This window comes from Camellia sinensis, chromosome 8, assembly GCF_055761805.1.
Source record: "Camellia sinensis isolate YWXY chromosome 8, ASM5576180v1, whole genome shotgun sequence".
In the NCBI taxonomy this organism is placed as follows: domain Eukaryota; kingdom Viridiplantae; phylum Streptophyta; class Magnoliopsida; order Ericales; family Theaceae; genus Camellia; species Camellia sinensis.
In genome coordinates this window covers 123,523,377-123,667,555 of record NC_138968.1, presented here as the reverse complement: position 1 = coordinate 123,667,555, position 144,179 = coordinate 123,523,377, and the positions used below count along the sequence as shown (strand labels likewise).

At 39.6% G+C, this 144,179-nt stretch overlaps 1 protein-coding gene and 1 pseudogene across 4 annotated transcripts; one reads left to right on the top strand and one right to left on the bottom strand.

The window, feature by feature from the left end:
- Window positions 1-45,652: 45,652 nt before the first annotated feature.
- Window positions 45,653-106,816, top strand: LOC114286419 (uncharacterized). 4 transcript variants are annotated; one of them, XM_082883347.1, is made up of 5 exons: window positions 45,653-45,869; window positions 47,087-47,334; window positions 47,411-47,448; window positions 62,815-62,884; window positions 106,428-106,816. In XM_082883347.1, the coding sequence occupies exons 1-5, from the start codon at window positions 45,683-45,685 to the stop codon at window positions 106,518-106,520; spliced, it is 636 nt and encodes a 211-aa protein (XP_082739473.1). In that variant the 5' UTR covers window positions 45,653-45,682; the 3' UTR covers window positions 106,521-106,816. The 4 variants fall into 4 exon arrangements, 3 of the variants coding, with proteins under 3 accessions (XP_082739473.1, XP_082739476.1, XP_082739475.1); XM_082883350.1 differs by lacking the exon at window positions 106,428-106,816 and adding an exon at window positions 104,020-104,162; XM_082883349.1 differs by lacking the exon at window positions 106,428-106,816 and adding an exon at window positions 63,556-63,765.
- A 3,166-nt stretch (window positions 106,817-109,982) lies between these two features.
- On the bottom strand, window positions 109,983-110,703 carry LOC145798028 (ethylene-response factor C3 pseudogene; annotated as a pseudogene).
- Between the last annotated feature and the right edge of the window lie 33,476 nt (window positions 110,704-144,179).

The window sequence follows — 144,179 nt, the reverse complement described above, 5'->3', positions numbered from 1 at the left end:
GGAGGATTATACTACACCTACCAAAACCAAGCATGAGATGACTTCACCAACAAAAATCAAAGTTGTAACATGGCAAAATAAGACCAAATACACACTGAAATGGTAGCCCAAAAGCTTAGGCAAGATGGCATACATATTGGCTCATGTTTAAGGCATAAAGCACAAACCCTCCAAAGTATTGAAAGAGTGAAAGATGTGAGGGTGTAACCACACTACACACACTGAAATCACATATCAAATAATGCTAAATCATGTAAATAGCCCAAGCAATGCATGCTAGTGACTTGGAAACTCAAAGCTAGTGAGCAAGATTGCACTATGGCTATACAAAGCAAGGCATGCATGGCCAAAACAACTTAAAACTGAGCTTAAGCATGGAAAAACATGAGTAAAAGCTTGCTGGAGTTTAGCCAAAATCATACTAGAAGGATGGTCCAAAACATGAGGCATGTTAAGGCTATAAAGAAGATTGCACTACAAGGGTATAAAGCATGCAAGAGGCAATCAAACCAAGCCAAAATAGAGTTAAGACATGCTAAAATAACACCAAAAACATGCTGAGATAGGACCAAAACATGCTAGAAAGACATGCTACTTTGATGAGCCATCAACACAAGCAAACAAAGGAAGAGGAGGGGGGACAACCCCCACCCATTTGGGGCCTCAAAACACACTTTCTACCACTGAAAATCCACTGGATTTCAGTGGATAAACGGCCAAGAGAAGGTGATCTCGAAGGCCTAAAAAGATGGCACAAAACAAGGCTAAACAAGGCACAAAAGGGGGGGTAGACCACCCCCAACACTAAAAGTGCCTAAACAAACACTTTAAGCACTTGAAAAGAGAACTTTTTACAATTGAAAGCTTAGCCAAAAGAAGCATGCAAATATGGCTAAGTAGGCAACTACAACAAAACTTTAAAGAGGCTAGAAACTCACCTTTGAAGAACAACTTTAGAACAGCAACTTCAGAGGCAAAAACCAAGCTTAAACCACTCAAATGCAACCTCCAAGAACCTCGGCTCAGTAGTGAAGGTGTTTCACTAGGTGCTTTAGTGCAAAAGTGTGAAGAAAAATCACTTTAAGGCACAAACAAGTGCAAATATAGTAAGAGATGAAGAAATATAGAGAGAGAGAGAGATATATCTTGTCTCTAATGCAAATTTTAGAACCTCTGGAAAGGGAGAGGGACCTCCCTTCTTATAGAAAACCAAGTCTCAAGCTTGTTGAACAAGCTTGAGGCTTGTTACAATCCCTCCATACATGTGTATGGAGGATGAGTTTTGTGCTTACCAGCTGGCACAGCTGGCAACAAAATATCTGTAAAAGAAAATAAAAAGGCCTCGGTCAACAAACATGGTCGACCGGCCAATAAAGGTGCCGACCGGCTATCAAATGTGTCTACCGGCCACCACTGATGGCCGATGGAAAGAAGGAATGGGCGATGGGCAGGGGGCCTGGCTGATGGGTTGGAGGGCTGGCCAAAAGGCCACCCCCTTCCCTCAGAAACAAAACCACAAGCTCTTAATCTACAACCAAGCACAAAACAGACAAGTTGAGAGGCTCCATGGTAAGGCGCACAGCTGAGACCTTCAGAAACTCAAAAAGAACACGAGCATAGATGATCATCGAGTGTTCAAACGATGACGTCCAAGTCTTGAGGACGGTCAAAAATGGGGTGTCTGTAGTCCCCAACCCTGTACCGCATCTATCTTCAAGGAATCTACAGTTACCCCCTCTCTCAACACTACATCACCTAAAAAATTCACTTCGGTTAACCAAAACGCACATTTCTCAAATTTGGCATACAACTGGTGCTCTCTAAGCCAATCAAGCACTATACTCAAGTGAGTCTTGTGTTCCTCCTCGGAGGTTGAATAAATTAAGATGTCATTCACAAAGACAACCACAGAACGATCCAAGTACTCTCAAAAAATTCGGTTCATCAAATCCATAAAGGAAGCAGACGCATTGGTCAACCCAAAAGGCATCACAAGGAATTTGTAATGGCCATAACGCGTGCGAAAGGCCATTTTCTGGATGCCCTCCTCCCGAACTCTCAACTGGTGGTACCCCGACCTCAAATCTATCTTCGAGAAGTAACGAGGCCCTTTAAGTTGGTCAAACAAATCATCTATTCTAGGTACGGGATATTTGTTCTTAAGAGTAACCCGGTTCAACTTGCGATAATCTATACACAACCGCAATGATCCACCATTCTTCTTCGCAAAGAGAGACGACGCTCCCCAAGGCGATGTACTAGGGCGAATGGAGCCCTTGTCTACAAGCTCTTGAAGTTAAATCTTCAACTCATGCAATTCAGTGGGTGCAAATCTATACGGCACCATTGAAATCAGTGTCGTGCCAAGCACTAAGTCAATGGTGTACTCGATCTCCCGGTGGGGTGGCAAACTAGTAAGATCCTCGGGAAAGGCATCCAGGTATTCACAAACTACCCTTGGCAATTCAACACAGGCTCCATCAATCTCACTATCCAAGAGAATTGGAAGCAGGCCACTAAGTTTGCTCCTACTACGGAGGTCAAAAATTGGTGACAAGACCCTATCAACCCGGCCCCCCAGAAAATAAAAACAGTCACCACTCGAGGTGCACACCATAACTCTCTAACGATAATAATCAATCACAACTCGATACGAGGATAACCAATCCATGCCTAAGATGACATCAAAACTCGACATGTCTAGCAACACAAAAGAAAATGAGAGTCAACGCCCGACAATCTTTATCCCACAACCACGACACCACCGGTCTAAATCAACAGTACCCCCAATTGGCGACTTTACTCTAAGCGGGGACGCTAACCATGCCACCTCCAACCCCAATGCAGACACAACTGCAGTAGATATGAATGAATGAGACACACTCACATCTATCAACACATTAGCCAAAGAATTACACACAACAAAAATACCCCTCACAACTGAGGATCCCGGTAACTGCTCTGGCGCGGTAACAGCAAACACGCGCCCTGTGGCCTCTGATCAACCTGCTCGTCTCTCGGAGCATAGGCCTACTGCACTGGCTGAGCTGAAGCGGCTCTCTAATTAGCTCACGAAGTCTGAACTGAGTGAGCCTGCTAATGGCTCTGAGTTTGTCTCGACCTTGATGCACCAGATGCGCTTCCCAACTGTAGGCAAACTCTCTTCATGTGCCCCGGCTGACCGCACTGATAACAGTAGGTCCTTACCCTCTACTTTGAGACTAACTCTGGGATCGGTTCGGTGGTGGTGGTGGCAACATCTGTTGTCTTCCTCCCTTTTGAGGACATGCAAAGGCCTTGTGACCCGGTTGGCCACACTTAAAACATTAAAAACCACCCAGTGCACTCTTCCCTGAGCCCGCACTAGGCAAGGGAAAGATGGATCTAGACTACTGTGGTTGGGACTGGGATGAAAAGGTGTTTATGCTTTTCTTGTTGGGTCTATAGTCCCCCTATGACCCTTGACCCCTTGTAGCGATCCTGATTTTGACCCGGTCAAGTTCGGGGGTCGAGCTGCCTGGTAAGCTTGCCGAAAGCAAAAATGCAAAATGCATTCGAAATTGCTTACGGGAAAGTGTATTTCATGCTCGAGCGACCTTATTATATCAGTCTGTAAATTAGAGTTTCAAATCACTTTTTACAGCTCCCTCTCTCTCTAAAACTCTCCAAATTTCTAGATCTAAAGCCTCTCTCTCTAAAAGTCATCTTCTCTCTTTGATTTCTCCAAATCCATTGGGATTTAGGCCTAGGTTCTTCACCAAAGTTGGTTATCACCTCGCGCACTTCATTATGTGCGGTGGAGATCAAGTTTCGACATCGTAGATTTTGGGGTTTCATCTCAGATTCTCTTCAAAACTCGAGGTAGGGATTTTCTTTAAGTTATATATATATTTTTGCAAGATCTAGATGATTTTCGAAATCATCCTTTGATAGCTTCTGAAAATTGATTGTTGATTCAAGAAGTTGAGCGATTTTAAAAGTGGGTTTGTCTCTTGTTCTTTTAAAATGATCTTATGGGTTTTCATCTTCGTTGAATGAAGAAAAGATGATTTTGGAAAGTTTTCTTTCAAAAGATTTGAGTTGTATAGTTTTGGCGAGAAAACCTAGAATTTGGAGATTTTTTTTAAGAGACTAAAAATCCATGAATGATATTGTTATATTTATTTTGTGTGTCAAAATAAATGGATGTTTGGAAAATTTTTTATTTATATTTATATAAATGATGAATTTCAGGGAATTTGAGAATTGTTGTTCATTTTGGAAATTGTTGTCCAGAATATTACTATAGTCTAGAAATGACTAATTGTTGAGAATACTTGAGAAGAGGGAATCGTACTATTCCTTGGATGATGAATTGGGATAAAAGTATTTATATTTATCTTGTGTAATTACATTGAAATGAGAAACGGGAATTTTGATCACAATGGTAGTATTATGTGGAAGAATTGTTACATTGTATTGATTGTTGTTGCATTGACATATCAATTCATTTGATTGCATCAAACTTTGAAAGTCGATTTGAAAACTTGTATTGAGAAAGGAATGTTGAGAAAACAAGTTTTCATAGAATTGTTTTGGGGTAAAGATGTTGGTAAGTCTTGATAGGTGGTGTTGATGAAAGTGAATAAGTTGGCGTGAGGGTCCGGGGTGAAAGACCAAAAACCCACGCGGATAGGTGTCGAGTAAAAATGACAATTTGGTAATACCAGTATAGTCTACTTGTAGACACCGACCTAGGGATTACCAGAGTCGTATTTACCGCCCTTGAAATAAATTGTCAAGTTTTGAACAATTGAAATTGCATGACATCATTGAGCACGATGGTTTTCAAAAGATGAAAAGGTGATTTATCTTCAAAAAGGGCATAGCATGGCATGTGCATTTCATCTCTTGAGACTTGTATAAAATGTATATACTTTGTTAAGAATTTCCTACTAGGCTTTATGCTCACCCTACGGGATTTTTGTGAAGGAAAAGATGTGGTGATTCCACCCAACTAGGGGCGTGGAAGTGTGTATGTTGGAAGTACAATGCTTTCATTTTACGTGACTCTATTTTGTAAGCCAATGGTTGTATTTGTGTGGGTTTGAATAACCATTTTCTGTAACCAGGCTTAAGCCTTGAAAACTTATAAACCCTTGAGGGTATCTATTTGTTTGTTTTATTTTGTTTTGAATTGAATGTATTATCGCATGAGAACTATTTGTGTCATGTAATGCAAGTATGGGAATTTATTTCGGTTTTCCTTTAAGGAACCATGATTGTTGTATCAACATTTGGGCTTAGAAATTGGGGCGTTACACCCCTCGACCTCGAACTCCGAAGTCTCTTCTCATCGGCCTCCACGGTAATCTCTACATATGCCACCGCCTCCACAAGACGGTCATAGTTTTGAATCATATTCCCAGCAACCTTGAACAAAATCTTGGTTCTCAACTTCTTCTCTTCCATTGCCACCAATTCCGGTGCGAACCGGGACAAACTAGAGAAGGCTGCTTCAAACTCAGCCACAGACATATTGAGTTACTTGAGGTCTTGAAATTCTTGTCTCAACCTTTCCCTAGCACAGGGAGGTAGATACTTATCTTGGAAAGCCACCACAAATGCTTCCCACATTGGCTTTACCCGACCTTTGGTGTATTTCCACCATTGACCCGCATCTCATTTGAGGTAGTAACTCGCAAGAGTCACTCTTAGCTCACTGTCTTCAATGTGAAGCATCTCAAATGTCTTCATCGTTTGCTCGAGCCCCTCATCCGCTTTCTTGGGCTCAGGACCACCGTGGAACTCATTCGGTTTGGCCTGCAAAAACTCCCTAGTGAGAAAACTCGCCCTTGTCTCGACGACATTCTCTCTAGCTTTGTTCTCCACCCGCAATATATTCATTGACTCTCTCAAGCCCCCGCTATTTCTTGGGCTAGGGCCCCCATTGTGGCTTGACCCACTTGCCCCGGAATTTTCGCTTGTCCCACTTGCTCGACCACATTAGCTTGGCCCGCTTGCCCGACTACATTAGCTTGGCTGAACCCTTTCTCTTACACCGGGACCTCATGGACCGATACTTCATGCACACCCTGGCGAGCCCTACCATGCCTCTCGCCTCTACCGCCATGACCTTGACCTCTTCCTGACATCCTAATTAAGGAACAAGACAAACAGTTTAGCACATAATTCCAAATGTGCTCGCGATTTGCCCCACACATTTGACCCCAAAAATTCTATACATTTCTCTACCATCAGAACAACCCAATTTCACTCCACATAAGGACTTAGTCACATAAGCACATATGGAATATTCTTTTGTGACGAAATTTGTCCCATAAAAAATCAAGAATTCTTAGTAGAATGAGTATTGATCAAGTACCCTTCTAATAAGACCTCAAGGAATTTAATAGCCGCAAACAACATCCCAAAAGTCCAATCCCATACCCACCTAGTCATATAAGCATGTTATCACGTAGTCACATAATACAAAATATCTTCTAATCATGCGAAATGAACCCATTATGGTATAACAACCACTTCCCACGAGCTCCAAGTTTTCAAACCCGGTAGCTCTGATACCAAGTTGTAACGCCCCAAATTTTCCAACAAAAATTTAGGTACATCAACCAATATTCATTAAAGGAATAATAACAATTCTCCAACCTTCATATCATTGATCATTAAGGTTTATACAAAATAGTCCCACATGCGAAATATACATTCAGTAATACCAAATACATGAATCTATAGCATGTAGAACGTCAAATTCGAAAAAAAAAATGAATAAAGTGCCCTCTAGGGGCTTACATATTCCAAGGCTTAAGCCCGGTTACAAAAAATTTGTCTCTCGGACCCAAACAGTTATAGCCCTAGGCTTGCAAAAATTATAATCACAACAAAATAGAGTCTTGTGCTCTCTCTACATACACCCACGCCTTAGTTTGGCGGGTTCACCACATCTTTTCCTACACCAAAGTCCCATAGGGTGAGCGTAAAGCCCAGTAGAGAATTCATAAAAAAGTATATACATTTTATACAAGCTTCCCAAAAATGAAATGCACATGCCATGCTATGCCTTTTTTAAAAGAAAATCACATCTACCTCTTTTAAAAATAAAAAAAAAACAACGTGCTCATTGATAGCTTGAAATCCCAATAATTCATAAATTTACAATTTAATTCAAGGGGCGCTAAATACGACTCAGGTAATCCCTAGGTTGGTGTCTGCAAGTAGGCATAACTAGCACTACCAAAAACCCCACTTTACACCATTGCTAACTGGAAGGGAAGTGGTACCTCCTCCTCGCATGTTTTCGGTCTTTCATCCCAGACACTCAAGCCAACTTAATGAATTCCATCTACACCTCCTATCCGGACTTACCAACGTATTTACCCCAAAACATTTCAATAGTTCTCATTTCTCATTAATTCTTTCTTAATGCAAGTTTCAAATTCCAATTCAATATTTATAACAAGCAATATATTGAAGTGTCAATGCCACAATTATCCATGCAATGTAATGATTACCCACGCGATGTATCATCCTACCATTTACAAAACTTCCCCACAAATGTTCCATTTGCAATCACAATTTTCACTTCCTTTTTCCAATACATTTAACATATATAACCCATGAACTTTTGCATCTATCCAAGTGTTGCAACATTTCCACATCACTTGTCGTCTCAACATTTTGTCATTTCATGACTATATTCATGACTATATGCATGTTCACTTAAACAATAAATTCCACAAAATTCTACCAATTCTCATGCACCAAGAAAATTGTCATATTCGTATACAATAATAAGAAATTACCACTTATTCATTTATTTAGCACAGGATATCCCATAAATTCTCAACATTTTCCAAAACCCCCAAATTTCTAGGTTTTTCCCCAAAACTAGACATTTATTTATCTCTTGGTTAAAACTCACCAAAAACATCATTCTTAAATCAATGTGATTCAACTCCTCAAGAAAATCTTTTAAAGAAAACAAGAAATGAACCCCTCTCTACAAAACCACCAATTTCATGAGCCAAAAACCAATTTTCAAAACAACAAAGAGGAAATCTTGAATTCAACCAAAACTTGCAAAAATATATATAACTCTAAGACAATCCCTCCCTCAAGTTTGGATAAGGAAATGAGATGAAACCCTTAGAATCAACGGTGTTGAAACACGATCTTCACCACACACAACGAAGCCCTCGAGAAGTTATCCAACTTTGATGAAGAAACTATGGGCAAATTTCTAATGGATTTAAAGAGATCAAGGATTTGATCCTGTTTGGTGTAGGAAATGTAGAGAGAAGGGAGAGGAATGAGTTTCTAGAGAGAGAGAGAGAGATACAACAAAAGTGAGATACAATCAACCAAAAGAGAAGAAAAAGCAAAAATTTCAGACTCACCTACCACCGCACGTGCGGCACCCATGCCGCACATATGGAGAGTGCCTCTCGCAAGTGTGGCCTTCATCCCCGCACGTGCGGCCCTCCCTCTCCCGCACCTACTGTTTCTCGTGCATTTATTTCAGTATGCACCCAGGTCAATCCCCTACTTTCCGCGCGTGCGGCTCTTGTCCTCCAGCCCAGAAAATTTCCAGCCCCACTCCCGACACTCTGAATCCAACCTCGCACCCTCCAGAATAAGTGAAGTACTCAAGATCGAACTAAATACAATACGGAAATTTTAAGAAGGAGTTTTCTATAACAACGCACCCGGCATAACTTAAAGAGGAACAAGGCGAATTACGTACCGGTTATCTCACAATGATATATGGGGACTCATTAAATTTGTAGATGTCACTCCCTATGAAAGTGTAGTGTGCTATTCAGATTATATCCTGTTTTGTGATATAATTTTATGTACTTTTAAAATTTTTCTATCTGTATTCAAGCGTTAACATAGTTTGGTATTTGTTTGTTCTAGTATTATTAATTCTTTCATTCTTGGCCCGATTCTTGTAGAAGAAGAAGTTTAGCCATTTTTATGGGTGTTGTTGATTTCGGCTTCTGATCACTTAGAAACAAAGTAAACACAACATAATTGCTTCCCTTGCAACATGAAAAAAAGAGCTATTATTTTTTTCATGTTTAAAAATGTGCATATCTTATGTATTTTATCACAATATATGTAATATTATAACATTTCATAACAAAATGTAGTTTTCTTTTCCCAAAAGAATTTATAACATTTACTATCATAAATAACTCTTGATGCTATATTCATAACATAAACACAATGATTAGTAACTTTCAATTTAAGATTGCGCAACATAGATATGTCATTCGTAACTTTAACAACAAAATAACATAATACATCCCAAAGTAACTTCCATTATAAATAAATAAATAAAAAAAAACTGTAATATTCTTACTATGTGCACACTTTAAGAAGCGTACAACAAAGATTTATTCTATAAAAATGTATGTATAAGAGAAAAATAAGATATAAACTAAAACAAAAATATTTTGGAGCTCTAAAGGAGCTCTAGGGGTGGACCCCACTCCATATCACTAGAGTTCTCTTTAAAGCTCAAAACTTAGATCTCTCTATCATTGTTGAAACTAAAAAATCTTATAAATTTTTCTTACTTACTGATGTAACATTTGTCATATCATTGTGTAGGATATATTTTATTTTTTAAAGTTTTGTTATTATATGAAAAATCAATTAGTAAGAAAATTTTATATACTTGCTCCCACTCTAATACAGCCTAGGCACAAGATATTTGAAACCCATCAAAGAGAGAGGAAGAAAAGGAAAAAAAAAGGGGGGGGTAAATGATAGTCAAAATTGTAATATCAAATTTCACCCCTTGAATTTTTCCCTCTTGATATATGTTAAAATTTCTAAAATATTTGCTTATATTTCCAATATCAGTTAAATTAACCGTCCACATAACTTGAGCTTTTCTTTCTAATGAAATTTATGGTACAACAACCATTTTAAGGACTCACTCCAAGAATTTTCACTTTTGGTGACTAAATTTTTAGTCACCGAAGGCTTTTAGCGACTAAATTATTTGGTCACAGCAGTAGTCGCGGAAGAATTGTCTGGAAAGGTAATTGGCTATTAAAATTATTTCAGTTGCCAAATGTATTAAATTGCAGACTAAATTTTTAATCACTAAAAAGTTTGAAATAAAATTAAATAGCACATTTTCGGCGACCAATTTTTTTTGTCACCAAAAGCTTCACTTATTGTTAACGACTAATCATTTAGTCACGAAAAAAAAAATTAGCTACTAAATATATTAGTCACCTAAAGTAAATACTTGTGTTTTGGCTACCAACATTTTAGTCACCTAAAGTCAAATTTTTTTAGCTACTAAAAGGTTAGTCACCTAAAGTGTTATGTTTTTGGCTACTAAAATTTTAGTCGGCAAATAGTTTATGTTTTGACTACTAAACATTTGGTCGCTAAAAGTCCCACATTTTTCGCTACTAAACTTTTAGTCGCCAAATGTTTGACTTTTTTTTTTCTACAAAACTTTTAGTCGCAAAATATTTGATTTTTTTTGGGCTACAAAACTTTTAGTCGCCAAATGTTTGATTTTTTTTTTTTTGCTACAAAACTTTTAGTTACCAAATGTCTTCTTTTTTTGTGGCTACAATACTTTTAGTCGCCCAAACTATTTTCCCATTTTTTTTTAGCTACTAATTGTTTAGTTGCCAAAAACACGATCTTATGTTTTATCACAAAATTATAATTTTTCCACAACCTATCTATATTCCATGCAACCTGTAATACGCATATAAACAAAATGATACCTGTACTATATATCAATCATTCCACAATCTGCATACGTATACAAAAAATGAATAACTTTAAATGTCAAAATCCATACAAACCAACGATTGTCCAAACTAAAATAATAACTCCATACAAAATATAAAATCATACAAAAATCAAAGCCCTTTTTATACAAAAAATACATTTACTACCATGCGAAATGACCATTTGGCATGGTACAAATTGTTGGAAATGGTTATAAAATTCTGGGTAAAACCAGAATTTTTTCCTAAGTTCGGTCTATTTTTTAGGTGGGCCCCGAGTGTCGATTTACTCGGGTCAAAGTGGTAACGCGTTCTATGCCGCGTTGTGATTCACGTGGTATATTTGGTTGCTCAAAACCATTACCGAGTGAATGGGAAATTGAAGCCAAAGTGTGCTCCATGGAAATGGAGTTTTGGTGGAAATTCCTTAAGGTTGTAAATTGGCTTGTCCCACATTTATTTGGTGGGAAGTTTTGAAAGGGTTTATAAGGCTTAGGGTGAGATACTTGGGGTGTGCCCCAAGGGGTACCCAAGTGTTTTAGAGGGAGAGGTTATGGGCAAAATGGGCTAGACCTATTGGACCCAAAAATCACCACACACGCGCGTCCGGGTGTGTGGTTGGGCTTCTAATCTTTTTGGGCCGAAGACATTTGAATTTAATTTTATTTTTTATTAAAATAAAATCCAGAATTCAAATTAAATTGGTTTGGATTTTTTGTTCATCCAAACAGGGCCCTTCCCGTTTTCAAAAAGAAATAAACTGTTTTTGAATTAGTGCACACCCAAACAGGGCCCTTCCCGTAATTGCTATCTGTTTGAATTGTTGAATCTGTTTGAAATTCAAAACCCAACAGGTATCATACCTGTTCAATTCAAAACCAAGAGCCACATACCTGTTCAATTCAAATCCAAGAGCCACCTTCACATCTATAAATAGGACCACCCTCATTTGATGTTTTCCATTCAGAAATTTCGTATTTCACTTCTGCTATTTATATTCTTCATCTTGCTGCATTTTATTTCCGAAAGAAAGAGTGTAAACACTTAGTGTGTTCGTAAGGCAAACAATTAGTAGTGCTGCTATTGTTTGTGGTAGATCATTTCATCCTGGGAGATAGACGTCCGAATTCTGAAAGCACCGTGGAGAGGACGAATCTGTCTTAAGGACACAGTGTTAAACACTGGACTTGATCAGAAAATAATTTGAAGAAATTAAATCAAGTAAGTTATTTAATTTATTTTTAGTGTTGTTTTATTTATTTTAATCAGATTTTATTTTTGTTTTTGTAACAAAATAAAATCTGTGGTTTTATTTATTTATTTTTATTTCGAGTTTGATTTTTGTAATCAAACAAATTCTCTCCTATTCTCTATTTCTTTTATTCTTGTTGTTGTTTTGTACACAACAGAATTTAATCTTTTTAAATACAGTGAAGATTGTCCAACACAAATTACCATCGTAATTTGTACCATGACAAAAGGTGATCTATATGTAACACAACAAAAGTTTTTCTATATACCATAACAAAAGGTCGTATATATATACAACGACAAATGGTCATATATGTACACCATGACAAAAGGTGATCTATGTACCATGCCAGTAATTAACAATTGGTTGCCATAAGTTTTCTGTTTCGGTAATAGGGAATTACACAAAAGTATTAGTTGTATACAAAAGTGAAATTTCTTCTCCAAAATGAATTATCCACAAGTCCATGCAACAAAGCCATCTAAAAAAAAAAAAAAAGTAATTGGTTACAAAATATCAATTCAGTCAGCCAAAGGGAAAAGGTTCTAACATGCATTTGAGGTAGAACAATCTACAAATGTCTTCTTGAACATAAAAGCATATATATATATATATATATATGTATCATGCAATATTTATTCCAACCAACAGCACAAACAATCTATTATGTTATTTCTTCATCCTATTTTATACAAAGGCAATTATTAGAATATGTGGATGTTATTTTCATAAAGTTGGCGCTCTTTAAACTAAGTGTTAGGCATTTTTCGAATAAGTGTAAGGTATTTTCGGCTCTAACTCCCAGCCTACGAGTCCGAATTAAATTCCCTCTGTTGTCATAGGTTCTATTTGTCATGAGAAAGCTCTCTGTGACAGCCATACTAAGGTTCGGGGGTTGTTTTGAATTTTTGCCCCCGAAACGCCATTTTTCGACTAAGTTTAAGGCGTTTTCGGCTCTAACTCCCAACCTACAGGTCCGAATTACATTACGTCTATTGTCACAAGTCCTATTTGTCACGAGGAAGCTATCCGTAAGAGCCACATGGTGGTTCAAGGGCTATTTTGAATTTTCTTCCCTGGAACGCCCTTTTTCAACTAAGTTTAAGACATTTTCATCTCTAACTCCCAACCTACGGTCCGAATTACATTCTGTATGTTGTCACAGGTCCTAATTGTCATAGGGAAGCTGTCCGTGACTGCCATACGGTGCTATGGGGGCTGTATTGAATTTTCACCCCCAGAACGTCCTTTTTCATCTAAGTTTAAGGCATTTTCTGCTCTAACTCCTAACCTACAGGTCCGAAACACATTCTGTCTATTGTCACAGGTCCTAATTGTGATAGGGAAGCTGTCTGTTACAACCATACAGTGGTGAGGGGGCTGTTTTGAATTTTGCCTCCAGAACGCCCTTTTTCGACTAAGTTTAAGGCACATTCGGCTCTAACTCCTAACCTACAAGTCTAAATTACATTACATCTGTTGTCACAAGTCCTATTTCTAAAGATGTGATAATTAAAGTGTTTTGCCAAGGTCCTATGTGTTTTTTTTTTTTTTTTTTAAGTTTATCATTTAATGAAATTCCATTGTTGCAATAACATAGGAAATTTGCATCATTAAATATGCTAGACGCTCCTCTTGGAACTGTTTTTACATAATTAATTAATTAGTTAACGAATTAATGTGTTACTTCTTTTCTCCTCTTATTTGTATAATGTCAAAACAATTCCAAGTTGTCCAAAACAATAATGTTAATATGTGAAGTTTTTTTTGTAGAACTTTTAGTATCATATAAATAAAATTCTTCTTACCAAATACGACAATGACTGTCTGAACCCTGCAACAGAGTTGTGAGTCGTAAAACCATGTCATTCAGATGATTAAGTTGCTCTTGTTGCGCCTCCCTTGCTTTTTTTTCCTTCTTCTACTTGTTTCATCATCTCCTCCCTTGCTTTTTTCCTTCTACTTCTTTCAAATGTTTTTTCTAACACGGTGGGACAGTGATGACAAAACTTTTTCTAACACGCATTTTTTTCTATACAGATGCATACACTAAGGAGATAAAATTAAAAATATTGGTCAAGGCATTCTTTCAACTTTTGAAAAGTAACAGGTTTTGAAACAAATGAGTCCATACCATTTGCGAAACACTCGTCTACACTCTCTACCAATGCGTTTTCTGTCATCTGCAATTACACCACCATTATTCATCAATGGATATACATACTAATTGTGGGGATATATTTTCTGAGTACCAACACATGGCAAGGTGACGCCGACGTGTCAGCCGAGGTGCCACGTGTCTTGGTCGTTATGCCGAGGTCATCTCAGTTAGGCCGAGGTTATCTCCGAAGATATCGGAATCCGAGATAAGCGGATAAGGGATAAGGGACAAGAGTCCTAGAATAAAGAGGAGACTTAGCCAAGATAAGGATAAAGCTCTTAGGGAGTTTATCTTTATCTCTTGAGGAGTCCAAAGTAAGTACTGAACATGAATCCATAGAAGTCAGGCTTCTATTAGGATTAGGATTGAGGTAACTATAAAAGAGAGGCACCCCCATGGGCCTAAGGTATGTTTTTTATGCTCAAGCTAGAAAGTTTAGCACTATTGATTATCTTTGAGAGATATTGAGTACTGACTTGATCGTCGGAGTACCCCCGGGTGGCGAACCACCATCGAAGTCTTCTGTTTCTGTTGCAGGTCGATTGGGCTTAATCTATTCTGCCGGTGCTCTCCAGCTGGGTACCTGTTTGGCAGTGTGGTCAGAAAATCACCCACACAATTTGGCACCGTCTGTGGGAAAGATAGTAGAATAGATGGCCAGTAACGGACAGAAAGAAAAGATTAGGGACGACACTCCTGCTGGGAGTGGGAGACCTACTGACCTTGATATCACAAGAGACGAATGCAATATAGAAACTCGTGACCAGAATCACGGAGTGAAAGACGTCGGCCAGACTGGCGACGCACCAAAGAAACCAGATCGAAGTGGATACTATAACGAGGATGACCTCCAGGTTTGGAAGGATAGGTGCCTAAGAGGTAAAAGAGATGGCAAACAAATTGGCAGACCTGCAGTCGGTCGTCAATTTCATGATGCAAAATAACGTCATGAAGCCACCGTTCCCGCTGCAGGACACACTGATTCCAGCGGCCAATGCCCAGAAGGGATGGCAGAAAACGATCCCCATAGCCCCTCAGCACAACGGGAGTAAAAGATACTCTCACGGACCTTCTAGAGAAGTCGGACGAAGAGAGTCAAGAAGAAAAGAATCACAGAGGACGCACCGTACAAAGGAGGTAGACCCCAAAGGACATCGGCATGTTCAGGGGTAGGCACTGTGCTTCGACACAACTCATGGAGAAGGGTCGAAAAGGACTCACCACGAGGCTAAAAGTAGCGCACCAAAAAGATTGAAAGCAGGAGATAGTCGAGCTCTTAGACGAACGAGGGAGGACTTAAGAGATTACCTCAAGAGGAAGCAACAGAATGCCGACGCTGAGGTAACCTCCCCAGATAAGCCAAGAACACCATTCTCGGTGGAATTAGACAGGTTTAAGGCACTGAAGAGATTTAGTATGCCAAGGTTTCAAATATACGATGGTAAGTTAGACCCTAACTTCCACGTTGGACTATATTTGAACTCAATGGCATTGTATAGTGGGAACGAGCCGTTGCTCTGCAAAGTGTTCCCTTCATCCTTCGGGGAGATTGCATCAGATTGGTTCCACAAACTATCAAAGGGAAGCGTGAAGACTTTGGAAGGCCTGGCCGAGATGTTTGTGGCCAGGTTCGTGACAAACAAGCTACAACCATTAAGGGTGGACGCATTGATGGCCCTGAAGATCAGCAAGGATGAAGGCCTTAGGGCCTATGCAAAAAGATACTACGAGGTGTTCAATCGAATACCTGAATGTAATCAAGAGGTGGCGGTCGTATCTTTCAAGAATGGCCTAAAAGACAACTATCCACTACGAAAGTCTTTGGCAAAGACATTGCCAAAAAAGTATGGAAGAGCGCATGGCGAGAATAGAGAAGTACGCCAGAACCGAAGAAGACACGTCGGGAACTAGGGAGGTAAAACAAGAGAAAGGAAACGGCTCACCGAAGTGAGGCCGAGGTAACAATGGATCGAGCAAACAAGAAATAGAGCTGAGGGCCACACAGGCAGTAACAACTGTGTTCCGAATCCCGATTCCCAAAGTCCTGGACCGGATTCGGAACCAACCCTATTTCAGAACACCAGCGAAGACACCAGGAGAGTTTATAAGAAGGAACGTTGGCAGACATTGTGCTTACCACAATGAAGATAGGCACACGACTCAGGGTTGCAGAGCCCTGAAAACACACCTGGAAGAATTGGTGAGGCAAGGCCACCTGAGAGACCTCATCGATGAGGCCAGGACAAGGGAAGAACAGGCAAGATTGCCTCAGGCGCCAGCAGCTTCGCCTCCCCCAGCACCACAACCTCAGGAAGGAGGACCTCGGGTAGTCAATGTGATTCACTCGAAGGTCAACGAGAACGAAATTAGGGGGGAGACCCAGAAAGTGAAGCACCTGCAACATGTCTACCAAGTCGGGGAGAAGAGATATCAGGCAGAGGAATGCCAAGAACCAGTAGTGTCCTTTTCAGAAGCCGACCTTGAGATGGTACAACATCCGCATAATGATGCCTTGGTAGTATCCCTCCAGGTTGGAGAGTGCCATCTTGATTGACCAAGGTAGCTCTTGCGACATCATGTATGTTCGATGTTACAAGGAGCTCGGCCTTCACCCAGACGATATGGAGCAATCCAATAGCCCAATGGTCGGGTTCAATGGAACGCCGACATGGCCACTGGGAACAACCAACTTGGAGGTGCAGGCAGGCACCAGGAAGGTAACAACAGAGTTCACCGTAATCGACACACCCTCCCCTTACAACATCATCTTGGGAAGGCCATGGTTGCATGCAATGGGGGCAGTTCCCTCAACATTTCATCAACTATTGCGATTCCTAACAGAGCATGGGATAGAGGAAGTCAGAGGCGATAAGCTGCAGGCGAAGAATTGCTCCATGACAGCAATGAAATCTACCTGCAATATACGAGAGCCAGAAAAGGCAGAAATTGAAGATGAGGACGTGGAAGTCCTAGAAGACGTCGGCAAGGAGCCAGCCGAGAAGAGCAAAGAGGCACTAAAGAAAATCCTCGTCCAGGATGGGGATGAAGAACGCTTCTTTCTTCTCGGCTCGGGCTTAGCCGAAGAAGAGAAAAAAGAGTTGGAAACTTTTTTGAGAGCAAATATTGAGGTGTTTGCTTGGACACCTTACGAAATGCCTGGCATTGACCCCGAGGTCACTTGCCACAAACTGAATGTTGACAGGTCGGCCAAACCTATAATTCAACGAGCCAGAAGACCGACGTTGATGCACGTCGAAGCAGTAGAGGAAGAAGTAGACAGACTTCTGAAGGCCAAGGCCATTAGAGAAGTTCACTACCCAACATGGCTATCCAATACAGTGGTGGTAAAGAAGAAGAACGGTAAATTGAGGGTTTGCGTAGACTTTACCAGCCTCAACAAAGCTTGTCCCAAAGACAGCTTTCCTCTACCCAAGATTGACCAACTAGTAGATACCACTTCAGGGCATGGAAGAATGAGCTTCTTAGATGCCTACAGAGGGTGCCACCAGATAGCCATATAACCCCCAGACGAAGAGAAGACCGCGTTCATCACCCCAAAAGGCCTGTACTGTTACAGAGCAATGCCTTTCGGGTTAAAAAATGCAGGAGCAACTTACCAAAGGCTATTAACCAAAATGTTCAAACACCTGATTGGCCGAGCAGTAGAAGTCTACATCGACGACATGGTCGTCAAGACCAAGGAGCCTGAGGGTCATCTCGCCAATCTAAAAGCAGTCTTTGAAATCCTTAAAACATATCGGCTCTGACTCAATGCATCGAAGTGTGCATTTTGAGTCGAATCTGGTAAGTTTCTAGGATACTTGGTGACCAGAAGGGGCATCGAGGCTAGCCCAGATCAGATCAAGGCCATCCTAGAGTTGAAAAGCCCGACATCGGCAAAACAGGTGCAGATGCTAACTAGAAGGGCCGCAACCCTGAATAGATTCATCAGCAGAAGCTCAGATAAGTGCAGGCCTTTCTTCAACTTGGTGAAGAAAGCCACAGACTTCCTGTGGACCGAAGAATGCGAAACCGTTTTGGCCAACCTGAAGAAGTACTTGACCACAGCTCTAGTTCTTTCAAATCCAGAACCTGGGGAGGAGCTGTTCCTGTACTTAGCCGTTTCAGAATATGCGATAAGTGTAGTACTAATCCGAGAAGAAAAAGGGGAGCAAAGGGCTGTTTACTATGTAAACAAAACCCTAGCTGACGTAGAAACGAGGTATCTACCCTTAAAAAAATTGGCACTAGCTTTAGTAATGGCTTCAAAGAAGTTGAACCATTACTTCCAGGCCCATAAAATTGCGGTGCTAACAGAGCACCCCTTGAAGTCCTTACTGCAACAAGGAGACCTAACAGGAAGAATAGCCAGATGGGCAGTCACCCTAGGCCAGTATGACCTGGAGTACAGGCCAAGGACAACAATCAAAGGCCAGGTTCTGACCGAGTTCATGCTAGAATCCATCGAACATCAGGCTCCGTTGAGCCAGGATGAACGATGTCCAACCAAGCAAGGAGAAGCTCAGTCAAAGGCGAAAGAACAAAGAAAAGAGGAAAAACTTAGACCGTGTAGCATTTACATCGGTGACTCCTTTCGACTCTTCGTTGATGGTAGTTCAAACCGACAGGGAGCGGGGGCAGGAGTAGTATTGATATCTCCAGATGGGCGGGTACTAGAACAATCAATTCGTTTGAGGTTCAAGGCCTCAAACAATGAAGCAGAGTATGAAGCACTCATTGCAGGACTGAAGCTGGCAGCAGCAGTGCAAGCAGATGAGGTAATAGTTTTTTGTGATTCACAACTAATAGTTAACCAGACAATAGGCGAGTTTGCAGCCCGAGATGAACGCATGTCGGCATACGCAAAGGAGGTCATCAGGTTGTCAGCCTTGTTTCAGAACTGCCGACTACTTCAGGTAAGCTGACATGATAACAGCCACGCCGATGCATTGGCTAACCTAGCTAGTGCAGTACAACCTGGAAAAGCAAGGACAATAATGATTGACTACCTATCGGGCGCGAGCATTGAACCAGTAACCACAGAGCGTGAAGCAATGTGCGTAGACATGGGACCAAGTTAGATGGACACAATTGTTGTGTTCCTAAAAGAAGGAAAGCTGCCAGATGACCGCAAGGAGGTACCCAAGATCAGATTGAAGTCAGCAAGATTCAGTTTGACAGCAGAAGGACATCTCTACAGAAGGTCCTTCACTGGACCCCTTTTAAGATGCGTACATCCTTTACAAATCGAAGATTTTTTATATGAAATACATGAAGGAATCTGTGGAAGCCACGCTGGAGGCAGATCACTCGCTCATCGGGCCATCACCCAGGGATATTGGTAGCCTTACATGTAGAAAGATACAGAAGCCTATGTAAAGAAGTGTGAACAATGCCAAAGGTTTGCACCTCTAATACACCAGGCAGCAGCAGACCTGAACTCTGTATCTAGTCCTTGGCCATTTGCCCAATGGGGCATGGATCTCATCGGGCAACTGCCCCAAGCAACTGGACAAAGGAAGTACTTGCTGGTAGCAACAGATTACTTCACTAAATAGATAGAAGCTGAACCTTTTGCCAAGATCCGAGATGTGGACGTGAAGAATTTTATTTGGAAAAACATTATCACCAGGTTTGGGATTCCAAGACCAACTGTTGCGGAGAATGGAACTCAATTTGACAGTAAGCTAATTAAGAACTTTTGTGCAAAGTACAAAATCAAGAACTACTTTTCGACCCCAAGCTTTCCACAAAGCAATGGACAAGCAGAAGTATCCAACAAAGTAATTCTGGATGGGATAAAGAAGAGGCTGCAGGCAGCAAAAGGAAAGTGAGTAGACGAATTGCCCAATGTACTCTGGGCATATCGGACTACGCCGAGAAGATCAATAGGGGAATCCCTCTTTGCCATGGCTTATGGCACAGAAGCAGTCATTCCACTGGAGGTCGACATCCCTGGGATCAGAACCCAGGGGTAGAGAACGAGACTAATGATGTAATCCTAGCCCGAGATCTAGATCTTCTAGAAGAACGAAGGGAGAAAGCTGCAATTCAGCTGGCAGCATAGGAGCAACAGCTTGCCGGAGCTTATAACAAGAAGGTTAACCCAAGGGAATTTCAAATTGGTGACCTCGTCTTAAGAAATGTCGTCGGTAACAAGAAGGATCCCAGAGAGGGCAAGCTTGGCCCAAATTGGGAAGGACCCTACAGAATCATCTCGGTGCTAGGCAATGGGGCATATCGGCTTGAAAATAATGAGGGCAAAGAATAGACAAGGCCTTGGAACACTTGCAATTTGAAATTTTTCTATCATTAAAATTTCTTTGTTCCTTTGTCATTTGTCGAAGTAAATAAATAAAGATTCAGCTAGTTCTCTTTTCGAGATACTTGACATTGTCTCTAGAATACATGCATAATGAGAACCCAAGTGGAACTCAGGTGCACATTAGGGGGCAGAGAGAAGAAGAATATGTTTAACACTTGTTGAAATTTGTGGACAATTTACAAGTTGAAGTTAAACCGAAATCATTGTTTAACACTTGTTGAAATTTGTGGACAATTTACAAGTTGAAGTTAAACCGAAATCATTGTCTAAACTTGTTGAAATTTGTGGACAATTTACAAGTTGAAGTTAAACCGAAATCATTGTTTAACACTTGTTGAAATTTATGAACAATTTACAAGTTGAAGTTAAGCCGAGATCATTGTTTAACACTTGTTGAAATTTGTGAACAATTTGCAAGTCGAAGTTAAACCGAAAACATTGCTTAACACTTGTTGAAATTTGTGGACAATTTACAAGTTGAAGTTAAACCGAGATCTTTCTTTAAACACTTGTTGAAAATTTTATATTTACAAGGTGAAACCAAGATTACGCCGAGAAAGGTAGTTAGATACTTGCCGAGATAAATCATCAGTTTGTACAACCGAGGTGTATCACCCCGAGAAGGTTACACAAGGATTGAAATGTATATTGAAGACATGCAAAAATTTCTAAGTATAGAATCATACAAGAGCAGTAAAGAGAAGACAAAGATACAAACACTCAAAGAAGGAAAGTTGTATTAATATTCAGAAAAGGCACGTCGGCCAAAAGCTTGCAATTGTTCCCAAAAGAAGAAAAGCAAAAGTACAAAAGACAGAAGAAAAAGACATCAAAATTAAGATTCCTCAGCATCGGCAGTAAGCTGGGTTGGGACCTCGGAAGACTTTTGAGAAGCCACCTTGGCCGCCTTCTCCGCCACAAGCTCAGCATCAATCTCTTGTAAGGTTTCATCAATGCTCTTGTCGGCGAGAGGGACGTCGGCTGAAACCCTCTCAGGAGCAGCATCTTTGAGAACCTCCTCATCCTCCTCATCTTGAGTCACGTCCAGGACTTGCTCATTTTGAGGAGAAGACTTGGCCCCAGCAGCATCTTTGGACTTCCTCACTAAAATTTCCTCCTCGGCCTCATTCTTAGAACCAGATTCATCATCAGATTGAGCAAGAGTTGGAATTGGAGGGAATGGAAGAGGAATGGCGTCGGTTTTCCGAAGAGGCGAGTCCTCGGGGACCTCAAGCTTTTTCAAAAGAGATATCCAACCAAGGGAGAAACCCCTGTTGCATGCCTGTTTCACCTGCCTTTTGTAGGCCTCCGTGACATCAGCCATGCCTTGAGCATATGCCTTCTCATCGGCATCCTTGATTTTGGCTTCTTTCGTGGCCAAGGCCTCTTGAAGCTCTTTTTGGGCCTGATCCATCTTTTCCTCGGTCTCTCTTTTTTGGGCCTCAGAAACCTTCCTGATGGCCTCGGCAGATTCAGCCTTTTCTTCGGCATCGGTTTGGGCTTTGATTGTAGCTTCGGCCTGGTCCTCCAACTTCTTCATTTTCGATTGAAGGCTTTTGTTGGCTTTTTGAAGAGTAGAGAACTCCCTCTTCATCTCGGCCAACTTCTCCCGATTTTCAAAAGATTGAATAGAGAAAGAATGGGCATGCTGGATAGCCTGAAAAAATACAAGACAAAAGTTATTACAAAATCTTCTAAAGTACAGGAGAGGAAAAATTACCAAGTAAAGACACTTACCTGAACAGATCGCTGGAGCATCAAAGCATAATTTTCGTACTCACTCAACTCGGCATTCTGGTCGAGATCACCGAGAAGAAGTAGAGCAGTACTGAGGGCTACGCCGACGTTTATGTCCTCGGTGCTATCATTGGCCATGACTGGCTTATCTTCCAAGGTAATTTCAGGGGCCCAGGGGGCAGCAGGCTTTTTAGACCCCGAGGTCATTGCAGAAGATGACCTCGGCCTTTTGGATTTGGTAGATTCGGATGGAAGCGTTTTGGCGGCCCTCTTCGCAGGGACAGAGACAGTTTTCTCACTCGGAGTCGGTTTTGAAATAGGCAAGGTATCCTTAGAATCGATTTGAGGCACCTTTGCCTTTGGCTGAGCCTTTTTTATTCGTTTTGGTTTTGGAGGAGGCAGGGTTTGTGCTAGCTAAGCGTCAACAGCAGTTGGAATGTTGGCCAGGAGATCTTTTGCAACTGATTTTGGGCGACCCATCTCGGCAGAAGAAACTGTTCGGCATCAACTACGGCGTTGGGATATTGGAATCAAGTATGGAGCCGAGGTTGACGGTTGCTCAGCTAGATCAGAGGTTGACCCTTGGTCTGTCCGAGATGTGGACGCGGTTTGTGGAGTTGTGGCAGAGGGTGGAAAAAGGCTTTTCTTCTTCCTCCTAGGGACGTCGGGCAAAGCTGACTTGTATGTTGGAATAAACTTGAGAAGGAGAGGCGTCGTTCATTTATGGACTGGCAGGTCCAAGAATTTCTTCAAATCCTTGCTGGGAATGAAGGATTGGTGAGAGTTTTTTTGTGGCTTAGGAATAGCTGCAAGAAAAACAGACATTAAGAAATATATAAAGTATGAAAGACTTTAAAAAAACAAAGTAGGTATGAATGCAGGGCTCTTACCATTGCCCTCTACAAAGACTGATCGAATGAGAGGGAAGAGATGGAGGTCTTCATCTGGGGCGAACTCCCAGTTCCCCAAAGTAATGAAATAATCATCCCCAGCTCCCTTGTTGGAGTCAGGGAGGTCGGCAACGATTTTGTATTCAGTGGACCTCGGCATGAGGTAGTAAATGTAGCCAGTGTCTTTTTTGAGGCCACACATAGTGTAGCAATACTGGATATCGGCTAATGTGATCCTAGTGTTTTCTTGTTTGGCTAAGGCTATAATACCATTGATGGTTCGATAGGAATTGATGGAAAGTTGCATTGGGTTCAACTTGTAATAATGAAGTATTTCACGAAAAAGGATGTTGAGTGGAAGCCGAAGTCCACACTCAATGAAGGCTACCACAGGGAAAGGCATGGAGTCGTTAGTAGGCATGATGGAGTCATCATCCCCAGCCAACCTCAGATGGACGTCGGTTGGGATTTCAAACTCTTGTCTAAAGAATTCTAGTTTGGATGGGGTGTTTACCCTATGTTTCCACATACCCATGATGTCAGCTTAAATGGAGATATCGGATTTCAGGAAGAAGTATTTTTGGAAAGTTTAAAGGACCTCGGCCAAAAACCTAAAAGTACACTTTGGTAAGGGTTTGTATGGATCTAGAAGGAATTTCGTTTCAGTTTTTCCTAAATTGTGGGTTCTGCAGACAAATCCTAAACCTACGTCTATGGAAACAAAGTTGAAGGCACGAATATGGAAAAGACACGAAAAACAGAAACAAGAATGAGTTTCAGAATCAAGAACAGAGATGGTCTATCAAGAGCATAAAGAATACAAGAAGTATAGGGCCAAGAACAGTGGCAAAAGTACAAGGAAGTGGTGAAACAGTGTGTGTGTTCAAGATATGGGCAAGGACAAAATCGTGAAAAAAACACATTCAGATGTATGATTCACAAATTAAAAGTTTGAACAAATGCAGTAATGGCAGCAAGTAATAGAAAGCATCAAAGAATTGAAAACAAAAGGAACAGTAAACTCGCCGAAGAAAAGAAGCCAGTGTAAGGATCGCCGAAGTCAGACAATGGTTGCAGAAGTAACAGAACGGCGGAAGCTTCACTAGAAAGAGGAATGAAGGCAGTTGCAGAGCTTGAGGTCTGGAACAATGGCGTATTCAAGTGCTAGAGAGAGAAAAAGCAAAGGAATCGAATCAAAAGTGAAGGAATGAGAGAAGAAGGAAAAGTTTTTTGTTAAAACTTGAAAAGGAGGCGAAATCAAATTAATGCACCTAGAGCAGCAAATGCGTCAGACTGCGCACGCAGACAAGACGGTTTACTGGCGCGTCACAAGCACGATCCAATAAGGATAAAACGCGTGAATGAAACGGTTGAAAAGTGATGTTTGACAGCTCATGCGCATAAAAGAGTTCATTGGGATTCTTGATCTTTAAGAAGACATGTCGGCCTATGATGATGATCTCGGATTAAACTAATGAATTAGCATGGGGTACTAATATAGGTTCCATCACCTCAGAATGTCGAGGTAATAGAACCTAGGGGGCAGTTGTGGGGATATATTTTCTGAGTACCAACACGTGGCAAGGTGACGCCGACGTGTCAGCCGAGGTGCCACGTGTCCTGGTCGTTATGCTGAGGTCATCTCGGTTAGGCCGAAGTTATCTTCGAAGATATCGGAATCCGAGATAAGCGGATAAGGGATAAGGGACAAGAGTCCTAGAATAAAGAGGAGACTTAGCCAAAATAAGGATAAAGCTCTTAGGGAGTTTATCTTTATCTCTTGAGGTGTCCAAAGTAAGTACTGAACAGGAATCCATAGAAGTCAGGCTTCTATTGGGATTAGGATTGAGGTAACTATAAAAGAGAGGCACCCCCATGGGTTTAAGGTATGCTTTTTATGCTCAAGCTAGAGAGTTTAGCACTATTGATTATCTTTGAGAGATATTGAGTACTGACTTGATCGTCGGAGTACCCCCGGGTGGCGAACCACTACCGGAGTCTTCTCTTTCTGTTGCAGGTCGTTCAGGCTTAATCTATTCTGCCGGTGCTCTCCAGCTGGGTACCTGTTTGGCAGTGTGGTCAGAAAATCACCCACACACTAATACAAGCATATTTGTTATGAAGAAAAGTTACAAATTTTTGAACTATTATTATTACTTGCAAATGTCAAATGTGCATATATCTTGTCTTCCAAAATAACATTCATTGGGCTTGTCTCAAATTTAATCATCCTTTTCTTTTCTTTTCTTTTCTTTTCTTTTCTTTGTAATGACTTCCCGACATTTACTCTAAGTCAATGTAAAGACATTAAATGTTGTATTAAGCAAGATTCTCATAAAGAATACTGGCTACACATGGAAAATAAGGATTCAAGTGCTTCTAGCAATGATGGGCATCCTCTTTTTAGATGAGTTAAATTTTTTATCATTTGCAGGCACAAATTGCCCAATTCCTACTTTCACTGCAGCATCCCAATTACCAGTTTCCTCAAAAGAACGAATTAGTCTTGTGTCTTGAAGGTCATCCATCACTAGCATGCATACATCCTGCACATGGTTACAGCTTCAATGTATTAGGATAAGACTACAAATCTATGTGGCAATGTTCAAAAACATTTAAATGAGTTGCAAGGTTTGTTTATACAATTAATCTAATTTCCAAGACAAACTCCTCCGAAAATTTTTGTGAACATGTAAGTATATTAAGGAAGTTGTGAGATGGACATCTACATTGAACTATTGGCTTTGATGGATAAAAAACTACTAAAATTTTGGAGATGTAAAAAGGGATAAAAAAAGTAAAGGAGAAAGCAACTATAGGCTTTGATAATGAAGAAGATGAGAAATAAGGCAATCAAAATGTCAGCACAACCAGTGGCAAACTATTTCACCTAGCAATTTAACAACCATTGGGATAAGCTCAAACACTATCTTGATCTTAAATTGAAGTCTGAAAAGAAAAGGATATGCATAACAAGTGATTAAAATGGTAACTAAAATAATAACCATAATAGAAAACATTTTTTAATTCTAGGAAAATTACCATCAGAACAAGATCATAAGTACAGGACTAAACTGCACGTACAGCTTCAACTCCATCATTCACAACATCTATGGTATGGCCCAACTGCTTCATCATTGACCATGTCACCACCATATTAATCTTGTTATCTTCCACAAGAAGGATCTTAGGTTTCAACATCGATTTGGGAATTTATGTATTGTTGCTAGAACTGCACTGGGTGCTTCTATTAGTTGTCTCCCACATCTCCCTTCCCTTGCTTCTTGGGAATCTATTGGCTTTATCGTTTCCCCAATGTTGTTTTCCCTTGAATGGTGAGTGGAATTCATATCAGGATACTGGAATTTACCATTTTCTTTATTGTGACACTGTATCTCACTATCAGTACCAACTGCAATTTTCTTAGTAGAGTCTGGGTTATCCCTCATTAAAGATTCATGTTCCAATGATGTATTACCACCATCAACCGAACAGGCATCCTCTAATGAAGTTACCTCTTTTGTTGCAACCTTGTATGGTAGTATAAATGTAAATGTAGATCCATGGGGCTCTCGTCTGGAAACACTGAGATGACCTCCCGTGAGCTCAACCTATTTCTTACGCATATGAATGTGAAGAGCAGTACATCAGCTAAGATAGTTTATATCAAAGCGACAAAATGAAAATTCATGTCTCCATATGAAATGAAAAATGATTTCAACTTCAAGCTGCAGATAGACTGGAAATTCACATAGAAAATTCATATCAAATGAAGTGGTATGGATGGGCGATAGACTTGGAACAAGTCCGAGGGGAGAAGAATAATTTAGAACGAGTTGCTCAATTTTAGTAATTTTAAATTTCTACTGGATTTTTTGCAGGTAAATTACCTACTCTCGTATAAAAAGTGATTTAAATTGTGGTTTCTCACCACAGGGGTAGATATTTCAAGAAGAAAATTAATGTGATTTAGTGGAAATGTTTAGCTATGAATATAATGCTTGTGGTTAATATAATTGAAACAGATATGCCTTCTAATGCCCATTTCACAGTACAACATGAACCCTAGTCTAGAAACGTAAATAAAAATGAAAAAAAAATTGTTTAAAATGATCACTAGTTGTTTGCATATTGCTAGGCCTAGCCCAGTCCCACCATTCTTTTGTGCTATGTCTGCACCTATTTGCTTGTATTTTTTAAATAGAGTAGGCAAAGCATTCTCTGTTCCATTGAAATGAAAAGTGAGATTCTAAGAAATAGTAGAAAAATAATTAATAATAGTCCGTACTCAATGTTTCAAAGCATATTTCAAGATGTGAAATTACCCAGTATTTTAATTCCCTGTATCATAAACATCGCAGCTTATCCATACTATTGTTTTATCTAGTTGAAAGTGATTCTCTTCACCTCCATCTATCAAGGCCCCATTTCTAACTAGGGTTTAGGGTTCATCATGAAGTTTGCGGTTTTTGTAAGGACCTTCCCCGTGTTTCTCTTCATCAAAACCTTTTTGATCACAGCAACTTTGATACAATGATACGCATTTATCTAGTTCGTGCACATTTACTAAAACTGTTGACCTGTCTGCAGTGATATTCTAATTGGATCCCTCTTCTATAGCTGAAGATAGGGCTAGTACCACATAAAGCTTTATTCTAACCTTCCTTTCTTGGGTAAACTTGATTGCATTGCTAGAAAAATAAAAACTTATAAATTTGAAGTAGAACTAAATAATGCACGAAAGGTGCAACAAAACCAGAAAGCATGTTGCATATTCATTTTAGTTGTTACAAATGCTCATATTCACAGTGTTGTAAAGAGACACACTACTCATTGTTGATCATCCTAATCTAAAGTACTAGGAGAATTAGATTGGTGTTTCATTGTAATTGCATTTAAGAAAGCTACTTTTGTTAAATATCATGGATAAAGCAAAACATTCTCACCTCAAGAAAGGAATTATAATTTTCTTTTTAACTAAGGAAAAAATAATATACACCTTAATTTTACAAATCTTTCTATAACATCTATCGCATAATTGTTCAAAGGAACAATTCCTTGGGCCTCTTGACAAATATTTCACAAGTTCGAGGAAAACAAACATCATGACCTCTGTTGTCTTTTATTGTGATACAATCACTTTCTAATCATATCAAATAGGAATTTCTAGAGGAAAAACTATGGCAGTAGAATGTTACATATGGAGTATAATGTTAGACAAGCAAGTAGCAGAAAGTGCACAAGGATCTAAACATAGCTAAAATCATCCATATAATCTACAAAGGAGAATTTGAAACAAGACATTGGACATCACTTCTCTCTCCTTCCATGACTTGCTTCAAACAAGACATGAGCTCTTCTCTAATCACAACCCCTTTCCCATCCTCCTTAGCTCTCACACCAACCTCCCATATCTCGTCTATAAACTTAGCATTGGTCAACAACCGGTCCAACCATTTGGGTACCCCAACCATTAGACATCAAATTTTATTTGTCCGTCAAACCCATAAAACTAAAATCAAACCAATTTTGGACATGAAGAACAACATAATTTCATAGAAATCAAACAATTCAATCAAGCTCATTTATGAAATCAACACAAAATTAAACTAAAAAAATCATATAAACCCTAGATAAAGTGTGAGAGATGGGGAAATAGGGGAAGGGAGAGAGAGAGAGAGAGAGAGAGAGAGAGAGAGATGGCTCGAGAGAGAGAGAGAGTCATAGAGTTTCTTTGTCCATCAAACCCATAAAACTAAAATCAAACCAATTTTGGACATGAAGAATAACATAATTTCATAGACATCAAACAATTCAACCAAATCCATTTACAAAATTATAGCCCGACTTTCCGCTCTCCTTTCGGAAGATGACTAGCCTCTATAGTTTGGACTCCACTTGTGGTTATAAATCTGATTTCACAAAGTGCAATGTGAAACAGTGAAAACATAAAAGAGTCCAAATCTGGCAATTCTTTTAGAAAATGATGTTTGAATCAAATGCCAAAAATGAACTGCTTTGCCAGATTTCAGAGTTGCCACCTAAATATTTTTGGGAAATTTAGGAAACCCAAGACTCGTGCCAAAGGCTATTAGTCCATCATCACCAAAGTGTCTCGACTCGACAACTTAGGTACAAGAGGGGAAGGTCATGAATTCAGCACCCCACTCTCCTAATCAAAGATCGACATTTACTAATTATGATCTGTTTCTTATTTACATTATATGCTCTTGTTCCGATTTATTAGTTACATTACTATGTGATGCGCACACAAGGTACAGACTAGTTTGCGAGAATTGGAACACTTAATCTCATGTTTTGTTTTGAAATTGTTTTGTGAATTTGCCACTTAAAAAAAGTGGGCTAAAATGGACATTAATCAAGCCATCCCAGTTCAAGCAACTAGCCTTCATCCACAAGCATTCAAACAGTTATATCACTTAAGCACTTAGCCTCATGGTATTCATACTTTGATATGGCAACACAAACATTCGATGTAAGATGCTAAAACATAAAATTTCTTACCTAGCACTCCGAGCCAAAACAAAGCAAAATAATTAGAAAAATATGCATGTTCCTAATTAATGCAATATGACTAATGCAACTCGCACATTATGTGTTTTTATAGACTCGGTTGTGAGCATGGCATATGATTCCATTCAAGACATGCGAGAGAGCACAAATTCAAGTAATGAATTTTAAACATTTGATATCGGGTTCGCATGATGAGCCGAACCTTGGATGCATGTAAGACAATGGATGCAAAGCATAAGAATGCTAATGAAACGTGATGTCCTCTACTAACCATCATAAGCAAGTAAGCAAAAGGGAGAAAGACATGGGGTTGGAAGACATACAACTCATTACAACATTGCTCCCGTGCAAGAGGGTGCGAATCAAAGTCTGAATGTCTGAATTAAACTACTTATTACAAAACTAAATGAATAAATAAGCGAGGCTAATTAACTAGCTAACTATGCTATTACAACAAGGATAACCACAATAAACGAACTCGTTGTTTAAACTAATTAACTACAATAATTACAAAGGGACAATAATAATAATTACAACATTTAATAATTTGTGAGACTAATTATAATAAATAATATTCAATTAATTACAACAACGATCATAATGTAAGCGAGGATGCACAAGGATTGCATGCATTCACATGCACAATGTTCAAGAACAGCTCTGTTTACCCTAGGCTTGCTCTGTTTCACCTCAGCCACTACCTTCTGTTTTCTGCAAAAATGCACTATCAACCAAACATTCAAGACTAGCCAGCCCTCAATGAAGCCCGGCCGAGCGTAAAGAAGATCGGTCGTGCCTCAATGTCATGAAAAATTCTGTTTTGTGCTCTGAAGTGAAAATAGTGCAGACAGAGTGTTCTAAACTCTGTTTGTCCCTTCTACTCTTCTCTCTCATGGTAAGCCTCAAGAGAAGAATGAAGTCATTTCCAAAACCATCAATGAGCAAATTGATTGCTTGATGAGTTAGGGCATGATTTTGGACAAAAATTAATGAATGTAATAAACAACAACCACCCCTCCCTCTTATCATAAAGTAAACTCAAAGAAAAAGGTAGAGATGCTTCAAGGTTCATCAAAACATCATGAGTTGACGTATGATGACCCTTGACACGATGGACTCGGCATAACATCCGGCCGAACCCAAGCAATATGACTCATTTTCTTTATGTGGGTTGGTTCATTTTAAATCAATTTTCTTAGATCTTTCCATTCTTTAGTCTATTAAGTCCAAGGTAATGATTGCATCCACTAAATGAGAAGCGTGTCAAACGAGAAGTGATTCTCAACATGAAAGAGAGACTATGCCGTTCGCAATGAACCTCCATAGAGATTAAGCCATTAAGCATAGATCTCTAGCTCATGTTTTGAACAACCATCAACTAGTTGAAACAACTCTCAAATGAAAGAAATGGATGGTAAGTTGATTATTAAAATGAGGCTCTTAAAACATGGAAATTAAACAAAGAAAGGCCAAGAACAACATGCAACAAGCTATCTATGCGAACTTATGAGACAACAAGCAAACTAATCAAAGCATGAACTAATTAAATAAATTAAATAGCCCCTAATCTACACACACACACACACACACACACACACAAAAACAGTGACTAAAAGCAAGAGAAAGTAAGTAAAAAAAAGTATAGAAAAAGCTATGGCACAAAGCCTAAGGAGGGATGGCTAACCCCTCCACTTTGTACAATTTCAAATCACATATTTCAGCCCCAAAATAGTCCAAGAACAGTCCCAAAATAGCTAAAAAACAATGGCTAAAAGTGTATTTAAAGAACACAAAAAAGATAGACAAAAGCAAGAGATATAAAGCTAGTAAGCAAAATCAAGAATAGATGGCTAACCTGTCACGACCCAAACCCGCCCCTATGGGTTTAGCACCGTAACCGGCCAGTAATCCAAGATTACCGAAGGCCTGCTTAACAGTAATATAGTAAAACAGAGTACAGGGGAATGGCGGAAGCCAAAACAGTAAATAAACAATGTCCAATGAGCTGTGACAGTCTGTATGCCAAAAAGACTTTTCATACACATATATATGAACAGTACAGAACAGTATGTACATATATACAATCATTCAGTTCAAGGACCTAATCCCTATTAAACAGTCCAGTAACAGTCTATACAGTTATACAAAATAGATACAGAGACAAACAGCGAAATTAAAACACCCCTAAGCCATAACTTGACAGGCTCGGAACCTCGCAGTGAGGCACAGTGGTTGGCTTGACAAAACTGGAGCTTACCCCGACGCTTCTAACCACGGTCTGGTGCCTGTATACCTACATATATATATGAGCAGTGAGCTAAAGCCCAGTGAATAACGTAATGCGTAAAGAGGTTAAGAATGAATGTCCTCACAGTAATGAAAATAGTTCGTTAATTCAGTATATCAGTCATTCAGTCATATGTGGTACATCCATTAGCATAACAATACAGTAAACAGTAGGTCTTAAAAGACCGAACAGTAAATGATGGCCATCAATTAGTAAATAGTAGTGGTTCCAACAAGGGAACCGTCAGAGATCTCTGTAACAGTAACAGTAAATAGTAGTTGCTAAGGATGCCACAATACAGTTCAGAATATAGGACATACATTCATTCAATTAACAGTAACAGTTCGGAAACAGTTCAATTGTTCAGAAGATAATCATATTTGAACATATCTTTACACAGTTGTTACTCACAGAGTTCTGGGCTACAGTAACGCTAGAGCGCGTCCCCAGTCGCCAACCCTACACAGTTACAGATTGAACACACACTAAGATACACAGTTGGGAAAGATAGTAACTTAATCCCTAATTTTCCTCGGTGTGTTCTACATCTATATCCTCATTAAGATGTCTTAAACTAGGCCTAAGAATGCCTAGGATGGGATGAGGATGCAAAGACGTATTCAGAAAACATTTTCAGAATTTTCAGAAAACATTTTCAGAATTTTCAGAAAACAGAGGTCCCGCTCGAGCGTAGGTTTACCCGCTCGAGCGAAAATCCAGACAGAGATATACGCTCGAGCGTAGACTTTCACGCTCGAGCGTTCTGAAAAACAGGCCCAAAGTACTGGGTGTGTGAAAATCACGCTCGATGGGCGCTCGATATCCGCTCGAGCGTGAGACACAAGGTCCCGCTCGAGCGTCAATTATTCCGCTCAAGCGGACATCAAAACAGTGCAAGGTACTGGGAGCACGAATTTCCCGCTCGAGTGGGAGTTCAAAATCTGGAATTTCCAGATTTGAACTTCCAAGCACAAACCAAGTTCAAATGCATTCAAACCAATTCCTTTGGGCCCTTTTTCCTGGAAAACATTTGTAAATACTTAGAATAACATGATTCAAAGCTCAATTTGTAAAATCAAGGCCCAAAATGAAGATCAATTCAACTCAATTTGAAACCAATTTGCATGAACATAAATCAAACATAACATGCATGAATTTAAACCATTTCAAAGCTTCAATTTCATGCTCTAATGAGCCAATTCTTCCAAGGACAAGATGAAATCATGGACTTAAACACAATATGAACATGCATGTACCATTTTACCATGAAATCAACTCACAACTCAACAATTCAAACATGCATGCATGAATTAAGCTATAATTCAACATTTTAGAACTAAATTTTGACTTAGCTCCTCAATTAGACATGAACCATGCAAGGACTAGCTCGAATTCAACAATGAGAAGGTGAAATCCTTACCTAAGTCTTGAATTAGAGGTATGGAGGCTCAATGTTGCAAGTTTTCTACAATATCCTCAAGATTCCAAGCAAATCCCTCAAGAACACATCAGTTCTCTCACTCCCTCTCTCTCTCTAGATCGATTTTGTGCTCAAATGAGGCTGAGGAAAAGTTTGTCTAATTGTGTACAAGGCTCAATATGTTGAGGTAGTGGGCCACTAAGGATGACAATGTTGCAATTAAGTCTAAGTTGTGCAATTTATCAATAATTAACCCAATTTAATCGTACCAAATCACATTTTAACTGATTATGCCATAAAATCACATTAATTCCAATGAACACAAATCATCAATCAATTTCAGATTCGGCCGCCGTTAAGGCCTTCAATTCACAATTTAAACACAAAGGCATGAATAGATAATCAAACAGTCAACAGATAGACAATGCATTTTAAACAGATATACTCAATCAATCAGTTTCAGATTTCAGTCAGTCAGTTCAGTACTTCAATCAATTCAGTTACCAATCATAATCAGTCTCAGTTTAGCAGTAATCAGTGGTTAATCGGTAAACAGTGACGAGGGTTGCTACAGTCTCCCCTCCTTAAAAAGAGTTTAGTCCTCTAAACTCGAGTTACCTTCGTTTTGGAAGAAAACATGATTCAGTGGAAACAGTTCAGGATATCTTTTAGCCATGTCATCTTCTCTCTCCCAAGTGGCATACACGCCACTATGGTTTTGCCAGTCAACTTTCACTAGTGGGATCTCTTTGTTTCTCAACTTCTTGATCCGTCTGTTTACAATCTGAATAGGCCGTTCCTCGTAAGTGTAGTTATCACTCAGCACTACACGAGTAGGTTCTATCACGTGGAAAGGATCCCGGAGGTAGTCCCTCAACATAGAAATGTGGAAGACGTTGTGCATATGCTCCATTTCAGGAGGAAGCGCAACTTGATATGCCACCAGATTGATTTTCTCAATAATCTCATATGGTCTAACGTATCTCGGCGCTAACTTGCCTTTGACTCCAAAACGAGTCTGGCCTTTCATCGGTGTCACTTTCACAAACACGTGATCACCCACTTCATATTCTCTATCCCGTCTTTTGACATCAGCATAACTTTTCTGTCTGCTCTGTGCGGTTTTCAGTCTCTGTTGCATCAGTTTCACTTTCTCAATCGTTTCGTATACAATCTCGAGCCCAAACAAAGGCCCATCTCCAACTTCTGCCCAGCAAATCGGAGATCTACATTTTCTGCCATACAATGCCTCGAAAGGCGCCATACCAATACTTGAATGATAACTATTGTTGTAGGCGAATTCAGCCAATGGCAAATGGCTTTCCCAGTTTCCCTGAAAATCAAGGACACACATTCTCAGTAAATCCTCCAGAGTCTGGATGGTCCTTTCTGACTGGCCATCGGTCTGAGGATGATAAGCACTACTCAGTCTCAATTCAATACCCAATGCAGTCTGTAAGCTTTGCTAAAATCTCGATGTAAACTTCGAATCCCTGTCAGAAACAATGGACACAGGCACTCCATGCAGTCTAACAATTTCATCAATATAGAGTATAGCCAATTTGTCCGCATTATAAATTGTCTTAACAGGTAAGAAGTGAGCAGATTTAGTCGGTCTATCAACAATAACCCAAATTGAGTCCATACCTTTACTGGAGCGAGGCAATCCCACAATAAAATCCATGGTGATATGTTCCCATTTCCACTCCGGTATGGGTAAGGGCTGCAATAAGCCTGCGAGTCGTTGATGTTCGGCTTTAACTTGTTGGCAATGAAGACATTTCGATACAAAATCAGCAATTTCTTTCTTCATTCCCAGCCACCAGAAATTCAGTTTCAGGTCTTGGTACATTTTCGTATTCCCCGGATGGATGGAAAATTTTGAATTGTGGACTTCTTGCAGAACTCTTTTTTTCAGTTCAGTATCATTTGGTACACACAGTCTTTCTTAAAATTTCAGTACATTACTTTCAAATTTGAAACCCGATCTTGGTTTAGTTTCCCTTTCTTCGATGATCTTCTTCAAGAAGTCATCCAGTTGTTGTTTCTCTTTAACCTCTTCAATCAGTGCTGGTTGAGCAGAAATAGCAGCTAAGGTTCCACCTTGTTCTCGCAAAACGATTTCAATTTCAGATTTTTCAAGGTCACAAAGCAATTCCTTTTGCCCGGTAAGCAAACAGGCTAAATTTCCAATCGATTTCCGACCCAGTGCATCGGCAACGGTGTTGGCTTTTTCCAGATGGTACAAAATCTATAGGTCATAGTCTTTAATCAGCTCTAGCCATCTCCGCTGTCTCATGTTCAGTTCTTTCTGTGTGAAGAAATATTTCAAACTCTTGTAGTCGGTATATACTTCACATGTTGCCCCATACAGATAGTGACGCCAGATTTTCAGTGCAAATACTACTGCAGCAAGTTCCAGATCATGGGTCGGGTAGTTCTTTTCGTGCGGTCTCAGTTGTCGGGAAGCATAAGCAATAACTCTCCCATTCTGCATTAAAACACATCCCAAACCCTTATGAGAAGCATCACTAAATATAGTAAAACCATCCGTACCTGAAGGTAGGGTAAGAATCGGTGCAGTTACAAGTCGAGTTTTCAACTCCTGGAATGCTGATTCCCTTTGGTCAGTCCAGTCAAAAGATATCCCCTTCTGAGTTAACTGAGTCAACGGTAAGGCAATTTTGGAGAAATCTTTGACAAATCTTCTGTAATACCCGGCTAGTCCCAAAAAGTTTCGGACTTCTGTCACATTTGTTGGTCTAGGCCAATTTACTACAGCTTCAATTTTTTGCGGATCAACAGAAATTCCATCTTTGCTAACAACATGCCCCAAAAACATAACATGATCAAGCCAAAATTCATATTTAGACAGTTTAGCATAAAGTTTCTGTTCTCTTAGGGTCTGTAGGGCAAGTCTCAGATGATGTTCATGTTCTTCTATACCTTTGGAGTAAATCAGTGTATCACCAATGAATACTACAATAAAGTCACCAAGGTATAGTTTAAAGATTCTGTTCATGAGGTCCATAAATGCAACAGGTGCATTGGTAACTCCGAAAGGCATAACTAAAAATTCGTAATGTCCATACCTCATTCGAAAAGCAGTTTTATCAATGTCCTCTGGTTTAACTTTCAACTGATGGTATCCTGATCTGAGGTCGATCTTAGAGAACACTTGAGCACCCTGTAACTGATCAAATAAGTCATCAATACGTGGGAATAGGTATTTATTTTTCACAGTTACCTTGTTCAGTTCACGGTAGTCAATACACAGTCTCAGTGAGCCGTCTTTTTTCTTCACAAATAAAACAGGAGCGCCCCATGGCGAAGTGCTAGACCTGATGAACTTCTTATCTAGCAGTTCTTGCAGTTGCACTTTCAATTCTTTCAGTTCAGTTGGAGCCATTCGGTAAGGAGCTTTAGATACTGGTCATGTTCCCGGAATCACATCAACGGTAAATTCAATCTCCCTGTCAATCAAATCCCTTGGCAGATTATCTGGAAAAACATCTGGGAATTCTTTGACTATAGGAATACTGTTCACATTGCATTATCATCAGTAGATACAGTCAATACAGAACACAGATATCCCTTACACCCCTTTCTAATCAATTTAACAGCTTTCACAGATGAAATCAAATACGGAGAAGGTACTACACCAACCCCATTAAACACAAATTCGGGTAAACCTGGTGGGCGGAAAACTACTTGTTTCGTTACACAGTCTATGGTAGCATGGTATTTCGTTAACCAGTCCATTCCCAATATTACATCAAAATGATCAATGTTCAGGGGCAGTAAGTCAATAAACAAATGTGCATCTCTAACAATAATTTCACAAGTAGGGTACATATATGCACAGGTCATAGATCCCCCAATGGGTGATGATACAGCTAACAGATAATTCATGGGTTCTAATGGTCTATTCAGTTTTCGCGAAAAAGCATGCGACACATATGAATGCATAGACCCCGAATCAATCAGTACATAAGCATTTTGAGTACAAATAGAGAGAACACCTGACACAACGGTCTCGGTATTCTACACGTCTCCCGGTACTAGGGCGAACACTCGGCCCTGCCTCATGGGCTCTTTCCCGGTAGCTTTGGGGTTCGATTTTGGTGCAACAGTTGATGCTGCCACGCTTGGTGCAGCTTTACTATTGGCTTGTGAAGCAGAGGGGCAGTCTTTAACCATGTGGCCCACCTTGCCACACCTGTAACAGGCTCTAGATATTTTGTAACAGACCCCTTTGTGCTTCTTGCCACACTCAGAACAGGGTGGTATGAAACCACTCCCTTGGCTGGGGCTAGTTGTTGACCCCGTATTCTATTTCTTGTTCAATGGGTTATGCTTGCCTTTCTTGAATTTAAAACCGTGCCTTTTACCACGCCATTCAGACGCTGGTGTTTCAGTTTTCAGTGCCTCGATGTTCGATTCAGCCATCAAGGCTCGGTCAAGAACATTTACATAATTCGGTAATTTCAGAACATTTATTCTGTCTAGTATTGCAACATTAAGGCCGCCTTCAAACTTTCTGGCCTTCTTGTAGTCAGTGTCAACCATATGTGGTGCATATCCAGCAAGCTCGGTGAACTTTGTTTCATATTCAGCAACGGACATTGTGTCCTGTCTCAGCTGTTCAAATTCAGTTACTTTTCTGTCCCTAACACACTGAGGGAAGTACTTTTCAAAGAAGGCTCCTTTGAATTGAGCCCAAGTCATAACAGTATTGTCATCACGAATAAGCATCCACCACCTTCTAGCTTCTTCTTGCAAAGTAAAGGTGGCCAATAGCACTTTCTGTGCTTCGGAGCACGAAAAAACCTCAAACAATTTTTCTGTCTCGAGAACCCATGCTTCAGCTTTTAACGGTTCAAGGCCTCCCTGAAAGGATGGCGGTTTCATTTTGCTGAACTTATGGGTGAGAGCAATTATGTCCCCATCATTAACATTCACATTCTGCTCCGGCTGTACCGGAGGAGGAGGTGGGGGCTGTTGATTCTGTTGTTGATCTAGTCTCTCAGTTATTACTTCCATCATTCTTTCCAGCCTTGCCATTCTTGCCTCAGAGGATGAGGATTCAGATTCATTTGCAGTTCTCGCATTATCCATTTCACTATAGGCAGTTATAATACTTATCAACATAGGCTGCCATTTGTTTAAACAGATTATCACATTAGCATATATTCAGTCATGTCATAGCCACACACTTATCATGCTCATGTAATGCCCTAATCGCTTTTCTAGGGCATCCTATAGCTCATTGGGACACGTGTGTGCGGTATAACTCGTGGTAAGTATCACTCTGATACCACTCTGTCATGACCCAAACCCGCCCCTATGGGTTTAGCACCGTAACCAGCCAGTAATCCAAGATTACAGAAGGCCTGCTTAACAGTAATACACTAAAACAGAGTACAGGGGCATGGCGGAAGCCAAAACAGTAAATAAACAATGTCCAATGAACTGTGACAGTCTGTATGCCAAAAAGACTTTTCATACACATATACATGAACAGTACAGAACAGTATGTACATATATACAATCATTCAGTTCAGGGACCTAATCCCTATTAAACAGTCCAGTAACAGTCTATACAGTTATACAAAATAGATACAGAGACAGACGGGGAAATTAAAACACCCCTAAGCCATAACTTGACAGGCTCAGAACCTCGCAGTGAGGCACAGTGGTTGGCTTGACAAAACTGGAGCTTACCCCGATGCTTCTAACCACGGTCTAGTGCCTGTACACCTACATATATATATATATATATGAGCAGTGAGCTAAAGCCCAGTGAATAACGTAATGCGTAAAGAGGTTAAGAATGAATGTCCTCACAGTAATGAAAATAGTTCGTTAATTCAGTATATCAGTCATTCAGTCATATGTGGTACATCCATTAGCATAACAGTACAGTAGGTCTTAAAAGACCGAACCGTAAATGATAGCCATCAATCAGTAAACAGTAGTAGTTCCAACAAGGGAACCGACAGAGATCTCTGTAACAGTAACAGTAAACAGTAGTTGCTAAGGATGCCACAATACAGTTCAGAATATAGGACATACATTCATTCAATTAACAGTTACAGTTCAGAAACAGTTCAATTGTTCAGAAGATAATCATATTTGAACATATCTTTACACAGTTGTTACTCACAGAGTTCTGGGCTACAGTAACGCTAGAGCGCGTCCCCAGTCGCCAACCCTACACAGTTACAGATTGAACACACACTAAGCTACACAGTTGGGAAAGATAGTAACTTAATCCCTAATTTGCCTCGGTGTGTTCTACATCTATATCCTCATTAAGATGTCTTAAACTAGGCCTAAGCATGCCTAGGATGGGATGAGGATGCAAAGACGTATTCAGAAAACATTTTCAGAATTTTCAGAAAACATTTTCAGAATTTTCAGAAAACATTTTCAGAATTTTCAGAAAACAAAGGCCCCGCTCGAGCGTAGGTTTACCCGCTCGAGCGAACATGCAGACAGAGATATACGCTCGAGCGTAGACTTTCACGCTCGAGCGTTCTGAAAAACAGGCCCAAAGTACTGGGTGTGTGAAAATCACGCTCGATGGGCGCTCGATATCCGCTCGAGCGTGAGACACAAGGTCCCGCTCGAGCGTCAATTATTCCGCTCAAGCGGACATCAAAACAGTGCAAGGTACTGGGAGCACGAATTTCCCGCTCGAGCGGGAGTTCAAAATCTGGAATTTCCAGATTTGAACTTCCAAGCTCAAACCAAGTTCAAATGCATTCAAACCAATTCCTTTGGGCCCTTTTTCCTGGAAAACATTTGTAAATACTTAGAATAACATGATTCAAAGCTCAATTTGTAAAATCAAGGCCCAAAATGAAGATCAATTCAACTCAATTTGAAACCAATTTGCATGAACATAAATCAAACATAACATGCATGAATTTAAACCATTTCAAAGCTTCAATTTCATGCTCTAATGAGCCAATTCTTCCAAGGACAAGATGAAATCATGGACTTAAACACAATATGAACATGCATGTAACATTTTACCATGAAATCAACTCACAACTCAACAATTCAAACATGCATGCATGAATTAAGCTATAATTCAACATGTTAGAACTAAATTATGACTTAGCTCCTCAATTAGACATGAACCATGCAAGGACTAGCTCGAATTCAACAATGAGAAGGTGAAATCCTTACCTAAGTCTTGAATTAGAGGTATGGAGGCTCAATGTTGCAAGTTTTCTACAATATCCTCAAGATTCCAAGCAAATCCCTCAAGAACACATCAGTTCTCTCACTCCCTCTCTCTCTCTAGATCGATTTTGTGCTCAAATGAGGCTGAGGAAAAGTTTGTCTAATTGTGTACAAGGCTCAATATGTTGAGGTAGTGGGCCACTAAGGATGACAATGTTGCAATTAAGTCTAAGTTGTGCAATTTATCAATAATTAACCTAATTTAATCGTACTAAATCACATTTTAACTGATTATGCCATAAAATCACATTAATTCCAATGAACACAAATCATCAATCAATTTCAGATTCGGCCGCCGATAAGGCCTTCAATTCGCAATTTAAACACAAAGGCATGAACAGATAATCAAACAGTCAACAGATAGACAATGCATTTTAAACAGATATACTCAATCATTCAGTTTCAGATTTCAGTCAGTCAGTTCAGTACTTCAATTAATTCAGTTACCAATCATAATCAGTCTCAGTTTAGCAGTAATCAGTGGTTAACCGGTAAACAATGACGAGGGTTGTTACATAACCCCTCCACTTTTGAGACTTTTAAACCATGTTTTCCAGCCTTTTTAAGCTCTGAAAATTAACATGAAAACCAAAGAAAATAGTGCAAAACAAAGGGTATGAGCTATGGGATAAGGTGCAAGAAAGGGTTTTAAGCCTCTCTACCTTTGGTAGCTCTTCAACCCCAAGTTCCAACACTTGAAATGGATCCAAAATAGTCTAAAAATAGTGTATAAATCAAGGAAAATAGAGGAAAAGAGTGAGAGAGAAGTAAGGAAGAAGATGCAAAGTTATACCTCTTGCAAAGAGAGATAACTTCTTAGTTAACAAACTTGATTCAAAACACCCTAAAGTTTGTGAAACTTAGGTTGAAATCTTAACAAAAAGCTCCAAAATAAGCTCTAATGGTGTATGTATTGTGTATATATAGTTAAAAGGTGATATGAGGTCAAGAAAGCCTTTGGAAGGAAGATGGTTGTTCTATCAATGCCTAAGCCTCTTGGAAGGTTTTTCTATCCTTAAATCTGAAGTGCAAGGTTCTATTTATAGAGTTTGAGCCAAAAAAATCATAAATATCTTCAAACAAAGATATTTGTTCAATTCCCGCCAACTGTCTGTCTGGCGCCATTGAGACCCGACCAGGCCTCAAAACCCATGGCCAAGCCTAAAATCACATGAATGGGCCTAAAAAGCAACCCAAGAAAAGTTTTCATTGAGGCTCGGCCGGTTCTAAATAGACCCAGTCGGGTCTAAAAGACTACACTTCAGGTCCGACTTCAATCGGGCATATCTCCCTCATCCAGACTTGGTTTTAGGTGATTCGTAAGTCTAAATTGAAGCCCCGGAAGTCTAATTTCCAATGGTGGTAGATTCACATCTAAATTCTAAGTGTGCAAAGACATATGCCTATTTTAGTAAATGTTGCTCATTTCGATCTTTATCGGATTGATGCCTAACTTCTCCGAACTAGTTTTCTTCCCTTCCCTTCTATTTTATTCAACTCAAAACCTATAAATTAGATGTTTTAAAGATTTTTCAAAGCGTTCACCTCCCTTTCATGTATCTCCACTTTGTCCTTACTCGGTTTACCAAAAAGTGCAATGTTTTAAACGAAATGCGAGCCTCAAAACATCGTAGAAGCATTTGGAAAAATATTTTGAAAGGAGAGTTTTAAGGTCTAAAATAGTTTGGCCAAACTGGGGTGCAAGGTTTGGGATTAGAGCTTGAATCCAAATTTCTTCACTGAGAATTCAAAAGATTGCACAGCGTAACTTTCATCATCGGGTGTTTGGAATAAAGCGCCCAAGTCTTAAGGGTGGTCAAAAATGGGGTGTCTACAGAAATCAACACAAAATTAAAATAAAAAAATCATATAAACCCTAGATGAAGTGTGAGAGATGGGGAAATAGGGGAAGGGGTGGAGAGAGAGAGAGAGAGAGAGAGAGAGAGAGACCTAGATCGACAGAAAGGGAGAGGACCGAGAGGAACAGAGAGAGAGGGACAAGAACCTGTGATTTGCGGCAATGGAGGTGGTGATTTACGGTGGTGGCAACGTGTGACGATAAGGTGGTGACCGACGGTGGCCAGCGACGGTGAGGTGGTAACCATCAGTGAGCATGCGTTAGGTTTGGTGTATTGGTGGTCTGTGTGTTTGTGAGACAAAACAAACAAAAGATTTGTGTGAAAGAAAGAGGGAAGGGCGCCAATATTTCCCTCTAAAAAAACTCCCAACCTTTAGCGACTAAATAAAAATTGGTCGGCAAATGCAATCAATAGCAATTAAAAGTTTGTAGTTGTTTGTTTAATGTTGGCTACTAATAATGTTTTTGTCAGCAATAACTACCCATCTACGACTACAGTGTTTTAGTCACTGAAGGTTGTAATAAATAAGCCTATTTTTGGTGACTAAAAGAAATTTTGGTCTACAAAAGGCTGTGTACGCTGACTAAAACCAAAATTAGTAGCCTAAAATGTAAACAAATGTCGATTAAAACTTTTTTAGTCGCCTATTGACATATTTTTAGTGACTAAATATTTTTTTGGTCCTCAATAACTAATATATGGCTACTAAAAAAATTTAGTAGATAAAAATTAAATCATTGCCGACCAACAAGATAATTTTTCAGTAAAGGGCTAACTTTTGGTGACTAAAAATGTTTTAGTAGCCAAAAGTGATCACCAATGGTGCAGATTGTTGTAGTGACTCCTGCAAGTTTAAAATAGAAACAATTAACCAACTTATCTCTTCCTTTAGCCAATAATAATTATTAGAGATGTAAAACATATAAAATAGACAAATGCACCATCTATAAATATAAAAATTAAAAAAAAAATTGCAAAAAGTTTAATAAAATTCATAAGCACTAAGGTGGTTGTGGCAGCAACGGAGAACAACAATTATTACCATTCTGATTTTCATCATTGGGTAATTAAAAGAAAGTGTTCAAGTTTTAAGACCGGTCAAAATGAGTTGTTTACAGTGCCCTAATATATATAACTCTTTTTAGAATACTTAAGCCTATAATTTTTCCGAAAACCATTCAATAATAACCATTAAATGCCATGTTTTGCAAGAATAATGGCTGGTTTGGTTGATAAAAGTTTTTTTTTTTTTTTAAGTGTGATATTTTGAATAGGGGTGAAACAACAATAAATCTCCAATAGTGATATTATAAACTCTTTGGTCTTTCTTTTTTTCTTATAGACCTAAAGGTCTCATTCTAGTGTCAATTACATAAAGGGCCAAGCATAAACGCTCGTGTATTATGTATTGAGAGACAAATGTGAATTTTCTCATAATTTTAAAATTATTAAACATAACACTTCAAAAAAAAAAATCAGTGTACTTTTCTCAAACGTAACACTCCTATATAACACTCCAAAAATATAACATTCCAATATAGCAACACTAAAAAATTCCTTACTGTACGTTTATCAAACGTAACAATGTAAAATTCTGAAAAAAAAACTTCTTAACGTACTTTTTCCAAGCGTAACACTTCAATCAATGTAACATACAAAAATTCCTTAGTATATTTTTCCTAAACGTAACACTATAATGTAACTAAGAGCTTATCTGGGATGTGGGTTGACTTTTTTACTTTTGTGGCTTTTTGGCTATTTTAGCCTGAAACTAAAAAGCTTCGTTTCAAATAGGCTTTTTGGCTTTTTTGACTTTTGTGAGAGAAAAAATGAAATGATTATGTGTTGGATGTAAACATTTTGTCCTATTTGGCTAAAATAGTCTATTTTGTCTTATATGGCTATTTTAGCCCAAATGTTCTTCCCAAACAAGCTCTAAAAAACTCATTAATGCATTTTTCTCAAACGTAACAACATAATATTAAAAAAATAAATAAATAAAATCAAAAAAAAAATTCTTAGTTTATTTTTCTCAAACATAACACTCCAATCAATGTAACACACAAAAAGTCTTTAGTGTACTTTCTTCGAATATAACACACTAAAAAACTCCATAGTGTACTTTTCTCAAATTTAATAATGTAGCATTGCAAAAAAATTTGTTAATATATTTTTTTCAAACATAACACTACATTGCAAAATGCGGCATTCTAATGTAATACTTTAATATAACACCAGAAAATCACATTAATAGAAATGTAGATTTTCACACTCGACAACCAACACTTCGGCTATCTATCTCCCCAAAAACAATCTCACATACCTCACATTTCCATTCCCATGCCAAAAACGTATTAGAAAATTGGAAAAATGGATCACAAAAGGGCATTTACTTAAACTTAAATGGTACTAAATCAAATAAATACAATTTTTCAAAACAAAAAGGGCTAATTGATTCATATGAAAACTCTTAGAATTAAATGGATCAACATTCCCCATATAGGATTTATGAATAGATTTTCCTTTGAATAGAGTATTATTATTCAAGATCAAAAATTAAATTAAATTTTCAAGTCCAGCAATGTAGCCACTACTACAAAAATAGTTAAAGACCAAATTTTGACAAATGAAAATATCTCACTTTTCTTGGAAGTGTGATTAAAAAAAATTAGATTGATATTTTAATCACACTTAATTTGATTGAGTATCACACTTAATTTGATTGAGTGTGATAATATATATTTTTTATGTCACTTTTCAATTAAGTGTGATTATATATATATTTTTTAATCACACATTCTAATTAACATTTGATTATATTTATTTTTTATATCAATTTTCAATTAAGTGCCATTACATATATATATATATATATATATTTCTTTTAATCACACTTTCTAATTAATGTGCGATTATATATACGCTACTACAATAATTAAAGATCACACAGGAGAAAATAAAAACATCTCATTTTTATTAGAAGTGTGATTGTATATATTTTTTCAATTTTATTTTTATATAAAATAATATTCCCAAAATTACAAATATGTGCCATTATTTTGTATCTTTCTCTCTCAATTTTTTTTCTTCACAAACAGGTTCTCACTCTCTCTCTATCTCTCTCTCTCTCTCTCTCTCTCTCTCTCTCTCTCTCGCTCTTGCTCTCTCTCACAGAGTCACTACCATCGCTCATCTCAATGTCTCATAGGACCACAAAGTGTTTGTCAATCTTCTATCGTCGCTCATTGTCACACATCATCACACGGCCACCGCCACTCACCATTCCCTCGACGACCACCACTGCCATTGATATCACCATCGCAAACCAGCATCCATTCTCTTCTTATCTCATAGCACGATGCACCATTGGAGCACTACCCCCAGGTATCTCCTTTATATTTTTCACTCTATGTGTATGTTTCTGTATCTCTATCTCCATCTCTCTTCCCCCAATTTCGGCCTCTAGGTTTTTTTTTTGTTCCATTCGCATATCTTCACACAAACCCACCCCCAAATCGACCCACACACCACCATTGATGAATGATTGGAATTTTTATTTTTTTTTTAATGATATGATGATCTTGATTCATGGATTCAAAATATCAAATGGGGATTATTAATCTTGTATTTTAGTTGTGTTTTTATATAATGCTTCACACATGTTTGCATAAATTCTCCACTCAAACTACATATTATTTTCCTACTTCTGTTTATTTTGGTTAATTTCACTCACTATCTTCTTTGACTATTTTAGTACCAATAAAAAGGAAAAAGAGATGTGATTGTTTAGATTGTTATTTGTGATGTTTCCAATGGAGGTCCTTTTGAATTGACCATGTAATCTGGTTGTATTATTGATATAGGAGCCCCTCAAAGTTTCTAGACTTCTCAAGGAAATTATTAAAGTTTCCTCTGTGTATCATCACTCCTCTACCATTACAAGTTCATATTTCTTGCCGGATACTTCATTTTTCATGGTTTCATGGGGCCCAAGAATATTTAGATGTTTTTCAATCTATATTCACTATTCAAGCTACTTTATAGAGTATTACAATTAACATCTAATCAGTGTTTTAAGCTTGCGTCTTGTTAATATTATTTTTAACTCCATTTCATTCCACAATGTAAAATGCTACATATGCAAATTAAATCTATTTTCTAGTTTCGGTTTTTGACTTCTCATTTATTCAAGTCTACTTTAACACTTAACAGCTACACATCTTTGATTATTAAATTATTGTTGTATCTCTTAATGCCTAATGGATTCCTGTCACAGGAGTCATGATTCCTGTTCAACTTATCAGAGAAGATCTTGAAAATTTTATGTACATTTGGAAAGTGTTATAGTCCTTCTGTAACATTTATTGTCTAGGTAAAAGCTTTCAAGCCCTCTTTCCACAAGTGATGGCACTAATTATTGCAACACAATGTGATGGCACTTGACTTTTAAATAGGAAGTTCCTACTGTTTCTGAATTTTATTTTATTTTTTTATTCTTTTTATTTTTATTTTTATTTTTTATATTTTTTTGAGTTTTTTTTTTTTGTGATGGGACTTAATGCTTGATTTGGTTTGATTTGGTTTTCTGAGTTATTTTGTAGCCAAGAAATTATCCAGGTCACTTGGTTTTGCAGATACAAATTGGTTTGCATCCAATTACCATATATTCAATATCTTGAGGTGTACAATTGTTCAAATTGAGGATTCTGTATATCAAGGCACCACCTATGTTGTTTATGCGTATGGATCAGCAAGGGATTTGCTTCCTCCAGAAGCCCAAAATGTGCTAAGTTTGTCTGAAGAGAGGGTAGTAAAAATCTTAAGGCCAGTTGGGACAACATTTCAGCAGGTATGTTCAATTCGTTTTCTTTCCCTTAGCATACGGCCATATACATGGATCCATGACTAGTGGATTATTGATGTAGATGATTCAACGGTTGGTTCCCATCTCAAAATCTTTTAGGTAAGAAATCATCCTCAAGAGTATTTTTTAGTTTGTCTAATTAAATTATTCTGAATGGTTGAGAAAAAATAGTCCTTTTTGAAATCAACTTTCAAATAGTAGAGGTGTTTTTGGAAGCTTGCAATATCCATGCTAATCATATATTTGTTTGAGATTTAATTTAATTTTAAGTGTATTAACATTTTTGTCTTGAAAAAACTAGAAATCCCCTAGATGTTGATTTGTAATTATGTATCAATTTTAAGCAGTAAACAACAATTCCAATCAAACAATCAAGACAAATCGACACAACGATTTTACGTGGAAAAACCACAATTGGACACCTCCAATTGTGATAAAAAAAATCACGGGCAACAGCCACAAAACAATCCACTAAGAAGATATAAAGGAATTACACAAGTATACTCTCAATTACCTAGCCAATCCACGCCTGAATTGAACCAACCTCTATGTGTCTCTTCCAACCCCATCTTCACCTCGGAATTGTCTTGACTATGAGCCACTTCAGAATCCACCAAAGCTTCAGGCTCGTATTCTTCAGAATCTGCCGAAGAACAACTCTCTCTTTTGTATAAAATTAAACAAACAATCCTTTGATGTAAACTTCTAAAACCATGAGTTGAATACTCAATCAAAACATCAAAGAAAACTAACAAAATATCCCCAGATATAAACTTTAATATCCAAAAAGTAGATCTGGAGCAGTAATCCTAAAATCTGACAGAAACCCGTACTTATAGAATTCTGGGACTGCGAAGCTCACTCGAGCAAAGACTCTCTCGCTCGACCGAGGAACCAAAAACACGTGTTTTCCACAAGTGGCTTCACTCGAGCCACACACCCTTCGCTCGAGCGAACATTCATCTCTTTCAGGTTTTTACACAGATGCAGTCTTCGCTCGAGCGAGGCCTTCTTCGCTTGAGCAAGCAAGGGCGGACATGCAATTTTGAATACAATTTTGGATTTTGCTTTGGGGGCGCTGCCCCTCGACCCTGCCATGGCGCTGCCCTGGACCCGCCAAGGGGCGCTGCCCCCTCGACCCCCGCGAGCTGACCGAGCAGCTCGATCCTCGTCATAATCAGCGAAGTGGCAATCTTGAAAGTATTAACATCACAAACTTCTTTGCAAGGCACAATTCAGGTTGGATTCGCATCTAAACACTCATAGCCTCACTGAAATAAAAAGTGAGAAAACAAATACAACTTAAAGGAGTTTTGTCAAACGGGATTGCCAAGAATAAAAACCTAACATGTCTCATGGTATCTTTTATTATGATCTCACATGTGCTATAAGTAGATTTACATTACTTTAGAGAGGTTAGAGAAAAGTCTTGGCTTGGAGAAAACTTAACTTTTTTAATAAAAAAATTATTTTTGCCATCTATCTAAAGCAAAAATTAAATTAAAATTTGGAGTTGAATAGATCTAATGGTTAATATTTGGAGGGAAAATATGAGTTTTTAAGATTTATGATGGGGCTAGTTTAGTGGCAATGAGATTATATCATGTGCTTTTTAGTAATATATTCCCTTCTTTCTATCTAAATTTTAATATGATGCTTCAGAGTAATGTCTTTATCCTATGTATAGGACAGGTCCAAGGTCATAGTTATGGATGCATATGGTACTCACTCCAAGGGCGTTGCCAGATTGTTGTACATATTGTGTAAGAATAATGCTTGGGACCCCCTTTTGGGGGTCACCCCCTCACCCCCTTTGCCACGTGGCAGGGGGTGATTGGAGGAGCAGGAAAAAAAAGAAAAAGAAAAAGAAAAGGTAACCAATGAGAGAGAGAGGGGGTCAAAGGGGGTGGGGGAAAAAGGGGGGATGAATCATTACTCATTGTGTAATTAAACAAAAATAAATAAATTCATATTTAATAAAATAATTCCAGAACATAAACATGATGAACAGAAATACATATCAAATCGAAAAATTGTAAAAAAACAAACCGAAGCCTGCGTATGTAGACGTGCCCGAACGTCCCGGGAGGATGACTCTCGTTCTGTTCATATTGGGCTTGCTACAGTTCGGACTCAAATTGTCACGGTTCTTAATCTGAACCAAAGAGTCCAAATCCGGCAAATCGTTTTGAGAAAAAAACAGATTTTTGAAAGAAGTGCCAAACATGGACTGCTTTGCCAGATACAGAGTCGCCACCTAAATATTTTATTTTGGGGGATTTAGGAAACCCTGACTCGGTGCCAAAGGCCACGTGTCCGTCATCACCAAACTTGTCTCGGCTCGGGAACTTGGGTACGATTGGGGAAGGTCAGCTATGAGCACCCCCTCTCGCCCGATCAAAGATCGGCCTCTACTAACCGTGATATCTTGTTTTGAAAACATTATATGCTCTTATTCTGGTTATTAGCCTAGATTTACTATGTTATGCGCACATCAAACAAGTATAGACCAAATCGCCTAAATTGGAACAAAACATTTCATGTTTATTTTGAAAATGGTTTGCTACTTGCAAGTAGGCTAAAATGCAGATTTTGCCACCCTCAAGTGGGCTTTAGAAAAGATGGTTTTGCCACTATCTAGTGGGCTTAAAACTCACAGTTTTAATGCATTATTCCAATTTAGGTAATTCAACCCCCATCCACAGGCATTCAAGCAGTTATATCACATAAGCAACTAGCCTCATGGTAATCATGCTGTCATGGCAACGCTCACACGCATGCAAGGATGTTAAAGCATAAGAACTTACCTAGTACTCCAAGACAAAACAGAAACTAGTTAGTAATCATATGCATGGTCCTAGTTCATGTTAAGATGGCTAATGCAACACATGCAAAATGCAACTAAGATAGGCTCGGCTAATCTACAATGACATGTGAAATGCGACAGATAACATGTATTCAATTTGGAATTGAAATACAAATGCAGTTAGAATGATGCGCCGAGCCCGGTGCATGTGAAACAAATGAATGGATGAAAACATGCTATCATACTGTATGCTAGTTGAAACATGCCCTAGACTAACCATCGAAAGCTAGTAAATAAAAGGGAAGAAAGACGTGGGGTTGGAAGACATGCACACACTCACGCACACTTATTACACATTCGCCCTCGCCCAGAGGAGCCAAAAGAATAATACAAATTAATTAACCTACAAGCTAATTAAATATTACAGTCCACCTAATTAATTAAGCAAATTAACTAAGCTAAGCATGCGGTAAAAGGCCTCAGGAAGAGGGTCCCATGCGTGCGTGCTCGGGTTTGCTCGAAAATCCAACGCCATGCACAAGTTTGCCTCTGTTTTCCTTACTCTGCTCTTCTGAAAATTGCACAACTCCCAAGGTATGCTCCATGGACACTGTGGAGCACCACCGACCAAGTGGGAACACCACCGGCCATGTCCGGATGGTCATCGGCCATTTGTTGAGCTCACGGCCATCAATAAATGGTCGGTCGGCACTCCATGTAGTCGACCGACCAAATATTCCGGCAGAACCTGTTTTGACAGCAGCAGAGGGCAAAACATGGCATGGCAATGCATTTCAAGCAAATGTATCCACCACCACATCCCTTATCATATTTAAGACTCAAAGGGGTATGGTGCTCGATTCTCAGACCATCAATCGCGCATTTCAATGCGTGATGGCCCAAGAAACCAAGTTGTGCATTTTAATGTCAAATATAATGCACACAAACACACAATGAACTCAACCTCTATCATACTCAATTCAAGAGGCAAAGCATGCATGCTTAATGTTATGCAACCTAGGCATGGAAGCTAAGCATGCAATATGAGCATGTGAACAAGCAATGTAAATATGCAAGCATGCAAGTTATGCAAACTAACAAGCATGCAAGATGGATGAGCATGCAACGACATGTGAGAATGGTCTTAAACCAAAATGGGCAGCTCTCAAATAGGCCCAAATCAGTGGCCAAAATGATGCAACAAAGGCATGAAAACGCACACACAAGCATGCATGCACAAGGGCCTAAACATGGAGCGTAAGCCATCAACTCTTCAAGGCATGAAAGGGATGGAAAATGCAAGTATGCAAACATGGAACATGGATTGAAATGTGGTTTCCAATGATGCCAAATCATGAGAATAAGCCAAGTAAGGCATACTAGTGACCCACACACCCAAGGCTAGTAAGCTAGAATGCAAGACGACTATACAAATCATGGCAAACATGATCAAAACAACCATAACCAGACCTTAAGCATGGCAAAACAGTGCTAAAACCCTCTTGGAACCTAACCAAAATATGCTAAAATGTCATCTCACAACATGATGCATGTTAGGCCAAAACATAGGATTGCAAAGCAAGCATATGATGCATGCAAGAGACCATTAAACCAAGCAAAAATAGATCTAAGGCTTGCCAAAATATGACCAAATACCCACTGAAATGTGTCAATACATGCAAGAATAAGGTGCTCCTTTGAAAGGCCAATAAGAGGGTTACTGTACACATGCAAGGACACTCAACATGACCAAAACAACTCTGGAAATGGCTTATGGGGGTCCTAAAACCCACTGAAAAATGCCAGAACTGAGCTCAAGAAGTTTGCAAATATAGGCCCCTTTGTAAGGCCAAAAATGCAAGCAAACAAGACAACAAGGAGAGGGGATGACCCTCTCCTTCTTAGGACCTTAAATCACCATCCTCACCACTGAAATCCCTCAAGATTTCAGTGGTGAGGAGGCCCAAACAAGGTGGTCCCGGAGCTCACCAAAAATAGCACAAAATGGGGCCAAACAAGGCCTAAGAGGGGGTAAACGACCCCAAACACAAAAGTGACCTTAATGAACTATCTTAAACACAAAAAAAAGACCTTTTTTATGTTATACACAAAGCTTAAATCAGCATGAAAGACAGGTCAAAAGCTAATGCAAGATTGGGGAAAATAAAGCAAAAGTGTTACCCTTGAAGAACACTTCAAGAACAGCAGGCCCAGCCACTCTCTTCTGACCAAAATCAGTACAAAACCTCAAGAACAAACCCTCAATGTCTCTCAAAGTCGAAGTAAGGTGTAATGCTATGTGTTTTAGTGCAAAAGTAAGAACAAACACACACTTTAGGCCCTCAAACACACACAAAATGAAGAGAGAGAGGGAGATATAGAGAGAGAGGATGATATATATCAGATATATATGTGTATAGCTCTGGTTTTTTGCTGAACCCAATCAAAGGAGAAGGGAGGTCTCTTATATAGACAAGGGAAAGCTTTGAAGCTTCTTAGAAAAGCTAAATGAGAAGGGTCAAGGGGGTCAAGGCTTCCTAGAGAAGCTAAGGTAAGGGTGCAAGCTTCTTGAGGAAGCTTTGACAAAGGGTCAAGCTTCCTCAAGAAGCTTGATCAAAGGGTGCAAAAGGTTTGGATCAAAAGGGGTCAAAGGTTCAAAATAGCCACACATATGCACGGGGGAGAGGGTTTGTGCATCCCAGCTGGCACAGCTAGCATGCACCATGCCTGAAGGGTGCAAAAGGGTAAAACCGGCCACGAAAGGAGGCCATCGGCCAAATAAATGTCCGGTCGGCACAATAAATGGTCGGCCAGCTATTTTTTCTGGACGACCGGCTAAATAGATGGCCGATAGGTGGCTTCCAAGGTCAAAAAGTGGCCGATGGGTGTCTAGATTGAAGCCCCAGAAGTTAGCTTTCCAATGGCGCAAACCTTGCATTAAAATTCCCCATGTGCAAAAAGTTATGCCCTTTTTGGTGAAGCCGCGCAGATTCGATCCAATCGGGATGATGCCCAACTTCAACCAATCATATCTCCCCCACCCGGACTTGGCTTTAGGAGATTCTTGAGTGCAAAATGAAGCCCCGGAAGTAAGATTTCCAACGGTGGTGGCCTCATAACTAAAATCCAAGTATGCAGATGAATAAGCCCGATTTAGCGAGGGCTGCTCGACTCTCTTCTACCCGGATTCATGCCGAACTTCTTCTCCAACTTGGTTTCCCCCCTCTTCTCCTCTTTTCCTCAACTTCAAACCCCTAAGTAAGGTGTTTTGAAAGATTTTTCAAAGATTTCATCGCTCTTTCATTTGTTTCCACTTTGTCCTTGCTCGGTTCATCGAAAAGCGCATTATTTGACAAAAATGTGAGCCTCGGAACGTTGTAGAAACTTTATTTCAAAAATGTTTTGAAAGAGAGGGTTTTAAGGTCTGAAAACCATCCAAAATAGCTTTGGTCCAAAATGAGGTGTGAAGTTGAGATTTGTCTCTCTCCTTGTTGAAGAAATTGAACCTTTACCCTACACACCTTTTACCACCAAGTAAACCATCAGTAACACCTAAGTCTTAAGGGCGGTCAAAAATGGGGTGTCTACAGCGTGATACCATAGTCTCCTTAAAACAGATTAGCTACCTCACCGTGGGTGCTGGAGGTATGTCGAGTTCTGTCTCCCAAGATGCAATGGTTTAGACTAGCTAATGCAAAAGCACCTGCTGTTAGCTTTGGCGAACCGACAATCGCAACACTCTCTTGCACAAGAAGAAAATTATAAGAGCAAACTGACTATGTATTTTGGAAGCAAAAATTATGTGTTGAAACCAAAGAAGATGGCCCACCTTTTATACACAATGGGAGAAAGAGAAGAAACCTTCCAACCATGAAGGCTGGCAACTAATACAGGCAAAACTACCCAATAACGTCTGCAAAATTGATGGGACTTAAGTGTGTGTGTGTTACACACATGTGTGTATATATAAATATATCAACAACCACATTACAGATTCGACCCAAAAAGATTAGGTTGGTGGACCACTAATCCGACCTAGCCCAAACCTAACCCATTCCAGCCTCCAAGCCCAAGCCTAAGATCCAAGATCCACGACCCACGAATCACGAAACACGGACTTGGACCCAGCCTGGTCCAGGCAGGTAGCGCGCGCGAGGCAATTTTTGCAACACTAACTTGGACCATAGTCTTGACCCAAGCCTATCCTTGAAGCATCATAACTCCCTTACTTCAAAAAATTTGGATGCCCCAAAGGGATCATGCCCTTATCAAAATCTTGAGGTTTAAATATCCATCAAAGTTTTCCTCTACAATCAATGTAAGATTGGTAGTTATACACAATTCCCAATACCTCATTCATGAGGCCAACTTTATGGGACAATTTCTCATTCAATTCTTAATGGTTTTTATTTTTTTTATTTTTTTATTTTGTGGTGTAAAGAACTTGTTACAAAGAATCTAAACTCATTTAATCTCACATTAACCAATGGTTGAGACCTACTTTAATTTCACATTAAAGTCACCATAAAATCATTTTTTCCAACAATACCCCATATGAATAAAAATTGACCGAATAAAGAAAAACAGACAACGTTTACAACAAAGACTCGGAGAAAGAGCACATGGACTAACCCTGCATCAGAAAAAGTAGTTGTTAGCCTGGAACCTTTCGTAGTGAAAACCTATCGGATTTACTGGTTGTCCAGTTAACGTGATGTCTTAAACTATTCTACCATTTGTGTAAACTGAGACAATAGACCTGACACAAGAGTTAGTCCAACCATTGTTCTTGTTCTCATTGGTGTGTCCGGTATGTCCCCAAAACACTAGCCTGGTTTAGTGAGTGGTTTTTAAAAAGTTCGCCCTTACCAATTCTTAAAGAAGTGGCTCCACTTCACACTTACATAGGTGACCTATATCAGGTATCTCATTATACCATGGTTGATTATTCATATCACTTAGGTCATTAAAAACATTATCTTAACCTACCACTCCCACAAGGTATCACTATACAAAGGAATGGACAAGAAGATTTACCTCTTCAATGACTCACCCGTCATATGAAATTAGGTTGTCCCTTTGAGCTTAGATCTTGAGATCTCCAGTCAAATAGGTTGGGTTTTTCATTCCGGTAACATCACTAAAGGCCTTAACCACATTCCTCTTGACGACATTTCCACTAACTCTCGTGTTAGCCCTTTGGTTAACGGATCCATAACGTTGTCCTTAGACTTTACATAGTCTAGACAAACAACTTCATTAAAGAGTAGTTGTCATATGGAATTATGTCTACGACGGATATGTCTAGACTTTCCATTATACATATGACTCTATGCCCGTCCAATCATCAATTGTCTATCATAATGAATACAAATAGCAGGCACAGGTTTCGGCCAACGTGGAATATCCTCAATGAACTGGCAAAGCCTTTCAGCCTCTTCAATTGCTTTATCCAAAGCAATAAACTCAGATTTCATCATTGATCTCGATATACATTTTTGCTTGGAAGACTTCCAAGACACGGCTGCCCCTCCGAGAGTAAACGCATAACCACTAGTGGATTTGGAGTCATTTATATTAGATATCCAATTAGCATTACTATACCTTTCTAGTACCGCTTGGCATCTGCTATAATGCAACTCATAATCCCGAGTGTAGCGTAGATAACCTAACACCCGCATAATACCTCTCCAATGAGTGGCATTTGGATTACTCATGTATCTACTAAGCCTGCTAACAGAGTAGGCTATATCCGGCCTTGTACAACTCATCAGATACATTAAACTTCCAATTACCTAAAAATATTCTAGCTGAGAGACACTCTCACCATTATTCATGGTCAAATGTAGACTTACGTTTATTGGTGTCCTAGACACACTTGTATTTGATTTACCAAGTTTCTCAAGTATCTTCTCAACATAGTGAGATTGAGAAAGTACAATACCACTAGATGTTCTGGTGATCTTAATACCCAGAATAACATCTGTAAGGCCCATATCTTTCATGTCAAACTTAGAGTTTCACAATCTCTTGGTAGTTCTAATCATTTCATCATTACTACCAACAATGAGTATGTCATCTACGTATAGACACAAAATGACATAACCTCTGTCAATATCTTTAACATATACGCACTTGTCACTCTCATTGATTCTAAATCCATTTGACAACATAGCATTGTCAAACTTCTCATGCCATTGCTTAGGAGCTTGCTTCAAACCATATAACGATTTGACAAGCTGACAGACTTTCTTATTTTTCCCTGGGGCTGAAAACTCCTCGGGTTGCTCCATGTAGATTTCTTCATCTAAATCTCCATTAAGAAAGCTATCTTTGCATCCACTTGATGTATCTCCAGACCACGTAAAACGGCTATCGCAATCACCATGCGAATGGATGTAATCCTTGTCATAGGTGAATACGTATCAAAATAATCCAGGCCTTCTCGCTGCATATATACTTTGATAACTAGCCTAGCTTTATACTTATCAATTAACCCATCCGCTTTCATCTTTCTTCTAAAAATCCACTTACTCTCCAAGGCCTTACTGCTTGGGGGTAAATCAACCAACTCCCAAGTATGGTTTTGTAAGATGGAGTTGATTTCACTCTTAATTGCTTCTTTCCATAAGGGACTTTCAGGTGAAGTCACAACTTCATGAAAAGTTCGAGGTTCGCCTTCTAACATATAAGTCAAGAAGTCCTGGCCAAAGGACTTGGCAGTCCTAGCCCTCTTACTCTTTCTTGGCTCATCTACTTCCTCATCTTGATCATCTTCAAGTTCCTTTTAAGAACTTTGATCCTCTCCTTGGGTTCGGCAAGGAAATACGTCCTCAAAGAAAGATGCATTCCTTTACTCCATTATGGTATTCTTGTGTATATCTAAAATATCATACTTGTACACAAGAAACCTATATGCACTACTATTCTGGGCATAACCCATGAATATACAATCCACGGTTTTCGAACCTATCCTAACCTGGTTGGATGTAGACCCCCACATTCGTAAGAAATTATAAGAAGGCTTGCGACCTTTCCATAATTCATATGGAGTCTTGTCTACTTTCTTCCAAGGGATTCTATTTAGAATGTAATTCGCAGAGAGAATCGCTTCCCCCCACAAGTTCTGTGGCAACCCAGAACTTATTAACATTGCATTCATCATTTTTTTCAACGTTCTATTCTTCCGCTCAGCAATACCATTTGACTGAGGGGAGTAAAGCGCTGTGATTTGGTGAATAATTCCAAATTGAGCACAAATCTGAGCAAACGAGGATTCATACTCACCACCACGATCACTCCTTATAGCCTTGATCTTTCGACTAAGTTGATTCTCAACTTCATTCTTGAAAAGAATAAATTTATCAATCGTCCATCTTTGCTTTTAAGCAAATACACATAACAATATTTTGTGCAATCATTAACAAAAGTGATGAAGTACTTGTTGTCACCACGTCATTAAACAACTTTCAAGCCATATACATCACTATGCATTAAATCCAAAGGCTAGGTACTTCTTTCAACAGAATGAAAAAAAGTCCTTGCCAATTTTGCTTCTACGCAAGTTTCACACTTGTGATTTGGATTAATCTTGAAAGATGGTATGTGATCTAACTTGATTAATCTACGCAAAGAGTCAAAATTTACATGACCCAGTCCACCATGCCATAAATTAGGGGACTCAAACATATAAGCAGAAGAAGAAGAAGAAGAAGCTTTCTCATTAATTTTAGGGACAAGAGTCATTATATTGAGCTTAAACATACCGCCCGACATATATCACATCCCCACATAGACCCCGCTCTTGGTCAACACGACCTTATCTGACTCAAATACCTAACAAAAGCCATGCTTTCTTAAGAGCAACCCCGAGACAAGGTTCTTACGAATGTTCAATACAAATAGGACATCATTCAGAGTCAGCTATTTTCCTAAAGTCATCTTCAAGACCACATTACCTTTACCCGTAACAGTTAAGGTCGTAGAATTTCCCATGAACAACTTCTCACCATTTGAAACCGGTTTGAAAGCTGTGAACATCTTTTTCTCTGCACAGATGTAGCGAGTGGCCCTAGTGTCTACCCACCATTCCTTCGGGTTAGACCCTACCTTGTTCATTTCGGTGACAACAGTTGCCAGATGAATGTCGTCCACATCTTGTGAGAGATCTTCCATCTCAACCATGTGAGCCTGGCTTTCATTCTGTGGAGGGAACTTGTTGTAAGGCTTCTTCTTCTTGCGACAGTCAACTACCCAATGCCCATCGCTTCCACAGTTGAAGCACTTTCCATTAAACCTAAAAGTAGGTTCTTGCGGCTTGTAGACCGGCCTTTTAGAGACACCACCTCTTGCCCTCAACTTTGAGCTTTTGCCTATCGGTGGCTTCTTCTTTATCCCTGAGGACTAGCCATGCTCAACCACGTTTGCTTTCACAGTGGAGGTATTCCTCCATTTCCTCCTGTCATCTTCCTCAATCTGGAGATTGACAACGAGCTCTTCAACTGTCATCTCATTTCGTTTATGCTTCAAGTAGGTCTTGAAGTCTTTCCTGCCATTAGGCAACTTCTCAATCAACACACCTTCTTGGAATGATTCACTCAGGAACATTCTCTCTACATGAATCTCGTGCAGAATTACTTGAAACTCTTGGACTTTACTAATGACATTTTTTGAGTCCACCATTTTGAAGTCCACAAAGCGACCAATGACAAATTTCTTTGCCCCAGCATCCTCAGTCTTGTACTTCTTGTCCAAAGCATTCCACAGCTCCTTTGTCGACTTCTTGGCATAAAACACATTGAACAGTAAATCTGCCAAGCCATTCAGAACATAGTTCTGGCTAAGGAAGTCTGACTGCTTCCAAGCATCTAGAGCCATGAGCTTCAATTTGTCTTGCTCATTTTCCTCCACGACTGGTGGATCCTCGCTCAAAAACCTCGTAAGGCTTAGAGTAGTCAGGTAGAGCAACATCTTCTGCTGCCACCTCTTGAAATTCACTCCCATGAACTTCTTCGGACACTCATGATGGTTGAGCGAGCCTCCTGTAATAGCAGGAGCAGCAACAAGGTTTACCACAAAGGTCACAGCAACCGAGTTGACCACAGAGGTCACAGCAATAAGGGTTGGCAAGCCAATTGTCCCAGGGTTCTGATCCCCACCAACATTAGAAGCAGTAGCAGCATCGATGACAATTGCCATTTCTAAAAAATATAACATAAATTCACTTTCTATGTTACCAAAATTAAACTTCACACTAGAAAATCTCAAAGTTGGAATAATTCAAAACTAGTCTCACCACTTAACCTAGAATCAAACATGGTCAGCAATGTTCCTAGGAAGGCTGGAGAGGTTACATCGGTCCTACTTAAAACCCAGTTAACCTTTTCACAAAACTTTCAAGAGCATATTAACTCCTAATTCATGGAAAATAATTTTCTGAATTAAGTTTTCCAGGGGATGAACTAGGTTAAACCAAACCAAGTTCCAAGCTTACATGCAATTTATAAAAAATTGCTACAACAGTTATAAGCAAATAAAACTTGCTTCTACAAATTGGTAAATGAACCAAATTAAAACTCAAGCAAAATATTGCTTCAAATAAAAAGAAATGAAACCAATCCAAATAAGGATTCTTATTTGTCCAAAATTCCTTTCCTCGCATTGGTATTTTTGTTCAATCAAAAAGGTTAGTAGTCCAAATTTTATTGCAATCCCAAATTTTTCCATTGGGATTTGTATTTTTTCCCATCCTCTTCTGCATAGATTTTCTTGTAGAGAAACTTAGCAGAAAACACAACAAAATACAAAACAAATAATCTAAAGAAACTGTAAAAATAATCAATTAATTTAATTAAAAATGCTAGACAAGTTATACAATTAAACTTATAACTCTCAAATAAATTACAAACCTTATAACTCTAAAAATTAAATTAAAATTAATTGACAAGAGTTATATGAAATTATTACACAATAATCATGTACATAAATACAGACAAGCTACAAAAAAAATTATAACTCCAAATACTTAAATTAAAAATTTATTAGGCAAGAGTTATATGAAATTTTTACATAACAAAACCATGTAATAAACATGTGAATGTTTTTTGTTTTTTTTTTTTTTTCCAATGTACCCAAAAAAAATAAAAAATAATAAAATAAAAAAAATAAAAAACATGTGATTGTTCCTAGCAATTATCATGTAAATTATTTTAGAAATAAGATCATGCAAATATCCTACAAATCTAGGATTAATAAACATGTGAAGTAAACTAGAATGTAAAAAATATATATATATTGAGCATGTTGATTATACTAGAAACTAGAAAATAATTAGCATGTCAATATTAACTACAAGTTAAACACTCATAAGCATGCAAATTATGTTATAAAATTATAAAATAAAAAGACATGCAAAGCATGGTAGGAAATTATGAATCATGCTCATACAATAAAATTATATTATCACCAAATAAGCATACAAATTATGCAAGAGAGATTAAACATTCTGATTAAATTAAAATCATGAGATTAAGCATTCTGATTAAATTAAAACCATAAAAGGAAAATGAGTGGGAGCACTAATTAGAGCTACCACTAGTGATGTGGCAGTGGGTTCTACCCATTGCCACAGTTTGTATTTTTTTTTTTTTTTTTTTTTTTTTGCTTTGCCACCTCATTAGTGGTGGGTTTAGAGCTATTAAATTAGTGGTCTCTATCACCACCGAACCATAAAATTAACACATACCATTACATATATAAATTTTCTAATCTAAACAGGGATTTGTAATCATGAATTCATATATGTAATCAATGGCATACCATACCAATTAAATTGAACAACAGCGGACTTAAGCATGTAAGAATATTAGGTACGGAACAAATATATATCTATGATTAAAGGAATCATGAACTCCAAGTGGGAAATAGTGAACTCCTATATATATTAAGGCTCCGGAACAAGAGGTGTAGAAGAAAAAGTATATAATTAATCATTCTGAACAACTTTTGATTTTCCATGACCAGTAGCAAACAACAAATAAACTATATATCCTAATCATGAATTCTATTTGTATAATTTCATGGGGAATGTATTAATCTGTCTTAAGATTGTTGTACAAATTGTGTAATTAAACAAAATAAATAAATTCATATTTAATAAAATAAATTCCATACCATAAACATGATGAACATAAATACATATCAAATCAAAAAAATTGTAAAGAAGCAAACCGAAACTTGTGTGATACCACAGTCTCCTTAAAACAGATTACCCGCTTCACCGTGGGTACTGGAGGTATGTCTACTTCTGTCTCCCTAGATACGACTGTTTAGATCGGCTAAGCAAAAGCACCTTCTGTTAGCTTTGGCAAACCGACAATGGCAGCACTCTCTCACATAGGAATAAAATTATAGGAACAAACTAACTATATGTTCTGGAAGCAAAAATTCTATGTTGAAACCAAGGGAGATGGGCCTCCTTTTATACACAATGCGGGAGAGAGGAGAAACCTTCCAACCATGAAGGCTAGCAACTAATGCAGGCAAAACTACCCAATAACTTCTGCAAAACTGATGGGACTTAAGTGTGTGAGTTATACACGTGTGTGAATATATAAATATATCAGCAGCCACTCTACAGATTCAGCCCAAAAAGATTAGGTTGGTGGACCACCAATTCGGCCTAGTCCAAACCTAACCCATTCCAGCCTCCAACGTTGGTTAACCCACGATCCACGACCCACGGATCACAGACCCCGGACCAGGCCTAGTTCGGGCAACGCACGCGCACGTATGGAAATTTTTGCATAGCCAACTTGGACCATAGTCTTGGCCCAAGCCCATCCTTGAAACATCCATAACTCCCTTCCTTCGAAAAATTTGGATGCCCCAAAAGGCACATACCCTTATCAAAATCTTGAGGTTTAAATACCATCAAAGTTTTCCTCTACAATCAATATGAGATTGGTAGTTATACATAATTTCCGATACCTCATTCATGAGGCCAACTTTGTGAGACAATTTCTTATTCAATTCTTAATGAGTTTTTGGTCATTCTTTTTGTGGTATAAAGACCTTATTACAAATAATATAAACCCATTTAATCCCACCTCAACCAATGGTTGGGACCTACTTTAATTTCACATTAAAGTCACCATAAAACCTTTTTCTCCAACAAAGATTACTGAGGAAACTCGAACTTAAGGTAAGTGAAGTTTAAATTATTAGTTTTCATCTTCTATATTTGCCACAAAGAGACAAAGCTTACATGTAAATCATTCATAAATTAAGAAAGTAAGATTTAATGATATAAAGCAATCTTACCAATCAAGAATACTAAAATATTTTGCATACACATTAACAAGTTTGGGCTATACTTTGGAATTAAGTTATTTTGTATTTATTTGGGTTTCAAAAAACCAATAATTGTTGTACATAGTCAAGTTGATTACTCATAATTTCTATCTAAGACAAGATACTTCGATCTTGAAGTTTTTGAAGCTGACCCCAACATCTGTAATGGTTTTGGAACTTATGTTAACCTCCTCTTAGGTTTCACACTAAGACTCATCTCTGCTTCTATGACTTCTCATGTGATTTATCTTAGCTCTTGCATATGCTTATTTTTGTTGCAATTTCTTACCCTTCTGTTTCTTGTGTAGTGGTATAAGGAATTTTAGTGTTTCACTGTTGGTTGTTGGCTTTCATGACAAGGGTCCACAACTATATCAGGTATGTCATTTGGGTCCTTATTTGGTATTGACCTTAATTGTGTTGAAGTTGCCTAGCTGATTCATTTATTTCCATTTGTGACTGGATTACCTTCTTTATTATTATATTTTAAAGGATAACCAACCTAACCTTTGAAGATTTTGGGATATCTCTTGTTCTAGAAAGATTATTTTTTTAGTGTGGGTTTGGATATCTCTAATCAAAGGCTAAGCCAACTCTCTCAGATTGAAAATTGTTCTTATTACCCATGAATCATTAGTTGAATTTGCCATCCCCCAAAGACTGTTCCTTTAATTATATGTGCGGGGACCCATTTCATCCCTAAAGACTCCTTCAAGCCTATAAATGCCTCACCATTGTATCTTTTTTCCATTTCTTCTTTTATATCCTACAATTTTTGGTAGATGTTAAGTTTTTTTTTTTTTTATGTTTATTGATTTTCTGTTTGGCTGGTCAGAAAATTGGGGAAAATGCAAAGAAACAAGGAGAATTATAATTTTTCATTTTTAGTTTTTTTTTCTTTTTATTTTTGGTTGGCTGATATTTAAGTGTTTTTTTAGTTCTTTAATTTTTTGTTGGTTTCTTAGAAATTGTTGGGGTAAATACAAACAAATGCCCCTATTAATTTTGTTTTGTTGAAGATATTTTCATAACAAAAATTCTTTATTCAGGTCAGAAATTGCTTGGAGAGACGAAAAATAAGATCAAAGAAGACAAAACATTCAATAACTCTAAGTTTTTCCTAAGGTTTTTTTTTTTTTAATGAGATTTCTAGTGTGTAATCACAGTAAAAAAAACCTTTTATTCCTTAACTTTTATTGTATATATTTTTTCAATATTCGATTTTCATTTATGAAATATATGACATTATTAGTTATTCATATGTGCTCAATGTTGGCAAAGGAAAAACTTGTTGAACTCAATTAATGAGTATGGAGTACTGCATGATCAGCCTGGGATGATTAAACAGGCTGTGGTTAGTCATTTCAGTCAATTGTTCACTGAAGAATGGAGGTGTAGACCAAAGTTGTCAGGTGTTTTTGCCTCACTTAGTCAAACAGATTCAACTGAATTATTGGAGGCAGATTTTTTAGAGGATGAAATTTGGGCAGCAATCAACGACTGTGATGGTAATAAAGCCCCAGGGCTGGATGGTTTTAATCTAAAGTGTATCCAAAAATGCTGGGACATCATGAAAGGGGAGATTGTGCAGATGATGTATGAGTTCCACTCCAATGGTAAGTTGGCCAAAGGAGTGAATAGTTCATTTATTACCTTAATTCCAAGGAAGGAAAATCCAATAGGTCTAAGTGACTATAGGCCAATCAGTTTGGTTAGCTCCATGTATAAAATAATTGCCAAAGTCTTATCAAAAAGGTTGAGGAAGGTCTTACCAAAGATCATTAGTCAAGTACAAACAGCATTTCTAAGTGGAAGATACATTCTAGATGGAGTTCTAATTGCCAATGAAGTGGCGGATTGGTGAAGAAGGTCAAAAAAGAAAGGAATCATCCTAAAATTGGACTTTGAAAAGGCATATGACTCAGTAAATTGGGAGTTTTTGTATTCAATGATGGCCAATTTTGGTTTTGGTGAGAAATGGGTGGGTTGGATAAAGGCATGCATATCTACAGCTAGAATTTCAGTACTAGTTAATGGATCACCTACTTCAGAGTTTTCCCCTATGAAAGGCCTTAGGCAAGGCAACCCACTTTCACCTTTCCTTTTTAATATTGTAGCAAAGGGCCTTAATATACTTATGGAAAGAGCAAAAGAAGAGGGTTTGATCAGAGGAGTCACAGTAGGGCCAAATGAGTTGAAACTATCACACTTGCAATTTGTTGATAATACTATTATATTTTGTGAAGCTGAATGGGAAGAAATTGTTGCTTTGAAAAGGATCTTAAGATGCTTTGAGGTGATGTCAGGACTCAAAATAAATTTCCATAAAAGCAAAGTGTGTGGGGTGGGTATTCAGGATGACTTAGTGAAGGTCTTTGCAAAAAAAACTTAACTACCTCAGCCAAAAGCTGCCAATGAAATATCTGGGACTTCTATTAGGAGCAAATCCAAGAAGAAAGAGCTCATGGAAACCAGTAGTGGATAAGTTCAAGAGTAAGCTAGCTTCATAGAAGAGAAGGTATTTGTCTTTTGCAGGAAGATTAACACTAATAAAGTCTGTTTTGACAAGCTTGCCAATTTATTTCCTATCCATCTTCAAGCTGCCAGTGGGGATTGCAAAATCACTAGACAAAATTCAAGCCAATTTCTTTGGGGAGGCTCTGAAATCCGAAAAAAAAAAGTGCACCTAGTTAGCTGGAAGGAGATTTGTCTAAGCAAAAATCAAGGTGGGCTAGGTGTGAGAAATCTAAGTCAAGTTAATGAGTGCCTCTTAATTAAATGGTGGTGGAGATATGGCAAAGAGGATTCAACTTTATGGAAACAAGTGGTATGCAGTAAATATGGAGGTTTGGGTGGTAGATGGAGCCCATTTTTAGGAGAGTCACTGCCCATGTCAAATTTGTGGCAGGGCCTACATTCAATGGCTGCAAAAAATCCTGACTTGCGAGATTTCTTTTGGCAAAATTTTAAGGTAATTGTTAGAAATGGTAGAAGAGTGTGGTTCTGGATTGATAGGTGGATTAATAATCAAAGTCTGAATGAGGTATTTACCAGATTATTTTCCTTGTCAGTTGAAAAGGATGGCACTCTGTTTGAGTATGTTCATAGTAGAGGAGTGGGTACAGTCTGGAATATTGATTTTAGAAGGCCTCTTCTTGCTTGGGAAGAGGAGGAAGTGTTGAAACTTAATGATTTGTTACAAAGTGCTCCTAGACTAAATGACGGGGTTGAAACTATTGCTCTTGGTTAGCTCACCCTTCTGGAGTCTTTAATGTGTCATCAATCTGGAAGTGGGTGGTAGCATGTAAAGGGCCAACTACCACAGTCACTAAAAGCATTTGGAATTACTTAGCTCCTCTCAAAGTACAGTTTCTAAGCTGGTTGGCTTAGAGAGGTAGGATTAAGTCCTCTGAGTTTTTACAAAGGATTGGAGTATTGAATTCTAATGTTAGTGCACTGTGTGTGTTTTGTAAATCTGAGGTGAAGTCTTTAAACCATGTCCTCCTTCATTGTCCTAAGATCTGGAGAATATGGGCCAGTATTGTGAGTTGGTGGAACCTGAGTTGGGCTATTCCTGGTTCAGTGGAGGCAGTACTTCACTGCTGGTCAGGCCCAAAAATGAAGAAAAATGTAAAGGAGATCTGGAAGATGATACCATTGGCAATAATGTGGTCAGTGTGGAAACTCAGGAATGAGTGCATATTTAATGAAGCACAACCGCCTTTGAATGATTTGGCTGATCTAGTAAAAACTAGAGTTGCTATGTGGGCTGTTTCATCCTTGAAAGAGTTTAATTACTCAGTGCACAATGTGTTATATAACCTGAAGCAGGTCTGCAACTGTGTGTAGAAAATGAGACCTAAGGATGCTGAATTGCTACTAAGCTATGAAGCACGGACACAGACACGCGACACGACACGGACACGCCGACACGCAAATTTTCAAAAAATGGGGGACACGACACGCTGGGGACACGTTCAATATATATAATTAATTTTATTTATTATGTCATAAAATTATTAAAAAATAATTAAAAAAACATTGAAATAACATAAAATTGCATTCCATCAATACATAACATGCCATTCAAAGCTACCAACCATCATTTGTTACAAAATGCATGAAAATCAAACCACAAAATATAAAATTATCCAATGTACCAACAACTATCATCTATTACAAAATCCATAAATATCAGAAAATGTGAATTTAAGTAGAGGAAACTATTACAACATCTTCACCACCACCTCCATCTTCTCCTTCATCTGTAAATAGGACTGCCTCCATAGCTGGTTTATCAAGTGAGAGGTTAGCTATACCAAGCATTCCAATATCATCAAGTGAGTCAAAGTTATCTCCATCAATGTCCCATATTTTTGTCTCTCCTTGCAAGTATTGGGAGCTCCTCCTTGATAAAAGACGAAGATTGCTATGAATGAACACCAAGTCCTCCGCTCTTTAAGGGACCATTTTGTTCCTTCTCACTGAGTGAATAAAGGAGTAAGTACTCCAATTTCTCTCACAACAAGATGAAGAGGCGGGTTGCACAAGTAATCTCAAAGCTAGTTTTTGAAGAGATGGTGCATATGCACCATATGCACACCACCAAGTATAAGGGTCCATGTGCCACCTATTATGAATGGAATCATACTCCGAGAATGCTTCAACATAACCCAAAAATTTTCCAAACTCAGTTATCACCTTGGTTCGCTCTGTGATATCTTCAAAATACCTCTTAAAACACTTGTTCCTCTCACGTGTCACCTCTTCATCCCTATGTGGAGGAACTCTATTTTGATCCTCATGGAGCCACTCATCACTATAATATCTACAATACAAAATAGGAAAAAATAATTATTTCAAGAAAGACTAGATAAGTCCATTAAAATGAAATATCAAAAACAAATTTAAATGTGATACTTACTTTGGATTAAATGAATGTGCCATACAATGGAGAGGAGTATTGTTTTTATTCCAACGATCTACGAGAATTTGATGTACCACATTGTAAAATGTAGATTCCTCATCTATTCTTTTCCCTTCATGCCTATATATTGCCATCTTCACTTTCTCTATCATTGTGTCCCACATATCATACACTAAGTGAAGGCAAGGTTTGTCCGTATCACAAGCCCTAAGCATGTCATATATAGGACCCGTGAAGGAAAGAATATAATCAATGTAGTCCCACCACACATCATCCAAAATCTTTTCTTTTACAAATTTTGCCTTCCCAACATCATCCTCTCTATAGCAATTCCACTTGTCACTAATTACCATTGCTTGAAGCCCATGTTTTATAAGCTTCAACCTCTTGAGCATCACAATTGTGGAGGCAAATCGTGTTTCGGCAACCGATAGCAACTTCAAAGACACAAATTCATTGTACATAGCCAATCGCATTGAGTGATTAGAGATAAAATTTTTAATCATCAAACCATCTCCGGCAATATCACTAATCCAACTACACTCTTCATATGTGACCTCATTCCTCTCAATATTCTTTGCCGCACAAATATTTTTCAAAGCTAGATTTAATGTGTGCACTACACAAGGAGTCCATAGAATATGAGAGAATTGAGCTTCAATGAGTTGTCCAGCTGCCTTACAATTAGGAGCATTATCCGTGATGACTTGAACAACATTACTAGCCCCAACCTCATTAATCACTTTTTTCATCAAATTTGCAATAAAATATTTGTCTTTAGTTTCTCCAGAACAATCAACTGCCTTAATAAACATAGGCCCATTTTCACTCACCGCCATAAAATTAATCAAAGGCCTCCTTTGAGAATCACTCCAACCATCACTAACAATGCTCACCCCTTTTTCCTTCCATGTGCTCCTAATTGGTTGCAACAATCTATCAATATTTGCCCTCTCCTTTTGAAGTAATGTGGTTCGTAACAAATTATAACCAGGAGGCAAATATCCAGGAATATTATGGTTTGCAGCAAATGTGTAAGAGCTAACATAGTAAGGATTTCTTGCAAGATTAAATGGTACCCCCCCCCCCCCCCCCCCGCGAGTAGAACATCCTAGCAATTTCAAAATGTAATTGCTCTCTATCCTTCATGTTGAATGCTTTCTCAATAGCACTCCCACTCCCAGGCGCACTTCCACTCCCACTCTCACTTCCACTCCCACTTGCACATGTCCACCTTTTCTTTGATTCATAAGCATAACTACTACCAATTGATACACTAGAAGGGGGTAGTGGTACATTTTTGGGATGAGCATTTTTAATTCTCAATTCAGCAGCATCATTCTCATTTTGCAATTGTGAAAGTTTTTGACTTGTAATTTTCTTACAAGCACCAATTCCCTTTCCTGAAAGTTTTAATAGGTGTGCCCTTGCTCTTGTATATGAACCTTTGAAAGTATTATTACAAAAATTACATTGTAATTGGCAATTTCCTCCTCCTTCCCCAGGTTTTGCTAATTTAGTTACATACTTCCGCAATGGTTTGTTCTCATCAAAATCATCATCTGGTATATCATTAGAACTACCACCCGCAGTAGCCATTGTTTCAGAATTACAAATTTGTTCCTATAATAAAATTAATAAACACACATTATTATTAAAATTAACAAAACTAATAATATATATATATATATATATATATTCTGAAATAAGACATATATATTCTAAAAAAAGACATATTAATAAAACTAATTAATAAATATATATATATATATATATATTCTGAAATAAATATATATTCTGAAAAAAAGACTTATTCACAAAACTAATTAATAAATATATATATGTATATATGTTCTGAAATAAGATATAGAGGGAAAAAAATATAAAAGGAAAATAGAAAAAAAAAAAAAAAAGACCGAAGTCGAAGAAGAAGGAAGAAGACCAGACAGAGAGAGAGAGGGAGAGAGGAGACCTCGACAGACACAGAGAGAGAAACATCGACTGGCGAAGAAGGAAGGAGACTGAAGCCGAGGAAGGAAGAAGAAGGTGTACCTTACGAGCGACGAGCGACTGTCGAGGAGTGACGGCGAGCGATGCAGAGCGACGGACGAGCGACCAGGTTGTCTTTCTCCTCTGTTATCTCCGCCTTCTCTCTTTCTCTTTTTGTTCTCTGCTAAGCTCTTAGATCGATTTAGGGCAAACAAAAGTTATTTTTGCTTTTTTACAGATTGACCCCAAAAATATTTTGTAAATTCTGAAATTGACCCTAAAAATGTTTTGTAAATTCTGAAATTGACCCCGTGCGTGTCCGAAAGTGTCCATAACGTGTCCTGGACGTGTCCGGCTTCAGAAAAAGCAAAAAAAAAATTGGACACTCTCTATTGCTTGTCGGACACGTGTCCACCGCGTGTCCGACGCGTGTCCGTGTCCGACACGTGTCCGACACTGGTACGGAGCCCTCGGAGAGGTGTCCGTGCTTCATAGCTACTAAGTATGCTGGTGTTGGTGACTTTTGTGGTGTTATGTTTTTTTTTTGTTTTTAGCACTGTATGTTCTGTCAGTTTTGGTTCTGTTTTGTGGGATTTCTGTTCTGGCTAGGAGTTTCTGAAGCTGGCTGTATGAGTATGCAGGTTGCTGGTTTTTTTATCAAATTGATTTCTGAGGCTGGTTTTTAAAGCAGGAATGGTAGATGAATCTGTTGGCTCATCAGGTGCTTGAAGGAATGGTGAATGAATCTGTCCAGTTGTTTTGTTTCGGCAACACCAGTTGGTTCTCTTGTGTGTGTTGCTACAGGACTGGTTGGCTTATGCTTGAGTGCCCAAATCTGTTCTGATTTTGTTATGTTCTGAGTTGCTGATTTGTTCTATTTTGAGTCTTGTTGCTGAGGAATGGAAATTGAACTGATATGGTGATTCCTAGTTTGTATAGAAAGAAGAGGGCTACAAGTCTTGAGGGTTGATCTGTTGGACTAATATGGTGATTCCTTAGTGCTAGCAGGTCTAATATCGGATGCAGGTTGCAAGTCCTGGGTTAGTTCCTATTTTGCAGTGCTGGCTGATGCGAAGTGTTCCTATTTTTCATTAGTCTTATGAGTCTTTATTTGTTTGATATGCTCATCAGTCCTGGTTCCAATATTGGCCCATTCTTTTTTTGTGCCTGCTATGCTCATCTGTGGATTGCTGATTTGATATGGCTACTAAATTTGATCTGGTGGTCTGCGATGGGTAGGGCTGTATCAGTAATGGTGGTTGTCTAATCTGGATCAAATCTGGTGGTCTACATTTGTTTGATTGGCAGTGCTTGTTAGGTGGAGTTCAAGGCAACAGAGGTTCAATGCTGGTGTGATGATAATGGGCGGATTGGTTTGATGTGTGGCTTGCTGCTGGTATTGGGTTTTGTTTGATTGGTTATGTAGGTCTTCACAAGAGAGTTAGCAGATTGGTTTCATCAGTCTTATGGGTCTTTTGGTTCATCAGTCCATATCTGGTGTGTTGGTGCTCATGGTAGCATCATCACAGATTCTAGTGTCTTGTTTCCTCACCAATGGAATTGGGGGACCTTCATAAGAATGAAAGCAGATTGGCTGCACAACTCTGCTTCATTGTTTGAGAGTTAGCCATCAGGTATTATTTGGGAGGAGAAGGTTGCAAAGTCTGGGTGGGTGACAATAGGAAGAGCCAATGACTTGATCTATGGATGCTAAACTGATATGTTGGTCTGCCATGGTGTTATGTTAGGCTACTATGTTGGGCTGGTATATGGTCATGGTCTGAATTGGCAGTGCTTGTTTTGTTTGATTTCTTCTTTGGGTTTGTTTGATTTCTTCTTTGGGTTTGTTTGATTGGTCCCTTACCAATCTTGGATAAGTGCTAGCAGATGATTGTGCTTCCTTTGCAGTGCCAACCTAGTTGGGATTGTTAAGGTTTGCTTTGATGCTTTCTGCACTTCCCTTCTTTGTTGTTGTAATTTCGCATGTACTATGCTTTTTCATCAATAAAGTTTTGTTTTTTTGCTGATCAAAAAAAAATGTTGTTTTTAGAAAATTCTTGTACAAATAATATTTATTATATTTTAGATATTAGCTCTATTCAGATTTTAATTACAATTTATATGCTGCGATTAACAGTCACATTTTGTGGTTAAATCATTTTTTTTATCACACGCACTAACCGTGATGAGAAATGTATATAATTGTAATATTATATTATTATTAATAATTAGTAATGGATTATTTAAGTTCAATCTCAAGTTTTATTGGTTATTAATCACACTTAAATGATATGATCTAAATGTTATTAATCACACTTAAAAGATGTGATCTAAATATTTATTATCATATGTAAAACATATGATGGAATCATCTCACTACAATAAAATGCACATTTGGCGACTAAAATTGGCGACTAAAAAGAATTTAGTCGCCAAAAGTTGTAGAATTGGCGACTAAAAATTTTTTTAGTCAGCAAAAACATAATATTTAGCTACTAATTATTTTTAGTCGGGATATATGGATTATTGGCGACTAAAAAAAATAGTAGCTAAAAATACTAGAATTGGCGACAAAAATATTATTTTAGTCGCCATATGTTGAGTTTTTGGCTACTAAAACCATGCCGAATGAAAAATAAATAATTATTTTTTTATCTTTGGCGACTAAAAGTTTGGTCGCCAAAAACATATTTTCAGCGACAACAAATATTTTAGTCGCCGTATATCGAGTTTTGGCTACTAAAATCATTTAGTCGCCGAATGGAAAATAAAAAAATATTTTTTATCTTTGGCAACCAAAAGTTTGGTCACCAAAAACTTATTTTCAGCGACAAAAAAAAATTTCAGTCGCCGTATATCGAGTTTTGGCTACTAAAATAGTTAGTCGCTGAATATAAAAAAAAAAAAAATTTTTATCTTTGGCGACTAAAAGTTTAATCGCCAAAAACTTGTTTTCAACGACAAAAATAAATTTTAGTCGCTAAAAAACTAAAATATTTGGAGGAATTTTTCAAATTTTGGAGGGTTTTATAAATTAGTTGGTGGGTTCTGTAGACACCCCATTTTTGACCGACCTTAAGACTCAGACGTCACCGATTGAGCGCTCAGTGATGGTGCATATTGTGCTCATTCAGAGGTTTCAGAGTCTCGGCTGCAAGCCTTGCCTCCAGACTTCTGGACTCTTTCATGCTTTGCCTCGGTTTGCGAACCAGGCTCTGTTTTCTCTGTTTTCTCTTCCCGAAAGGAGGGAGAGGTCTCGTAGATCATCTCTCAGTGGCCATAGGCTACGTTTCGTGGTCGTAGGCCATTTTGCCCGTTTGGAGTCCGGTTTTCGGTTTTTCGGAGCCGTTGGCCGTGTGGCTTAGTTCGGGACTGCTTAACCACCTCCGTTTGCTCCGATTTTTGGCATGCATCTTATTTGCTCCATTTTGAGGGACACTGTGGCTCAAAAGACCAACTTCATGGTCGAACACCACTTCCGGTGCCTAACAGTCAATTTTCAGGGCCTCGGGCTGCGCGCTTCGGCCCCCAAACCTTCATTTTGCATCGGTTTGAGTTTATTTTTGGCAGGGACCTCTGTTTCATTGTTAGAAAGGTCGTAAAAGGGTGGGAGGCCAGCAATTGTTCTGACAACCCGTTTTATTCCTCCGTCGCCCTCCGTCGCTCGTTTTTTTTTCTTCCTCGAAAGCCAATGTTGACCACCCTAAGGCCACTTTTTCTTGCCCCAAACCACATATTTGTGTTGTACACACCTGGGAGGCCACCAATATCACATGGCCGGCCAGTAATTCTGGTTGACCCTTTTGAACCCCTCCTAAAAGTGGCCTTTTCTCTCTCCTGGTTCACTTTCTCCAGTTTTTGACTACATGGTTGTGTTGTGCACACATGGGAGGACCTCTTTCTGGGGTGGCCGGCCACTAATCTTCATTGAGCCTTTTGACCCTTGGCCGGCCGGCCATGGGAAGAGCCGTCCGGCCACCTGCAACTCCAATAACCGGCCGGCCATGATCCCCTCCACTGGTACAGTTCAAATATACATTTTGTTTCCCCCCAGATTTTGTATCCGGGGGGCTGCACTTTTGGGGGGAAACTTGAATTCTTTCCCCCCCATTTTTCCCCCCGTTTCTCCCCTTCTTTTTCCTATATAATGGCAGCTCCAGCTCCACCTGAGGGTTACAAAATTTTGCTTTAAGCCTCCTATATTGTCTCTCCCTCTCCTTCTCTTCCAAGCACCAAAACCTCTCCAAACCCTACACCATTTCCACACCACCACCTAGCACCACACCCCCATCCTCCATTCCAGCCACTTGGAGCTGTTTTCCAGAGCTAAGGAGCCACCAAACTCAAGCCAAGAGTTGTCAAAGACTTGGTCTTCAAGGGTAAGTCCTCTCCTCCCTCTTTCTTGCCCTATTTTGCTAAATATATTAGCCATACTTGCTTCCATTTTAGGGCTCCGACCCTAACTGAAAATAGTCATGTTTTGATGTATTTTTCATGTTTTCTTTAGGGTCTTTCCATGTTTAAGGTCTCTAGCTTACACTTGCTTCTTTACCTCTCTTGTATGCCTATTTCTTGCATAGTATTTTAGGCCCTTTTTTAAACTTTTTTGAGCTTGGTTGTAAACTGTAAAGTGGCTTATTTTGATCCCTTATTCAACATTGTTGAAGGACTCTCCACTGTTTGAGGCTTCCATCTGTCACTTGCCACTTTATCTCTCTTTTGGCCATTTTTTTTGCATGACTTGTTAGCCCCTTGTTCTTGTGTTTTTGGACTCTAGTCCGAACTGTAAATGGACTTATTTTGACCCCCTCTTCTTTTTTTATCAAGGGACTTTTTCTGTTTGAGCCTCCCCTTTTACACTTTGTGTTTAAGCCTCTTTTTAGGCCTTATTTTGCATAATATTTTAGGCTTGCATGTGAACTGTTTTGGGTGTGGTCATTAACTATAAAATACCATGTTTTTGGCCCCTCTTCAACTTTGTTGAAGGGTCCTCCTCTATTTGAGGCCAGAAACCATCACTTGCTTCTTTGTCTCCCTTTTGGCCCATTTCTTGCACATTGTTTTAGGCCTGTTTGTGTTTAGATCAGTGGCTTGTTATAAACTGTAAAGTTCTTCATTTTGAGCCCCTCTTCAACTTTGTTAAAGGGCTCTCGGCCATTTGGGGCCAGCAGCTGTTACTTGCTTCATTACCTCTTTTACGGGGCCATTTTTGCATGCTAGCTTAGCCCCATTTTTGTTCATTGTTTGGCCTTGATTAAAACTGTAAATATGCTTTTTTTGGGACTTCCTTGAATCTTTCTTCACACTTCATGTTCAAATAATGCATGCTTTGTATAGCTATAGGCCATTGCGTGTGCCTAGTTTTCCATTTCGGGTCTCATTCCATGCATCGGGTGCCATGTTTCCATGATTCGGGGCTGTTTTGGGTCATATTCTAGCGCTGAAATTTTCATACTAGTATGCCATATTCCATGCCTTGCCATGCTTTGGTAGAGTGGCATTCGTGCCTTAGGTTCGGTCCTCGGTTTGCGTGCACGTGTGCACGCATTTCGAGTATCTCATTTTCATCTAATGGCCTCCTATGTGAGTGTGGATGAGGTCCACTCATGTTGGTGTAAGTCTGTTATGCATTGTGTATGCCATTTCATTTCATAGCATTTTGTATGCTAGGTTGTATGTTAGCGCATTGTGTATGCCATGTTATCTCGTGCATTGTGTATGCCATTTCATAGCATTGTGTATGTTAGGTTGTATCTTAGTTACATTTCATGCATGTCATGCATATTGCATTGTGCTTGGGATAGGAGTTAGCCCGAGCACGGGAAACGAGGTACGTTTCGTACTTCGAGTGACGGAACGTGTCTTAATTCCCAGTCACCGACACTCCGGATTATCCATGATGGAGTTTAGGTTTTGTTGTGTTTATGTGTACATTCATTCCATATTGAGTCATGCAAATCGACTCCTCAGCCATCATGCATCGATATGCGTGATTGGTGGCATGAGGATCGATGACTACACTCCCTGAAGAGTAGTCACGCATACATGTGTGAAAATACATTGCCATGCCCCTTTCCTGCTCTCTGTTGCAGCAAATCAAGAATCAGCAGTCTTCCGGGGCTTGGCGCGCTTTCCAAAAAATATTACAAAACAGAGGCTAATTGGGGCATCACAGTGGATTTCCGTGCAAAGGCGACCCGGACATGCATCATCCATCATCTGAAGAAGAGTCAAGGCAGTCCCTGGCTTGCATGCCAGTTTATTGTTTTCTTAGTTAATTTGGTAATTAATTAGGATTTTTGTAATTATTTGGACTGTAATTATTTGGGACTGTATATTATTTATTTGGACCCTCCGAGCGAGGGCACAACTATAATAAGTGTGCGTGTGTGTGATGTATGTCTTCCAGCCCCACGTCTTTCTCCCTTTTATTTACCCGCTTATGATGGTTAGATTAGGGCATGTTTCAATTAGCATACAGTATGATAGCATGTTTGCATTCATTCATCTGTTTTGCATGCACCGAGCTCGGCGCATCATACTAACTGCATTGTATTTTCAATTCCAAGTTGAATACATGTTAGCTGTAGCATTTCATATGCCATGTTTAGAATAGCCGAGCCTGCTATAGTTGCATTTTTGCATGTGTTGCATTAGGCATATCCGTGTAATTAGGATCATGCTTGGATTTCTAATTAGCTTCTGTTTTGGCTTGGAGTACTCGGTAAGTTTTATGCTTTAGCATCCTTGCATGCGTGTGAATGATTGCCATGATTAGCACGCTTACCATGAGGCTATATGCTTATGTGATATAACTGTCTGAATGCCTGTGGGTGAAGGTTGGGTTATTTGGATTGGAACAATTCATCAAATGTGTGTTTTAAGCCCACTAGATAGTGGCAAAATCATGTTTTCTAAGCCCACCCGAGGGTGGCAAATCTACGTCTTAGCCTACTTGCGGGTAGCACCATCAAACCATTTTCAAAACAAACAAACATGAAATGTTTTGTTCCAATTCAGGCGATCCAGTCTATACTTGTATGCTGTGCGCATCACATAGTAATCTAGGCTAATAACCGGAATAAGAACACATAATGTTTTCAAAAATAGATATCATGGTTAGTAGAGGCCGATCTTTAATCGGGCGAGCGGGGGTGCTCACAAAGTGACCTTCCCCAATCGTACCCAAGTTCCCGAGCCGAGGCAACTTTGGTGATGACGGACACGTGGCCTTAGGCAACGAGTCAGGGTTTCCTAAATTTCCCCAAAATAAAATATTTAGGTGGCGACTCTGTATCTGGCAAAGTAGTCCATGTTTGGCATTTCTTTTCTAAAAATCTGTTTTCTCAAAACGATTTGCCGGATTTGGACTCTTTGGTTCAGATTACAAACCGTGACAATTTGAGAGTCCTAAGCTGTAGTGACCCCAATGCGAACAGAACGGGACTCGTTCCTCCCGGGGCGTTCGGGGGACTTCTACAGTTTCTAGCGACTCTTCTGGGGAGTTAGAGAACTTGACTCGAACTCATGATATCTGGTTTTGACTACACTTATGTGTTTCTTTGCATTGCATTTGCATTGGTGCGCCTAGGACACCGTGTTTGCCATCTACTATTCCTGAACGGTTTGCCGGAGACTTGTCTTGTCAAGGCATGACCATAAGGCTGACCGGTTGTGGGCTCTGCTAGTATGGGAACACAAACCCCAGTTTTACCGGGGCACCCTTTTTGACCATTCGACCTAGTGCATATTCGGATCCATAGTGACCATTCCAAACTAGGATAGGTTGCTTACCCGTTTATAGGTTGTTTGAAACCGCTGCGTACGTAGTGAAACCCTAGCTCCTGACAAAATAGGACAGGGAAACCCTACCCCAACAGAGGGGTGTTTTGGCTCTCAATTGTCTGTTATGTGCTTTTAGAGTGCGTCTCTACAGGGGAAATGCATGTATCAGTTTATGAGTTTGGGGCATCAGGCCTGCGGGCATCAGTCAGTGTTTGAGAATCAGTTATCTGCGGGTATCAGAGATTCAGTTTTGGAGACAGTGATTCAGGGATAATGATCAGTGATTGAGGACAGTGTGTATTTAGCTTATCGACCGTGTGTTGTTATGCCTGGCTGTGTGTCATGCATTTACTTTAAGCTGTTATGCTGTCCGTCTATCTGTTTATTTATTTTCTTATTGCTTTATTTATCTTTTTACTAGGGCAGTTCTAGCACAATTGCTTCCGACCCAATAGATATTCCCCAAACACTTTGGACAAGAGGTCGCCGGCTCAATCGATCCGAGGATCTGGTTGACGAACAGCCAGTGTTTCATTCTCTACCCCCAATTGTCAGAAGAGGGCCGAGAAGACACAGTGTGTCTGAGCAGAGGTTACCAGAACAGTGGTCTACCCTAGCAGTGAACAGTCGGGCTGAGGTTTTAGTTTCTGCCATAGAGATACACATACCAGTCAGTCAGCAAGATCAACAGAATACTGCCAGGATGGAAGAAATGATGCGCTAGCTCCAAGAGAGCATGAGACAAATGCAGGAGGACGCTGCCCGCCAAACAGAGTTCTCTAGACAGCAAGCCACAGTCATGGCTCAGCAGGCCGAACTAATCACTAGACTGCAACAGCAAAACGCAGCATCTGCCTCATATCCAGTTCCTCCCCCACCAGGGATCCCGTTACCCGAGCAGGCACCTACTGTCCAAAATGCCCTGCCAAACACCCAGAACACCTTACCCAATGTCCAAAACATCCAAGAGGACACGGACCTTCCAACGGGGCCAGCTCCACCCCCGCTTCCACCTCAACTGTCCAAGACCCATACACCCAACCACCCGGACTCTCCCTTTGAGTTCGAAATAGACCATACAGCTCTGAAACTGAGCAAGCCCGAGAAGCTTTTCAAGAAATCACAAAGGATAAAGGCTATTCCGAATATCGAGGACGGATATACCGATGTGGCCGTAACATTGCCAGATAGATTCAAGATGCCGCAGATTGATCGTTTCGACGGATCCGGGGATCCCATGGACCACCTCCGATTATTCTCAGATATACTGCGGCCAATGGGCCTAACCCGACCACAAAAGCTTTCGCTGTTCGGCCGAACCCTGTCGGGTGTGGCCGCTATCTGGTACGCAAAGTTGGAAGATAAGGTAAAAAGAAGTTGGGATGAAATGGCCGAAGCCTTTGTCGCACAGTACTCGTACAATACCCAGATCGAGATTACAACTTGTGATCTCGAAACGACAAGGCAGGAGCCCAAAGAGACTTTCTCAGATTTCGTAACTCGATGGAGGGCGAATGCATTGATGATGACTTTGAGGCCCACTGATAAGGACCAAATCCGGATGATTGTGTGCAATCTCCAACCAAAATTGATGCAGAAGATGATTGTACTCCCCTTTCCCACCTTTTCGGATCTACATGAGATGGGGGTACAAATCGAGGATGCGATGAAGCAAGGTCTGATTGACCAGGACAGGGAGCAATCCCGGAGAACATTTAACCGCAACAATAACGCAGGCCCGAGTGGCGCTGCAACCGCAAGAGCTTCGGAGGTCAGCATGGTCGCCACCATTCCCCCTCCCCTTCCAAGGCCCATGGCAGCTACACCCTTCTCCGGTGCATCCGGAAGTAATACCCAAACCACTAAATACCAGCCCAGAGGCCAAAGAACCTTCACCCCACTGTACATGCCTTTGTTTAAGGCTCTGGGGGTCTTAATCAGAAAGGGGCATCTAAAACCCCTGGAGCTGAGGCCATTACCAAATCCACTTCTACCCTCTCACAACCCAGCCATGTACTGTGCATATCACCAGCAGCACGGTCATGATACTGACCAATGTTTCAGGCTGCGTCACGAGATTCAAGACCTCGTTGACAAAAATGTGATCCTACCTCCAAAGAAACCCAACGTCACAACTAATCCACTCCCTACACACAACCAAGCTCCACCTCTCAAAAGAGTCAATCTTATCCAGACTGGGGTCGTGTCTTACGATCCTATCATCTATATTACTCCTACCCATCTACCTAAGCCGGAGGTGCTCCTTCCCGACTGCACTGACTTCTTGTGCATGTTGGACATCTCCACAACCCAACCAAAGCCGACGGTGGTGACCATCGAAGACGGGGCAGGGCAAACTTCAGAAAAGAATGGAATTGTTGAGTCTGGGATTGAACAGAGTTTTGCTGGGGAAGTCTATGATCCAAGTGAGTACATCTTGTCAATAGGCCAGATTGGGCTAGGTATAGAATTGCCAGAGAAGGGAAAGCTGTGTGTGATCCGGGGGGATGGATTTGAGCAAGGGGCAAATGATCTGACAGCTGTGGAGGAGGACTTTGCCAACCTACAGTTTTTCGATGACCAAGAATCAGGGGGCGCGGCAGTCAACTGGTTTGATTATAAGGAATCGGCAGAGGCCACTGGATGGTTGGATGATCAACCAGATGTGGTGGAAGAATCCCAACCAGAACAGGGCCCGATAGGGGCGAGAGTATCAACTGTGGCCGGAAGTCAGGTTACATTGCCGGAGAGCGCCGGTACAAAGAATTTCGCTCAGGACGGAAGCATTGTGAATGCAGGGAAAGTTGAACAACAAACTGCACTGACGCAAGTTGAACAACAGGGTTTTGAGAGAACCGGGAAAGCCAAAATCCATGAGGGGATCGGAAGTGCTGCGGGCACAAGAACAGAGGATGCTGTGAGCATGCAGGCTGAAAGTGCTGTGAGTACAAACATGTCCGAACCAGACATGTGCCTTTTGAATGCCAATGGAATGTGGTGGGAAGACGATGACTTATGTCTTGCTCACACAGACGAAGACTGGGGAAGCAATCAACCGGACGACACCTGGTACCTCGATGAGGTTGATCACATGACAAGAAGCGGGCGGTACTTCAAGCCCCCGCACCTAGACCGACCCGAGGCATCTGGGAAGGATAAAGAAGCTGAGAAACAGAAGGAGAAGCAGATCGAAGAGGAAGCTGTACTGAAACAGCTGAAGAAGATACAAGCAGACATCTCCATCTGGGGACTGCTTATGGCATCGCGAGTACATAGACAGGCTGTCTTATCTGCCATGGACAAGTCCAAACTCTCTATAGATACTACACCAGAACAGCTGGTTGGGCTGGTTTTTCCGGGAGGAGGTCCCCCGGCATTAACCTTTTCAGACAAAGAACTACCGCCTGAGGGCACAAATCACAACAAACCCCTCTATGTTTCCGTGGAATGTAGAGAAAAGTGGATACCGGTGGTACTCGTTGATACCGGGTCCGCCATCAATGTCTGCCCAGCCAGAACAGCGTATGCAATCGGGTTGAAGCCCGCGGACTTCGCGCCAACTACTCAGGTGATCAGGGCATATGATAATACCAGCAGGGAAGTGATGGGGACTGTCAAAATTCAGACCCAGGTTGGTCCCGAACAACACAACATTGAATTCCATGTCTTGGACGTTCCCGCAACCTTCAACCTACTTTTGGGGCGACCGTGGTTGCACCAGGTCAAGGCAGTCTCTTCCACTTTACATCAGATGTTGAAGTACCCTCACGGGAAGGGGGTGGCTATTGTCTTCGGGAATTCATCAATCCATCCACCGCTGGAAGTGTCCACACCAGTCTTGGAAATCGAGCATGGCACTGAGGGTGTGTTCTTATCAGGGTTCACTTTGGCTGAGGCTCTAGTGGTGCAGAATATTATGGCTGTGAATGAGGGGGTGTACGTCAGTGCTCAATCCGTCTACCTCATGAACAAGTTACAACACATCCCCGGGATGGGATTGGGAAGGAGCGGCCGGAAGGGCATCGCAGCATTGGCCGAAGTGCCACACAACCCTCATACCTTTGGTTTGGGTTATCTGCCCCACCAAAGAGGACTGGATAAGGAAGGGTAAAGAGATGGCTGGGAGAGCCAGAGCAAAAAAGGCTGGGAAGCCTTTTGAGTTGATGCATAGGCCCATTCAGGGTACCCTAAACGGACGCTTCGTCCGGGAGGGGAAAGACTTTCCATTTTGTGGCTTCCTAGAGCCATGGCTGAACGCGGAGAGGAAGCACGTGCCTGGTTTCGAGATCTTCTTCGACCTGCAACTATCCGGGGATGACGTTGCCGAAGAGCAGACAGACCCATCAGCTGAGGTTGGGCAGTGTAAGGCAGTGGATTCCGAGAGCACCGAACTTGAGATGGAGGTAGCGCTGGCAAGTCTACTCTCAGATCCTCCGATCGACCATAAGTGCTTGGGGGATAACTTCTCAGTTTCCATGATTGGGGATGAAGCGGCTGCGAGCCTACCAGCAACTATTTTGGATGCATCTATCGCACCCTCTCTCACTTGGCAGTACGATGAGGGATTTTTGTCCAGCAATGCCGGGTCAGGTAGTGAGCCGGAATCTGATTCCACCGAATCTTGTGAGTCGGAATCAGGTTCCAGCTCGACTGAGTCTGAGTCTGGTAATCCTGGGGATGATAACCCGGATACCACGGTTATGTCCAGGTCATCTTTTTCTTTCTCGTTTGAGTCTGTTGTAACCGAGAATTCGGACGATTTGGATGTGCTTAATGAGAATCAAGTAACTGTGGTTTCTGAGTACTTTTTTGTGCACTTAATTTATTGCATTAACTCAGACTTTCAAAATTTTGATGAAAACGACGAGGAGGAAATTCCTCCGATTTTGCAACATTTAATTGAGCAGGAGCAGGAGAGATTTGTCAAACCCTTAACGGATGAAATCATTACCGTGAATATTGGTACTGAGGAGGACCCGCGGCTGGTCCAGATCGGGTCCACGTTGTCTTCGGAGGAACGCGAGTGCTTAGTCGCTTTATTAAAAGATTTCAAAGATGTTTTCGCGTGGTCCTACGAAGACATACCTGGGATCGATCCTGAGATTGTACAGCATCGGATCCCCAATGACCCCGAGGCCCAACCTGTTAAGCAGAAACTCAGGAGGATCCGCCCCGACTAGGCTCTCAAGATTAAAGAAGAGGTCACCAAGCAAATCGACGCAGGCTTCCTGCTGGTATCCGAATACCCGACTTGGTTGGCCACATCGTTCCAGTGCCGAAGACGGATGGCAGGATCCGGGTGTGCGTGGATTTCAGGGATTTAAACAGAGCTAGTCCGAAGGACGACTTTCCCTTGCCGCATATTAATGAGTTGGTGGATTTCACAACAGGGCATGCTTTGCTCTCATTCATGGATGGCTTCTCAGGGTACAATCAGATAGTAATGGCACCTGAAGACCGGGAAAAGACTGTATTCACCACCCCGTGGGGGACATACTGCTACAGAGTAATGCCGTTTGGGTTGAAGAATGCCGGAGCTACTTATCAACGGGCCGCGACCACAATATTGCACGACATGATCCACAAAGAGGTTGAGGTGTACGTGGACGATATGATTGTCAAGTCCAAAGAAAGAGAGGGCCACTACATCGCCTTGCAAAAGTTCTTTCAAAGAATCAGAGAATTTCGGTTGTGGCTGAATCCTCAGAAATGTACGTTCGGTGTTACAGCGGGAAAAATGTTGGGATTTCTGATTACACAAAGGGGCATCGAGGTCGACCCTTCAAAAATCAAGGCCAACTTAGAAATGCCACCACCAAGGACTGAAAAGGAGGTGCGAGGCTTTCTGGGTAAAGTGTAATTCATAAGACGGTTTATCTTGAAGTTAACCTTGACTTGTGAACCACTTTTTGGTCTCCTAAAGAAAGGCAAGAAATTCCAATGGGACGGCCGATGCCAAGCTGCTTTTGAACAGATCAAGAAATATTTACAGAACCCGCCCGTGTTGTCGCCACCAGAGCCGGGGAAATCGTTGATATTGTACCTTTCAGTGACTGAGACTACAATGGGCTGCATGCTCGCACAAGAATCAGAGGATAAGGTGGAGAGGGCCATCTACTATCTGAGCAAGAAGATGTTGGATTACGAGACCCGCTACACTCTGCTGGAGAAGGCTTGCTTAGCTTTGGTATGGGCTACCAGGAAGCTGCGGCACTACTTGTTAGCTCACTCCGTAATGTTGGTTTCACGACTGGATCCCATCAAATACCTTTTCGAGAAACCGGCACTTACGGGTAGGCTAGCTCGTTGGTTGTTGTTGCTCTCTGAATTCGACCTGAAATATGTGACACGCAAGTCAGTCAAAGGAAGAGCAGTTGCAGAGTTCTTAGCCGATCATCCAGTCGAAGGAGGTGAAGCAGTTGAGTACTTATTCCCAGATGAAGCCATTTTGCACATCGACAATGAATATTGGACGATGTACTTTGACGGAGCGTCAAATCAATATGGGTATGGGATAGGGGTGTTGCTGATAGCACCCGACAATTCTCGTATCCCTCTAGCCTTCAAACTCCGGTTCAAAGTCTCGAACAACGAAGCAGAATATGAGGCATGCATTGTCGGTCTAGAAGCAGCCCTGGAACTAGGGGCAAGACGGTTGGACGTCATCGGGGATTCAAACCTTGTTGTGTCTCAAGCAAAAGGAGGCTGGAAAGTCAAAGAAGAAAAGATGATGATGTACCACCAGACCTTGGACTTGTTAATTCCTCAGTTTGAAAAGCTAAACTTTGCTCATCTTCCAAGAGAGAACAACAGGTTCGCAGATTCTTTAGCAACTCTATCTTCCATGATAGACATCCCGTTTGGAATCCGGATGCGTCCAGTCGTCATTGACCAGAAATTTGCGCCAGCCTATGAGTCGATCGCTGCGATAGATGAGGTTCAGGACGAAAACCCCTAGTATTACGACATTTGGAATTTCTTGGAAAAGGAAGCATACCCGCCAGGGGTAAATGCCAAGGATAAAAGGGCAATCAGAAGAATGGCCGTTCAGTTCATCATCTGTGGGGGTAAGCTGTATAAGAGAGGTCATCTGGGAATGCATAAGCTGTGTGTCGAAGCCGAGGAATCGAAGCGCCTGATGGAGGCCATCCATGGAGGAGAATGCGGTACGCATATGAATGGAGTAATGCTAGCACGGAAGATCCTCAGACAGGGTTACTACTGGTCCACTATGGAGAAGGATTGTATCGGTTTTGTTCGGCGATGCCACAAGTGTCAGGTTCATGCAAACTGCATGAATATCCCGCCGTCAAAGCTGTACAACATGACTTCGCCATGGCCATTTTCAGTTTGGGGAATCGATGTGATCGGGGCTGTCACTCCGAAGGGGTCGAATGGGCATGAGTTCATCCTGGTTGCGATAGATTATTTCACGAAGTGGGTCAAGGCCCAATCGTATGCGGTGTTGAAGGCGTCACACGTTGCAAAGTTTATCAGAAACAACATCATCTGTCGCTATGGGGTCCCGAACGAGGTCGTTTCAGATAATGGTTCCCACTTTAAGAAGGAAGTGATTGACTTGTTGGAGAAATACAACGTGGCTTTCCATAAGTCATCTACATACCGCCCGCAAACCAACGGAGCGGTCGAGGCCGTCAACAAGAATATCAAACACATACTGCAGAAGATGGTGGAAACCTACCGGGATTGGCCAGATAAGCTGCCATTTGCTCTGTGGGGCTACAGGACTTCAATCAGAACTTCTACCGGAGCGACTCCGTATTCATTGGTTTATGGGATGGAGGCCGTTCTACTTATCGAGATTGAGGTTCCGTCATTACGAGTATTGGCTGAGTGTCAAATAGCCGAAGCAGATTGGTAGCAGAGCAGATTTGAGGAACTCATGCTTTTTGACGAGAGAAGACTGAAAGCACTGTATCATGTTCAAGGCTATCAGCGCAGAATTGCCCGGGCTTTCAACAAGAAAGTTAGGTCCAGGAATCTAAAGGAAGGAGATTTGGTGCTCAAGGACAACTGAGCTCCCATCCACGACCCAAGGGGCAAGTTCAAACCCAATTGGACTGGCTCCTACATCATCAAAGCTATCTGGTCAGGTGGAGCTGTGGTTCTGATGGATCTAGATGGCCTAGAGTTCTCCCAACCGATCAACATGGACAAGTTGAAGAAATATTACCCCTGAGGGGCTCACTAGGCCGAAAACCCGAAAGGGCGACCTAGGCAAAAGTTAGAGCATAAAAAATTGGAAAAATATAAAAACTGAGCTCGCAAGGTTGAAAACCCGCAAAGGGCGGCCTTGGCAAAAGTTAGAGCGTAAAAGGAGAGTGAAAATACTCGAGTGAACCTAAGCCTGAACTACGTAAGGCTTGATTCCCATCTTTGGGATACGTAGGCAACTTCATCCTGAAGTTCAGCCATAAACTTTTCCCCGATCAACTTTGTCCATTTTGACCATCTCAGTCATCTTTATCCATCAGCATTTATCGCAATCTCCGGTGCAGTGCTATTCAGACTAGGGGCAACTTTCCGTTGCCACAAGGCGCCGCGGTGATATTCGAACTAAGGGCAACTTTCCGTTGCCACAAGGTGTCGCGGTACTATTCAGACTAGGGGCAACTTTCCAGTTGCTAGGATCCGGGGTTGTGCATCTCAGTGGCAGATCTTAGGCGTGTCCAGTTCTGATCCATATCGAAAATGGTTTTGAAAAGTTTTAATAAAAGTTGACTTTGTTCAAATTAATCTCTTTACAACTAAGACCATTTTTTGGATCAAAGCGGAAAATTTTCAGTACCACAACCTTCAATTTCATTGATTTCAAAACAGAGTTCTCCTGCTCTTGCATACAATCGAAGTTGCCTTTTATTACATTCATAAAGAAAAGTTGAAAGTACTAATAAAGCAATAAATCCAGGGCATAGTCAAGTCAAGTATCCCTGCGCCCCCTCCCAGAGCTGGTCGAAGCCTCTGATGCCAAGCTAGGCCCAACCTGTGCCTCCTCGTTGAGCCAATCCAAGCACTCGTCAGACAAAGTGCAACTGAAAGTGGGAACTGGGGCCAGGAGCTCTCTAGTCCTCCATGCTGTGGCATATCGGGCAAGCTGTGCACCTCGGACCGGGAAAGCAGCCGGGTACTCAATCCCCTCTGGCGGGCAAATCTGATCATGACCGAACTGGCGCATGAACCGGAACGGAAAGTAGAACACACAGTGGGTCAGACCAATCAACTGGATCCCGATTAGCCGGGACATGCTATAGCTCATTACCGGGAGATTGAGCCAAGGACAACGCCAAGCAATGCGACCTGCAGACAAATTGCACATCCAGTCAAACCACCACCTTTCATCAGGGGCATCGACTAGGCGCTGTCGAAAGAAATAGCCTCGAGCTGAGTAGGCTGGGCAAGAGTCCACAACCTGCAATTTGTCCATCAACCATACCTGGGGGAGGGATGAAAAATGAGAGAATAAAGAATAGAGAGATGTACGGTGAGAGAAAAGTGAGAAAAGGGTTTTTGTGAGAAAAACTGAGCCTGAGGGCCGAGTGATGTGAGCAAATACATATGTAAGATTGGGTGGGAAACATTACCTGCAGCAGCAGTGGACTCCCAGCAAATCTAGTCGTCTCCCGGCGATAGATAGAATCCAAGCCCATCAGTGTCTCGGCCAGGGTCATGGCAATGCAGCTCTTTCCTTCTTTCAAGCCTTGAGCAACTTCAATCAGACGAATGCTAAATCCGCCAAAGCCCGGAGAAAGCAGAAAGTGAGACAGCAAGCACAAGCAAAGGGCGTGTTGCCGGAAACCTTGCCAATAATGGTTGCTGCGGTCACCAGCGTCAGAAAAGCGATGAATCAAACTGAGGATATCTAGTTCCCCATTACAGATCAGAGACCAAGCGTCATGCGCTGTGAGTCCACACATCCGCCCTAAAGCTTGGGCATGGCCAAAGCGGAACTGGGGCAAGATCTCTTCATGACATTCAGATTCCATCAAAACTTGAAAATCTTCAAAAGTTGGACATACCTCTTGCCCGCCGAAGCTAAAGACATGTGTCACCGGGTTCCAAAACCTCGCCGCGGCATGGAGGAAAGGAAGATGTAGCGGAGTGCGACTCAGCGTGAATAGTGCATTCAAGCCGAAACCCCAGAAGTTCAACTTTTCCGAACCATCTAGAAAAGCGATCCAAGCTGTGAGATTTTCAATGAGAAACGCCTCCATTTTTGTGCAAAGCTAAGATGAATTGAATGAACCATGGAGCTAAGGCTTTTAAAGAGGAAAAGACACTATTTGGGGGACAAGTGTCAAAAATTTGACGGTTGCTGAGCTGAGTGGCCGGCCGGCCACCTTTTCTGGCAGGCCGGCCATCTCTTTTTTCAAAAACTGGCCGGTGGCCTCCCCTTAGCAATAAATCTGGCCAGCCGGCTCCCAAAAGTGGCCGGCCATGCTCCAATGTGTGTCTTTAGCCCTGTTTTACCCTCCAAGGGAAAGTTTCAAGCATTTCCATGCAACGGGTGTGTTGGAGGCCTCTATTTCCCTCTGTTTCAGATGCGTTCCGTTGCCCAGATCGTCCGAAGTACACTTTGTTTTGTTAAAGTTTTGTTTATCGAGTTGTTGTTTTGTTTATCGAGTTGTCGTTTTGCTTATCGAGTTGTTTGTCGAGCTGTCGTGTCTCGTGTTTTTGAGTTGTTACTCTTTGTTTAAGCAATTTTTGTTTGAGTCTTGTTTATTGAGTTGTCAACACTATTGTGTTTTGCTTATCGAGTTGTAAACTTGCTAAGGTTTTGTTATATCTTAGAAAGTTAAGTTGTTGCGTCGGTTCACTACCTGACTGGGCAAAATGCACAATGCACATTTCCATTCAATCTCATTATGGTGCAAAATGATGCGATATGATGCTAAGAGTTCAAAATACAACACTTTTTTCAAAAGCTATTTCATTCCATCATGCCTCGCTTGTTATAACATTTTACAGGCTAAGGCACAAGTTTTAAAAAGAATAAAACTGTCCGATAATGTACAATGTGCTACAACTACTAGCAAAAAGATAAATAAAATAGGAAACAGCCGCATCTGTGCTCTCAAGAGCAGGAATAAGAGGCCCTCTTCATCCTCTTCTGCGGAATAGACTCCCCGCCACCATCGCTATCATCATCAACTGAATCGGAGTCGTCATCCTCGGGATCTCCCTCAGCCTCGCCTCCACTCCCGGGAACCAAGACCGGAGCCGTCCTCTTTGTCAGCAGATGTCTCCGACTGACGGTCTGCAGCCTCCTCCTCCTCCTCGTCCTCAGCAGGCTCCTCCTCTACAATGTGGGCTCTGCGCCTACGAGACGACCCCTCCCCTCGAAAAGGCCTGGATGGCCCAGCGCCACGAAAGGGCCTAGATGGCCCAGCTCCTCGAAAAGGCCCAGATGGCCCAGCTCCCCAAGAAGGCCCAGGTGGCCCGGCCTGCAGCTGAGCATATACCGGAGGCATCTGAGAATAAAGAGTTCAATTTAAATACATCAGTCCAAATATGTACATCAGATGCAAATACAAGAAAACTATATGAAGTGGGTACATGTAAACACAGTGTATAAATGAGGTGCGTGTCAGATGTGCTCTACACAAGTAGCCTATCAATGCAGTAGAAATCAGCATATCATCAGAAGTATGATAAATGCCAGAAAACTAAAGGGTACCTGGAAGCCCATGATAGACAACTACGCCTCCCTCCGCAAGACCATCCCCTCAAGTGAGGCTAACATCTCGAGCACCTGATCCATGTACTCAACAGGGGGCAGCAGATACAAAAGCAAGGGTATCAGCAAAGGAATGAACGTCCAAGCATCTGAGTAATGAATCAAAGCCGTAAAACATACCGGTGGTGAGTCGGGGTCTCTGACATATCGATGGCCGGGCATCGGAGGCTCTATCGGGATCGGAATCGGAGAGGTAGTCCCATATTGCCACCCCATCAACTCGGTCGGCATGTCTGGCTATCCAGGATGAGGATAAGTCGGAGGAATCGGGGGAACCAATCCACTCCCACCTCTAGATGTACCAGCCCTGCTGGTAGAAGGGGCGTCTGCAGCCCGAGCCCGGGCCTAGCTCGAAGATGGCATGCCAGCAGGCCTCATCGTCGGAGTACGAACTCCCGTTAATGGAGGCATCAGGTATATGTGACGGTAAGTAGCGTAATTCCCCTCCTCAAGATGTAACAAGGCATCAGTACCCAGCATAGCATTAACAATATCCCAGGAAGGGAGCCTATTAGCAATCCGCATATCGACTGGGGGTGCTGAGGGAGCGTCCTGAGAAGTGTATCCCCAGACCTGACGCAAGAAACGATCCCCCAAAAACCAGGCCCTACCAACTGGCCCTTCGAACAGGAGCCTGTACCGGGAGGCACCCCACCCCCCGACAAACTGGAATCGGAGACCTTCACCTAAAGACGCCCAGGGCTGCCATGTAATCTGCGGATAACAGATGCATAAGCCAAGCAAAAATCAAAAATGTACAGGACAAATCAAAGATGAAAACAGAAAGAACTGAGAGTTCTGAAGTACCTCCGTCGACCGCACAGTGTCGAAGTACTGCCGCAGATAAAGGAGAGACTCCCGAGGTCTTGGCCGGTGCTGGCCTTCAAATACAAGCGAGTACGGGGTCACAAGAGGTCCCACTACCACCAACTCCGGGGCCAATATCGGGAAATACACATAGACCCACAACTGTGGAAAACAAAGCAGAATACGAAGTGCTGAGGGTAAAGTGCACGATACAGAGTATAAAGCGCGCCATGCGTGTGCAATGTGCAAGTAATGAGGAGCAGAAATGTAAATCAAGAGTGCAGAAAGTACTTCCCAGGCTCTCCAATAGCCGCCAAGTGAGTCCCCCCGTCCGCGGGAAGTCGCACTCATGTAGCAATAAAGGGTAGCCAAGCCGGCGCCACCCCAGTCATACCGTCTAACCTGTGACAGGTCCACCAAAGCACTCAACAGATACAGCCCAACAGTGTTCCCCCTGTCGGCAAACAAAGTGGTCCTGAAGAGGAACATCAGAAAGCCGCGGGCATACTGTGCTGCCTCCTCAGGAGTCCCGGGCTCCATCTCCACCCGCCGGAAATGGGAAGAGAACTAGGTGTATCGGACTCTCCCTGAAGCTCTGTCAACAGGCGGGCGAACCCCCAGCAGATATATCCAAGCGGCCTCCCACTGGCCCATATCCTCGTCATAAGGGATAGGCCAACCTCCCACGTCAAGGCCAGTCAGCACAGCAAAGTCAAACGGGGTCATAGTCAAGTCCCCCGTGGCAGAAAAATAGAAGGAGTTGGTGGTGTCCCACCATCTCTCCACCAAGGCGGCCATCAGCGTCCTCCTGGCAGGACAACGAGATAGCCCAGTACAGAAAGGCCCAAACCCCGCTAGGTCAACCAAATCCCGAACAGCCTCCGAGAGCTCGATGTACCAATCTCTCACTGAGTCACTGCAGTAGAGCCATATCCCCGCACAGTACGAGAAGTCACCTGCATTCAGAATGAATACATGTTTCAGTATAAAATGAATAAGCTGCGTGCAAATAAAATGAATAGGCTGCGTGTAAAGTAAAGTAAGTGGGCTGCGTGTTCAACTCTCAATCAGTGTGTGCTGCGTGTTCACCTTCAATTTGGGCTGTGTGTTCAGAAAATTAGTGTTGTGGACTGCGTGTTCAACTCTCAATCAGTGTGTGCTGCGTGTTCACCTTCAATTTGGGCTGTGTGTTCAGAAAATTAGTGTTGTGAGCTGCGTGTTCAACTCTCAATCAGTGTGTGCTGCGTGTTCACCTTCAATTTGGGCTGTGTGTTCAGAAAATTAGTGTTTTGGGCTGCGTGTTCAACTCTCAATCAGTGTGTACTGCGTGTTCACCTTCAATTTGGGCTGTGTGTTCAGAAAATCAGTGTTTGGGCTGCGTGTTCAACTCTCAATCAGTGTGTACTGCGTGTTCACTTTCAATTTGGGCTGTGTGTTCAGAAAATTAGTGTTTTGGGCTACGTGTTCAACTCTCAATCAGTGTGGGCTGCGTGTTCACAATCAATTTGGGCTGTGTGTTCAGAAAATTAGTGTTTTGGGCTGTGTGTTCAGAAAATCAATGTTGTGGGCTGCGTGTTCACAATCAATTTGGGCTGCGTGTTCAAAAAATTAGTGTTTTAGGCTGTGTGTTCAACTCTCAATCAGTATGGACTGCGTGTTCACAATCAATTTGGGCTGTGTGTTCAGAAAATCAATATTTTGGGCTGCGTGTTCAACCCTCAACCAACGTGCGCCGTGTGTTCACAATCAATCTATGGGCTGAGTGTTCAGGAATTCAAATGATTGAACCGTGTGTTCAGAATGCAAACAAAATGCATGAAAAATTCATAATATGTTACAGAAACGGTAAAAACGAAGTAAATACCTCTCGTGCCTCATGGGAGAGGTGATGCTCTGGCTCCTGGAGAAGGAGATCCCCGGGTGCTCGCTCATCGAAATCAGTGAAGTGATAGAAAACAACTCGTGGGAGGATATGAGCCTGAGGGGCGTACCTCTCGGGGATAAAGGGGCGAACCCTCGGATGCAAAGACATAATGTCAGGCTCGCCTCCAGCGCCTGGAGAACCTCCGCCGTGGGGAAAGTGACCTGCCATTTCAAGAAATCTGCAAAAGGGGCAAAAATGAGCCAAAATTGGAAAAAGTCAACAAAAGTCAACTCTTGGGAAATGAAAAAGTCAACAAAAGTCAACTCCCGAGAAAATCTTCCAAATATTGAGACAAACTCACCTCAAGTGGCGAAAATGGGAAAAGAAGCCCCGAAATCAAAATTTAATCGGTTCAAAGTGCTTAAAACTGAAAGATTTCGCGAAAACAACTTACATGGGACATTGGAAAACGCGTATAGAGCCCAGATCTGAGGGAGAAAATGGTTTGGGAAGGAAGAAGAGATGTTTTTGGAACTGCACTTGTGAGCATGAAGTGTTTGGATGAGTATATTTAAAGAAAAGAGGGTGAAAGTACAAAATTGCCCCGAAATTTGGCTAAGTGGCCGGCCGGCCACTTTTTCTGGCAAGCCGGCCATTCCCTTTTCAAAAACTAGCCGGTGGCCTCCCTCTCCCAATAAAACTGGCCGGTGGTGTTCCCCACACGCCCCCCAAGGTCCCTGCAAATTTTGGGGAGGATTGGAGTCCCCGGGACTTGAAAAAGTACAAGAGAAGTGCACTTTCTGTCGCGAAATCGCTCCGCCGGAACCTCAGCTTCAACTTCCGATGCGTGTCTCATCATTACTCATCTAAAGTGAGATATATCCTTTTGAACATATTGTAACCTCTCCAGGAGGTGAACCGGAGGCCGCGATTGAGTCGCCCTCGCCGAAACGCGCATTTCCTTGCTCGTTGTTTTGTGACAAACATACATCCTGGTTTACGCTTGTTCTGCATTATCATGCACATAACTTGCATCCTCATGCACATACTTGCATTGTTATGCACGTCTCTTTGATATCACCGAGCCTCCGTGCTTAAACTCGCGTTGTCACGCACGTTTCTTCCCGCATTGCGATGCACTTTTCCATCAACACCGCGATTGTCTGCATTCGATATCACAATGAACATATGTTGTTAGATATGTTGTGCTTGTTGAGTTTCTTTATTTTGCAGGCACGATATTGTATGTACGGTTCATTTGAAGCTGGTGCAACCAGATGAATCGCGCAGGTATCGTATCTTCTCCGTGTGAGACGTGATGAGAATTGAATAATTCTCTGCATTCCTAACTGCATGAAATGTAGTTGTCGCTTTGCATTCTTGCTTAAAACTGTTGCATCTATTTGCGAATACTTGCTTTATTACAGCTTGCTGCATTTGCATGATCATGAGTTACGTCCGGATTTGTGCATATCATTTTGCATCTTGCCCCCTACCTGCGGGCACGCCTGCGGGCACATCTTTGTTTATCTCGCCTGTTTGTCTAAGTCTTTGGCCTTGTCAAAAATGAGTCGTCTCTGGGCTTTGACATTCACTCCCGTCCCTTATGACTTTCGAGTTCTGTCAAAGAGGGGCAATTGTAGACACCCCATTTTTGACCGACCTTAAGACTCAGACGTCACCGATTGAGCGCTCGGTGATGGTGCATATTGTGCTCATTCAGAGGTTTCAGAGTCTCGGCTGCGAGCCTTGCCTCCGGACTTCCGGACTCTTTCATGCTTTGCCTCGGTTTGTGAACCAGGCTCTGTTTTCTCTGTTTTCTCTTCCCGAAGGGAGGGAGAGGTCTCGTAGATCATCTCTCAGTGGCCGTAGGCTACGTTTCGTGGTCGTAGGCCATTTTGCCCGTTTGGAGTCCGATTTCCGATTTTTCGGAGCCGTTGGCCGTGTGCCTCAGTTCGGGACCGCTTAACCACCTCCGTTTGCTCCGGTTTTTGGCATGCATCTTATTTGCCCCCTTTTGAGGGACACTGTGGCTCAAAAAACCAACTTCCTGGTTGAACACCACTTCCGGTGCCTAACAGTCAGTTTTTGGGGCCTCGGGCTGCGCGTTTCGGCCCCCGAACCTTCAGTTTGCATCGGTTTGAGTTTATTTTTGGCAGGGACCTCTGTTTCATTGTTAGAAAGGTCGTAGAAGGGTGGGAGGCCAGAAATTATTCTGAAAACCAGTTTTATTCCTCCGTCGCCCTCCGTCGCCCGTTTTTTTTTCTCCCTCGAAAGCCAATGTTGACCACCCTAAGGCCACTTTTTCTTGCCCCAAACCACATATTTGTGTTGTACACACCTGGGAGGCCACCAATATCACATGGCCGGCCAGTAATTCTAGTTGACCCTTTTGAACCCCTCCTAAAAGTGGCCTTTTCTCTCTCCTGGTTCACTTTCTCCAGTTTTTGACTACATGGTTGTGTTGTGCACACATGGGAGGCCCTCTTTCTGGGGTGGCCGGCCACTAATCTTCATTGAGCCTTTTGACCCTTGGCCGGCCGGCCATGGGAAGAGCCGGCCGGCCATGGGAAGAGCCGGCCGGCCATGGGAAGAGCCGGCCGGCCATGATCCCCTCCACTGGTACAGTTCAAATATACATTCTGTTTCCCCCCAGATTTTGTATCCGGGGGGCTGCACTTTTGAGGGGAAACTTAAATTCTTTCCCCCCCATTTTTCCCCCCTTTTCTCCCCTTCTTTTGCCTATATAATGGCAACTCCAGCTCCCATATGAGGGTTACAAAATTTTACTTTAAGCCTCCTATATTGTCTCTCCCTCTCCTTCTTTTCCAAGCACCAAAACCTCTCCAAACCCTACACCATTTAGACACCACCACCTAGCACCACACCCCCATCCTCCATTCCAGCCACTTGGAGCTGTTTTCTAGAGCTAAGGAGCCACCAAACTCAAGCCAAGAGTTGTCAAAGACTTGGTCTTCAAGGGTAAGTCATCTCCTCCCTCTTTCTTGCTCTATTTTGCTCAATATATTAGCCATACTTGCTTCCATTTTTGGGCTCCGACCCTAACTGAAAATAGTCATGTTTTGATTTATTTTTCATGTTTGCTTTAGGGTCTTTCCATGTTTAAGGTCTCTAGCTTACACTTGCTTCTTTACCTCTCTTGTATGCCTATTTCTTGCATAGTATTTTAGGCCCTTTTTTAAACTGTTTTGAGCTTGGTTGTAAACTGTAAAGTGACTTATTTTGAGCCGTTCTTCAACATTGTTGAAGGACTCTCCACTGTTTGAGGCTTCCATCTGTCACTTGCCTCTTTATCTCTCTTGTGGCCATTTTTTTGCATGACATGTTAGCCCCTTGTGCTTGTGTTTTTGGACTCTGGTCCGAACTGTAAATGGCCTTATTTTGACCCCCTCTTCTTTTTTATCAAGGGACTTTTTCTGTTTGAGGCTCCCCTTTTACACTTTGTGTTTAAGCCTCTTTTTAGGCCTTATTTTGCATAATATTTTAGGCTTGCATGTGCACTGTTTTGGGTGTGGTCATTAACTGTAAAATACCATTTTTTTGGCCTCTCTTCAACTTTGTTGAAGGGTCCTCCTCTGTTTGAGGCCAGAAACCATCACTTGCTTCTTTGTCTCCCTTTTGGCCCATTTCTTGCACATTGTTTTAGGCCTGTTTGTGTTTAGATCCATGGCTTGTTATAAACTGTAAAGTGCTTCATTTTGAGCCCTTCTTCAACTTTGTTAAAGGGCTCTCGGCCATTTGGGGCCAGAAGCTGTTACTTGCTTCATTACCTCTCTTACGGGGCCATTTTTGCATGCTAGCTTAGCCCCATTTGTATTCATTGTTTGGCCTTGATTAAAACTGTAAATATGCTTTTTTTGGGACTGCCTTGAATCTTTCTTCACACTTCATGTTCAAATAATGCATGCTTTGTATAGCTATAGGCCATTGCGTGTGCCTAGTTTTGCATTTCGGGTCTCATTCCATGCATCGGGTGCCATGTTTCCATGATTCGGGGCTGTTTTGGGTCATATTCTAGCGCTGAAATTTGCATACTAGTATGCCATATTCCATGCCTTGCCATGCTTTGGTAGAGTGGCATTCGTGCCTTAGGTTCGGTCCTCAGTTTGCGTGCACGTGTGCACGCATTTCGAGTATCTCATTTTCATCTAATGGCCTCCTATGTGAGTGTGGCTGAGGTCTACTCATGTTGGTGTAAGTCCATTATGCATTGTGTATGCCATTTCATTTCATAGCATTGCGTATGCTAGGTTGTATGTTAGCGCATTGTGTATGCCATGTTATCTCGTGCATCGTGTATGCCATTTCATAATATTGTGTATGTTAGGTTGTATCTTAGTTGCATTTCATGCATGTCATGCATATTGCATTGTGCTTGGGATAGGAGTTAGCCCGAGCACGGGAAACGAGGTACGTTTCGTACTTCGAGTGACGGAACGTGTCTCAATTCCCAGTCACCGACACTCCGGATTATCCATGATGGAGTTTAGGTTTTATTGTGTTTATGTGTACATTCATTCCATATTGAGTCATGCAAATCGACTCCTCGGCCATCATGCATCGATATGCGTGATTGGTGGCACGAGGATCGAGGACTACACTCCCTGAAGAGTAGTCACGCATACATGTGTGAAAATACATTGCCATGCCTCTTGCCTGCTCTCTGTTGCAGCAAATCAAGAATCAGCCGTCTTCCGGGGCTTGGCGCGTTTTTCAAAAAATATTGCAAAACAGAGGCTAATTGGGGCATCACAGTGGATTTCCGTGCAAAGGCGACCCGGACTTGCATCATCCATCATCTGAAGAAGAGTCAAGGCAGTCCCTGGCTTGCATGCCAGTTTATTGTTTTCTTAGTTAATTTGGTAATTAATTAGGATTTTTGTAATTATTTGGACTGTAATTATTTGGGACTGTATATTATTTATTCGGACCCTCCGAGCGAGGGCACAACTGTAATAAGTGTGCGTGTGTGTGATGTATGTCTTCCAACCCCACGTCTTTCTCCCTTTTATTTACCCGCTTATGATGGTTAGATTAGGGCATGTTTCAATTAGCATACAGTATGATAGCATGTTTGCATTCATTCATCTGTTTTGCATGCACCGGGCTTGGCGCATCATACTAACTGCATTGTATTTTCAATTCCAAGTTGAATACATGTTAGCTATAGTGTAGACACCCCATTTTTGACCGACCTTAAGACTTGGACGTCACCGTTTGAACACTCGGTGATCATCCATGTTTGTGTTCGTTTGGAGTTCCCGGAGGTCTCGGCTACGCGCCTTGCCTCAGGATCTCCGAACTTGACTGTTCAGTGTCTGGTTTGGCACCAAACACTTGCATTTTGCCTTGGAGGGGCAGGGAATGCCTTGTGAAGCATCCCCACACACCACCGGCCATGGCCAGAGGCCACCGGCTGGTTTTTGCTGCCATCGGCAATGTATATTGCCGGTCGGCACTGTTTATTGTCGGTCGGCATTGTGTTTGGTCGGCCGGCCACTGTTTCTGATCAATCGGCCACTTTTCCTGGCCGAGACCTTTTCTTGAGGAAGCTTGACCCTTTTGAACCTTTTTTTTAGCTTCTCCAAGAAGCTTGAACCTTTTGACCTTTTTTTAGCTTCTCCGAGAAGCTTGACCTTTTTTATCTTCTCCAAGAAACTTGACCTTTTTTAGCTTCTTGAGGAAGCTTGAACCTTTTTAGCTTCTCCAAGAAGCTTGACCCTTTTTTTAGCTTCTCCAATAAGCTTGACCCTTTTTTTAGCTTCTTTAAGAAGCTTGAACCCTTCTAAGCTTCCAAGAGAAGCTTGCACCTCTTGACCCCTTGTCTAGCTTCTCCAAGAAGCTTGACCCATTTGCCTAGCTTCTCCAAGAAGCTTGGCCCTTTTGTCTAACTTCTCCAAGAAGCTTGGCCTTCTTAGCCCTTTTGCTCCAAGCTTCTAAGAGAAGCTTGGCCTTTTTAGTCAAAGCTTCTAAGAGAAGCTTTGCCCTATTGGTTTCTTTATATAAGGAGAGCCTCTCCTTCCATTAGAGAGGTTAGAAAAATCTGATATATCACATATATATCACTCCCTCTCTATATCTCCCTCTCTCTCTACATTTGTGTTGGTTAGAGGGTTCAAAAGGGTCTAGTTCTTGGCCATTTGAACTACAACTCTTGGCCTAACACCTCCATCATCAACCTAAGGAGCTTGGAGGCCATTTTCAGAGGTTGAGGGTTGCATTTTTGGGTCTAGAGGCTGCTGTCCCCTTTTGGCTACAAAGGTAACCCATTTTCCCTCTTTATTCCCCGTTTTTTCACACCATTTTAGCCTGTCTTGCTTTCGGATTTGGGCTTTGTGTATAACATAAAAAAGTTCTGTTTTTTTGTGTTTAAGATACTTCATTAAGACCACTTTTGTGTTTGGGGTCGTTTACCCCCTCTTAGGCCTTGTTTGGACCCATTTTGTGCTATTTTTGGTGAGTTTCGGGACCACCTTGTTTGGGCCTCCTCACCACTGAAATCTTGAGGGATTTCAGTGGTGAGGATGGTGGTTTAAGGTCCTAAGAAGGAGAGGGCCATCCCCTCTCCTTGTTGTCTTGTTTATTGCCCTTTTTGGCCTTCCAAAGGGGCTCCTATTTGCATGCTTTCAAACCTTGTTTCAAGCATTTTTCAGTGGGTTTTAGGACCCCCATAAGCCATTTCCAGAGTTGATTTGGTCTCTCTAAATGTCTATCTTGCATGTGCTTAATAACTCCTTGCATGGCCCTCTAAAGTAACTCATCATTTTTGCATGCCATGGTTGCGTACCAGTGGTTATTTGGGCCTATTTCACATGTTTTATTCACTGATTTTTGATGGTTTGGTGAGATTCCATGTGCATCATATACTTGCCATACAATCCATGCTTACTAGCCTATGTTGCATGTTGTTTTGGCCAAGCATGCTAGCCTATTTTGGCTACATTTCATACATGTTTTAGCATTATTTTGGGCTGCATGGGGACTATTTGGGGCTGGTTTCATCATTCGAGCATCGCTTTGCATGTTTATGGTGTATTGCATTTCACTAGCTTTAGTGCTTGAGTCCTTAACAATGCATTACATGAGTGTTTGCATGCTTTTGAGTCATTTTGGAGTCATTTGGCATGCCATTTCAGATCTGGAACATGCACCATTGTATGCCATATTCCCTCTTTGCCATGCTTTGGTAGAGTTGTATTTTTGTGCCTTAAGCTTGGTTAATGCATTGTGCATGCATTCCATGTATTTTGTTGCCTCACTTGCATCATTATGGCCACTATTTTGGGCCTAGTATAGGGCTGCCCAAATTAGTTTAAGTCCACTCTTTACATGTTGTTACATGTCTTACACTTTGCATGCTTTGATTGCATCATGTCTTGCATGTCCACTAGCTTGCATGCTTGTTCATTGCTTGCTTGTTTGCATCGCCATGTTGCATACTAGCTCACATGCCTAGGGTGCATTGCATTGGCATGCATGCTTGGCCTCTTGACTTGAGTATGATAGAGGTTGAGCTCATTGTTTGTTTACGTGCATTTCATTCCACATTGAAAATGCACACTTGGTTTCTTGGGCCATCACGCATTGAAATGCGCGATTGGTGGTCCGAGAACCGAGAACCAAGTCCCTTTGAGTCATAAACATGATAGGGGGTGTGTTGGTGCACACATTTGTTTGAAATGCATTGCCATGCCTTGTTTTGCCCTCTGCTGCTGAGAGTTGCAGGTTCTGCAGACATTCTTTGCCGACCGGCAAGATACATTGCCGACCGGCAGTCAATCACCAGCCGATGGATGCATTTTGTGCCGGTGACCACAATTCACTGCCGGTGGTAATTCTACTCAGTCGGTGGTGATTCCCAGTATCCAGAAAGGCATCCTTGAGACTTTGGCAATTTTCAGAGGAGCAGAGCAGGGAAAACAGAGGCAAACTTGTGCATGGCGTTGGATTTCCGAGCAAACCCGAGCACACGCGCATTGGATCCTCTTCCCGAGGCCTTTACTGCTTTCCATAGTTTAGTTAATTGTTAATTAATTAAGTGGTCTGTAATAACTAATTTGTATATTCTTTTGGTCCCTCCAAGCGAGGGCGAATTTGTAATAAGTGTGGGTGCGTGTGTGCATGTCTTCCAACCCCCACTTCTTTCTCCCTTTCACTTACATGCTTTGATGGTTAGTATTAGGGCATATTTAAATTAGCATACCTTATGCTATGCATACGTGCATCCATACATTTGTCTTGCATGCACCGGGCTCGGCGCATCATACTAACTGCATTGCATTTCAATTCCAAGTTGAATACGTGCTAGTTGTAGCATCTCACATGTCATTGTAGATTAGCCGAGCCTATCTTAGTTGTATTTTTGCATGTGTTGCATTAGCCATCTTAACATGAACTAGGATCATGCATATGATTACTAACTAGTTTCTATTTTGGCTTGGAGTACTCGGTGAGCATTTATGTTTTAGCATCCTTGCATGCGTGTGAGTGTTGCCATGAAAGCATGCTTACCATGAGGCTACTTGCTTATGTGATATAACTGCTTGAATGCCTGTGGGTGGAGGTTGAATTACCTAAATTGGAATAATGCACTAAAATTGTGAGTTTTAAGCCCACTAGATAGTGGCAAAACCATCTTTTCTAAAAGCTCACTCGAGGGTGGCAAAACCTGCATTTTAGCCTACTCGCGAGTAGCAAACCATCTTCAAAACAAACATGCTATGTTTTGTTCCAATTTAGGCGATTTGGTCTATACTTGTTTGCTGTGCGCATAACATAGTAATTCTAGGCTAATAACCTGAATAAGAACACATAACGTTTTCAAAACTGGATATCATGGTTAGTAGAGGCCGATCTTCGGATCGGGCGAGAGGGGGTGCTCATAGCTGACCTTCCCCAATCGTACCCAAGCTCCCGAGCCAAGGCAACTTTGGTGATGACGGACACGTGGCCTTTGGCACCGAGTCAGGGTTTCCTAAATTCCCCCATAAAAAATATTTAGGTGGCGACTCTGTATCTGGCAAAGCAGTCCATGTTTGGCACTTCTTTTCAAAAATCTGTTTCTCAAAACGATTTGCCGGATTTGGACTCTTTGGTTCAGATTAAGAACCGTGACACAAATCGAGTCCGAACTGTAGCAGGGTCCCTCGCGGACTTGTTACATATAGCATTTCATATGCCATGTTTAGAATAGCCGAGCCTGCTATAGTTGCATTTTTGCATGTGTTGCATTAGGCATTTCCGTGTAATTAGGATCATGCATGGATTTCTAATTAGCTTCTGTTTTGGCTTGGAGTACTCGGTAAGTTTTATGCTTTAGCATCCTTGCATGCGTGTGAGTGATTGCCATGAATAGCATGCTTACCATGAGGCTATATGCTTATGTGATATAATTGTCTGAATGCCTGCGGGTGAAGGTTGGGTTATTTGGATTGGAACAATTCATCAAATGTGTGTTTTAAGCCCACTAGATAGTGGCAAAATCATGTTTTCTAAGCCCACCCGAGGGTGGCAAATCTACGTCTTAGCCTACTTGCGGGTAGCACCATCAAACCATTTTCAAAACAAACAAACATGAAATGTTTTGTTCCAATTCAGACGATCCAGTCTATACTTGTATGTTGTGCGCATCACATAGTAATCTAGGCTAATAACCGGAATAAGAACACATAATGTTTTCAAAAATAGATATCATGGTTAGTAGAGGCCGATCTTTAATCGGGCGAGCGGGGGTGCTCACAAAGTGACCTTCCCCAATCGTACCCAAGTTCCCGAGCCGAGGCAACTTTGGTGATGACGGACACGTGGCCTTAGGCAACGAGTCAGGGTTTCCTAAATTTTCCCAAAATAAAATATTTAGGTGGCGACTCTGTATCTGGCAAAGCAGTCCATGTTTGGCATTTCTTTTCTAAAAATCTGTTTTCTCAAAACGATTTGCCGGATTTGGACTCTTTGGTTCAGATTACGAACCGTGACAATTTGAGAGTCCTGAGCTGTAGTGACCCCAATGCGAACAGAACGGGACTCGTTCCTCCCGGGGCGTTCGGGGGACGTCTACAGGTTCCTTACTTAATTAACGACGAAGCTATTTTTAGTCGGGAAAATAAGTTAGCAAGGATGTAAAACGGATGGCTAAGATCACTTGAAGAACCAACGGGCGAGATCAATACCTCTCCAATGAAATATTAGGGTTATAGCGTCCCGGTTTTCCTTTCATTGTTTATTGTGTTCCGGACTCGGTTCGGTGGATGTGTGTTATTGTCTTATTCTCGTTTCCATCCTTTACTCTTTGCATTTGAGTTTTAGGTTGTGTTGGGCAGGTTTGAAACAGGTTGGTTGTGTCTAGAAACATAGAGTTGATGCCTAGATTTGGCCTTCACGCTCGAGCGGGGCTTTTGACGCTCGAGCGAGCCTTTTGCTTTTGCTCCTCCGCTCGAGCGGGGAGTTTGACGCTCGAGCGGGATTATTCAGTCTTCAGTATTTTTCCCTGCAGGACATCGGACGCTCAAGTGTCCACTTTCACACTCGAGCGGGGACCTTCGTCTGCAGAACTTCTGGAAGTGTACATTCGACGCTCGAGCGTCGCTTTTCATGCTCGAGCGGGATTCTGTGTCTGACGCTCGAGCGGGGCGTTCCACGCTCGAGCAGACTGTGATGTATATCAGTCCGAGAGAAGCCATTTTTGAATCACTTTTTCGACTCTCTCTCTCTCTCTAGCTTTTCAAAACCCTAATTTGAGAGCTCCTCTCTCTAGAACTCTCTCTCTCTACATTTTGATCTTGGTTTAGTGAGACCCAAACCTTGTGTCTTCATTAAAGTGTTAGAGCTTTTCAAGGCCTCCATTTTAATCCGAAAAGTTGTGGGTTTGGAGCACCTTCGAGTTTGTTCAACATCTCCTTTGGATCTTTTCATTTGAGGTAGGGATAACTACTCATATTTATGGTCTTTGACATAAACATGTATTCATTTTGATTTAATGTTGAAGTTGGAAAATTTTGGGTGTTAGGATTTCAAAGCTTGAAATGTGTAAAGAGGGGTTTTTGTTCCTTTGAACTATACATGTGTATTTGGGTCTTAAAATGAGGTTATTGATATTTATTGATGATATTTGGACCTTTGGGTCAATGTTGACAAAAAAAGGGAAATGCCTTAGTTGGGTATAATTAGGTCATTTGAGTAATTAATGAAATTAATTATGGGAATGTGAAATTGGTTAAGAAATAAGGAAATTGGGAAATTGTGAGATTTAATGGTACGATTTGATTGATAAACCACTAACCTATGAAATTTTTGATAATTTATCTGTTTGATGAATTTATTATCTATTTAGAAATAACTATTTTGGGCTATCGGTGGAGGATAGCCTTGATTGTTGTAGACACTGCATGTTGATTAGGTGAATTAAAACTAATCAATTGAGTATGTCATTGAATATGACGGATAGAATAACATATTGAATATGTGCTTTGCTTAATCATTGTATATGATAAGTGTTTAAATACATTGTATATGTATGTTGTTTGGGAGGAGATAGGGGATGTACTCCACGATTTGGGATGAGATAGGGGATGTACTCATAAACCAGATTTGGGAGGAGATAGGGGCTGGACTCCAGTGATAATTAAGTTGGCCGGAGTGTCCAGGGTGAAAGTCCTAAATCTTGATTATGTTTGCATAACGTAGATGAATTGAAGTGTTGAAGTATTATTGATATGAGTTGTAGTCTCACTTTGAATTGAAGCATGGAAATGTTAATGATGTGAGTTGCAGTCTCATTATAAACTGTCTGGATGAATTGAAAACCATATATATGAATTGGTTTGGATGATGAAACGGAAAGGGATTGACATATATATATATATATATATATATATATATATATATATCTGTGAGTATGGATTGGTTATGAAAGGGATGTACGTTTGTTTATATGAGTTAAAAATTTATCAAATACTAATGTTTTAGTTATTGTTCATATTATGTTTAGCATATCTCTACTGGGCGTTGGCTCACCCTATATGGGACATCATTTTCAGGTTCAGGTGATATGCCATCTCTAAGGACGTAGCTTGGGAGGCTTTGAGGCTGATAGATCTTTTTGTTGTTCTCTTTTGGTATTACATGTAAATTCAAGCCAATGGCTTAATGTGTATTTGAGTTAGTACTCTCTTTTTGTAACCAAGTGTTGGCTTGGAAAGTTGTAAGCCCGTAGGGCATTTACTTTTGTTGTCAACATGTAATACTTTTGTAATGAATACTCTGATAAATAGAAATATGTTTTATTCTCTCATGTCTATGGATGTATTGAATGTTGGGTTTATATATATTATTTTGAGGGTGTTACAAGGGTCATCTCTGCGTTTCAGAAGATGAAGGGTTGAGGAGTCCAGCTGCGCCGCCGCCCCGCCGCCGCTCCTCATCGCGTTCGCCGGCAACCGGAGCACCTCCTCCTCCTCCGTCTTTGCCATCATGACTGCTGCGACCACCACTGCCTCCGCTACCACCTCCGTCGCTGCCCTCTTTTCATGCCGCCGCCTCCTCCTCCTCCTCCGCCAATCTTCACAGATCCACCGCCACCGCCGCGAGATCTAGAGGCTTCATCGCTGAGAAGAACTCTGCTCCATTGATGCTCCGTCTCGCGTATGCTCTCTCTCTCTCTCTCTCTATATATATATATATATATATCTATATGTAAATACCATTTGGTGTTACGATCAGGTAGTCTTTTAAGTTGATTGTGTTGATGATCGATACCTTTTTAATCAGAGATTATCCACATTCCTGTGGAAGCAAAATAAAAAAATCTGTGGCTTCAATTTTTTTTAGAAAGCATTTACATTTTGATTTAATGATATGAAGCATTTTGTTTGAGTACTTTTAGATGAACTTTTTCAGCTTTTACAAATGTGGAATTGTAGCCAGCTCCTTCACTGTGTACATTTATGTGTATTGTATAACTACTACACGAGTTTTACAATCTTAGATTGTACAGGCTAACTTGAAGGACTGCAAATGTTCCTGAACCAAAATCGCTATATGTGAGGAGTTTGCTAATAGTATCGCTTAATGTGGCCATCAAAACAGGAACACGCTTTATAACTTGTAAATGCATATGATAAGTGGAAGACTAAAGTAATTAATGGTGACACAGGCAGGTAGAAATTTCTCCTTCACTACTGATCAAGAGACTGAGCCTTAGAATTTTAATAGGTCTACAATACTGCATTATTTAAGGATAAATTACATTTTACCACCTGTATTAGGCCCAAAAACACATTCCCCCTTATGGTTCCATCTCCTGTGGTTTGGTCCTAAAGTGCAACACAACAACTACATAATTGTAAACTTTTAACACACCTTTTTAAGTGATAAGTATATTTGAAGATGAAAGAAAAGTGAACCTCTTGTGTATAAATAGTTCCTCTCATTAAGTATGAATTACTAAGAGAAACCATGAAAATGGAGACATTATTATGACAACTTACAGAAATTTGCATGTGATTTATCTAAATCCATAACAGTACTTCATTTTCGCGAACAAAAAATTAAATCAATAAATGAACATCGGACCACGCCTTCAATCCACCATGTTAACACAATATAAAGAAGGCCCAAAAAGAATGAGAAAAAGGAAAGAGTAAGCTTAAGCTCTTAAAGTTCCCTTAAAAAGTAATTTTATTATTTGTAGGGGCAATAAAAAAATATGGTTGGGCTGTCAAAAATGAGAATGCGGGTTTGAGTATGGTAGTAGCAGCAACTTTGTACTTATTATGTAGTGGGTTGATCCAGGCTTCAATTCACTTATGTGGTAAATGTTCAAAGACTATGAAGTTGTTGTTGCAGCTAATCAAAAAAATGAAACCGTTGCAAGAACTGTTGTTGCACCATATTATAAATTTTGAAGAATTCTTAGAACATTGAGGCTTTTCAATAGGTACCATGATATGTCTGATGTTTAAAATTTATTTACAGATATTGTGCCGAATTGGGAAATATTCAATTACTTACAAAATGATCACCTCCTAGTTTGAATCCTTTGCCTCTTTTGATTCTTGGATTCTTATTAATCATTTAAAAAAGTCCTTGTCATTACTGGTTTCTGCCTCTGTTTCCTGCTTCCATCTAATACAAGCTCTCTTTTTGTGCTTGCACGTGTGTATGTAACAGTGTGCACAAATGTTTGAATTTCTTCCCAGGCATGTTGTTGCTTTGAGTTAAAAACTATCTAGTTGATGGTTCTGATCTGTGACGTTGCCCCCACTCATCTTATTAGAAAATGGATTGACAAACACATTTGGTCTTCCCTCTCCATTGTTTTAAGATGGGTTCTGGCATGGTGTAAGTGTCATCTGTGTTCTATGTACGTATTTTTTTTTAAGGTAGCAAGCAACAATTCAGATTTGAGTTAGTATATCTCAATCATATGGCTCATTTTTTTGTGATTATTGATCTTATTCTTTCTTTCCAAAGATAGTCTTTTGTGTGTGTGTGTGCGCGCGCATGAGCACATGTGAGCAGGTGTGGGTGTGGGTGTGGGTGTGGGTGCATGTGCATGTATGCATGAGATTCGTACAAGCGGAGGATAATTTTTATCAAAGTTTCATAGAGTAATTTCCCTAAATTTTTTATTTGAAGTTAGTTTTAAGCCATCTCTTTTTCAGCCTCTTTTTAAGTCATCTCTTATTCAGAACCTGATGTTTCCCATTTTGTACAAAGTTCTACTAGAACTATCTGGTTGAAAAACTGAAGCTTGAGAACTTCATTTTTATGGCAGGATGCGAAGGGTCCTCAAACTGTTGCATTCAACCTTCCAAATGATGAGTGTATAGTGAAAGATCGGGGAACATCCATGGTCATCCAGGAGTGATGGTAACAACACTAAGGGCTTCTCTTACTTCTCAACATGCAGGATAAGGTTTCTATATCCATGGCAATGGGGGACTCCCACTGTAAATGCTATGGATGCTTTTATAATGATGGCTGCAGCTATGATTGCTCTTGTTGAGGTTGATTTATTCTAGTGAATTTTTCAAGTCTTTTGATTTTATATATAGCTGGTGTATGGATGTCACCGGTAGCTCATATCATTATTGGATTTGTATGAAATTATTATTTGAAGTTGGAACATACTTGGTTTTTATGCAATGTTGACATTAAAAGTTATTCTTTTGTTTGGATGGTTGTAAGTGAAATAGATGCAGGTTGTGGAATGGGTGATAATATATATATATATATATATTGTTTTGTTTGTATACTTGTTATAGATTGCATGAGATATGTATAGGTTGTGGACAAATTAATTTTTTTTAAAAAATAAAATGATGTTTTTGGCTACTAAACAATTGGTAGCTAAAAATGGAGTAAAAAACTTTTGACTACTAAATATTTAGTAGCTAAAAATAAAAATAAAAATAAAACGAAGAAAAACTTTTGACTACTAAATATTTAGTAGCTAAAATAAAAGCACTCTTTAGGCGACTAAGAATTTAGTAGCTAAAAAAAATAAAATAAAACAAATTAGATTGAAAAAAAAAATCCTTTGGCAACTAAAACTTTGGTCGCCGTAGATACTTCAAGTTTTGGCGACCAAAGTTTTATTAGTGGAAAATAAGATTTTTGGCGACTAAATATTATTTTTTGCGACTAAAAATATTAGTAGCCATTTATAGGATTTTTGGCAACTAAATATTTTTTAGTCGCCGATACCTTCCCGACAATTTTCCCGCGACCAATCCGGCGACCAAAATATTTAGTCGGGCAAAATTTTTGGCGACTAAAAATTGTACTTTTGGCGACTAAAAACTTAGTCGCCAAAAGTAAAATTTCTTGTAGTGTCTTTTAATGACACTTAAAACGTGTGATTAAAAATGACTATTTTTAATTACACTCTCAAAAATTACACTTTAACAGAACTTAAAACATGTGATTAAATAATATACATGATCTATTTATGATTTTGTAATAGTGAACAATCAATTAGAATATTAAAGGTAACACACTCTCTCATATTTTATCTAATCATCAACCAATCATATCACATACACATCATTAGATTTATAAAATTGATTTAAAAAGTAAACTTGCATATCATTTTTCTTTTAAATTTTATTGTAGTATAATCTTTTTATTTTTTTAATTATCATATTGATTACAGAAATTAAGAATAAAAAAAAAAATTCCTCTCTTGAATGAGACGTTATTATGTAATTTTGGGAGAATCCTCCAATGCCTCCAAAAATTAAGCCATCATTTTATAGGCTACTCAAATAAAAGGATACACATGACGCTTGAGAGCATTAGGATAGACCGGAGCACACAAGAATTGTTTTTTCATTTAGCAAGAACAAGAAAAATTATTGAATATTCTTAAAATATTATATAACGTTATTTATGTAATATTTTTATAAATAAAAAAATCACAATATAGATTAAATGTATTACTTATAAAATTTTTTAGAGGAGTGATGGAGGCCCCCTCCAATCACCACCCCCACCACCTCACACACATGTGGCAGGTGGTGATTGGAGGACAAGGGAAACAAAAAAAAAAAGAAAAGAAAATCCAACCAATAAGAGAGAGAGGAGGTCAAAGGGGTGGAAAAAAAAGGGAGTCTTAGACATTTTTAAATTTTTTATCACCCAATAATTTAGAGGAGAACATATAGTGAGGGTCCCGTTTGAAAAATGACTTTTTTAGTAGGCTTTTAGTATTTTTACTACAAAAATTGGATTAAAAAAAATCAATATACTTGAAAAGGGAAATTTTATATTTTTATGAAAAATAAATGTGCAAAAAGTAATGTGACTAGAGAGGAATCTCTGATTTTATAAAATGAATGGAAATTTGTTTTTAACTATTTTGTATGACATAAATTTTTTTCAAAATTTTAATTTTATTTAATAAATTTTTAACTTTTTAACTAAGATGACGATTTCACAAATGAGGCTAATTAACTACATACATACATATCCTTCTTGCACAATCAGGAGCAAAACCAGAAAGTTGACTCAAGGGCTATTTACTGACAAAAGTAATTTTTTGGCTTTTTAGACTAAAATTTATAAAAAGATAAAATAGACTAAAATAATTAATAAGATAAAATGATACATTAAACCATAATTACTTTTTTTTCTCTCACAAACATCACATCCAACTACATAAAAATCCAATTATCTTCTCAGACACAAAAATTTTGGCTTACTAAAATAGTCAAAAACTAAAATAACCTACTAAAATAACAACTTATTCAGAATTTTTTTGATATATATTATTTTGAAACAGAACAATTTCAAAAGTCTAGTCAGACATATAGTTTTTATAATTTATTAGGTACATTTTAATATATTTTGTTCTGATATTTTTCTTGAGTCTGAAACTTATATTATTTGTAGTACTAAAATATAATATGCATATACAATTAAGAAATAACAAAAATATGTTATAATAAAAAAATCCTGATTAAATTTACCTAGACTTTGCATTAAGTATATTACAAAAATTTAAAATTTGGTAGAGCTCTAATTTTTTTTTTTTTTAAATTTAGAATTTAAAATTTAAAATTTAAGTTCAATTTTTTATTTATTTATTTATTTTTTTTTTTTTTTGCAGGGTTGCCGAGGCTTTACCTGTCCCTTACGTAGGTCCGTCCCTTTGCACAGCTATACTAATAATCAAGAAAGAGCATGTCCCACAGATAAGAAGATTTGAAAAAGGATTGAGACTTCTAAAGTAAGAGTTATAATAGTTTTAATAGGTGTGTGGGTATTATGTGATGTGATGTTTTGATTTTAATTTTTTTTTTCTTGTAATTATTTGTCATATTATTAATGCTTTTTTAGAACTTCTAAATTAGAAGATGTATCATTCCTGAAAAGAAAATTAATAAATATGACAAAGAAAGAAAAGATTGTTCCCTTGTCAACGTGCATGCACTAAACATCCAAGCCCCACATAATTGAGAACTTATGCTAGGTTTGACAACTTTTAAAAAAGTTAAAAAGTTAAAAAATTATTATTTTGTTTAAGTCACATCATTTATTTAAGTTACATCACCTCTTTATTACATTACTTCAAATCTAACTCATATTTCATAAAAATCAAAAAATATACTTATTTAAATTATTCCAAACAATTCCTTAATCATCCACTATCGTCTTCAAATTTTACAAATGAATTTTTTTATCTTTTTCTGATAGAAACTAAAATCAATCACCAGCCTCATCGAAAAGAAAATATGATATATATAACAGAAACACTAAACAGTGGGATGGTTACATAATATCACTATTATATTTAATATTTATTTCAAATAATGTGAGTAACCCTAGATCACTCACCAACACTAGTAGTAGTACTCTCAGATAAACTTAGAAGTTCCTCCAAATAGTCAGCACCCAAGTCCTCTAGCACCACCACATTTTCCACCCTCGTCTGATTATTTTCTCTTTCTTTCTTCTTCCTACCAACTCTTTTCCTCTTCATGGAGTGTCTCTTCTTCAATGCCAAAACCGGCGAACACCCTTCCTCAAAACCATAATGCATGGTTAGAAGCGACTCGTAAACCACCTCCACCGGGAAGTTGAGCACAGCTGAGGAACCCCGCATCGCAAATGCAGCTTGGTCATAGGCCAAAGCCGCGGCCTCGGCCGTGTCAAAAGTCCCCAACCAAACCCTAACACCATTCCTTGTGGAGTCCCTTATCTCGGCTGCATATTTCCCCCAAAGCCGTTTACGAACACCTCTATAAGCATTCGAAGTAGAAGCAGATAGTGACTCATTAATGAGTTCTTCACGTGGTTCTGAGCATGCCTCTTTATCTCTGGATCGAGATGAAGAGGTGCCCATTAATGAGTGGTCACTATCTGCTTCAGTTATGACTCCGAAGAGAAGCATTTCTTCAGAGTCATTTTCATTGAAGGGAAGGGTGGTTTGGTTGGTGAAGCCTAGCACATTATTACATGACGAGGATTCAAGTGAAGTGAAAGAAGATTGAGGTGAGAATTCAGGATATGGGTATGGAGAGAAAGAAGAATCCATGAACGAATCTCAAGAGTGGTTTCAATGCTTTGAAAAATAGTTGTGTTTGTTGTCAATGGTCTTTGGTCGTATGAGAACATATATTATGAAGATTAGGCCTTTATATAGCCACACGTGGGGGTAATGGTCGATTAGAAAAGTTGATACACTAATCTATATATAAATCAATAAAAATATGTATAGAATATTAATTTTTTTTAAAAAAAAATGATAAGGTGGTGCAAATACGTGTTGTGAGGTCGTTGGAGGGCCCTCTAAAAGGAGTTTGGTGCACGTGAGTCAAAGGAGTCATGGGCATGGGCGGCCGGGTCAGACTACAATTCGGTGTGACGTTGGATTTGATGATTTCATTGGCAGGGTAATTATAACAAGGGATAGACTCATTGGGCTTGGTGGGCCAAATTTTTGACTAATTAGTAATTCGATTAGTTTATTCTTTGTAATTTATTAAGTAAAATATTTATGTAAAAAATTAAGGTAATTGAATATCAATAGTTATATATTTAAATTATATTTATTTTAAAAAAATAAATGACAATTATAATTTGAACAGTAACTACTAATTTTTTGTAATATAAATGGGATTTGAATATATAATTATCGATGTCTAATTATTTTAATTTTTAATATGAATATTCTACTCAACAAGTATTGAAAGGTAAATGGTTTGGATCGCAGAAGTCGATCTTAAAATGGGTCTATCAAACTAAACGTTCTTTCGAGTTTAGATTATTAACTTGAAAGAATCTAAACCCTTATAAGAAATAATTAGTTGGTACTCTATTGTTTATATGATTTAAGAAATTTTATTTGTGAGATAATGCTAATTCATTTATGTTAGATTGTTGAGAGAAATAAAATGAGGCATTTAAGTGTGTTTTGTAATTTTTTTAAGGTGAAGCACCAATAAATCATACAATATAATTTTGTGATTGGTTTAATCCTCCCTTTTTTCTTATAAAACCAATGGTCCCATTAAAGTGAAAATTACATAAAAAAAAGTAGTCACTTACATATTTGAGTTTAATTTTTTAGGAATAAAAGTAATTTTCTCAAAATGTAAAATTACACATTTGGGCAATTTAGACTATAGAAGTTTTGGATTTTCTCTCATTCTATAACAAATCTGATAAGACTAAATTAACATCAGCAGCTAACTCAGTCTCAAGTTCAGCAGTTACACCAATAGCTAACTCTGCTTCAACTTAAGATAGTTAGTTAGTAGTTAGAGTTTGTTAACTCAAGATTAGTTAGTAGTTAGAGTTTGTTATAGTTTGTTAGGAGGTTATTACATCATCTGTATATATATACATTGTATCTGATTAATGAAAGATTCAATTGTTCATCATGGTATCAGAGTTACAATAAAGCTCCTACGAGCATAGTTCCTATCCACATATGGCTGCTTCATCATCTTCTTCTTCTTCTTCTTTACCTGCAAATCTTAATCTCTTAATTTCCGATCTGAATTCTTTCATCACAATTAAACTCGATTCCACCAATTTCCTTATATGGCAAAGTCAATTTCAGAATATTTTACGAGCTACTGATCTGTTAGAGTTTGCAATTGGATCAGTTCCATGTCCTCCATTGATGATCACTGACTCCAATGGCCTTGAAGTTTTGAATCCAGATCAAGCAACTTAGAACAAGACTGATGCTCATCTGCTCAGTTATATAACTGCTACTCTTACACCTATAATTTTTTCTTCTGTTCTTCATCTGCAACATAGCTTCGAGGTATGAACTGCTCTTTGCAAACATTTCACCATGGTTTCTCGTTCTCACATCCATCAAATCAAGAATCGATTGACTCATTTAACCAAAGGTTCCAAATCAATTGAAGAATATTTGACTCAAGTCAAAGAGCTTGCTGATCAATTAGCTCCTGCTTCATCATCTATGGATGATGAAAATCTAGTACTACTTACTCTGAATGGCTTGCCAGATGAGTTTGATGCTCTTAAAACTACTGTTCATGCTCGGATTGAACCTATTTCCGTGGTAGACTTAACTTCTCTTCTGTGTTCTGAGTCTTTCCATATAGACTCCAAACCGAGAAAAATGCAATCACATGAAAACACAGTTGCCTATGTGTCACTGAGAGATTCCACTAGTGGATCTTCTTCTTCAAGAGGAGGACGATCCTCTTTTCGAAGCCAAAGAGAAGAATTTCGAGGCTCTTTTTGTGGTAATGGACGACAAAACTCTCGAGGTGGAGGAAGAATCTATTCATCTACTATAATTGTCAAATCTGTGGCAAAAGTAACCAAATGGCTCTTGATTGTTGGCACAAACTGGATGTGAATTTTCATCAGATTGTGCATCCATATGCTTCTTCCCAACATTCTTCATCTCAGTCTTCTTCTGAACTCTCTTCTGCTTATCCTCCACCAAGAGCTTATGTTGCTTATGCTCCTCCTCCTTCTCTATCTGAGGCTGCTCCCTGGTATCTTGATTTGGCTACCTCGGATCATATTACTCATGATCTCTCCAATCTCAACATGTCTCAATCCTATACTGGTCCTGATCAGATCACAGTTGGCAATGGCACTTCTGTTCTTATTCACCACACAGGTAAAGGTCTCCTTCCTACTCCTCATTTTTCTTTTAAACTCAATAAACTTCTCCATGCTCCTATCTCTTTCAATCTTCTCTCTGTTCATCAACTCACCAAAGATAATAATTGCACTATTACTTTTGATGCTTCTTCCTTTGTGGTTCAGGACAAGAACACCAAGGCCATTTTACACAAGGGCTATAATGCTAATGGCCTGTATCACTTTCCATCTCTATCGTCTTCTTCTTATCATCACATTACGAACAAAAACCTAACACTCTAATGTAACACTCTAATAACGTAACACATCAATGTAACACACTAAAAAATTTCTTGGTGCACTTTTTTTCCAAATGTAACAACGTAACACTCAAAACAAAATTCTTTAGTGCATTTTTCCCAAACGAAATGCATTAATGTAAAATAAAAAATTTAAAAAAATTCTTAGTGTACTTTTCTTAAACATAACACTCCAATTATACATTTGTTCAAAACTTACTACAGAATATTTTGTACTCCTTTTGGAATGGTTCGAAAATCTTACATTCTTTTTTTTTTTTTAGTTTTACATTGGAGTGTTACGTTTAGGAAAAATAAACTACGAAATTTTTTTTTTCTTGTTATATTGGAGCGTTACGTTTGGGAAAAGTACACCAAAGAATTTTTTTGTATGTTACATTAAAGTGTTACACTAATGAATTTTTTTTTAAGTGTTTTACGTTTAGAAAAAATACACAAAGGAATTTTTTTGTGTGTTACTTTAGAATGTTACACTAAGGAGTTTTTGTGTGTTACATTAGAGTATTACACTAAGAAATTTGTTTAGAGTATTATATTAGAGTGTTACATTTGGAAAAAATATATCAAAAAGTTTTTTTGTATGATATATTAGAGTGTTACACTAAAGAGTTTTTGTGTGTTACATTAAGAAGTTTTTTTGTGTATTATATTAGAGTGTTACGTTTGGAAAAAATACACTAAGAGATTTTTTTGTGTGTTACATTAGAGTATTACAATAAGAAATTTTTTTTTTTTTTTTTTTTTTTGTGTGTTACTTTAGAGTGTCACACTAAGGATTTTTTTGAAGTGTTATATTGGAGTGTTACGTTTGAGAAAAGTACAGTAAGAAGTTTTTTTATGTGTTACATTAGTGTTACGTTTGGATATTAATTAATGTCAATATTACAATAGGGACGGACACTACAAAATGAACAAACAATACACCAATAACACCACAAACGGGATAACATCATTCACCTACAAATCGCTCCACTAAATTCCCACAAAAAAAATAGAAACATAAAAGTCTACCTTACCCACGCACATCCAACATTAGGGAAAAAATCCAAACAAAATCACATACAAAGGCAAACAAGTAAACTTTCAAACCCCCAAATCAAGGAAATACAACATTCCCAAAATAAAAATGACTAATTGGTTTGAAAGAAGACTTTTAGGACTAAATAGAATAACTTTTCTCTAAATTAGATTTATAAGTAATTTTTTCATTTTTTTATTGTTTAATATCATTTAAAATTTTAAAATTACTTAATAATTTTTCAGTTATAACTTGGTTAGACCCATTTTTTAAGAATAACTATTCAGTAGTATAGTCTGGTTCATTGTGTAAGTGATATTTTAAACCAATCACGTAATGAAAAATTTTGTAAGTGAAACATACTGATTTAATTTTATTTGATAGTTGAGAGATAAAATATGTCTTGTGATATCTTATTTGTCGAGAGTTTATTCGGAGTACCACATATACTATGAGGATTCACTACAACAAATTAAAATATTAAAGACAAAAATTTAAAAACAAAATATTTTAGTTATCAAAAGTGTCATTATTATATTTTTTAACTATGAAATTAAACATTCAGTAATCAGGCTTGTTTTGAAAAGTAAGTTAAAAGATAGCTTTTTGACCCTTTTTTTTTTAAAAAAAAAAAACGTATGAAAAAATGAAGGGGTGATATGAACTAAAAATCAAAAAGTAAAAAAAAGTGTTTAGCCGAATGGGTAATGATTGGTGGCCACAAATTCTGTGACTCAAATGGCCCGAAAATGCCAAAACAACGTCGTTTTGAGTACAAAACAACGTCGTTTTGGGTACAAAACAACATCGTTTTGCCAAAACGATGTCGTTTTGACATTTTCAGACCATTTGAGCCACAGAATTTGTGGCCACCAAACATTTTCCTAGCCGAATTGCCAAAACAAGCCTAAGTTATTATTATTTTAGGACAAAGTTTTCATTTCAAAAAGTATATTACAGTTAAAAGTTTTTTTTTTTTTTTGCTTTTCGAAACAGTCTTTTAATAACGACTCACATGATGGATAAAATTAATCTCTTATTATTTTTTTATAACACAATTTTTGCTTTCAAGGATGTAAAAATTTAATTTCTGACAACCTCATATCTTATAATTGTTTGATAATTTTTAATTTTGTTATTGATAATTTGATGTGGTTTGGTCCACTTAGTGCCAACGGGTAGAGTGTAGTGCTTTAGTGTTAGTTCTCCTCAGCCCACAATTGTGTTGACTGACGTTATACCTTTCACATAGAATTATTATATATAAAGATAGTGTAAATTTATTTGTACAAGGCAATTAATACATAATTTTTAGGGAGCTTTTTTCATAAATCTATTTTTAATTACTTATATTCCATTCAATTCATATTTTTTTTTACTATTCTATTAGGTCCTATTTAAGATAAGAAGACCAAAATAACCTTTTCATCTACTTATATTATATTTTGTTCATATTATTTTCTTATGTTTCAATAAGTCCTATGGGTGATATAATTACCAAAATACCCCTAATGTGAATGTTCACACCGTCAATGTGAATGTTCATATCGTCAATGTGTAGGGGCCCGGCCTATGTACAATATGAATATTCACATTGACATATTAACATTCACATTGATAGGAGTATAAAATTAGTCTCCAGCCTGTGGGCGGCCCGGGGAGAGCCCGGTCCGGCCCGTGACAATGTGAATATTCACATTGACATATTAACATTTACATTGATAGGACTGTAAAATTGGCCCGCGGCCTGTGGGCGGCTTGAAGCCCGCCCGTTGCCGGGGCGGGCCCGGCCCGTTGATAATGTGAATATTCACATTGACATGTTAACATTCACATTTATAAGAGTGTAAAATTGACTCGTGTCCCATGGGCGGCCCGAAGCCCATGGACGGCCCGGGGTGAGCCCGGCCCGGCCCGGTCCGTCCCGTGACAATATGAATATTCACATTAACATATTAACATTCACATTGATAGGAGTGTAAAATTGGCCCGCGGCCCGTGGAAAGCTCGAAGCCCGCCCGCTGCCCGGGGCGGGCCCGGCTCGGTCCGTGACAATGTGAATATTCACATTGACATATTAAAATTCACATTGATAGGAGTGTAAAATTGGCCCGCTGCCCGAAGTCGACAGCCTCGGGTCGGGCCGGTGGGCCTAGGTCTAGGCTCGAGCTTAGGCCGGGCTTAGACGGGCCTGGCCATTTTTTTTTAATTCTTTTTAATTTTTCCTACCAAAATTTTATTATTTTCCACAAAAAAAGACATTATGCCTCGGGCGGGCTGGGCCTCGGACCGAGCCTTGAATGGGCTTTAAGCGGGCCGATGGGCCGGGCCGGGCTTCAAAGTGATGGCCTAGGCCCTAGCCTAGGGTCTCGGACATGCTCGGGTCCGGACCCGGACCCAAACGAGCCTGCCCCGGGCTGTAGGCGGGCTTTGAGCAGCCCACGGGCGGCGGGCCAATTCTACATTCCTATCAATGTGCATGTTAACATATCAATGTGAATATTCACATTGTCAATGAGCCGGGCCGAGCTTACCCCGGGCCGCGGGCGAGCTTCGGGCAGCGGGCAAATTTTACACTCCTATCAATGTTAATGTTAACATGTCAATGTGAATATTCACATTGTCACGGGTTGAGGCAAGCCCGCCTCGGGCTGCAGTCGGGCTTCGGGCCGCCCACGGACTGCGGGCCAATTTTACACTCTTATCAATGTGAATATTCACATTGTCAATGGGCCGAGCCGGGCCCGTCTCGGGCTGCGGGCGGGCTTTTGGCCGCCCATGGGCTGCGGGCTAATTTTATACTCTTATAAATGTGAATGTTAACATGTCAATGTGAATATTCACATTGTCAACAGCCCGGGCTGCCCACGGGCTATAGGCGGGTTTCGGGCAGCCACGGGGCACGAGCCAATTTTATACTCTTATCAATGTAAATGTTAACATGTCAATGTGAATATTCACATTGTCAACAGGCCAGGCCAGGCCCGCCCCGGGCTGCCTACGGGCCGTGGGCGGGTTTTGGGCAGCCACGGGGCGCGAGCCAATTTTATACTCTTATCAATGTGAATATTAACATGTCAATGTGAATATTCACATTGTCAACGGGTCGGGCACGCCTCGGGCCGCCCATGGGCCGTGGACGGGTTTCGGGCAGCCACGGGGCGCGGGCTAATTTTATACTCCTTTCGATGTGAATGTTAACATGTCAATGTGAATATTCACATTGTCAACGGGCCAGGCCGGGCCCGCCCCGGGCCGCGGGCGGGCTTTTGGCCGCCCACAGGACGCTGGCCAATTTTATACTCTTATCAATGTGAATGTTAACATGTCAACGTGAATATTCACATTGTCAACGGCCCGGACCAGGCCCGCCCCGGGCCGCCCATGGGCCGCGGGCAGGTTTCACGCCGCCGCGAGACGCGGGCCAATTTTACACTCCTATTAATGTGAATGTCAACATGTCAATGTGAATATTCACATTGTCAACGGGCCGGGCCCGCCCCGGCTCGCAGACGGGTTTCAGGCCGCCCACGGGCCAATTTTACATTCCTACCAATGTGAATTTTAAAATATGAATGTTCACATCATAAAATTGCCAACCGTTCAAAAAATATTTATAAGGGTATCAAAATTAAATATAAAGGCATAAGTGTCCAAGAAAATAATGTAAATCAAGAAAAAGGATTTTATGGAATAAAACTATACATACATGGGACTAAATGGGTTAAAAAATTCCTTCATGGACTTCTTAGGTTAAAACACTTCTAAATGAGATTTATCAATAATATTCCCTAATTTTTAATTGATTGATTTCAAACTTCATTTATATAAGGAAAATGGAGTTTTTAAGTGGGAGTTCTAAACCCCTAAACTAATTTTATCAATTTCTTAATTTTTTAAGAAATAAGAAAAAAAATTTATTGGTTGGTTCCTTAAGTCAAAAAAAAAAAAATCTAATTATCTATGATTTTAAATTTTATAATTCAAAATAATATGATAAGTCACCTTCACTATTTCTAAAAATAATATTGATCAAAACAATTCAAATAAAAGAACAATAAAGGTACTAATTATCTATGATTTTAAATTTCAAAATTTAAAATAATATGGTAAGTCACCCCATCCTTTCCGAAAATAATATAAATCTTAAAACTTTAAAAACTCAATCAAATTAAAAATTTAATACAATTCTCTCTTTAGAGTACTCAATATTTGATTTTTCTTTCAGCCTGACCAGCTCCTCTCCAAATGTAATGATGCAAAGGTTAGTCTCTCTCTCTTTATTAATTGTCCAAACTTATTTCAAGTTTGTTTGTTTGTTTGTGATTTTTTTTTTTTTTTTTGGAAATTTCTATTTTGGTATGAGTATTTTTTTTTTCCTCTACATGATTTTTTTTTTCCAATGTATTTTTGTTCTAACTAAATTGATAATAAATATATATCTGTTTAACTATCTTTGTTTTGGGAGTTAATTTGAATTTTTATTTATATTTTTTTTTAGTGAATGTTTGTGTATTTTTTATATTGTTATTATTATTATTTTTTATATATTGAAATTGATAATATAGTTATGAGTTTTTTTTTATAGAGTATGGCGTCTTATATTCTTCTTTGTGATTTGGCCCTTTTTTTTATTTCTTAAACAAAATTTTCAATTTTTTTTGTTTGTAAAAAATTAAAAGGGTGAATTACACTAACAGTCTCTATAGTTTGGGACTTGTGTTATTTTGGTCATTGACTTTTTAATTGTGACACATTTAATCCTGAATTTTGAATCTTATTCCAAATAAGAAATATTGAAGATACCATTGAATTTTTCAAGGGAAAAAACGTTAATTTGATAAAATATAAGCTAATTTGATAAAAATAAATATCAAAAAAATATTTCTGAATTTTAAAAAATTATTTCTACCAACTAAAGATAAAATTATATAAAATTGATAAATCTTTTAGACATTTATTTATTTATTTATTTACCAAATTAATTTTTATTATATGTTTGGATGATAATCATGTAATTGGTGGTTGTTTTTGTTTTCATTAAATTAGTTTCTATTTTTTCAAAAGTCAAATATAACAACAACTTTGGTATCATTATTAATCCAATCCATTAAATCAAAAAATCCAAATTAAAAACATTTCATATATTAAATATATCGATTACATATTAAAAACTTAACAACTACCTATTACATGATTATCATCCAAACATATAATAAAAATTAATTTGGTAAAATAAATAAATATCTAAAAGATCTATCAATTTTACATAATTTTATCTTTGGTGAATAGAAATAATTTTTAAAAATTTAAAAATATTTCTTTGACATTTATTTTTGTCAAATTAATTTATATTTATCAAATTGACGATTTTGCCCTTGAAATTAAGTAATGATATCTTCAATTGTCCTTATTTGGAACAAGATTCAAAATTCAAAGTCAAATGTGTCACAATTGAAAAGTCAATGATCAAAGTGATACGAGTCCCAAACTATAAGAGACTATTAGTGTAATTCGCCCAAATTAAAAACATTTAATTGACTTGACCATCAATAAATAAAATTTTAAATAATGAACAATGTTCCATAATTTATAGATTTTAAAAAAAAATTATCACCCATATATGGAATAAGAAAAACTAAAACCACACATTTTTTTCATTTTTTATTTTTATCATTTAAAAACTCTAACGGTACCTTTTTATTTCTCCAATATTGTCTTTTCAAATTTACAAAGATTAAAAAAAAACTAGACAAGAGTTACATAGTAGTTAGTGTAAGTGGTGAGCATGGAAACAACAAGGATAATGACGAGCTCGCTCAGAGTATTGTTTGGATGGGTTTTGAAAATGTGAATATTACTTAGAAAAATGGTAGATAGTTTGGGTGATAAATTGATTTAGAAAACTAATGTGTGGTAGAGATTAAGTGTAAATTTTACTATACAAAAATTGAATATGGATAATATTTTTTTTATATATATATCATTTTGGATACTTTTGTATAACTATAAAAAAAATTATTGTGATCACATGTTACTTATCATCTGATGTATTATTATTGTATTATTATAATAAGTTTTATTATTAATGTCTATTATCAATATAGTGGTAAGATGTCATATGATAAATAAAAATATGTTTTGTTATTATTATTGATAATATATTTCTTTATTTATTTTTTACAATGTTCAAAAAAACAATTTAAGTTCATTGTTGGTTTTTGTAGATAAGAAGTCAAAAATAAATTATATATAATTCAAGTTATAACTAATTTGAGATTGAAAAGGAAAATTCAAAAGAAACTATAATTATATATAATTTTAAAATATTTTTAAAAAAATACAAAGAAAAATTGGAACTATAAATTATAATTATCAAACAATCTAATTCTATTATGAAAATTGATCAAATTTAAATTTATAATTATTAAATATTTTTAATAAGCCATTAATTTTTTATTCAGTATTTACCTTGATATGGTCCTAAATAGTTTTTCAAATATAAATATATCTTAATATTGACACAATCAATATTAGACATATTTTAAGAATGGTAAATTATATCGATAGTCTCCGCATTTTGTCTCTTATGTCAATTTGGTCTCTATAATTTCAATTAGCTTGATTTTGACCATTAATTTTAGATTTTTTTATCAATTTGGTTTAATTGATAATGTCGGTTAAGGTTTTTAAAAGAAAATAGTTATTGAGTTGGTTGAAATCAAGCAAAATAAAATTGCAATGACAAAAATAACACAAGAGTAAAAATATAGGGACTACCAATATAATTTAGGGAAAATTATTGATAAATCCCATTTAAAAGTGTTTTAACCCAAGAAGTCCATGAACAAATTTTTTAACCCATTTAGTCCCATGTATGTATAGTTTTATTCCATAAACTCCTTTTTCTTGATTTACACTATTTTCTTGGACACTTATGCCCTTATATTTAATTTTGATACCCTTATAAATATTTTTTGAACGGTTAGCAATTTCATGATGTGAACATTCATATTTTAAAATTCACATTGGTAGGAAAGTAAAATTGGCCCGTGGGCAGCCCGAAACCCGTCTGCGAGCCGGAGCGGGCCCGACCCGTTGACAATGTGAATATTCACATTGACATGTTAACATTCACATTAATAGGAGTGTAAAATTGGCCCGCATCCCGTGGCGGTGCAAAACCCGCCCGCGGCCCATGGGCGGTCTGGGGCGGGCCCGGTCGGGGCCGTTGACAATGTGAATATTCACGTTGACATATTAACATTCACATTGATAAGAGTATAAAATTGGTCTGCGGCCCATGGGCGACCAAAAGCCCGCCCGCGGCCCGGCCCGTTCACAATGTGAATATTCACATTGACATGTTAACATTCACATTGATAAGAGTATAAAATTGGCCAGTGTCCCGTGGGCGGCCAAAAGCCCGTCCGCAGCGGGCCCGGCCCGGCCCGTTGACAATGTGAATATTCACATTGACATGTTAACATTCACATTGATAGGAGTGTAAAATTATCCCGCGTCCCGTGGTTGCTCGAAACCCACCCACGGCTCGTGGACGGCCCGGGGCGGGCCCGGGCCCGGGCCGTTGACAATGTGAATATTCACATTGACATGTTAATATTCACATTGATAAGAGTATAAAATTGGCTCGCGCCTCATGGCTGCCCAAAACCCGCCCACGGCCCGTAGGTAGCCCGGGGTGAGCCCGGCCCAGCCTGTTGACAATGTGAATATTCACATTGACATGTTAACATTCACATTGATAAGAGTATAAAATTGGCCTGTGCCCCATGGCTGACTGAAACCCGCCCATAGCCCGTGGGCGGGGCGGGCCCGGCCCGACCTGTTGACAATGTGAATATTCACATTGACATGTTAACATTCACATTGATAAGAGTATAAAATTGGCCCGCGGCCTATGGGCGGCCAAAAGCCCGCCCGCAGCCCGGGGCGGGCCCGGCCTGGCCCATTGACAATGTGAATATTCATATTGAGATGTTAACATTCATATTGATAAGAGTGTAAAATTGGCCCGCAGCACGAGGCGGGCTTGGCCTGACCCGTGATAATGTGAATATTCACATTGACGTGCTAACATTAACATTGATAGGAGTGTAAAATTTGCCCGCTGCCCGAAGCTCGCCCGCGGCCCGGGGAGGCCCGGCCTGGCCCGTTGACAATGTGAATATTCACATTGACATGTTAACATGCACATTGATAGAAATGTAGAATTGGCCTGCCGCCCGTGGGCTGCTGAAAGCCCGCCCACGGCCCGAGGCAGGCTCGTTTGGGTCCGGGCCCGAGCATGTCCGAGACCCTAGGCTAGGGCCTAGGCCATCACTTTGAAGCCCGGCCCGGCCCATCGGCCCGCTTAAGGCCCATTCAAGGCTCGGTCCGAGGCCCAGCCTGCCTAAGGCACAATGTCTTTTTTTGTGAAAAATAATAAAATTTTGGTAGAAAAAATTAAAAAGAATTAAAAAAAAATGGCCAGACCCGCCCAATCCCGGCCTAAGCTCGAGCCTAGGCCTAGGCCTAGGCCTAGGCCCACCGGCCCGACCCGAGGCTGTCGACTTCGGGTCGCGGGCCAATTTTACACTCCTATCAATGTTAATGTTAATATGTCAATGTGAATATTCACATTGTCACGGGCCGGGCCGGGCCCACCCCGGGCAACGGGCGGGCTTCTGCCGCCTACGGGCTGCAGGCCAATTTTACACTCCTATTAATGTGAATGTTAATATGTCAATGTGAATATTCACATTGTCACGGGTCGGGCCGGGCTCGCCCCGGGCCGCACATGGGACGCGAGTCAATTTTATACTCTTATCAATGTGAATGTTAATATATCAATGTGAATATTCACATTATCAACGGGCCGAGCCCACCCCGGCAACAGACGAGCTTCGGGTGAATATTCACATTATCAACGGGCCGAGCCCGCCCCGGCAACGGACGAGCTTCGGGCCGCCCACAGGCCGCGGGCCAATTTTACAGTCCTATCAATGTGAATGTTAATATGTCAATGTGAATATTCACATTGTCACGGGCCGGACCGGGCTCACCCCGGGCCGCCCACAGGCCGCGGGCTAATTTTACACTCATATCTATGTGAATGTTAACATGTCAATGTGAATATTCACATTGTACATAGGCCGGGCCCCTACACATTGACGATATGAACATTCACATTGACGGTGTGAACATTCACATTAGGGGTATTTTGGTAATTATGTCACCCATAGGACTTATTGAAACATTAGAAAATAATATGAGCTAAATAGAACATAAGTAGATGAAAATGGTATTTTGATTTTCTTATCTCAAATAGGACCTAATAGAATAGTAAAAAAGAATATGGATTGGATGGAATATAAGTAATTAAAGATAGATTTATGGAAAAAGCTCCCTATAATTTATTCTTTTAAGAATAACTACATAATTTCTTAATTAATTTTAAAATTGTTAATAAATATACCAAACAAATATGTACATATTTCCTATTTTTGTTATAATTTTTTTAAAAAAAATATATTTAGTAATTAAAAATTAAATAAATATGTGGGTCTACTAACTTATGGATTGGACATGAATTAGATGACTCTCCAAGAACTAGGCTTAAATTAAGAATTATTAGCAAAGAAATTGACATTTTCTTATCTACTTTTTAGTGCTTAATCCAATATTAAAACCATCAAATTAGCTTATATCAGTCACGGACTGATAAACTGGACTGATAAACTGTGATAAAATTTGAATATAAAATTTAAATTCGAATATGACCTACAATTTAGGGTGGCTCTATCTTAGATAATTTTATCATACATAAATGTATATAACTATTCATTTAATTGTTTTAAACATTAGTTTTTTTTTTTAAACTAAGTTCAAATTTTTTAGTATGCATAAAATATCTCCATATTTCTTATTTTTATTATAAAAAATACTTACAAATATCTATTTACTAATTTAATAAATAGATAGGTCAAATGATTCATATAAGTTGGAAATAGACCAAGACAATTTTTAATGATTAGGTAAATGGAAAGTTAGTGTAAATCTAATATTCAACCCTAATTTAATATCACAAGTGAATTCTAATATATTTTTACGTAAATTTTATAACATAAGATAAATTATAATTTTGATGCTAGACAAATTTTTAGACTTTACAAACTTGAAAATTTTAATATATTGACAAATATAATTTACGACTATCATATGATAAATTAAATTTACGAAACTCATAAGACAAAATATATTTATATTTTATCATAAACATAATTTTTGTGATTTATTTTTAAATTTTTATCAATTAAATTATGACATTGTTATTAAGAACTTAGAGCACACAATTAATCACGTAAGAATAAAAAAAATTCTCTAACTGTAATAAAAATGAATAAAATTTAATTGATTTTAAATTATTTTTACTAGATAAAGTTTTTAGATTATTATTTAATGTTAAAAAATTAGTACATAGTAGAATTATTATATATATAGATGAGTGTAAATTTATTCATACAAGGTAATTAATACATAATTCTTAATTTATTGATTTTAATCTTTATTAATAAAATATTGTGCATTTATTCATACGACTGTCCATAAATTTGTTGTGGTTTCGAAGACCAATGATTATCAACTGTCGCATTCACCAAGAAAGGAACTAGACCATTCGTCATTGGTTGGTTCAGGTAACATCACTTAGTGTTCTATATATATTTTGATTAATAAAGAAGGAAAAATTTATAATTTTGTATTGAATAATTAAAGAATATGAAGGAATATGAGAGTTTGTGATTAGTCTAAAATATGATCATGTAATATTCTAAACTAACCAATAATTTAATTTTTTCCATATTACTTGTGTACATTTTTGCGTCTATCAATTTGTATATAGAAATTAGTTCAAAAAAAATTTGTATATATAGAAATATTTTTTTTACACTTGAGTCGGATTTGGGCTTTTCAACATTTAGGTTTCGTTTGAAAATTAAATTATTTTAATAATTTTTATAAAAAAATATGTAAAAAATAGTGAAAAATAAATTGACTTTTTAATTATTTTAACAAATTACCAAACATGACCTTATGTTAGCGTATGAATTAGATTAAAAATTTTAGGAACATATTATTTTAGTTCGATTCATAAACATACGTATTTTCTTTTTCTTCTTTATTCTTTTATGTCATGCATTGTCATTAGGTCCCGAGCATACTCAAGCGATGTATTTTGCCATTGTGTTTTGCTTATCATCATGAGCAACATGCATTAAAGTTATGTTTGAACTCATAGATTTTAAATATAATTACTTTACATTATTCAATTATGGAGAATACCTTAAATTTAAATTTAATTATTTCATTATAAATTTCCAAGATTCAATTTAGAAGTTTCATCATGACGGATATAAAATAACAACATAAAAACAATTATTTGAATTCATTCATGCTAAAAGGTTCTAATTCTCTAAAATGTTTAATAAAATACTTATTTTATATCTCCATTCTATCTTCTTCTTCTTTTTCTTTTTTTTTAGTTTCTCAATCTCTTATACTTTTATAAAATTCAACATAACCTAAATGATTGAAAACTAATTTTTAGGTTGTTTTTCATACAAAGATTTAGATAGGAATTTGGAAGTAAATAGGAAAAAAATGAGTGAAATATGAATGAAATATAATTACAATTCACACATTTCATACACTTTTATCTTTTCCTTCCTAAATTTTTATCCAAATTCATAAACCAAATATAATTTTGAGAAAATTAGCTTCACATGAAACCCAAAAATGAATTTCAAGATAAACAAGGTTAGTGCCTTGGGCCGTAGTTAGGCACCAAGGCAGCCCAAACAAGGTTGTCTTTAATTAGTCCTCGTGACAATTAACAGTCAAACTACACCCTATTTATCTATTTTAAAAATTCCCATTATGTGTGAACACAAAGAGTTAAAAAGTGACAAATTGTTATAATTAGGCCTCGTTTGGGATGCTACCTTTTTAGTCAATTAGTCAAAAAGTTGCTAAATTAGCCAATTAGCCAATTAGTCATACCAAAAAGTCAACAATTACGGCTTCTCTTTATTTTTTGCACAGCTTTTTGTAATTAGTCAAAAAATCATCCCAAATATACAAGTTTTTTTTACCTACCTTTTTAACCAATTAGCCAAAAAATTACTAAATTAGCCTGTTCCCAAACGGGACCTTAGTCTAACAAATTATAGTCCACGACTAACCAATATTCCAAAGTTTAAATCAGTACACAGCTTGACTTGATCTTGGGTAATGATGAATAATGAATCATTAAAATATAACATGTCGTGTCTGATCAAAATTTAACAACAATGATAGAGATCACTAATTTTGGAGCTCTAAAAAGACCACTAATGACATGGTACTCAATAAAAAAAGAAAAAAAAATACAACACCAAGGCCAAACCATCAAATCATTCCTGGTGAGACCCACTGCCACATCATTAGTGATAGCACTAATTAGTGCTCTCACTCATTTTCCAAAATTTAAAGTAATTCTCAATTGTCACTAAATTTTCGGACTTTATTAGATCAACATCAACAATTTTAGAGCATCTCTAGTGAGGAAAGTCTTGACACTACACTAGTGTCAATAATTAGGTCACAGATTTCACTTTTTCTATTCCAATAAAATTGATATGCAGTGTTTAGTTGAAGGATTTGAGAAGTGATTTGAAAAAAGAAATAGAAAAGGTAGGTAAAATGTGAATGAAATATACCTACATTTCACCTAGTTTCACACACCTTTTTCTTTCCCTTTTCCTTTTCAAATTCCTCTCCAAATTCTTCAACCAAATACAGCGTTAAGGTCATTGCAAATAGTGTTTTTTACATGTAAAATGTTAAAGCACTTTCAATTGTGATAAGCAATCTATACAGAACAATGGGGCCACAAAATTTAAATAAATAAATACTCATTTTATGTACATATTTGGGTAGATCCAACACTTAGCACACATGCTTTAGCATTTTTATTAGGACACTTATTATTTATTAAATTAACAAATAAAATTGGATCTATTACGATCTCATATCAGTTAATATAAGTTTCAATTATGTGCATATAACCCTCTCAGCACTCTCCTCTTCTAAGCTAGTTATCAATAGTCAGTTCGACCCACAGGATTTAATATTGGAGCCAACCATTAGGTCATTAATTATCCTCCTCTTGCATGTTAATTTTCAAAGAGTGAATTTTACTCAAAGAGTTTATGTCATGCCATCAATCAAATGGTCAAAATCAGACATTTTGTCTGGAAAATATTTGGGAAATAAAGTAAACTTCAAAGCCAATCGATTGATATGGGTGAAAAAAGTTCCTAAATTTGCTCCATTTGATTTAGCCCCAAATGATTTCCTTAGACTAAAATGAAAGGTTAAAGATAAAAGAAAGAAGATCCATTTGACTATTTTGTGAAACTAGTAGAGGATGGGATTTAAAATGGGATACTTATCAACAAATTCTATCTTACGAACAAGTACTTTAATTAATCTTAATTTTTTTTTGTTAATCTCTTAAGTTCTATTAGTGATGAGTTTGTTTCCGTATGGTCCTATTTTTATTTTAGTAGTGTTTTGGTGGACAGCTATATCCTTTTATTAATGTGATAGGTATGATGTGATACTCCAATGTGATAAGTATAAATGTGACACTCTAACGATGTGACAATCTAAAAAAATTAAAAACTCCTTAGTATATTTTTCTTAAATGTGACAACGTGGCGGATATGATATGGTACTCCAAAACTTTTACTTTAAAAAATAAAAAAATAACAAAAAAAAAACCTCTTTAGTTTACTTTTCCCAAATGTGAGAACATAGCGGGTATGATGTAACACTTCAAAAAAATAAAAATTCCTTAATGTACGTTACTCAAACGTGACAATGTGGCGGGCATAACGTGACTCTAAAAAAAAAATTAAAAACTCCTTAGTGTACTTTTCTCAAACGTGACATGTGACACTCTAATGTGGCGGGTAATGTGACACTCTAAAAAAATTAAAAATTATTTACTTTTTCCAAATGTGAAACTCTAAGCGGATATAATGTGACACTAAAAACTCTTTAATGTACTTTTTTCAAATGTGACACTCTAATGTGGCAGGTAAATGAGTCATTACACATCCAAAAGGATTAAATGGATCACACAAAAATATGAGACTATATGGATTACAAGTTCAAAATATGAGACTTATTGGTCAACCTCCCAATTAAAATCTAGTTGGAAAATAGTACAAATTTGGAATACATATAATAATTTTTTTCCACAGAAAAATACATATAATAATTATGACACTGTACATTTGAATTGATGGCAAGACATGATTTACCTTGAAATTTAGAAATTGATTTTGTTTTAATAATTTTTACATTTTTTATAAAGAAATGTAAATAAATAAATAACTAGGATGAATTACCTTTTTGTATTAAATTTTAATTTATTTTTTTGGCTAAAATCTTCCCACTACAAACCACCCCTCAATACTACTCTTGTTCTGAAAAGGTGGCCAACATGGGATGGGATTGAGTGGATAAAGTTAAAAATTTAGTCGAGGCCTTGTCTGGAGAAACTTTTTACTTCAATTAGGGTTCGTTTGGGAAGATAATTTGTGACTAAAATAGTCATAAAAGATAAAATTAGATATTTTAGTCACAACAAATAAAATATCACATCAAATCCATAATCATTACACTATTCTCTCACAAAAAAATTCAAAAAAGTCAAAAAGCTAAAAAAGTCATTTTCAAACCAACCTTTTTAGCACATGCTAAAATAGCCAAAAAAAATCAAAAAGTCAAAAAATCAACCCACTTCCCAAATCAACCCTTAGTGTTTTTTTTTACGAAAAACAAACGGAAGTTAACAAATTCAGTATTTTATTAAGATTTTGAATAGCAATTCTGAATTAAAATTGATTGTATTTGGCATCTTTCTTAAAGAAAGAGGATCAAACAATTGTCAGTCGTGATCCTTGCCAATCGAATCATTCATATAACATTAAAAAAATTCAAATATTTAATAACTATCTCTTTAAATAGATCTCAATTCCAACGATGATTTCATTAAATATCTTATAATAATAATTTCTCTTCTCTTTTTTATAATCTAGTCCCTCCAACATTACGAATTCCAGTTAAATTGACCGAGATAACTGCAGCAAAAAAATTACGTATCATTTGAAAATTTTATTATTTACGTAATCATGTTATGAAAACATCAGTAACAAAAGTTAATAAATTTATATAAGTCACTTCTTAATATTTATTTCAATTATTAAATTTAATTTTTAGGCTATATAATTAGGATCTTAGTTATAATATATTAGACTGATAATTTAATGCATTAATTGGTTAATCTATTTGTATAAATAATGAGTTATGGAGACTCCAAATATTCTACCAATATTCTACCAACCTCTCACATAGGCGTGGGACCACACACATGTGAATTTGTGTGAATCTCACCCCATGTGAGAGGTTTGATAAAATATTTGGTAAAATATTTAGAATACATAGCATTTTTCATAAATAATTGAAAATCAATATTAATTATTTAAACCTGATGTTATTACGTAGTACATGAAATAGTTGAGGATCATGTCATATATATTTGTGAACTATTGAAGGTTAACGAAACAAATAAAATATAAAAATGAAAGAGAATTATTTTATATATATTATAAAAATATTCTTAAATTATTGCTTTTATAAAAAAGTAATTAAAAGATGAAAATTTTTAGTGGGACTACGGGCCTTTGACCCGCCCATAGGATTGAGTAATGATGGTGGCGAAATATTATGGACATGGAATCTTTTAACGTTATGTTTAGGGTACGAATTTAGATAATAAAAATTAAAATATATATATATATATATAATATAATTATATTTTATTTAAATTTTTATTAACTTATTTAAATTTATATTTCAAATACAGTCTTACAAAGTAATGAATAAGATATTTATTAGCAACTTGAGTGAGTGATTCAATCCAATTTGTAGAAGTTTCATGAAATTCAAGTCTTCAAGATTTCAAACCTCACAAAAGCTGCAGTCAAAAGTTATAACTTGGGATTATATTAAATGCCAAGTGGAAACATTCAAACACACCCCTTGATTTCACGGTAGGAGCATCTCCGACTATTAATCATTTGTTTTATTAAATTTAAGCAAAAATTGTATCTGATATTTAGCACTTTATCGAAACAATTCTGACTCTCATCAACAAACAAGTTAATCGGGGAGATGATTGGCTGGTCGACCGATAAGAGTTTTAAAAATTATTCTCTCTTCATTTCTGTTTCCCTCAATTCCTTTGATATTTGTTTTTCCCTCCATTAATTATTTTTCATTCCCTTTTGCCTCCATTAATTATATATATATACAAATAGATTAAACAAAGTAAATATTGTTGGCTTTTTTGACTTTTGAATGTTATTTTTGTAATTGTGAGTGTGCCAACAAGGATCAATCAGTCCTTACAGAAATTTAATTGCCAACCAATTATCAGACGATTGTGTTTTAGTTCTTTCAGCCTCAATGAAGAGGACTTTTACTGGTGGCTTTACTTAGGAAGAATAAACTGACAATGATTAATTGAAGAACAATTGCAGTATTTCATTAAGTAAAACGAAAGACTTACAATGATCCAATTCAGCCTTGTAGAGATTTATAGCAACAATCTACTTGAAACTACTCCTATGAACGAAATGTAGTGCAGGAATTTGAAGTACAGAAATGTAAAGAACAAGAAATGTAAAAACTGAAAAAAAAATAAAATAAAATAAAACTGGTTTTCTAGATCTGAGTCTGAGTGTTTCTCTGGAGCTTTCTCTACTATTTATACTTCTCAAGGATGACCATCGAACTGCACTTCTAACCGTCGAATCGCACCTCCATGATCGCTGATCATTTTGCCTTATAGTTAGCTCCACTCTACCATTACTTGCAGTTAGGCTTCTCTCCTGATTTTGAATTTGATTGTGAGTAACCATTGAAGCCACATCACTTTGCATCTCTTTGCTGATCTAGTGCTACGCAGATCTTGTAAGAAACAACACTAACTGCCACGTACACGACCACGATCGAAGACTTGAGCAGTCTTCCCATATTACCCTTATTCTGCCACGCGTCGAATTGTAATTGGCTTATACAAAATATGTAGCCAACATTACCTCCGCACTAATATACACAATATTTGGTGATTGTAGACGCGCCCGCGTGAGGCCCTCGTGCTGCAATTCGGACTCAATTTTGTGTCACGGTTCTTAATCTGAACCAAAGAGTCCAAATCCGGCAAATCGTTTTGAGAAAACAGATTTTTAGAAAAGAAGTGCCAAACATGGACTGCTTTGCCAGATACAGAGTCGCCACCTAAATATTTTTTAAGGGGGAATTTAGGAAACCCTGACTCGGTGCCAAAGGCCACGTGTCCGTCATCACCAAAGTTGCCTCGGCTCGGGAGCTAGGGTACGATTGGGGAAGGTCAACTATGAGCACCCCCTCTCGCCCGATCCGAAGATCGGCCTCTACTAACCGTGATATCCGTTTTTGAAAATGTTATGTGTTCTTATCCCGATTATTAGCCTAGAATTACTATATTATGCACACAACACAAAAGTATAAACTAGATCGCCTAATTTGGAAATAAGCATTGCATATCCGTTTGTTTTGAAAAATGTTTTGGAATTTGCTACTCGCAAGTATGCTGAAAACACGGATTTCAATGAGCTATTCCAACTCAGACAATCCAACCTTTACCCACAGGCATTCAAGCAATTATATCACATAAGCAGCTAGCCTCATGGTAATTATGCTATCATGGCAACACTCACACGCATGCAAGGATGCTAAAGCAAAAAACTTACAGAGTACTCCAAGCCAAAACAGAAACTAGTTAGTAATCATATGCATGATCCTAGTTCATGTTAAGATAGCTAATGCAACACATGCAGAATGCAACTAAGATAGGCTCGGCTAATCTACAATGACATGTGAAATGCTACAACTAACACGTATTCAATTTGAAATTAAAATACAAATGTAGTTAGAGTGATGCGCAGAGCCCGATGCATGTAAGACAAATGTGTGGATGCACGCATGCATAGCATAAGGTATGCTAATTTAAATATGTCTTAGTCTACCATCATAAGCGGGTAAATAAAAGGGAAGAAAGACGTGGGATTGGAAGACATACACACACGCACCCACACTTATTACATAATTGCCCTCACTCGGAGGGTCCAAATAAATATTACAGTCCGAATAAATAATACTAAATTAATTATTACAAAATTTCTAATCCAATTAACAAATTAAATGCAAAGAGAAGATGGCCTCAGCTCCCGCCTCGGGATGCGTGAATGATGCATGCTCAAATTTATCTTGCCCCGAAAGCTCGTACCATACCACTGCTGCCTCTGTTTACACTGCCCTGCTTCTCTGAAAACTGCCAAAATCCTGGGACAGGTTCCCTAAACCCTGTAGGACACCATCGGCTGGAGGGAATACACACCGGCCATGGAACTTATCCATCGGCTGGGGTTTCATATTATCGGCCACCAATCCATGGCCGGTTGGCACTCTACAGTGCCGGTCGGCAAGAACTCCCTGCAGAAACTGGTTTTTGATAGCAACAAGGACAGACAGTGTATGGCATGCAATTTCAAGCAAATGTATGCGCGGGCACACTCCCTATCATGCAAGGGACTCAAGGGAGCATGACCCTCGACCCTCGGGCCATCAATCATGCATTTTGATGCGTGATGGCCTAAGGAGCCACGGTTGCGATTCAATAAAAATGCATGCAACACACGAATGAAGACCAAGACCCTATCATGTCAAGGTCAAGGGTCTCGGTGACTGAGAGTTAAGGCGTGTTACATCACTCGTAGTATGAACACTTCTTAACCCTCACACTTGGTTTGACACCCCAAACCAAGCAATGCAATGCATGTTATGCAAACATGGCTAAAAAATGCAACATATCACAAAAAAGCCAAGGCATGCCAAATGCAACATATCATGGCAAGCATACAATGTTCCCAATATGCAATGCTACAATGCAACTCATTACGTAATGCTAATATGGTACAATGCACGCATGTAATTAGAGGCAACAAGTCAAACATACAACCATGTCCAAGAAGGGACTTAGACTGAAATGGGAGGCCTCAAATACCCCCAAAAACAGTGGCTAAAAGTGCCTCAAGTGATGAACAAAATGTACTACAAACATGCAAGCCAAAAAGGGGGCCAAAGCTAAGGCATAACAAAGGGCATTCTACCCACTAACCCAAACAAACATGGCATGAACTATACAACCAAAAACAGAATTTTAGCATGCAAAAAGAGCTCCAAAACCCACACATATGGCATCCCAAATGAAACAAACACCTAGGCATACACAATGCACGTTTCAAGGCATAAGAGGGTACAACTTCAAAGCATGAGAGGAGCGATGAATGCAAGTATACAAGCATGGTTTAGGGACTGAAATGATATGCTAAGTGATTCCAAATCACCGGAATAGCCTAACCAATGCATGTTCATGACCCATACCCTTAAGGCTCTCAAGCCAAAATGCAAAGAGGTGACACCAAACATGGCAAGCATGACTGAAACAGTGGCCAACAGATCTTGAACATGGCAAAATGATGCTAATACCTTCATAATATTAGGCTAGATCATGCGAGAATCATGGCCTTAATGTATGGCATACCTCTAGGTAACCTTGAGGAGATATAAAGCAAGTATAATATGCATGAAAGAGACCAACAAACCCACATGAGACAGAGGTAAAACATGTTGTATAAACACCAAATAAGCTCTGAAATGAAGCTAAACAAGATTAGACATGCATGCTACCACATTGAGCCAAATATGCAAACAAGAGAGAGACCAAGGGAGAGGGGTGTCCCTCCCCTATGCAAGACCTCAATCCCTCTTCTTTACCACTGGAAATCCACTGGATTTCAGTGGTGAAAAGAACCAAACACTCAAGCAAATAAAGCCTAACAATGGAAGCACCAAAAGAGCCAAACAAGGCCTAAGAGGGTGAGTTCGACCCCAAACCCCAAAACACCCTTAATGAAAGTTCTTAAGCAAGAAAATGTAAGACTTTTTTATGTTATACTCAAAGCTTGAATTAGCATGCAAGGCAGGTCAAGAACCAATGCAAGATTAGGGATAATAAAGTGAAAGTCTTACCCTTGAAGAACACTTCAAGAATAGTTGGTCCAACCACACTCTACTGAGCAAAATCAGTCCAAAATCTCAAAAAACAACCCTCAATGCCTCTCAATCTCGGAGCAAGGTGTAATGGTGTGTGTATTAGTGCAACAGTAAGGTCAAAATGCACTTTTAGTCCAAGAAAACACACATAAGGGAGGAGAGAGAGGGAAATATAGAGAGAGAGAGAGTGTATATATCAGATGTATATGTATATAAGCTTTGGTTTTTATGTTCAAAACTCCAACCCCCTACAATGGAAGAAGAGAGGTGCTTATATAGGCAAAAGAAATGGACTCAAGCTTCTCAAAGAAGCTAAGTGAAAGGGGCAAAGGGGGCAAAGGAGTCAAGGCTTCTTGAGGAAGCTAGGACAGTTGGCAAAGGGTTCAACTTTCTAGAAGGAAAAGGGGTGCAAAGGCTCAAAACAGCCACTTCATGTACGGGGAGGAGTGTTGGTGCATTCCAGTTGGCACGGCTGGCATGCACCAAGTCTGAAGGGTGCAAAAGGGTCACACCGGCCAGCAAAATAGGTCACCAGCCAAATAAAGTGCCGGCCGGCCAAATATAGTGCCGACCGGCCATTGGTTTTAAGAAACCACTGTCGGTGGCACCAATAAATGGCCGGTGGGATGTGGGAATGGCCAACAAGCCATTCCCTGCCTTTCAAGGCAAAAACACAAGTGTTTGGTGCAAAACCAAACACCGAAAAGTCGAGTCGAGAGATCTTGAGGCGAGGCGCACAGCCGAGACCTCCGGAAACTCGAGACGAACACAAGCATGGATGATCACCGAGTGTTCCAACAGTGACGTCCAAGTCTTGAGGACGGTCAAAAATGTGGTGTCTACAGTTGCCCCTCTTTGACAGAACTCGAAAGTCATAACAATGACGGGAGTGAATGTCAAAGCCCAGAGACGACCCATTTTTGACAAGGCCGAAGACTTAGACAGACATGCAAGACAAGCAGGATATGTGCCTGTAGGTAGGGGCAAAATGCAAGACAATGCACAAAGCCGAACATAACTTATGATCATGCAAAGAAAGCTGTAACGAAGCCCACATGCAACAGTTTTAAGCTAGCATACACCGAACTACACTATACTGCAGAAAGGATGTAAGAGAATTATACGATTCTCGATATGTCTCACTCGGAGTATACCATACCTGTCCTGTTCGTCGGGTTGCACCAGCCTTAAATGAACCGTACATACAATATCGTGCCTGCAAAGAAAAACAAACTTAACAGGTACAATGTGATTAACAACATGCATATTAATGTACTTGAAAATGCGTGACAATGCAAAGCAAGTGGGAAGCATAACAATGCTGTGAAGGCACAGACATGTAAGTGGAACACGCGGTCTACGCAGGCGACGAAATTGATCATAAGCATGCGGTCTACGCAAGTAATGAAATTGGTTTCAAACGTGCGGTCTACGCAAGTAGAACATGCGGTCTACGTAGGTAATGAATTTGAACATAAGAATGCGGTCCACGCAAGCAGAACATGCGGTCTACGTAAGCAAAACATGTGGTCTACGCAAGCAAAACATGTGGCTACGCAAGCAAAACATGTGGCTACGCAAGCAAAACATGCGGTCTACGCAAGTAATGAAATTGATTGCAAACATGCGGTCTACGCAAGCAAAACATGCGGTCTACGCAAGTAGCGTAACTAATTATAAACATGCGGTCTACGCAAGCAAAACATGCGGTCTACGCAAGTAATGAAATTGATTACAAACATGCGGTCTACGCAGGTAGCGTAATTAATTATAAACATGCGGTCTACGCAAGCAAACATGCGGTCTATGCAAGTAATGAAATTGATTACAAATATGCGGTCTACGCAAGCAAAACATGCGGTCTACGCAAGTAATGAAATTGATTACAAACATGCAGTCTACGCAAGTAGCGTAACTAATTATAAACATGCGGTCTACGCAAGCAAAACATGCGGTCTACGCAAGTAATGAAATTGATTACAAACATGCGGTCTACGCAAGTAGTGTGTATGAGAAGAGTTGAATGTACACATGTAAGTAAAAACATGTTATTCACGATGCTGAAATGTAAAGTACTGTAACACAGCATAATTGAAACGATTTGTGGAATCCACAAGACATGAAAAGGATACGGGAAGGGACGTTCTTCGTACGTACCGAGCATCGCTCGTAGAAGTGGTGGCCTGAGGTCAACTCGAAGGTTCACGTTTCAAAAGTGTGCTTTCCCGCATTGTCTCGAGTGATGAAGGTGCCAAACCATGTAGTTGACCCGAACAAAGGTGCGGAAGGTGCATTGACCGTAAGGGGAGTTTTACTGGTATCAATTCCGACACTTTGCTACCCTGCCATTCTATGCTTTACTTTCCTTTTTACTGGTAGTTTAAGCACATTGCATTGCCTCGGGCAGGTTTTATTCTTTCTCAAAATTACATATTTTGCAAAACTCGCGATGGGAATGAAACGACCATTTTGTTCAAAAGATGTTGCATTTGTAAATTTTCTATGCATCGCATCGCAAGATATCACACCACAATGTGAACGAAATTGAACCTGTTTTGAACATTGAGTATTTGCATCGTAATAATCAGGTAGTGAACCGACTTACAACTCGATAAACAAAACAAAGGCATGATATAACCAATCAAGTGTGAGTACAACTCGATAAACAAATCAAAGACTTAAAGAGAGTGAAATACAACTCGATAAGCAAATGTATAATAACTTGATAAGCAGATAGGTGTGACTCTACAAGAATCGATCACCGGGGGGGGGGGGGATTGGAGGTGGTGGAGTTCCCCAATCCCTAGCATAAACAGCTCAGGGAACAAGGAGGAAGACCATCGGCCAGAAATTTGTTCGGTCGGCAAAAAGTGATGGCCGGTCGGCACAATATTTGGCCGGCCGGCCATGAATGAAGGAATCACCAGAATGTTGACACCTGTCCACCACCCAACCTTATCTCCTACAAAAGACCTCAGCTTCGTAGTTTTTCTCAATTCCACACTGATTTGCTCTAATGAAAGAGTTTCTTGCTCAAAATCTCACAGCTTGGATTGCTAGCTTGGATGGCTCGGAAAAGTTGAATTTCTGGGGTTTCGACATACAAGCACTATTCACTCTAGGTCGTACCCCGTTGCACCTTCCGTTTCTCCATGCTGCGGCGAGGTTTTGGAATCCGGTGACACATGTCTTTAGCTTCGCTGGGCAAGAGATATGTCCTACCTTCGAAGATTTCTGAGCCTTAATGGAGTCCGAGCGCGACGAGGAGCTCCTGCCCCAACTTAATTTTGGCCATGCCCAATCCTTAGGGCAAATGTGTGGACTCATTATGCGTGACGCTCGGTCTTTGATTTGTGACGGGATGCTGGATATTCCGAGTTTGATCGATCGGTTTTCTGATGCCGGTGATCGCAACAACCATCATTGGCAAGGCTTCCGGCGACACGCCCTCTGTTTGTGCATGCTATCTTATTTTCTATTTGTCTCAGGCTCCGGAGGGTCTAGTGTCCGGCTGACCGAGGTTGCCCAAGGCTTGAAGGAGGGCAAGAGTTGTATTGCCATGACTCTGGCTGAGACGTTAATGGGCTTAGACGCCTTTTATCGTCGTGAGACAACCAGATTAGCAGGGAGTCCACTACTACTACAAGTAATGTTTCCCACCCAATCTCACATATGTATCGCTCACATCACTTGGCCCTCAAGCTCGGTTTTTCTCACAAAAACCCTATTCTCACTTTTCTCTTATCGTACATCTCTCTATTCTTTATTCTCTCATTTTTCATCCGTTCCCAGGTATGGTTGATGGACAAACTGCAGGTTGTGAACTCTTGCCCAGCATATTCAGCTCATGGCTACTTCTTCCGGCACCGTCTAGTTAATGCCCTTGATGAGGGATGGTGGTTCGCTTGGATGTGCCGTTTGTCCGTAGACCGTATTGCTTGGCGGTGCCCTTGGCTCAGCCTTCTGGCAATGAGTTACAACATGTCCCGGCAGACTGGGATTCAATTGATTGGTCTCACTCACTGTGTATTCTACTTCCCATTCCGGATTCGACGCCAATTTGGCCATGATCAGACCTGCCTGCCAGAGGGGATAGAGTATCCTGCTGCATTCCCAGCCCGAGGTGCACAGCTTGCTCGGCAGGCCAGAGCATGGAGGACAAGAGAACTCCTGGCCCCCGCTCCTACTTTCAGTTGCACTTTGTCTGATGAGTGCTTGGATTGGCTCAATGAAGAGGCACAGAAAGGGCCCAGCTTAGCATCAAAGGCTTTGACCAGCTCTGGAAGGGGGCACAGGAACACCTGACTTGACTATGCCCCGGATTTATTGCTTTATTAGTACTTTCAAGTTTTCTTTATGAATGTAATAAAAAGCAACTTCGATTGTATGCAAGAGCAGGAGAACTCTGTTTTGAAATCAATGAAATTGAAGGTTGTGGCACTGAAAATTTTCCTCTTTGGTCCAAAAAATGGTCTTAGTTGTAAAAAGATTAATTTGAACAAAGTCAACTTTTATTAAAACTTTTCAGAATCATTTTCGATATGGATCAGAACTGGACACGCCTAAGATCTGTCACTGAGATGCACAACCCCAGATCCCTGCAACTAGAAAGTTGCCCCTAGTCTGAAGAGTACCGCGGCACTGCATGGTAACGGAAAGTTGCCCCTAGTCTGAATAGCACTGCACTGGAGATTCCAATGGATGCTGATAGACAAAGATGACTGAGATGATCGAATGGACAAAGTTGATCGGGGAAAAGTTTATGGCTGAACTTCAGGATGAAGTTGCCTACGTATCCCAAAGATGGGAATCAAGCCTTACGTAGTTCAGGCTTAGGTTCACTCGGGTATTTTCACTCTCCTTTTACGCTCTAACTTTTGCCAAGGTTGCCCTTTGCGGGTTTTCAACCTTGCGAGCTCAGTTTTTATATTTTCTAATTTTTTGTGCTATAACTTTTGCCTAGGTCGCCCTTTCGGGTTTTCTGCCTAGCGAGCCTCTCAGGGGTAATATTTCTTCAACTTGTCCATGTTGATCGGTTGGGAAAATTCCAGGCCATCTAGGTCCATCAGAACCACAGCTCCACCTGACCAGATAGCTTTGATGATGTAGAGACCAGTCCAATTAGGTCTGAACTTGCCCATTGGGTCGTGGATGGGAGCTCGGTTGTCCTTGAGCACCAAATCTCCTTCCTTTAGATTCCTAGACTTAACTTTCTTGTTGAAAGCCCGGGTAATTCTGCACTGATAGCCTTGAACATGGTACAGTGCTTTCAGTCTTCTCTCATCAAAGAGCATGAGTTCCTCAAATCTGCTCTGCTGCCAATCTGCTTCGGCTATTTGACATTCAGCCAATACTCGCAATGACGGAACCTCAATCTCGATAGGTAGAACGGCCTCCATCCCATAAACCAATGAATATGGAGTCGCTCCGGTAGAAGTTTTAATTGAAGTCCTGTAGCCCCACAGAGCAAATGGCAGCTTATCTGGCCAATCCCGGTAGGTTTCCACCATCTTTTGCAGTGTGTGTTTGATATTCTTGTTGGCAGCCTCGACCGTTCCGTTGGTTTGCGGCCGGTATGTGGATGACTTATGAAAAGCCACGTTGTATTTCTCCAACAAGCCAATCACTTCCTTCTTGAAGTGGGAACTGTTATCCGAAATAATCTCGTTTAGGACCCCGTAGCGGCAGATGATGTTGTTTCTGATAAACTTTGCAACGTGCGACGCCTTCAACACGGCATATGATTGGGCCTCGACCCACTTTGTAAAGTAATCTATCGCAACTAGGATGAACTCATGCCCATTCGACCCCTTTGGAGTGACAGCCCCGATCACATCAATTCCCCAAACTGAAACTGGCCATGGCGAAGTCATGTTGTACAGCTTCGACGGTGGGATGTTCATGCGGTTTCCATGGGTCTGACACTTGTGGCATCGCCGAACAAAACTGATACAATCCTCCTCCATGGTGGACCAGTAGTAACCCTGTCTGAGGATCTTTCGTGCTAGCATTACTCCGTTCATATGCGCACCGCATTCTTCCCCATGGATGGCCTCCATCAGGCGCTTTGATTCCTCGGTTTCAACACATAGTTTATGCATTCCCAGATGACCTCTCTTATACAGCTTATCCCCACAGATGAGGAACTGAATGGCCATTCTTCTGATTGCCCTTTTATCCTTGGCATTTACCCCTGGCGGGTATGCTTCATTCTCCAAGAAATTCCAAATGTCGTAATACCAGGGGTTTTCGTCTTGAACCTCATCTATAGCAGTGATCGACTCATAGGCTGGTGCAAATTTCTGGTCAATGACGATTGGACGCGTCCAGATTCCAAACGGGATGTCTATCATGGAAGATAGAGTTGCTAAAGAATCTGCGAACCTGTTGTTCTCTCTTGGAAGATGAGCAAAGTTTAGTTTCTCAAACCTAGGAATTAACAAGTCCAAGGTCTGGTGATACATCATCATCTTTTCTTCTTTGACCTTCCAGTCTCCTTTTGCTTGAGACACAACAAGGTTTGAATCCCCGATGACGTCCAACCGTCTTGCTCCTAATTCCAGGGCTGCTTCTAGACCGGCAATGCATGCCTCATATTCTGCATCGTTGTTCGAGACTTTGAACCGGAGTTTGAAGGCTAGAGGGATACAGGAATTGTTGAGTGCTATTAGCAACACTCTTATCCCATACCCGTAATGATTTGACGCCCCGTCAAAGTACATCGTCCAATACTCATCTTCGATGTGCAAAATGGCTTCATTTGGGAATAAGTATTCAACTGCTTCACCTCCTTCCATCGGATGATCGGCTAAGAATTCTGCTACTGCTCTTCCCTTGACTGACTTGCGTGTCACATATTTCAGGTCGAATTCGGAGAGCAACAACAACCAACGAGCTAGCCTACCCGTAAGTGCCGGTTTCTCGAAAAGATATTTGATGGGATCAAGTCGTGAAACCAACATTACGGAGTGAGGTAATAGGTAGTGCCGCAGCTTCCTGGTAGCCCATACCAAAGCTAAGCAAGCCTTTTCCAACGGCGTATAGCGAGTCTCATACTCTAGCATCTTCTTGCTCAGATAGTAGATGGCTCTCTCTACCTTGTCCTCTGACTCTTGCGCGAGCATATAGCCTATTGTGGTCTCAGTCACTGAAAGGTATAATATCAACGGTTTCCTCGGCTCTGGTGGTGACAATACAGGCGGGTTCTGTAAGTATTCCTTGATCTGTTCAAAAGCAGCTTGGCATCAGCCGTCCCATTGGAATTTCCTTCCTTTCTTCAAGAGACCAAAAAGTGGTTCACAAGTCAAGGTTAATTTTGAGATAAACCGTCTTATGAATTGCACTTTACCCAGAAAGCCTCGCACCTCCTTTTTAGTCCTTGGTGGTGGCATTTCTAGGATGGCCTTGATTTTGGAAGGGTCGACTTCGATGCCCCTTTGTGTAATCAGAAACCCTAGCATTTTTCCTACCGTAACACCGAACGTACACTTCTGAGGATTCAGCCGCAACCGGAATTCTCTGATCCTTTGAAAGAACTTTTGCAAGGCGGTGTAGTGGCCCTCCCTTTCTTTGGACTTGACAATCATATCGTCCACGTACACCTCCACCTCTTTGTGGATCATGTCATGCAATATCGTGGTCGCGGCCCGTTGATATGTAACTCCAGCATTCTTCAACCCAAACGGCATCACTCTGTAACAGTATGTCCCCCATGGGGTGGTGAAAGCAGTCTTCTCCCGGTCTTCGGGTGCCATTACTATCTGATTGTAACATGAGAAGCCATCCATAAACGAAAGCAAAGCATGCCCCGCTGTAAAATCCACCAACTCATCAATATGCGGCAAGAGGAAGTCGTCCTTTGGACTAGCTCTGTTCAAATCCCTGAAATCCACACATACTCGGATCCTGCCATCTTTCTTCGGTACCGGAACAATGTTGGCCAACCAAGTCAGGTATTCGGATACCAGCAGGAAGCCTGCATCGATTTGCTTGGTGACCTCTTCCTTAATTTTGATGGCCTAGTCCGGACGAATCCTTCTGAGTTTCTGTTTGACAGGTCGGGCCTCGGGGTCAAGAGGGATCCGGTGCTGTACAATCTCAGGATCGATTCCAGGCATGTCTTCATAGGACCACGCGAAAACGTCTTTGAAATCTTTTAATAAAGCGACTAAGCACTCACGTTCCTCCGAAGACAACGTGGACCCGATCTGGACCAGCTGCAGGTCCTTCTCAGTACCAACATTCATAGTAGTGATTTCATCCATGAAGGGTTTAACAAATCTTTCCTGCTCTCGATCAATTAATTGTTGCAAAACCGGAGGAATTTCATCCTCATCGTTTTCATCAAAATTTTAAAAATCCTAATTTAAGCAATAAATCAAAGGCACAGAAAAATACTCAGAAACCACATCCACATCATTCTCATTAAATACTTCCAAGCTGTCCGATTCTTCTGTTACAACAGACTCAAAAGAGAAAGAAAATGACGACCTAGACAGGACTGTGGCATCCGGGTTATCACCCCCAAGAATACCGGACTCAGACTCAGTCGAGTTGGAACCTGATTCTGACTCACAAGACTCGGTGGAATCAGATTCCGGCTCACTACCTGACCCGGTGTTGCTTGATAAAAATCCCTCTTCGTATTGCCAAGCGAGAGAGAGTGCGATGGATGCATCCAAAATAGTTGATGGTAGGCCCGCGGCTGTTTCATTCCCGATCATGCATACCGAGAAGTTATCCTCCAAGTACTTCTATACGATCGGAGGATCTGAAAGTAGACAAGCCAGCGCTACCCCCATTTCATTTTCAGCGTCCTCAGACTGCACTTCCTTACACTGCTCAACCTTAGCTGATAGGTCTATCTGCCCTTTGGCAACGTCATCCCCAAATATTTGCAGGTCGAAGAAGATCTCGAAACCTGGCACCCGTTTCTTTTCCGCGCTCAGCCACGGCTTTGGGAAGCCGCAAAATGGAAAATCCTCCCCCTCCCGGACGAAGCGTCCGTTCAGGGTACCTTGAATGGGCCTATGCATCAACTCAAAAGGTTTCCCAGCCTGCTTTGCTCTGGCTCTTCCAGCCATTTCCTTTCCCTTCCTTATCTAGTCCTATTTGGTGGGCAGATAACCCAATCCAAAGGTATGAGGGTTGTGTGGCACTTCGGTCAATGCTGCGACGCCTTTCCGGCCGCTCCTTCCCAATCCCATCCCGGGGATGTGTTGGAGCTTGTTCATGAGATGGACTGCTTGAACACTGACATATATCCCTTCATTAGCTGCCATGATGTTCTGTACAACATGAGCCTCAGCCAAGGTAAAACCCGATATGAACACATCCTCCA

What these genes read in the sequence shown, in the direction of transcription:
- LOC114286419 (XM_082883347.1), top strand. Translation starts at nt 45,683, where the DNA reads ATGTCTCATAGGACCACAAAGTGTTTGTCAATCTTCTATCGTCGCTCA. An exon ending in CATTGGAGCACTACCCCCAG is followed by an intron (nt 45,870 to 47,086) that starts GTATCTCCTTTA and finishes GTTATTTTGTAG; the next exon opens with CCAAGAAATTATCCAGGTCA. An exon ending in CCCATCTCAAAATCTTTTAG is followed by an intron (nt 47,449 to 62,814) that starts GTAAGAAATCAT and finishes TTTCTTGTGTAG; the next exon opens with TGGTATAAGGAATTTTAGTG.